The sequence below is a fragment of the Podarcis melisellensis genome, assembly GCF_964234715.1.
Source record: "Podarcis melisellensis genome assembly, chromosome: 2".
NCBI classification, from domain to species: domain Eukaryota; kingdom Metazoa; phylum Chordata; class Lepidosauria; order Squamata; family Lacertidae; genus Podarcis; species Podarcis melisellensis.
In genome coordinates this window covers 89,735,453-89,879,631 of record NC_138529.1, presented here as the reverse complement: position 1 = coordinate 89,879,631, position 144,179 = coordinate 89,735,453, and the positions used below count along the sequence as shown (strand labels likewise).

The following is a 144,179-nucleotide window of genomic DNA, read 5'->3' as shown; positions in this document are numbered from 1 at the left end:
AAATTAAGGTCATATATAGATGTTCATGGATTTGCCAGGCAAATACGTACATAAATGTATGGGCCACATGTCTGAGTCAGCACAGGAGGGCAGTCCTGGATCCGTTTTGGCTCCCAAACTGACCAAATGTTTTCTCTGCAAGGTCAAAGAAAAATGGAAAAGCCTCCCCATTGTCTTTTCATTCACAAAACCTGTCCTAAGGGTATAATGTATCTGTGTATGAATAGGGTCAGCCTGTGACCTGGCTCAGGAACTAAGTATTTGTAACACAAAAGACTGGCCAGGCTCCCCAGGGTATCCAATCAAGTAAGCATTAACAGGTAACCTGCCAGACAGGAGATAAACAATGCACTCAGGTTTCTGCTGTAGACCGCCCTTTCTGTGATGTAGGTATGATGTTTCTGGGGGTGGTCTTGAACTCCAGGGCAGGCAATTTAAAATGTCTATATAAGGGCAGGCACACCTGGGTTCTGGGTCCTCCTCCTTTCCTGCATGTGAGGGGAGCACCCTGTTGCAACAGTTCAATAAAGATCAAGCTTACGAGCTGCTTTGCTTCTCAATATTCTCTGGTTGGCCTCTGTTCTTTTCTCCGACCAATGGAGAACCTACAAAGGACTCTGGGCTCTTGTGTCCCCCATAAGGGAATAAGGGCAGATTTTCGTTTATTACATTATAGAGCAGAGGCTTCTGTTTCAGTTTAAAAACAAAACAAACCACTTCTCTACTTCCTATTGTGACAACATCTCTAGGTGTTTTTTAAATTAAAATGCAATGGCCACAGTATTGGGGCGGGGCTTCTTTACGGTCAATGCACAGTTTAGTTTCTCCCAAATGCTGCCTTCCCAGAGTGTGTGTTATGCTAGACCAGGGGTCACCAATCTTTTTGGGACTGGTCAGATTTGGATTTTTTGAGGAAAGTGCTGTAGGTGCCAGTCACAAAACGGCTGCCTTGGGGTGTCAGGCACGACTCAACATGGCTACGTGTGGTATAATGCAAAATTAGAGCAGAGCACTGTACCATCATTGTTGCTCTTTCTCGTCCCTTTGACAGCATCATGCCTACTGGGTGAAGTCAGCTATGTCCCACTAGTTTTGAGTGTGGAGACCACAAAATATTGATTTCCCCATACAATTAGCGCTGTTGTCTAGTAACAACAGAGACCATTGCCAAGTATAAGGACAAATTTACTAAGTGGCCATGCCACTTATTAATGGTAATAATAATACCCCACCCATCCAGCTGGATCACACACACATATTAATTCACTGTGCACATACAAAACTACAGACACACAGGTATCTTCATTTGTCCACACACTTCACATACGCATACATCTCTTGTGGGCTAGCCTGTCTGCCTTTCCTTTCCATTATTTTATTGATTGAGCCATTGCATTTCCCTGGCATCTGCGTGTTGTGCCTGGAGAACAGCCAAAAGCTCCAAGCCTGAGAAGTTGCATCTCTGACAGGCAAACTTTGACCATTTCCCAGGTGACCTGCATGCACAATGCCCAGTCTCTGCCTCTCTATATCAGCACCTGGCAAATTCCCCTCCAGGGACATCCGAACTCCCCTTCCCAGCCTCGGCCATCACTAAGCAACAGCAATCAAATGATGCTTCCAGCTTCCCCTCTGTGTCCAGTGCTGATATCGTGACACCTGATTTCACTGAGAACAAAACAGCTTGCATCAGAACTGAATGTCTGCAGTCTGGTGGGTAGTGAACGGAATGTGAATCTCATTCCACCTCTGCCATGCCCTCATTTGTGGCTCGGTCTCCAAAGCAGAAATGCATCTCTCTCCCACCCCCCCTTTTTTTTAATGCTTGAAAAACAACCTGGCCCATGCATTATGTGAAGGCTGGATTTTCTGCCCTGGTGCTAGATTGGGGCCAGCATGAGTATACTACTAAAATTAAGTGAATCCACATGTCAAATGAGAAGCACTTCTCTGGATCTCTGCTGAAGCTAGGCAGGTGGCTCCTGAAGGGGGCCTTTTCTATGGCGAAACCCAGATGATAGAACTCTTCAGACAGACCCACCTGGGTGCCAGACAAGGTCTGTGCTGTTCTCTCAGGCTTTGCATGGTGTATGAGACCCTTCCCCAAATTGGTGCCCTTGAGACATTTTGGACCACAACTGCAATTCATTCCTGACCTTTGCCATGGCGACATGAAGAGTACAAAACATATGCAGAGCACCAAGTTGGGAAGGACAGGAACATGAGATATTTTAAAGGAACCTTTTGTTTGCTGGTTTTATATTTAATTATCCTCCCTCCCACCCCCCACCCACCCCGTTGGTTTAGTTGTTTTATCTTGTGGCTTCAAATTATATCTGTGGCATGGTGTTTTATTAGTGGAAACCACCATGAAGTTGTTTTACAGGGACAGGTGGGGTAGAATTTGTTAAAAAAATTAATACATGCAAATAAAGGGTGTATGTGCATTTGTGTGTGTGTGTGTGTGTGTGTGTGTGTGTGAGAGAGAGAGAGAGAGAGAGAGAGAGAGAGAGAGAGAGAGAGAGAGAGAGACTGAGGAGCAGGGCAAAGGGAAAGAGGCAGAGACCCTCTTCATGGAGAGATCTTGGCTGAAAACAGGTACTGCAAATCTACTTCTCATCACTCCAGAAGGTTCTATGTGTTTTGCTCTTATTATTTTGTCCCTGCATCCTTGGATTTTTTTTCCTGCCTGGGAAAATACCAAATTGACAGCTCTTAGACAGCTGTCCCTTCCCTTTTTTCTTTACAGCCACGGGAGTGGCAACACATACTTCATAGGGCTGCCCCTTAGCAACATACCTCAAAGATTAGATGACAAGGAGTTGTTTTAAGTCTATGTGCTTGCTGAATCACTGTCCTATCTGATAAGGACCAATGCCAAGAATGTCAAGGATGTTTGCTCTAATGATGCAGGTTCATAGCCTGCCAGAATCTCCTAAACCTCCAGTTCCCATCATCAGCTGCCGACTGTTGTGTCAAATGTTTAGGCATTCTGGGGGTTGTCATCTAGCAGCATCTGGAGTGCTGCAAATTCCCCATCCCTGCTCCAAGCAGAACCACAAAGTGGAGCTGGTGGAGAATGGCCAGGAAAGATTGTGGGGTTCTGGTGGAGACCTCAATAAACATAAGTCATTGCACAGCAACTGGGGGGGGGGGAGTGAATTCATTGCTATGGATCAGTGGCTACAAATCACAAGGGCTATATAACTTCCTCCTGGATCAGAGGCAACATGCCTCTGAATGCTAGTTGCTTGGAATCACAAGTGGGGAGAGGGCTGTTCCACCCTCTGGAGCAGCAGAAAATAAGTTTTCTCCTTCTTCCATAGGACAGTCCTTTAGATATTAGAAGATGGCTATCATACCTCCTTTCAGTCTCCTCTTATTCAGGCTATACATACCCAACTCCCTCAAATGTTCTTCATAAGGCTTGGTTAGAGCACTGTGAGTGAAGTGAGCTGGAGTTTTAAGCACAGATTGCAGTTCTGAGTCAGAGACCAGGAGAGACACTGTGAACTGAGTGCTGTGATCTGTAAATGTTTTGGGGGGCTGCCTGTCTCTAAAGACCTGTTGTGGGAGCTGTAGACTCTGGCTGTCTGTTGAAATGTTTAGGTGTGCCTCCACCTATGCTCATTTGTATAGTTGTAAATAAACTCAGAGCTGTTGCAAAACATAAGTAACATCAGTCGCTGAGGTCATCTTGCCAGGGGCCTTCTGAAATCTGGAACCAACACTGGCAACTTGCAACCTGTCCTCAGGTGAGCCCTGGGTGTGTTCTAAGAGGCTCCGTTCATTCACTGTCACAGGATGCCTCATTTGTGTTGCAGATTTCTTCCTTCCTTATTATATTTTCACCCCTTTGAGGTGGTGCATATGGTTTTCCTGCTCACTATTTCATCCTCACAATAATTCTGTAAGGCTGAGAGACAGTGACTGGCCCAAGATGGGCTTTATGGTTGACTGGAGATTTGAGTCCTGGCCTCCCAGGTCCTAGTGCAACACACTAACCACTACACCAAACCGGATTACACATGCAGAAACTTACGCAATAAACAAGGGCTTCCATGGCAGATATGCAGCGGTTTCTTGGAGACAGGTTGACCTCGAACAGGTTCCCTAAAGAAAGCCAGAAACTTTCACAAACACTAGCCTACTCCATGGGCACTTGTCTCCTCTTGTCCCTGAAGAGTATGTCACGGTCTGGTTCACGGGCAATCGAAATCCCGGCTGGGGACATTGGGACCGGGGGCAAGATGGCGGGGTGCAAGCAGGAACAGGAGTCCAGAAGCCAGGAGTCAGAAAGCCAAGAGTCCAAGGGTCAGAGAGCTGGGAGTCAAGAAGCCAAGGGTCCGAGGGTCAGGAAGCAAGGAGTCACAAAGTCAGGGGTCCGAGGATCAAGAAGCAAGGAGTCAAGGAGTCAAACGCAGCAAGGCATGGAACGTGTTGCTGTGGCAAAGAGCCGAAGGGAAAATGCTGACATTCTATCCCTTCCCGGCTCTTGCCACCAAGTGCTGTGAGTTACCAATTGGCCTCACCTGTGTGGCCGTGCCTTGCCTCTTCAGAACAAACTTAGGAAGGCCCCAGTCTTGCAGAGTCCTATTGGTCACAGGGCCTGGCTGCTGCACGCACACCTGACAGAGTAGCAGCAGGGGTTTCCCCACCATACAATGCTGTTGATATCAGAACTACTTGCCTAGGGAGACTTTGATGCAAAAGGACAATGCAGGGCACACCCATTTGATAAACAAATCATTTATCTAGGCTACAGTTTAGACCCTGCTAAATGACAGGTAGTTTTGAGACCCCAGATGCCCATGGGAAGAAGACAAGAGTTTGGTTAAGGACATCATAAGCTACTGAAGAGGCAACTCTGTCAATCACTGCATGATCCTGGAATATATTTGAACTGGTGACCTGGAGGTGAAGGATTCAGCAGGTTCTATTTAAGATCTCCTGGGACATCCAGTTCCCACTGATATCCGCGCAGCATATAAATATAGTAACAGCCCAATGGTGCCTTCCTCTCCCCGCCCCCACCTTTGTGCTTTGTAGGGACTGAAGCCTAGAGGTGCCACATCTTGCGCTCTTTTAAATGGGTGTTGTGCATCACAGCTGAAAGCTGGAAGTTCCTTATTAATATAATGTTAGATCTAGACTTACCCATCATACTTATTAGACTCACTGAAATTAATGGGACGCCCTGTTTGTTAGTTAAATCCCATTGATTTCAATGGCCCTACTTTTCCCATGTGGCTTATGGTTGGATCCAAACATGGGCATAGCTAAGATTTATGTTGCAGGGGCAGGACATCCACCTGTCATCATCCTCTGTCTGGCTCTGTCTAGCACAGTGATGGCCAAACATGACCCTCCAGCTGTTTGGGGACTACAATTCCCACCATCCCCGAGTATTGGTCCTGTTCGCTAGGGATGATGGGAGTTGTAGTCCCAAACAGCTGGAGGGCCAAGTCTGGCTATCACTGGAGCAGATTCGGAATGAACTATCCCAACAAGAGTTGCTTTAAATTACTTTCTTTTGACCCCAAGTGCTCAGAAAAATCTTCTGTCAAAATCTCCAGTCATTTGAAAACTAGGAAGTTAAATAAAAAATTAACATCAGGGAGTACCTTTCATGTGGTTAACAAGCATACTTTGCAAAATTACAAAGAACGTTCCTTTTTTTTTTTTTTACATCTATACTAAACCTAGTTTCTTTTCATGATCAAATTCCTCTTTTTTCCAGTGCAGTTTTTCTGTGCACACACAGGAGGATTCCACACAATTATAAAAACCATTCTGAAAATGCTTTTTTTTTAAGCATTTTTTTTAAAAAAATGCATCGAATTTTCCATAAGGCTCACCATTGCCATCTAGTGTCACATTGTATATTGCACTTAAAACACACTTAAAACATTTTATTTGTAGCTGTATAGCTGAGTCCTCGGTAAGCACAGCCCATTGAGACACTCCCCTGTCACCATCGACCTTAGCCAAGTCTTTACTTTCCGTAAGGTTCTGAATGACCGCTCTACGATACAAGTGGTTCATGGCTGAGCAAGAGAGATGAGCAGAGCCTTTTTTGTGTGGCAGGGTAAAAGATTTCTGCCTCTTTTACTAGGTCTGCTCTTTTAGCTGCTCTTTGCTGAGTTCCTTCTCCTTCCACACGGCGTAACCATAGTTCAGATTCGAAGTTGAAATCTTGCAGCTTATAAAATCTTGAGAACTGCTTGGCTTTCATCTTGAAGTCTTGAATGGTCATGTCCAACATGAAAAGGGGGAGTAGAGCCAAAAGTGAAGAAGCCGGTGAATGCTGTTATGAGAAATGTTGCTCCAACGAAGACACTAAAGAGTCCAAGTAAGGAATTAGTAAGGATCTCTTCCAGATGCTGGAAGGTTGGAGCGATATTGCTGCCTTCCGACTAGAACTAGAAGGTGCTAGAATGTGCCAGAACATCATCCAAGTGACCCCAGTGAGCATTTCAATTTGAAATATTCTGATTATTTCTATTTTAGTTAAGTGTTTTAATTTATTTACTTGATGGGGGGGCGGGGTTTGCAGCTGCCCTGGCCTGAACAGACATACATTCCAAGTACAGTGGAAGTGGTTTGAACGCAACTTTCTTTTCCTAGAAAAGAAATGCCTCTGAGTACAGAGAACTTGTATTCGGTCAGCCACTTCCACCAACCTTTTAGAATTGCTTGATTTCTGAGGATCCAGTGCCGATATAGGAAGTGGGGTTGGGTTCATGCACATCTGAACTATTTGCTAGCAAGTCGAGCCTGCCCTGATTATCGGAAGATTCTTTCACTATGCCAAGTCCTTTTGATTTCTAGTTAGAACACGCTCAAACAAAGGCGCTTAGTCTCATGCAAATTAAACCCTGCCTTCTTATTTAGCAGCCAGTCGGGTTTCCTTTCTCTTCTGGGCTGCTGCTGCTGCTTGTCAGGGGTGAAGATAAGGTCAGGCTGGGGACTCCAACCCTGTGAAGAAACTGCAAGAGTTGCTGCTGGTTTTGATCCTCCTTATCCCCCCCTGTCTGTCGCTAATTAAGCTCAGCGGGTCAAGTCAGTCAAATGGAAGCTTCCCATCCAGTGAAGTGGAGTGCTAATTAGTCTGTTATTATATACATTGACTTCGGGAGTCCTAGCAGTAGAGCTCTTCTCCTATTTCAGGTCATTCCACAGTAGGGAACCAGAGTTATGAGGGGGAAATCCCATTTAGGGGTTTACAATTACGAACCCCAAAATTATGGATCCCCTCCAAATCAGTTCCAAAGTTTCCTTAGCGAGAACCCAGCATTTTGTAGGCCCGCACCCCACTGAGAAATGGATTGGTTTTGTAGCACAAACCCCCGCACTCCCCACCAAACTGAGAAAATGACACTCAAACAGGGGGCAGGTCATAGGTATCACCCAGAAATCCAACATTGTCACTCCGCCCAATGGCAAATTCTTATAAAGTGGTGGTGGTAAGAGGATTTGAAGCACAGCACAGACAGGCCTTCTCCACCCCACCCCATATCCCCTAAGTATAAGATTTAGATAACAAGTTTCAGACAACTGCAAGGACTTTCTATTGGGCCTAACCTTAGCTAGAGGATGCCATAGAAAGCTGTTTATTGTCTTTTCCATCCCTACATGGAGATGATGGCCAGGGATTGAATCTGGGACCAAGGGATGCTCTACCACTGAGCTTTTAAACATGTTTTCCTGTTTTAAATATGTGTGCCATGGTCCAGCAATGGTGGTTTATACATGTAAGCATGTACAACCCCCCCCCCTTTTAATTGGGCTCTGAGTCCTCAACCCCAACGGGGGGGGGGGGGACATAAAGCTGGGGAGAAGTGTTTCTGAAGGGGATTGGACAGTGAGTGCCTCCCACCCATGCTATGCTTCAAATCCACCCTGCCTTATGGGGTTTCAGCCTGACCCACACCCTCTGTAGGAATCAAGGAAATACCCTCTGTGGGAGAATAATTTGGAGCTGATGAGAGATATCAGGAAATAAGGTTGAGTGAGAGGCAAGGAACAAAGGTATCAGAAAAGCAGCGCTCTTGCTGGCGGAAAGAAAACAACAAGACACATTTAAAGCACACAATCCCCTCCAATAAAATCCTGGGAAATGTAGTTTGTCGGGGTGCTGGGAATTGCGGCTCTTTAAGGGGGAAACTACAGTTCCCACAATTATTTTCATACATGCGTGTTGGATGTGCTTTAACTGAATGATGTGGATCTGCAAAGGCACTGCCGGTTTCATAAACAGTGCACATAACTCACTAGCTGTTTTTTTTTAAGGGGTGGAACGAAAAATCAGTGTGTGCTGTATAAGAACGTTGTAAATTAGAATAATAGAATCGTGGAAATGGAAGGGACCAAAAGGATCATTTAGTCCAAATAATACCGTATTTTTTGCTCTATAAGACTCACTTTTTCCCTCCCCAAAAGTAAGGGGAAATGTGTGTGCGTCTTATGAAGCAAATGCAGGCTGCGCAGCTACCCCAGAAGCCAGAACAGCAAGAGGGATTGCTGCTTTCACTGCACAGCGATCACTCTTGCTGTTCTGGCTTCTGAGATTCAGAATATTTTTTTCTTGTTTTCCTCCTCCAAAAACTAGGTGCGTCTTGTGGTCCGGTGCGTCTTATAGAGCGAAAAATACGGTAATTTAATGAACAGAATGTTGCAAATGTTTTGGGATGATTTAGGTTGTCCTGGAGAAGATTTCTGAGGCTCAGAGACTGATCCAGTGCTAGTACATGGGCACCAACAGCTACACAAGAAAAATGGTCCACAGGGTTTTCTCCCTGTTATCTGCTGCAGGTGATGGTTGAACAGTGCACACTGACCTTACTGGATAACCCACTTTGCCAGGCCCACAAACCACGTTCACTGGATAGGCATGCTGCTGACGGTAACACATCAAGAGTCCAGAGGCTCTAGCTTCCTGGGCATGTCTTTGTTTCCTTTGAAGTCAATGGGGTTAAGAAAGGGTTAGTGCTGGGAGTGAAGACACTACTGTTGTGACTAAACCACAGCGTGGGGAAGGAATGTGTTCCAGCAGTGCTATGGGCTGCCAAAGACAGTGGTTGACTGAGTTCATGTGGTATTTGGGGCAGAGGAAGAAAAGCCAGTTAACCACGTAGGTTTTCGTTCGTTGTACGTATGAGGCCCACAAGGAAACCCCAGTGGGGAAGGGAGAGGAAGGGGATTTTTTCTTGCTTTTTGCTCATTCTCCTTATCCTGATTCCTACACTCAAAAAAACATTCTCTCTGTGTCTCTCACTTGTGTGCATGTGCATACACTGCCATCTTTTCTCCCTAACACCCACATGTACACTTTCTCTCTCAGATGTGCACACATTGTCGCACACGTAGGAAGGTGTCCTCTCTCTTGCATGTATCCTGAGGGAAATATTTTGCCATGATACAAAAAAATGGTGGTGGGTTTTTGTTGTATGTAATTATTGGAGTTTTCACTTGTTTTTAATCCATTGTGGTCAGCCAGCCTTGGATTTCCTTGTTGTATGTAAAGATAATTACAAAAAACACAAACATGTTGTTGCTCCTCTTCCTAATAATAATAAAGCTGTCCTACATTACACGCTTGTTGTAAGGGTTATTGAGATTATAGTATGCATGTGGGTCTCTGAATTCCTAAGTGCTGTGGTACTATTATTAAAGTTGCATGCATATTGGAGTTGATTTTCTTAAAAAACAACAACAACCAAAAACCACCACAACAACCCTGGATCTTCTGAACATCCAGCCAGAAGCCCACTAAAGAAAGGCTTTCTAGGGTTGAAGGAATCAATAGGAAAAACCTTCCTAGGGACCAGATGAAATGCTCAAATATTCTGTAATGCTGAGATTCATAGTAAGCTGCCTTATATTGAGTCAGTGGATGAATTAAGATCCCCGGAAGAAATATCAACAACCTCAGATATGCAGATGAGACAACCTTGATGGCAGAAAGTGAGGAGGAATTAAAGAATCTTTTAATGAAGGTGAAAGAGGAGAGCGCAAAATATGGTCTGAAGCTCAACATAAAAAAACCTAAGATCATGGCCACTGGTCCCATCACCTCCTGGCAAATAGAAGGGGAAGAAATGGAATCAGTGAGAGATTTTACTTTCTTGGGTTCCATGATCACTGCAGATGGTGACAGCAGTCACGAAATTAAAAGACCCCTGCTTCTTGGGAGAAAAGCAATGACAAACCTAGATAGCATATTAAAAAGCAGAGACATCACCTTGCTGACAAAGGTCCGTATAGTAAAAGCTATGGTTTTCCCAGTAGTGATGTATGATGCTTTTGAATTATGGTGCTGGAGGAGACTCTTGAGAGTCCCATGGACTGCAAGAAGATCAAACCTATCCATTCTTAAGGAAATCAGCCCTGGGTGCTCACTGGAAGGACAGATCCTGAAGCTGAGGCTCCAATACTTTGGCCACCTCACGAGAAGAGAAGACTCCCTGGAAAAGAACCCGATGTTGGGAAAGATGGAGGGCACAAGGAGAAGGGGATGACAGAGAATGAGATGGTTGGACAGTGTTCTCGAAGCTACAAACATGAGTCTGAGCAAACTGCAGGAGGCAGTGGAAGACAGGAGTGCCTGGCGTGCTCTGGTCCATGGGGTCACGAAGAGTCGGACACGACTAAACGACTAAACAACAATAACAAGCTCAATATTGCATACACTGACTGGCAGCAGCTCTCCAGGGTTTCAAGCAGGGCTCTCTCCCAGCCGTACCCGGAGATGCTGGGGACTGAATCTGGGAGCTTCTGCATGCAAGATAGATGGTCTACCAATGAGGCACAGCCTCTCCTCTTCTTTTTTAAAAAAACCATTTAAACAGATTTTAGTGGAATCCTGCTCTAGGCTAATGAACACAGATTTGTTACCCAGTAACTCCAGGCAGTACAATAGCTGTGAAAAGGTAAATACCTTATGGTGATTTGGGGGGTGGGTTCCTAATTTGCATTGGTGATTGTGAATAAGTTGCTGCTGTTGCTGCTGCTGGGGCAGTTGCATGGCATTAATAATGTAGGGCATGGAAGGGTGTGATCTCATTATGGAGCATGTGAGCTAAACAAGCAGCTAAAACTCCCTGACACCTAAAAGTGCCTGCTGGCTGGTGCAGTACAACAAGCAGAACCTTCCCGCTAAGGTGTGGGCATTCTTCTCTGTGTGAGTCACAAGAGGAGACAAGCTTTCCTCAGCGGAATGTGAAAGGAGGTGGTGGAGAATTTTTGATCTGTGCAAGGATAAGGAGCTGTCCCAACTCCCAAGTCAACGGAAAACTAACAAAGGAAGCTGCAATGCCCCGAAAAGAGTGACCAATAAAGGAAAGTGTACACACCTGTACAGGAAATAAATGCCGAAAGAGGATGTGTACAGTTTCTGGAGGTTTTTTGGCCTTCGGATAAACCTATGACTGAACTGGCCATTTTGGGGGGTGGGGGGAATTCCACACAAACACCTATATTCAAAATCCTGAAAGCGCTTTATTCGGATCAGCATTATTGTGTGTTTAACAAGGGAGATGGTTGCAAAGAGCGGCAATGAAACACACAGCTTCAGTTTTTCAACTTGTGCAAGCCCACAGCAGCCATTTCCCTCACATTAATAGGTAGAAGCAGATCAACCAAAGTCCTCCTCTGTCCATTTTTATCCCACTCCTCCTACTTTGGGGAGCTCAGGGAGGATACGAATGGTTTTTCCTACCCAAACAACAAGCCCTGTGAGGTACCAGGCTAGTTTTGTGGCTGAGTGGAGGTTTGAAACCAGGTCTGTGTGGTGTCCTGAAGTGCTAAGACACACTGGTCGACCGCGTGCAAGTACCTCATTCCTATGCTGTTCACTTGCTCATAAAAGTGGGCTGGGGGAAGAGATATAAACCGCATTTCAGGAGGGAGTATCTTGCTCCACATTTACTTCCCTTTATTCTTCTTTGTAACAAAGATAAAGATCTTTAGTGCATGCAGAGGAAGGCCCCTTTTACAACTGATACGAACAGTCACTGCCTGAAGTGACTCTGTCTCTAAGCTTAAGTGTCTAAAAACTGTACTGTACAGAAAGTTCACTCAGGTTAAAATTGACTCCATTCCACTTTTTAAACCATATTGACAGCTTTGAGAAATGACGCATTCCAGCCTGAGAGGTATTCTTGCGGGCAAACTGGAAGTGATGGGAGGAGAGTTACGTGTCAGAAGTTTAGAGTTTCGTCTGAAGTGGCGTGAGGGATGTTTTAAAAAGCAGCCGTCCCCAACATGGTGGCTACAACTCCCATCAGCCCCTGTGAGCATGGCCAATCCTCAGGGATGATGGGACTTGTTGTCCCGCAACATCCAGATGGCACTTTGTTGTGGGAGGCTGTTTGAAAATATTATATATATATATATATATGCCTTTCCTGTTAACCCTTTCTCTCACAAAATCACTTCTCCCTGCCCGTTTTTCTACCAGTGGGTGGGTCTCTGAGACTGCAAGTAATCCTTGCTGGGTGAAGAGAAACAATTGGGAGGTTGAGGGGAGAGATTTGCCAGGAAAACAATTTAACACCCACCCACCCCTTCACCATCTATCCAACTGCTTTACAGGAAATTAGCACAATGTGCAATCTGGCACATAGACTGTATCAGCCTAACATCAGTTTTGGCCCCTGGGGACAAAAGAGATGAGACTCTGGGAGTTTTGTGTTTGGATCTCCTTTTCGGGAGGAGTTGAGGCTGTTTACAGGAGCAGCCACAGGCTTTCTCTGTAAGAGTGAATCACGTACTAACATTTTTGCAGCTTCCACAGAAATGAACTTCTGAGGACCTATGGGAGTTTCTCTTGGGTGCTTGGAATGGTGTCAGACTGTGTTTACTCCAACCATTAGAGTGTTTTTACAAATGACACTGGAACATGCATGATATGATCTCGCCTGGGAAATCTTTGTTTTAAAAAAATGCTTTCACTTCATGCCCTTTTCCCACTTCAAGTTGTCCCTCTCCAGAGCTTTGGCCCCCAAGGGCATCATAAAGGGACCTGAATTGTGTTACTCTGGGTGCATCAAGATTTCCTTTTGTACATTACTTCTCAGGCACAGATCCATGCTTTAAAGCTCTTTGTCTGAGCATTATTTTTTTCTTTTGTCCTGGTGCTTTCCCCAGGTATACCCACATATTACAACTGAATCAGAGCAAACCACAATTCCAAATGTGGGTTTTTCCAGGGGTGAAAGAAATCACTTGGACATGGAGCTTTAAAGCCCTGGCCTAGCAACACAGCACAAAATGAAGTCTGGATCAATCCTCTCTGTGTGGGCAAATAGCACCTTTGGACTGATTTAGATTAGGGAAATGGCACAGTTAAAATTCACCTCTACTAGGTCACTCCCCTGATCTGATGCAGGATCTCTCCCAGCTGCTTTGAACTGGGGAGGTGGGGAATGCCAAACCACATGGAAGATCTCATCACAGATCTCCCAGTGTCACTCATGGTTGGTGTAAATATAACTTGACTCCATTCTAAGGGAGCTTAGTAAAGGAGAAAATATCCACGGGCCTCAGGAGGCCAGTTCAATGAATGCAGGAACTGCGAAAGCATTCTTACTGAGAAACCTGAGCACTCTACAGAATAAGAACCAGCTCGAAACCTATTGCTTGATCTTGAGCCACAGAGGAAATAGGTTTCATAAGACCCAGTAAATTCGCTAGAAAACACAAAACCAACCATCAACATAAATGGAGTTTTAAAGCCCTTCTGTTGTTTCCTTATTGAATTCTATAAATTGGTCAGGATGGGCGCATGTGCTTTATGGAAGGGGCCTGAATCAATGATAGAACACATCAACAATCAATAAATTAGATGCATAATAATAAATAAATTAGATGCATGCACTATATTCCAATCCTCCGACCCTGATATCGCCAACTAAAGGCTTTCAGCTCGTTAGCTTGGGGGTGGGGATGGTTCAAAAGTCTGAAGGGTGATTGAGTGCCTGCCAGGTTAGTCATACTATGGTTAGGGAAAATGTGGCCTTCCAGATATTTCTGGACTCCAAATCCCATCCCTGGACTCCAACTCCCTCGTACTTACAGGACCGCCTCTCCTGGTATGTCCCACAGAGGAACTTACGGTCTTCAAACAAAAACATCTTGAAGGTCCCAAGCCACAGAGAGATTAGGCTTTAGGCTGGCCTCAACTAGAGCCAGGGCTTTCTTGGCTGTGGCTCCGATCTGGTGGAACACTCTGTCACAAGAGACTAGGGCCCTGGGGGACGACATCTTTCCGCAGGGCCTGCAAGACAGAGCTGTTCCACCAGGCCTTTGGCCAGGGCACAGCCTGACTCCCTCCTTTGGCAATCCTCACAGAACTTCTAACCCAATGGTTGCCATTAATTTGATTGGAATTAATTTTATAATGAAATGATTTTAGAATGTTTTATTGTTTTACTGTTGTTAGGCGCTCTGAGCCCGGCTTCGGCTGGGGAGGGCAGGATATAAATAAAATTTATTATTATTATTATTATTATTATTATTATTATTATTATCAGGCCAAAAGCCAGGGCTGGTGGGAGTTGGAGTCTAACAACATCCGGAGGGCCACTGCTTCGCCATCTCCAGTCAACTGCCTGTAAGCTGCCCCAAGGTCTCCTTGCACAGGAGCAAAGGTCACAGCCCAGGTCTATTTGGCAATTTAATCTATTGGCAAGAACTGTTTGTTAATCGCTGCCACCAGCAGAGTCTTACTGGCACTCTGGATGCCTGGAAGACACATGAGTGGTGGTGAGATAACTGAAGTCTGGTTTCCGCTTTGCTGATCTCAGCAAGGGCCTAAAAAAAGAGAGAGTGAGCGACCATGCAATATAGGCAAGGGCCTTTAAATTGTGAGCTCATGCTTGATACCAGAGGACATAAAATGTTTTTATTGTAAACTGTTTTCGTGCAGTGCAAAACACAAGAATCGTGGTGTATAAGGCAGCAGAACAACTTGTAGACCTGCCTTTTTGTTTGTATTGCTGCGTTTTTAGGGGGGGGGGTTAATTGGCTGTGATCTAAGTCGCTTGTAAGAAACGTGGCTAATAAATACTATAATCATTGTTATTCATATAATAACCTGTTTCGTTTTTCTTTGTTTGCCTTGGGTGATGCTTAGAAAAATTTCAGATTCCAAGAGCTTTTTATTTAAAAGGTTTCAAAGACTCCAGTGATACAGGTCACATAGTTTCTAGTCAAGGCATCCCCAAACTTGGCCCTCCAGATGTTTTGGGACTATAATTCTCATCATCCCTAGCTAACAGGACCAGTGGTCAGGGATGATGGGAATTGTAGTCTCAAAACGTCTGGTGGGCTGAGTTTGCCTATGCCTGTAATCTAGGCCATGTGTGGCGTGGAGCTTCTTCTTCCCAAGCCATTGAGGCATGAGACAAAACAACAGAGAAAGGCAGAGAGAGGAGATCTTCTCAAAACCAAAACCTCCCACCTTGGAAAATATATCAGAACTCCAGGCAGGAATGACATCATACTCAGGAGCTGGGTAAACCACATTTCCTTCGGGTAAGAAAGACTTTGAACGTTTCAGCTGACAATCCAGGCTGGTGGAGAGAAGCACACCAGACAGAACATACAAACTCACTCCCTAGGTGGGCCTGGTTATGGAAAAGATTTGGCAAGCTGCTTATTGTGTATGGAAGGCAGAGTCAGCCAAAGGAAATGAAAAATACATGTGCACTAGGTAGGGCCGGCTGACTCTGTAGTCTTCTCCCGTGGTGATGTTTGGCGATTTTAAAATGACAGCCAGTCGTGCCAAGTAAATAACAAACGTTCTAGTGAAGCTGTCAACCCAGTGTGCGGCAGCTGTGAAAAAGAAAGCAAATTCCATGCTAGGGATCTTTAAGAAATGACCTGAAAATAAAACAGCTGGTATCATAATGCCATTCTAGGAATCTATGATGTGACAGTGTTTTGAATGCTATGTACAGTTCTGGTTAGCCTTCCTTCACCTCACCTTGCCTCTCCTCAAAAAGGATGTTGTAGAGTTGGAAAACAGGTTCAGAAAAGGGCAACCCAAATGATCAAACAACCCCCACTAAGAGGAGAGATTACAACATTAGGGCTCTTTTAGTTTAGAGAAGAGTTTCCCACACAATTGGGTCTCTAGCTCTTTTGGGGCTTCAACTCCCATCATCCCTAGCTAGCAGGACCAGTGGACAGGGATGATGGAAACTGTAGTCCAAAAACAGCAAGAGACTCAAGTCTGGGAAACCCTGGTTTAGAGAAGAGGCAAGGGGACATGATGGAAGAAACTGGATAGAGAAAAGATTTTTCCCTCCCTCTTAATACTAGAAAGCAAATACTTCTCCACACAGTGTTTAGGTAAACTACAGAATTCACTCCTGCAAGTGATGACCACCAACATGGATGTCCTTAAAAGAGGATTAATCAAATTCATGGTAAAGGTAAGGGGACCCCTGATCATGAGTTCCAGTCGTGACCGACTATGGGGTTGCGGCACTCATCTTGCTTTATTGGCCAAGGGAGCTGACCTACAGTTTCTGGGTCATGTGGCCAGCATGACTGAGCCGCTTCTGGTGAACCAGAGCAGCGCACGGAAATGCCATTTGCCTTCCCGCCGTAGCAGTACCTATTTATCTACTTGAACTTTGACGTGCTTTCGAACTGCTAGGTTGGCAGGAGTAGGGACCGAGCAACGGGAGCTCACCCCATCGCAGGGATCCGAACCACTGACCTTCTGATCGGCAAGTCCTAGGCTCTGTGGTTTAACCCACAGCACCACCTGCGTCCCATCAAATTCATGGAGAAGACGGCAATCAAAGGCCACTGAAGGCTATGCTCTCCCTTGACTGTCAGTGGCAGTCTGAGTACCAGTTTCTGGAAACCACAGGAGAGGAGAATGCTGTGGAAGCTACTTGGAGTCTGCTTTTTTCTTTTCTTTTTAGTATCGTTCAAGACTGGCCCAAAATAATTTGGTGCCCCATGTGGAAAATCCAAAAAGTGCATCTTAATTCAATACCTGGCCATTTGCTTCTCAGTAGTGGCACCCGCCCTGTGGAACGCCCTCCCACCAGATGTCAAAGAGAAAAACAACTACCAGACTTGTAGAAGACATCTGAAGGCAGCCCTGTTTAGGGAAGCTTTTATTGTTTAATAGACTATTGTGTTTTAATATTCTGTTGGAAGCCGCCCAGAGTGGCTGGGGAAACCCAGCCAGATGGGCGGGGTAATAATAATAATAATAATAATAATAATAATAATAATAATAATAATACCATGCATAAATGCCCACGAAGGCTGCCTTACTGTCACTCATGGCAAGGTCATTTGAGGGTCTGTTCCAACATTCAAGCTGCTGACCTTAAGGAATTTCACCCTTATGCTCCCCAAAATGGGTCAGCTGCAGGTCATCACACAAGACATGGGGTTCGGCAGTTGTAGTTAATTCTTTATTCAAGAAAGCAGCTTACAGTGTGCAGCCATACCTCCCAACAAGACTTGCCCCTGTTCAGCAGTTGCCAGGACTGGTGGTCCCCGCCCTCTGCTTCCTCTAGGTCTCTTTCTCTGCCAGATGTTTCCCAAGCAGCCTCAAACTATGCCAGGGCACCTGTAATCTCTGTCCCACCATACACATCACCTTGTGTGTCCTTGGAGACAAGCGGGGAGGAGAACTTGTAGCAGTAAGAGTGGCAGACTCCTGGCTTGGGATTCTCCTGCAGCCCGCCCGCCCCCATCCTCTGCTTCAGCCTCTGAGTCTGAGCTGCTCTCTGTCACAGGCTCTCCTTGCTCACAAAAGCCTGCTTCTTCTTCAGCATCCCTCCATTCCTCCCTCTGACCACTGCTCAGTGTCCCACCACCAATTCCTGGGCTCTAAGCCTTCTTCCTCTGAAACTTTCCTTAGGGGCTCTTCTGCTGGTACCTCCCACCACCCCTCATCATCTAGCCAGTCCCTGACACCCAGTAAGAAAGCCACTTGATTTAAAATGGGTGTAGAAGAAGAAGAGGAGGAGTTTGGATTTGATATCCCGCTTTATCACTCCCCTTCAGGAGTCTCAAAGTGGCTAACATTCTCCTTTCCCTTCCTCCCCCACAACAAACACTCTGTGAGGTGAGTGGGGCTGAGAGACTTCAAAGAAGTGTGACTGGCCCAAGGTCACCGAGCAGCAGCATGTGGAGGAGCGGAGACGCAAACCCCGTTCACCAGATTACAAGTCTATCACTCTTAACCACTACACCACACTGGCTTTGTCCCTTCAGATGTTGCTAAACTACAACTCCCTTCATCCATGGTCTTTGACCATACTTCTTAGGCCTGATGGGAGTTGTAGTTCTGTAACTTCCAGCTGGCCAAAGTTTCTCTGCTGCTGCTTCATAGAATTGTAGAGTTTGAAGGGGCTGCAAAGATAACCAAAGTAACTAGTCAAAGACTGTTAGATCTAGTATCCAAAGAAGAAAATGAACTCTAACAGTGGATGTAGTTCGGCCTAAATTAAGCTTGTTTTGCAGCATACATATCAGTTTCTTGGTACAAGTGCTGTTTTGCAATTATGAAAATGATAGTTTGGGGAATCCAGACCTCTATAAGGCTCTAAAAGCATATAGATTGTGGCATACAATGTAAAAGTGTGCAGTTATAGGTAAAGCGGAATTCTTGGGGAATATGCATGAATTACTTGAAATTTGATTAAATCCTCAAAAATTTGGTCTCATCAACCAATTTACATTGCCACTGTTCTTAAGTGAGGCTTCTCTCACTGAAAAGGTTGTCACACTCCCAGCTAGTTCTGTAAGCAGATTGCTCCTACATTGGCTTAATTTGGAAAGTATACGGCTGCATAGTAATAGCAGGATGGAGCCAGACACCTAATGAGCTTCAGCTAGAAAGCACTCTGCTTACAGATGATCCAAAAACTAAACTGTGGTTGAAATAGAGTAGTAACAGCCATCGCACATGGTACTTTATCAACATATAAAATTGGATTTCTCTGCATTCAAAACAGCATTATAGTGATTAAGTCACACGGACAAGCAAGTAACATGAAAAACAAAAGTAGCTGTGTCGGTTTATAGCAGTTTGTCATTGTTGTTTAGCAGTTGCAACTAAGCAAAATGTCACAAAATAAGGGCAAGCTTTTGAGTTACCCAGAATGCTTCATCAGGCAAGATGTTACACAAAATAAAGAGTAGCCATGAGGTTAGCTTGTATATTCAGTTCCAAGATAGAGAGGGCAGGGTGAATAACAAAGCAAGCCTAACCATGTCGACTCAGAAGAAAGTCCTATTGAATTACATTGAATTATTACTTATTCCCAGCTGAGAGGTTAGGATTGCAGCACTAGACACTCCGTGCAGAGTTTTGAGTGTCGCTTGGGAAAACTCCCTTGAGAAATTACTCCAGTAATGCAGCAAATTGTATTGTGTGTGTTGTTGTGTTCCCCTTTTTCTAGAGTCACCTGTTGCAAAGGCATCACCGTTAAAAGTAACATTCTGATTAAGGAGGTTGAAGCTGAGACAAAATGCCCCTGTTATATCCCTTCGCAGTATGCCGCCATCTGATTCACTGCAGAGCCAGTGCCTTTGAATTTATTATGCGCGCTAAGGGATCAGAGTTGCTCAAGCACATGCTGGCTACGTGTCAAGGCAACACCAGCACACTGAATAGGCAGCCTAGGAGGCCCCAGATCACGAGGAAACCACGTTTCCTGCCGGAGGTGGCCTGATTTGCTTCTCAAACAGGGAGCGTGGAAGAGGCTTTCGTGGAATCACAGCGCCCTCTGCTGGAGGCAAAAGAGAAGGAAGGGTAACTTTTAAAAACATGAATTCATATACGGTAAATATAAGAGCTGTAATGTTTGCATGTCGCTGAAATTCAGGCATCTATAGATTTATATTCAAACTATGCGATGATAACTTGATGCAGTTTCTTTAATGGTGGCATAATAACACTATAATTCAGCACCGAGGGCCTTCTGGCGGTTCCCTCATTGCGAGAAGTGAGGTGGGGAAACTCAGCCAGATGGGCTAGGTATTATTAATAATAATAATAATAATAATAATAATTTTAACCACTAAAAGGCATTGCATAGACAAGGGTGTTGATAAAAACATTTTGCTCCCCTCTCTCAACTCTACAACTGGTGGCTATCCAATGAAGCTGAATGTTGGAAGATTCAGAACAGATGAAAGAAAGTATTTCTCTGTGTAGCCCAGTTAAACTATGGAACTCACTGCCACAGGAGACAGCAATGGCCAACAACGTGGGTGGTTTAAAAGAAGCTTAAACAAATTCATGGAAGAGAGGCTTATCAGTGGCTACTAGCCATGATGGCTATATTCTGCCACACATCTGGAAGCAGTGTTGCTTCTGAATACCAGTTTCTGGGAAACCAGAGAGGAAAGTGTGCTCTTGTGCTCAAATCCTGCTTGCTGGTTTTCCAGCAAAGACTAAGAGCTTTTTTATTTAATTTCTTTAATTGCGAACAACCGAGTTCATAAAACCCATACCCAAAGCATTCCAAATGGCTAACCACACAGGCATTGCAAATACAATATATTAAATATACAAGTAGGGAAAAAATAAACCCTAAACTGCCCATGTACTGTTTACATTTCATACAGAGAAAGGTGAGCTTTTGTTCAAACCTGGAACCGACGTGCCCTCTAGTGGTCATGAGGAGTAGAACAGAGGCTGTGTACAAAAGATGTACAAAAACGGCACGTGGGAAGTTCCATTGCGGAAGGGCACTTGCTGCTTGGGCAGATGTACAACTGCTCCCGAAAACAAGCTCTGTGGAAATAGGTTCCTAATGTTGGGAGCTGAAGGAGCTACACATGGTGGTGATGGAATGGGTTCTGTAACAATTGGGGAGCCAGTGCAGCAATCAGCATTCTGTTGTGTCCAAGCAGAAAACATTCCACACGAAAACTCCTGTTTTGAGGCACGTCTGTGAACACCTATGGATAAGAAGCAAACAATAAAGAATGATTTTTAGGTATACTCAAGGGCTTGGATGTAGCCAATGAGGTTTCTGACTCTGTCCTCTTGGAATGGAAGGCCCACAGTGTCATACTGATGGACCTGCTCCTTATCTGCTATTGGGTCCCTGGAGCACAGATTCACGCGAAGTGGCAACCAACCTTGCAGGATTCAACAGGATTTATTTGAAATGCATATGCAGAACAAAGGTACAGAGTGATAAGCTTGCAATCTGCACACCCCAGTCAGGGTGCGCCCACTTTTTATAGACTATACAAAAAACCCCCAGAGAGTTAGATTTTACATTCTTATCCAATCAGGCTCTAACATTCCATGTTTCTCCTTTTGAAGGTTAACACTTCTTAATTTACTCATTCTTTGTTTGTCTGCCTGCTACGGCCTTCCGTTTCTTATAACAGTTGCTTTGTTTGTCTGCCTGCTTATGGCCTTGCCCATCTTGTAACAGTGGCTTTGATAACAGCATGCTGGAATTTCTATTTCTGAGGCCCTTCAATATCACAAATGCATCTCAAACATCCTGCCCCAGCTTTGGGACATGGCTTCCCATTTTGCAAGGAGAGTGGCTGCTTTGGGGCGGGAGTGGACATCCAAAGCACTCCTAGGTTCCCCCAACTAGTTATGCAGTTCTTTGCATATGGGTTCCAGACCTACATGTACATAGGCTTGGATCCAGAGTTCCATTGAATGGGGGAGACCCTCTGATACAGGATATGGCCTGCGGGTTCTTGGCACATATCACCTCCTTGTTTTCTTCCATCAGAACCTCCACAGGATCTCAGTCCTGTGAGAAATTTACAAAATAAGAATTGAAACAAGGTGATAAATTGCTGTTTAAAGTTTTATAATTTAGGAACGCAGGAATGAGAGATGTGAGGAAGTCCAAAAAAAAAAAAAAGGCGAAGAAAATATGGCTATTAAGATGTAAGCTCTATTTCTTTTTCTTCTCTTGTTTTTTCTTCTGTTTTCTCTGTTTATTGTATTTACTGTTTTCTGTTTTTTCTTTTCATTGTATGAATAAAACTCTTAATAAATATTTTTTAAAAAACAAAAAACAAAACCAGCACTTTGAATTGATCCCGGAAACTAATTGGTAGCCAGTGCAGTCGGACCAGGATTGGTGTTATATGCTCAAACCGTCTTGCTCCATACCTTTAACTCAGCAGCTTCAGAACACCATCCCCTATCTCAGGCATAGGCAAACTCGGCCCTCCAGATGTTTTGGAACTGCAATTCCCATCATCCCTGACCACTGGTCCTGTTAGCTAGGGATGATGAGAGTTATAGTCCCAAAACATCTGGAGGCCTGAGTTTGCCTATGCCTGCTCTATCTTCTCCCCAAGGCAATTCAAAGCCCATTTTGCATCACCAATCCTTATGAGAACCTCCAGCCTTAAATGTCCTATAAGTTTTGCTGCTCTTTCCAATGCAGTACCTAAAGAACTTCCTTCCAAAGTGTTTCCATTCATAAAGTGACGCCCTACCATGATTGGTCCAGGGAGCAGTCCTATAGAAACAGCAATGGTAGAGCAGCACACAGCCTGGTTTTCTGGTGAAAACCATTGGCTATGATTTTCTATGACTGCAGAGTGCTGTATTTCTATCTCTTCACATTTCTAATGATGAAGAATCCACTATTTTGCATGGAAGTTTTAATCCAGAAGGAATTTAAAGGATTGTGATGGTGTGTCACACTAATTTAATTCATCTCCATAAGCAGTTCTTACAAAGACTTTCAGTTTTTGGTTTTCACTTTTCCCAGTACAAAACCTAAAAGGCTTTAATTAGTGAGATGCCATGATCTAGAGAGGCAACATTCCAAACTGTTGTATTGGGTGATATTATTATATACAATTGTACCTTGGATTTTGAACAGCTTAGTTCTCAAACGTTTTGGCTCCTGAACGCCACAAACCTGGAAATGACTGATGGAACGTCCGTGGCTTCCGATTGCAGCAGCTTCCTGAAGCCAATCAGAAACAGCGCTTTGGTTTCTGAACATTTTGGAAGTCGAACGGACTTCCGGAACAGTATTCCATTTGACTGTATTGGCTTTTCCTCATTTTAAATTGTATTGTTGTTTTGTTTTAAGTTGCCTTGGCACCTTTTTGGTGAAGGGCTAGTGCGAAATCTGATAAATGAAAACACGATTCTCCTAGGGACCATTCTGTGGACATAAAAACATTCAAGACACACAGTTCTTTTGTCTTCAGACAGAATGTTCTGGTTATATTTGATGTTGCTTCCCTCCTGGTAAGGAGTATCAGAAATACTTAAACAGATAGGGGGGAAAGAAGGGCATTTTAAAAAAATATTAAATGCCCTTCACATGCAACTATAGTTTTAATGCAAATATAGTTTCTATGCATATTACATGTTGGATACAGGAAGGTGAGAGTGGCTTGTGGCAACACTGCAGTGTGCTTTTATGTTATTACCCACACAAATTGGGAAAGAGGAGTTGAGCTTGGGAGCGTGCATTTCAGAGAATTGTGGCTAAACGATACAGGGCTTGCTGTTTGCAAACTGCCTCAGATTTAACCCTGCCATGTCAGGATGACTCCTGAGACTTCCTGCCAGTTGACAATACAATGGTACCTCGGGTTAAGAACATAATTCGTTCTGGAGGTCCGTTCTTAACCTGAAACTGTTCTTAACCTGAGGTACCACTTTAGCTAATGGGGCCTTCCACTGCCGCTGTGGCGCGATTTCTGTTCTCATCCTGAAGCAAAGTTCTTAACCCGAGGTACTATTTCTGCATTAGTGGAGTCTGTAACCTGAAGCATATGTAGCCTGAAGTGTCTGTAACCCGAGGTACCACTGTACTTATCTAGATGGACCAGTGGTCTGACTCAGTTGAAGGAGCCTCATTAACTGCGAACCCTGAAATTTGGAGTCCTCTCCAAATTGGTGCTGAAGTTTTGTAATTGTTTTGTAACGCAAAACCCATGTTTTGCAGGGCCACCCAAACTGAGTAACTGATACTCAAACTGGGGGTCCTAGGCATCACCCTAACACCCAACAAAACGGTGACCTACTCAGGGTGTGACCTTTCTGGTCCCTTCAATATTGCCCAATTGCCTCCAGAGCTTTTGTTATTTGGGCATCCATGCAAACTCCTATCACCTTATTTTGAATTACGGTATGTCTTGAAATGTGTTTTCATGGGGAATAAAATGTTGGGTTCAACTTGAAAATGCAAATATAGATGGTAGTGGTAACGAGCTTTAAGTGTTAACTTGAAACATTCTTTCAGAAATTAGTAAAAGGAACATTTATGCAAATAGCCATGTAAACATATATACAAGCATCAGATGCAAATATCCATATACAGTACACAGTCACTTGTCATTTATTGAAAAAAAATATTTTCAGCAGCACAAATTCCAGAAACATAATTTGTGAGGAGTGAATTAAAGCAGACTAGAATGTGTGAGCTTTATATACACAGATTCCATATTTTAAAAGTTGTGGTATGGAGATACCATTTAGTAACTGTAATGTACTGTTGAATTGAGTCCCCAGGAAAATAGCATGTTTACCAGGAGCAGCCATAGAAAATATTTCTTGTCTCCCTTGCATTCCGTGCCCCCCATGCAACAGCCTCAAAAGGATATAGAAAGCTTATTGCAAAACTTGTATGTTTCTATACACCATAATTAAGAAGATAACAAATGATTTGCTTGTTCTTGCTGCAATATCACTTCTTTTTCCTTATATTCCTCCCAGGTGTCATCATGTCTCCAACAATAATTGCCCCATGGCATACATACTGATTGCCCGGCTTCCCCAGAAACCCCACAGCACCTCTCAGAACATACCGGTAAGTCACGTCTTTCAGTTTTACCTGGATTGATATCTTCCCAATTTGCACAATACACTGTGGCCAATTCTTCTCATTTCGTTGGATAACCTCTACACAGAGATGGGTTCCACACAGAGTAGAATTTCTTGTTCTCTTAGCTTTGCAATAATCTGACTGTCTTATCAGAGACCTTTTCTTGCGGTGGCAGCAAGTGTGTTTAACCTGTGTGGCATCTAGCTCTTCCAGTTCCAGTCCTGGCAGATGCACAGTGAGCACAGAAGCGTTTTAGTCATGCTGGCCACATGACTATGGACAAAAGCCAGCTCCCTTGGCCTGAAGAACAAGATGAGTGCCGCAACCCCATAGTCACCTCTGACTGGACTTAACTGTCCAGGGATCCTTTACTTTCCTGTCTTTTACTTCTTTAGACAATCTGCTTCTGAGTATTTGCTGTTTTCTTTCACACTTGGGGACTTTTTCAGTAAAATTTGCACCAAGCTACATATTGCAGTTTCATAACTTATTTTAACGATAACACTTGGCAATGCTGGAATATGTTCACCGGATACAAAGCACCTGCCCTTGTTTTATATGTATGAGCAGACACACCCATCCTTGCCAGGTCTGAGGCTATGTTGCCCAAACACATTATTACTATCTACAAACTCACTGTACTTTTGACTGTCACAGTATGGTACAGAGAGTACTAGTAAGACAGAATCAGAGAACATATGTTTGTTACTATCGTTAATGCACTGTTCCCTAGAACTGGGCTCAATGAGTCTCTGTTGCCATTTTCCAGGAGAGCAATACAGTGGAATAACATGAATACAGTACAGTGGAACCTTGGTTCTCGAACTTAATCCATTCCAGAAGTCCGTTCGACTCCTGAAACTGTTCAAAAAGCAAGGTGCAGCTTCTGATTGGCTGCAGGAGCTTCCTGTACTCAAGTGGAGCCACGTCGGACATTTGTCTTCTGCAAAACATTCAATAACCGGAACACTTACTTCTGGGTTTTCGGCATTTGGGAGCCGATTTGTTTGTCAACTAAGCCGGTTGAGAACCAAAGTTCCACTGTACAGTGGTACCTCGGGTTAAGTACTTAATTCGTTCTGGAGGTCTGTTCTTAACCTGAAACTGTTCTTAACCTGAAGCACCACTTTAGCTAATGGGGCTCCTGCTGCCGCTGCACTGCTGGAGCACGATTTCTGTTCTCATCCTGAAGCAAAGTTCTTAACCTGAAGCACTATTTCTGGGTTAGCGGAGTCTGTAACCTGAAGCGTATGTACCGTAACCTGAAGCGTATGTAACCTGAGATACCACTGTACAGGTTTGGCCTGGCTGATGTTTATGAGCCACCACTCTGATTGTCTTTGTATGTAAGAAAAGCATTTTCTTTTCTTCTTGTACCCATCAAAAATCACCCCCCAGTTATTATTGTCCTTCATCTCTGCCACATGGTACAACATAGGCTCTTCTACCAGGATGCTTTCATTCACTTCTTGGGTTGCACAAAAGAGGTGTGCGCAACAAAACGCTGCAGAACAATTGCAAACCTTTGGGACTGAAACTAGAATTGTAAAAAACCCCAAAAATGTTTTATTTGTTTTAAGAATCTCAATAAAAATTACCAAGGACAGAGATCTGTCATGGCATGTGATTATGAAATCCTATGTCCTTTTTGGGCATCTTCTAAAGAAGTGTGTTTTAAACTCAGGGTTTGTAATTAATGAAGCCAGTTTAAGGCAACCTCCTAGGTTTAAAATAGTACTGCAATTTTAAATGTGTGCATGCTTTGTTAACTTGCTACTATCTCTTTAAATACCAACACCTTATTTTACCCTTTTATTTTCTCCACCTTTGTTAAGTTTCACCAACACCAGCAGCTAGAATCTATTCCCACCCCACCCCCAACTCTTTACTGATCTGTTGAATTTAGAGTTGTCCTGCTGTACTGCCCTGGAAATCTTCTCTGATAACCCTTACCAGCCACCAAAGACTGGCATTTTAAGCTGTTCCATGCTGCAGACAGGCTCCCCTCTTGTCTCTTCAGCCTCAGGCAAGTGCTTTAGCTATCTCCAACAAGTCTTCAGCCACCTAGGCACTCTGCTTGCCTCTCAGGTCTTCTGTTCCTTCCCCGGGTCTTCTTTTGCTGACCCTTCTAGTCCATCCCCAGCCAATCACACCGTCTAGCTGATAATTCTAAACCTGCATCCACTAATTGAAATAATATGCAAACTATTCTTTTTGCATACTGAGATTTCTGACACCAACCCTTCTTCACAGCTGCCAGTTAAGGCCCCAAACAAAAGTTTCACTGGACCAGATAGAAAATTTCTTGCATCAAACAAATGCGCATTACAACACAAATGTCAGAATGCATTGCACACCCACCCATCAAAACCTCTTAACAGCTCACTCTGTTAAGAGGCTCAATGGTTTAGACCACAGTGCCACCCGTGTCCCTAGTATTTATAAGAGATGCTAAACTGGCTCCCTCCTAGCTGTCCCCCTTCTGGCAGGTGAATACATTTTCCTGACAGGCTTTTGGGAACTGACTGCTTTTCATGAAAGGGCTGGTGCCCTGCTGTTCTAGTGGAAACTATTTGTATGCCTTTAATAGATTTTATATACACTTCGTATCATATACTTTGTATCATTTATAACAAATAATAATTGTGTGTGTGTGTGTGTGTGTATACACACACAGAGAGAGTTTTAATTTTATTCACGTTTCATTGGTTTTTAAATACTCCCCCCCCCCCCGTTTTCAGCGGCTCTCATATAAATAAACGGATAGATGATTAAAAGCAAACCACGGCACACTAGGGCAGCAAAGCTATCAGCTGCGTTTCCTGGCGCTTTTAAAACGAGCTGCAATCATTTCGCTTTAAATCCCCGAACGAGCCGTCAGAGGTCGAGGACAGCGGCGTAGCAGGGACCTTTAAAACTAGGGTTGCATCCCTTCTCCTCCCTTCCCCTTCGCTTCTCTGCCTGTAAGCCGCACATACTATACACTGGTACCTCGGGTTAAGTACTTAATTCGTTCCGAAGGTCCGTACTTAACCTGAAACTGTTCTTAACCTGAAGCACCACTTTAGCTAATGGGGCCTCCTGCTGCCGCCGCACCGCTGGAGCACGATTTCTGTTATCATCCTGAAGCAAAGTTCTTAACCTGAAGCACTATTTCTGGGCTAGAGGAGTCTGTAACCCGAAGCGTATGTAACCCGAGATACCACTGTATATCGCTCCTTCCCGAAAAAGCTCCTTTCCCCGGTCCTCCCGCGCCACTCCGCCAGCAGGGGACGCTGTGGAGCCGCCCGGGCGCGCGGCTGCCGGAACTAGCCCGCTCTTGCCCTGACGCGCCGAGGCGACTCCCGTCATATGACCCACGTCGCACGGGGAGCGGGAGGCAGCAGGAGCAGCAGCAAGCAGGAGAACCGGGAGCAGCAGCAGCAGCAGCCTCCGGATTCGGCCTCGAGGCGCCGTCGCGAGAAGGAGCGTCGGAGGCGAGGCGGGCGAGGGAAGGGTGACGAGAAGCGTCCTGGTTGCTGCCTCTGCCTTTGCCGCCACCACCTGCACCCCCCCACCCCCATCATGCTGGCGCTGTTGTCTCGGCTGCTGGACTGGTTCCGGTCGCTGTTCTGGAAGGAGGAGATGGAGCTGACGCTGGTCGGGCTGCAGTACTCGGGGAAGACCACCTTCGTCAACGTCATCGCGGTGAGATGCGTGATTCCGCACCCCGGGGTGTCCCTACTTTGCCCCCTCCCGCCTCTCCTTTGATACCCGCTTGAGCTGGAGATGGGCGGCTGCTCTCGCTCCTCCCCTCCTTGGCCCCAGTCAAATGCATGCACAGTAATTTTTCCACTAGTTGTAGAGTGGGGTTGTGGTTTTTTTTGGGTGGCTGGGAGAAGAGGAACACCAAATTGACATTTTAAAGGCCCCGCCCTCGGCTTTGCCTCCGCCTCCTGCGGCCCATTGAGTTCTGCCTCGTGCGGGTGGTTAAAAGTCCCAGCACTTTGGGGGAGCATGCGAGGGGAAAGGCCACGCCAACTCCTTAGGATAGGGCAAAGGGGTTTTTCCCACTTTCTTTCCTGGGTGGGGTGGCATTCAGACATGCAGCTCGCTCACGTGTTCAGCTGTATACAGCCAGGGGGCAGGAGAAGAGTTTAGGTTAGGGACTTAAACCCGAACCTCGGCAAGCCGTGGAGGTTGGGGTGGGGCTGAGCCAGGTGATGCTTTCGCCCACTTGGTTGCCTCCAGACACTCAACATGGATGAAAGGAGTTCTGGAGGAGGGCTGCATTAGAGAATGGTGGGTGGTACCCTGCCTTGCCCAGCCCAGTCATGTCTTAGGCAGGTCTGAAGCTCTTTGCATAGCAAGCCTTGTTCGGGATGGGCAAAAGAAGAAGCTGCAACTCTCCTCCTGAAGCTGCTATAATCCTGACTCTCTGTGGGTGTGAGTTTCCCAAAGGAGAACACTTTTCTCTCCCCAGTGTTTGTAGGTGCCTGTGATGTGGGAGGACCAAGGGCCTGTCTGGTTTTACCTGACTTTGCTTTGGTTTGGAGATGACTTCCTGGGCCTTTCTCTCTCTGGAGGAAGTTAACAGTTGGGCATGTTGCTCAAGATTAGTAATACAAGACCAGTGTGCACTCAAGAGTGGTCTTAAGGTGCCACATGAGTTTAAGTAAGGATGGGCCTAGCCAATATTTGGAGGCTATCCAGAAACCCTATGTATGTCTGAGCTCTTCCAAGACATTTAAAATATAAATGTTATCTATTTTGTTTGAAGTTATTTCTAGGGCACCTTTAAGGGTAAAAAAAGCTTGCTAATTAAACCCTCTGGAGGGCAACACTTAAGCAGTTTGTGGTATACTTGAACATATATCATCTGAGGCCCTTCTCCAGGTACTTCCTCTGAAAGAAGTTTTGAACGTGGTGGCACTGTCTTTTTGGCTGTGTCTATGGAGGTCCCTCCCCAGCAAGGCCTGCTTGATGCCAGTATTAACATCATTTCGGTGCCAGGTTGACATACCTCTTCTCCCAGACTCTTCAGAGATTCCAGTCTTTCCTTTCTTTTTCTTTTGTTTGTATTTGGGAGTACCTGATGATGGTTTTTAAATTGTTTATGTAAGTTACTACTTTTATTGGATGACTACATGTACTTAAAGTAATCCATGTGAGTTTGATTGAGTCTAGGAACCCTGTAATGACTGATTAGGGTTATGTTTCATTAACCAGGGCAAGGGATATCTGTAGAAGGTCTGTCTTTTTTATTTATTGACACCATTCTTATACAAAAAAAAGCTCACTTACACTGCATACACAATAACACTTATTTGCCTCAAGGTATCTTAATTAGCACATATTATAGATTATATTATATTATATACCACAGAGCCTAGGACTTGCCGATCAGAAGGTTGGTGGTTCGAATCCCCGCAACGGGGTGAGCTCCCGTTGCTCGGTCCCAGCTCCTGCTAACCTAGCAGTTCGAAAACATGTCAAAGTGCAAGTAGATAAATAGGTACCTCTCCGACGGGAAGGTAAAAGGCGTTTCCATGCGCTACTCTGGTTCGCCAGAAGTGGCTTAGTCATGCTGGCAACATGACCTGGAAGCTGTACGCCGGCTCCCTCGGCCAATAAAGTGAGATGAGCGCCACAACCCCAGAGTCGGTCACGACTGGACCTAATGGTCAGGGGTCCCTTTACCTTATAGATGAATACTGATCTTTTTAGCTGACGTTCCATACTTGTATTTTAGTTGTCAGGCATCATTTTCGCTTTCAGGGTTTTTGGTGTGCGTATATATATCTTTATGCCATCTATAGATACTGATAGTTATGGTAAAATCGGGACCAATCCATTTTGAATACTTTGCTCTGAATAAAGGGGCTCTCTCTGTCTTGAGTTTGCCCTTTGGGAGAGCAGAGTTGGGTGAATTGCATTCAGCTCATTCTCTTGGTAGGTCAAAGTAGCTTTTCCCCCTTGGTGCATTAACAATAGGAAGGTGGGGTCAGGTTGCTGTTTGGGATGGACTCAGCTGCAGAATGTGCCTCTCAGTTTAGCCATTAACTTGCTTATCTATGCTGAAGTTGCCTCATAAAAAGCTTTGATGATGTCTTTCTAAATGACTTGATTGCATCACTTCCAACAAACAAGATGCTACATTTTCTTGATTGTTTTGTGCCATTATCAGGGGCATGCAGCATTGTCTTGCTAGAGTAAATCTAAAACAGTGCTCTTATTTTGAGGGGCAAACTCGCCTCTACTTACTACTCTTGATCGTTTTTGGCTTTGGTAGGCCTACTACTGCAGCAAGCTGCTTCTGTCAGTTCTGTAGGTTTTAATGGTGGCAGTTTGTTGGATTAATTTAGTTTGTAATATGGTTCTAAAAAGGGACGCGGGTGGCGCTGTGGGTAAAACCTCAGTGCCTAGGACTTGCCGATCATATGGTTGGCGGTTCGAATCCCCACGGCGGGGTGAGCTCCCGTCGTTCGGTCCCAGCTCCTGCCCACCTAGCAGTTTAAAAGCACCCTTAAGTGCAAGTAGATAAATAGGGACCGCTTTATAGCGGGAAGGTAAACGGCGTTCCGTGTGCTGCGCTGGTGCTGGCTCGCCGGCTGCAGCTTCGTCATGCTGTCCATGTGACCCGGAAGTGTCTTCGGACAGCGCCGGCTCACGGCCTCTAGAGCTAGATGAGCACGTAACCCTAGAGTCGGACACGACTGGCCCGTAAGGGCAGGGGTACCTTTACCTTTACCTTATGGTTCTAAAAGACAACAAAACAGCTTCCTTGCAGGCCTAGGAAATGTTTTCTGGTCTGTACTGGCTTGGCAGACCATTGGAGTGTTTTTTTTTAAAAAATAAATTTTTATTCATTTTCCAAACACATAATAAAAAACAAACAAAACACAAAACAAAAACATACAAACATTTAAACATGTATAATTTCATAATCTTATTTTCGTGCACCTTCTTTCCCCTGACTTCCCCATACCTCCCTTTCGCTGCATCCTTGTTTTACATTTCTTTAGCAACTCCTCCAGTCAATTAACTATTTAATTCCCTTTCATTAAATTTTCTTTAACTTATTAGTTACAGCTGTAATTCTCTGTTTCTTATTCCTTGACATCTTAACACTCCTCAACTTTACAACAATTTTTAAGATATATTTTAAATTTCTTCCAATCCTCTTCCACTGTCTCTTTCCCCTGGTCACGGATTCTGCCGGTCATCTCTGCCAGTCCCATGAAGTTGATCACCTTTGTCTGCCATTCTTCCAGAGTAGGTAGTTCTTGCGTCTTCCAATACTTTGCCAAAAGAATTCTTGCTGCTGTGGTAGCATACATAAAAAACGTCCTATCCTTCTTCAACACCAATTGGCCAACCATGCCCAGGAGAAAAGCCTCAGGTTTCTTAGGAAAGGTCCACTTAAGGACTTTCTTAATTTCATTATAGATCATTTCCCAAAAGGCTTTAATCCTCGGGCAGGTCCAACAGAGGTGGTAAAAGGTACCTTCAGTCTCATTACATTTCCAACATTTGTTATTGGGCAAGTGATAAATTTTTGCAAGCTTGACTGGGGTCATGTACCACCTGTAGATCATTTTCATTATGTTTTCTTTTAAGGCATTACATGCCGTAAATTTAACACCAGTGGTCCATAACTGTTCCCAGTCCGCAAACATAATGTCATGACCGATATCTTGTGCCCATTTAATCATAGCTGATTTCACCGTTTCATCCTGTGTATTCCATTTCAACAGCAAGTTATACATTCTTGACAGATTCTTAGTATTGGGTTCTAACAATTCTGTTTCTAACTTTGACCTCTCCTTCTGAAATCCTATTTTCCTGTCCTGTTTAAATGTCTCATTTATCTGATGGTAATGCAACCAATCTCGTACTTTGGACTTTAATTTCTCATAACTCTGTAGTTTAACCTTTTCACCATCATATTCTAAAATTTCACAATATTTTGGCCATTTAGACTCCATGTTAAGTTTTTTCACCTCCTTAGCTTCCATTGGTGACAACCACCTGGGAGTTTTACTTTCCAATAAATCTTTATACCGCATCCAAACGTTATATAATGCTTTCCTAACAATATGATTTTTAAAACCCTTATAGACTTTTGCCTTGTCGTACCATAAGTATGCATGCCAACCGAAGCTATTATCATACCCTTCCAAGTCCAAAATGTCTGTGGACCATTGGAGTGTAATGTACTTTGCTTGTAGATATTTTTGTCCTGTTTGTTGCTTAGACCTTGCCTCAAAAACAGTAATGAAACTTCTGAGGGGATCTTGTAAATGAGATCTGAAACTGCTCATATTTTTCTTTTCTAAAAGTAGTGTTTATGACAAAGAGTGAGCAAGGAATAGTTTGGAAAATTAAGAGTGGGATCCTTCTCATGTTTGCTTGGAAATGAGTTCTGTTGAAGTTAGTAGGGCTTATTCCCAAATTAGTAGGGGTTAGGTCTATAGATGAAGTAGTCCTAGCATTTTTTCAATTTTTTCATGGAAACGTCTTGAGTCTGAGTCTTGACAAGATTGCATCTGTAAATAATTCTAAGCAACTAAAGGTAAAAGGTAAAGGTACCCCTGCCCGTACGGGCCAGTCTTGACAGACTCTGGGGTTGTGCGCCCATCTCACTTAAGAGGCCAGGGGCCAGCGCTGTCCGGAGACACTTCCGGGTCACGTGGCCAGCGTGACATCGCTGCTCTGGCGAGCCAGAGCCGCACACGGAAACGCCGTTTACCTTCCCGCTGGTAAGCGATCCCTATTTATCTACTTGCACCCGGAGGTGCTTTCGAACTGCTAGGTTGGCAGGCGCTGGGACCGAGCAGCGGGAGCGCACCCCGCCGCAGGGATTCGAACCGCCGACCTTTCGATCGGCAAGTCCTAGGCGCTGAGGCTTTAACCCACAGCGCCACCTGCGTCCCTCTAAGCAACTAGAATGATTTAAATATCTTCTTGTGAACCAGCCTGAGATCTTTTGATAAAGGGCAGTATATAAACAACAGCAACAACATTTTGCACTTAAGCTTTGTGTTCATTAAGTTCAAAGAACATCATTGTGTGATAGACATATGCTTTATAACACTGATGGGCTCATTTGAGATGACTTCTAAATACAGTGGTACCTCGGTTTATGAACTTAATTCGTTCCAGAAGTCCTTTCTTAAACCAAAACTGTTCGTAAACTGAGGCACGCTTTGCCTAATGAGACCTCTGGCCACCGGTGCCCTTCCACCATTCGGATTCCATTCATAGACCGAGGTAAAGTTCGCAAACCGGGACACTACTTCCGGTTTTGCAGAGTTTGTAAACTGAATAGTTCAGGGTTGTTCTTAAACCAAGGCACCACTGTATTCCAAAGCTTCCAGGTTCAGCACCTGCATTGGGATATCCTCTCTCCTTAGCTGAGATAAACAATATAATCAGAAGATGGCCGTACCCATGTTCTCCTTATCCACTGGGGATATGTGTGTGCAGCAGTGCCTAGGAACTGGATGTATTTAAGTCTTGGTCTACTGACAGACCCATACCCGATTTATGGTATATCAGCTACTGAGATTATTGAAGATAATACTGGACTAGTGAATTTTTGCCTACCTACTAAGACTATGTTCATATTTGGAACACTTAGCACAGATCATATCCTTGATGCGAGTTCCTATGTATGCATGCTTGCTTTGTACATTTTTATACTTCTTGATGGATCATGGGGATTCTTAGGTGGTGCTGGAGGGAAGGTTGAAATCAACCCATACTGTTGTCTTGGGGGGCAATTAGCAAATAAATAAAAACAAAGCAAAGCTTTGTGAATAGGGATAGTTTAAGCAAGTGCTGAACCATCACCCAAAGGACAATATGTGTGTTCTTGTTCTTGAGTCCTACCAAAGGGCGTGCTTGCCCTGAAGACTTCTTAATTCAAAAACAAACACTAAATGCACAAAATATGGCCAAGAGGTTGATGCATCATTTCATTGAGTTCTTGACTGCCTTGTATTGCTTGTTTTCAGGACTACAGGGCACATCTGCTATGTTGTTGACTTTGAATGAACGAATTATGGAATTAGAATGGCGAGGCAAAAGGGCTATGTTGGTAGAGTGCTTGCTTGGTAGCTGCTTGCTCTGTGCTAGGGCTGGGGAACCAGTGGTCCTCCAGATGTTGCTGCATGGCAGCTGCAACATCTGGAGGACTGCAGGTTGGCCACCCTTCAGATACAATGACTTCCTTTAAAGGTAGTATTTAGATCTCCAACATAAACAAATATTTTATTAAAACCTTTCAGGTAAATTGGAAGCTAGCTTTAACTTGGCACATGTGGTGGAATTTGTTAAAAACATGCTGTTATTGGATGATATATCTTTAAGCAGAACTTTTTTGTTCTTACTGGCAATGCAAATCGCAGAAAAGGAACCTGGTTGAATGTATAGCAGATCCTATGGAAAATTTTGCTGTTCCTCTTCCTATAAACTGAACTAAAGTTGATAAAATATTTAAAACTAGAGAGTTGCTTCTTTTCCACTCATCAAAAGAGTGTTGCCATATTACAACTTAAACAGGGATAAAATAAGCCAGGTATGTGTTGAATACTGGGAATCATACCCTCTTGCCAAATCATAGAAACCACTGTTGGAAGTTGAGGTGCCTAGATGACAAAAGAACTGGATATATTTCCAGCCCAATTTAAAGGAGTGTCAATTTCTTACGTAGAAGTAATGTCCTTTTGCATTTAAAAAGTGAATAATTTAATTTTAATTAATAGTTCAGTCTGTTAAAGAAAAGTACCATTCAGTGGAAGGGGTGGGGGAAGGATTGATTCTTTGAATTGAAATTGTGTACCTGCTTGGTTGGGATCTAACACATCTCTAGACGTAACTGGGTGAAATCTTATTAAATATGTATTCTTGCAAACTTGTTCTTGTGTGAAATAAAAGAGCTTTGTCGGCTTCAGTATTAAACTTCAAGAGTTTGTGTTTCTGTCACTTGGACTGTAGGCAAGTGATGATAGGAATTTTTATTCTGTGATGATTGCAACTGATAAGCACCTAAAAAAAATACAGGGTTGAACATAAGTCATACCGTAGACCCATTAAAAGAATGACTAACTTAGGTCTGCTCATTTCAGTGACTCTACCCTGAGTAAAACGTGGGTGCGTACAATCCACTGTGCTTCACCTTGGTATTGGGGATCTATTGCCTACAACTCCCATGATCCCTAGCTAGCAGGACCAGTGGTCAGGGATGATGGGAATTGTAGTCTCAAAACATCTGGAGGGACAAGTTTAAGGAAGCATGGCCAATAGTAAAGTTCCCTATCCTTCCAAGGTAATTATAAAATATTGAAAGCTAATAACTTGCCAGCCTGATAGCTCAGTTATATATGGGTAGTCTGGTAGTAAGGATTTCAGTTAAATATAAAAATGGCTAATAGAAAAGACTTGACTAACGTTACCAGAACTTGAACAACATATTAGCCACCTACATTATTATTATTATTCCATTAATAATAAGGTCAGGGATGTTTGTGTGGCATGTGAAGCTTGAGTAGGGAAGGAAGCTGATTCTCTTTAATTTAAATGGCTAAAGGCTGCAGTCTTTTACAAGCTTACATGTGGGTACGTTTCATTGAATTCAATGGGGCTTGTGTCTGAGTGTGCATGTTTAGGATTTCACTGTAAAAGTAAGATAGTGTGTGTGGGCTGGGAATATATTACTTTTTTTAAAAAAGTACTTTCAGCTGGGCATTATCATTGCAAGTGTCTGCCTGAGCAACTTCAAGGGAGCTAAGCTAGCCTAAATGCTTCCATACTGGGATGAAATGTTTTGAGAGCTGGATTCCCAGATCTTTCAATTCTAGGAGAAAAGCTGGTCATTGCTTGGTGTAGGCTCTTACCCGGTCATCGGCCAAACTGGATCATTACTTGTTTTCTGGACAGATGTAATAATAGCATGACTCATGAACGGTGATCTAATGAGGGTGAAGTCTGGCTTCTTTGTGATTGCAACCACCTTTATCTGAACTCTAAATATTTAAGACTGTTGAAGTAATCTTCATTTGCTAAGCAAAAACTTGGGATTTAGCAAACTTGGGGTGCATTTTTACAAACACAAGCTAATACCAGTCTATGAATATCAGCATACTGATTTTAAAATCGATAGGAGAAAGCAGAGCTGTATCTGCTCTCCTAACCTTTTCTGAATATCCTTCATAGTAGTTGACTGGCTACTGCGGAACCCTGTGTTAGTTTTTGGCATTTGGGGAATTACCCAACTCGATGTTTGTAGGATTAGCATTGAGAAGCCTGGCATCGAAAATGCTGTGACAAGCCTTTGGAGAGGAGAGGTATTTCTCTGCTTTAAATGCCCCTGGATATCTTACGCACGACGGAACATGCTGCAGTTGTGGATGGAAATAGAAGTGATGAGGGAAGTAATGACGTGGCTCTTGTAGAAGCAAGATACCTCCTCCTGCTGTGTCACAAGTAGCAATGACACTGTAGACTTGCTGCTGCAGGTTTCAGCTGTCTGTGTAACACAAATGCCTCCAGAAATCTCTTGGGCAATAAAATAAAAACCGTCCTGTCTGCCTGTATGCACCCTTGTTGATTATAGTGACATCTTTGCTTCAAAGAGGGGAAAGTTGCCGCTTCTCTTGGCTTCCCTGAGTAGCTTGCCACATGCAACCCTGGTGAGGGTCTTTCCCCCCAACCTGGAGCTTGTGATATTCAGTTTTTGTATCTGCTGCTTATCCAAAGAATTAATACTTGGGTCACTACGATTTCATGGTGAGACGTATACAGATTGACTAGTGTATCTAAGAAGATACTGGTTTTGTTATGATGTAACCCTAAACCATGACTTTGTGTTAAGGGGATAAGCCTCAGAAGCCTCATAGAATCGTAAAATCTTAATAGTTGGAACATATGCAAGGGTCATCTAGTCCGACCCCCTGCAATGCAGGAATCTCAGCTAAAGCATCCATGACAGATGGCCATCCAACCTCTGCTTTAAAACTTCCAAGGAAGGAGAGTCCACAACTTTTTGTGGTAGTCTGTTCCACTGCTGAACAGCTCTTATTGTGAGAAAGTTTTTCCAAATGTTTAGTCAGAATCTCCTTCCTTGTAACATGAAGCTATTGGTTTGAGTCCTACCCTCCAGAGCAGGAGAAAACAAGCATGCTTACTCTTCCATGTGACAACCCTTAAGATATTTAGAGATGGCTATCATATCTCCTCTCTTTTCCAGGCTAAACATAACCAGCTCCTTCAAGCGTTCCTCATAAGGCTTAGTTTCCAGACCCTTGATGATCTTCGTTGCCCTACTCTGCATATGTTTCAGCTTGTCAACATCCTTCTTAAATTATGTTGCCCAGAATTGGACACAGTGCTCCAAGTGGTCTGATCAAGGCAGAATAGAGTAATACTATTACTTCCCTTGATCTGGACACTATACTTCTAGAATAGCGTTAGCTTTTTTTTGTTGCTGCATCACACTGTTGGCTCATGTTAAGCTTGTGGTCCACCAAGACCTCTAGATCCTTTTCACATGTACTGCTAGTAAGCCAGGTGTCCCCCATCCTATATTTGTGCATCTGGTTTTTCCTTACCTTTGTCTCTATTGAAATTCATTTTGTTAGTTTGGGCCGAGTTCTCCAATCTGTTACAGTCATTTTGAATTCTGATTCTGCCTTCTGTGGCCTTCACATTTCTCTTTCCAACCCGTTCTCTGGCACAACCATGAGAAGGGATATGAAAGCTTTTGCTTACATTTTCAAACTAACCACAGCTTGCTGCGCCATCCAAACTTGGACAAGCTATAGTTATGCTAACTATAGTTAGCGGAAACAAGCCAACGTCAAGGCATTGTCTGTGGAGCTAGATTGTTTCCACTAATTGTGGTTGAAGTTTAGGGTTCAGATGTAACACTAGTTGGCGTCCGTCTGTCTTGGGAAACAATGGAGGAATGTACCTTTGGGGGTGAGGGTAAGCTGCTGGAAGGTTGCAGCGCCTGCTGTGGCTGTAGAGATTGATGCAGGAGAGACATGTTTTATTGCAGCTAGAGTAGATGGTGTCCAGCTGTGCTGCTGCAGATGCACCATGATGTTTCTTCTTTCTGCACTCCTTCCAGCGGTCATTCTTCCTCTGGTCACTGCTATGCATACGTGACCTGACTGCCTGTTACCAGGCACTACAGTCATCTGCAAGGGATTCTCACATGGCAGGGTCTGGAAAACAAGCCTTATGAGGGAGTTTAGCCTGAATTAGAAGAGTCTGAGAGGAGATAGGCTAGCCATTTTCCAATATCTCAAGGGCTTTCACATAGAAGATGGAGCAAGCTTGTTTTCTGCTGCTGCAGAGGAGGGTAGGATCCAAGCCAATGGATTCAAGTTAAAAGTAATGAGATTTAACTAAACAGGAAGAACTTTCTGATAAGAGCTGTTTGACAGTAGAACAGACTCCCACAAGAGGTGATAGACTCTCCTTCCTTGGAGATTTTTTAAGCAGAGGTTTGATGGATGTTTTGTTGAGATTCCAGCTTTGCAAGTGTTGCGACTAGATGACCCCTGGGATCCCTTCCAGCTGTACAATTCTGTGCTGCTGTGAAAAAAACCAAGTGAAAGTTCAGGCTTCCAAGAGTGACAAGACCATAGTGAAAGGTCGTGCAGCTTATTGTAGGAGATCCTTGTCTAATTGGCCACTTCTGATGGGGATTGATGACTCTAGTGCAAGATGTTTATGTGGTGTAGCTTTTCATGAATGCTGAAATCAAACACTGGTGTGTTTATGCCTCCGTCAGTCAGCTGACCTGGCTCCTCAACATCACTCGTTGCTCTGTAAGCAACATGTGTTAATCAGCAGCCATGCTTTTTGTGCTTGCTTTAGTTTAGAATCTCCTGTCAGAGGGGCATGGTCTCTCTGACAGGCTATCAGTGAGCAGAAAGGGCTGCATTAAAATTGAAATAATGTTATGACTGTGAATGCAATAATCCTGCTTGCCTTTTTATAACTGAAGGCATTCAGGTTCTAAAGAACCAAGTGCACGTTTGAATATCGCTCCCACATCTGAAAAGACAGGGACATGAAATAGGACCACAACATCTCTATAGGTCTCCAAACAGATCTCTGTGTCAGGATTCGAGGTGTTGTAGTGATGATCAGTGTCCTACTAAACCTGGAGAGGCCCAGCATTAAATGCCCATTCCGCCATGAGGCTTGCTGGGCCAGCCACTGTCTTACTTCACAGGGTGGTTGTGAGAATAAAATGGGGGAGGGGAGGACCTTGCAAAGCCATGTTGACACCAGTGTGTGTGCTTCATTGAACATTCCTGCATTGTGCTGGTGAATCCAGTTGAGTAAAATGGCTTCTTGATCCTTACCTTCAAGTCCTACTTGGGACAGTGTTGCAGACCTTTATGTAAGAAATTAGAATCTTTAAAAAAACAGATGTCGCTGTTTATACTTCACAACTTTTTTGCACTACAACTGGCTTTTCCACTCCCAGAGTGAACGCTTGGCTCCAACTGCTAGTAGCCTTGGGACTACAGAGCTGGAGGGAAGTATTATTTGCAGTGTTAGAAACTGGGATAGAAAAGCTAGGAGCCAAATGGCTTCTGGGACCTGGGTTGTGGGTGCCAAAACAGAATGTCTAGTCGCCATGGGGGGTGGGGAGCAGCAACACTTTTATTATTTTTATAAGCATGAACTAATATGCAATTCATATAAGAGACATATTATTAATATCACATTTTATCAGAAATTGTTAATACATGTTTCATTTGGTGTTTACAATAAAAATATTGGTACCATACTTCAGTTTTCAAAATACTCTACTCTTTATGGTTAAACTCCATAACATATTGTCTATCTTTAACATATACTTCGAGGCTTCAAAGCACGTACATTTCAGTAATCTTTGAGTGTTAGCTAGGTGCAAAAAATGGCACCTAGACTTTTTGAGGTGCTCACAAATGGAGAATCTTTAGGGGCAAAATGTGTTTGGCGCCCTGCTAATTTCGAACTCTGATTATTTGGCCACATTCATCTGCCAGGAGTCTATTACTGCTGGACTGTTTGGGATTAGGGTGTGGTGGTGTTGCAATCTGCTATATATGGTGCTCTGAGAGTAGTGGAAGTCACTCATTAAAGCAACATTTCCTCTTTTGGATACTTCATTACATGCTTGTTATTGCATAATTTAATATTGCAACAGCATCACTCTTTGTTCTGATACTAGCAATAGTCGATGTGGAAAACTGGAATGTTCCAAATGTAGTGGGAAGCTATGGATGTATGTTTCTAGAGCTCTGAAAAGATTTTTTACCTCCCAAGTTTAGATCATGTGTTTGGTTTTTGTCCAGTTTTGTCCAATTTTTATTGTGTTATTCTCTATGGTTTGTTTTTATGCATACTGCTTAGAAATGCTTAGGTTTAAGCAGTGTATAAATACCATACATATGTATTTACTTACACACACACACACACACACACACACACCACAGTAGCCTAACAATAGGGCAACTTTCAGAAACTTGTACTTACTTTGTTTTACTGGATGAGATTTTAGGTGCAACATCTATCTAGGGATTATTGCTCTAGATCAGCCTTTCTCAACCTTGGGTCCCGAGATGTTTTTGGCCTACAACTCCCATCATCCCTGACCACTGGTCCTGTAAGCTAGGGATCATGGGAGTTGTAGGCCAAAAACATCTGGGGACCCAAGGTTGAGAACCACTGCTCTAGATGGTGGTTCCCCGGACTACCCTAAACTAACTTGAGGGTTAAGCAAAATGTGTGTACTAACTGCTTTCAGTTTGAGCACAGCAAACTATGATCTGACAAGTACCATATTCTTTACATGGACTGATAGTTAGGTATGCATTTGCATGGTTTTAGTGAATAATCTATGTAGGGGTACTATGGTTCTGTAGTGTAGTGACAACTCTTGGAAGACCTTTTTATGCTGACTGGCCAACACAGCTGTTTGAATCTATTTTGACCGGCCAGTCATTTTTATGATTGTTTTGCACTGTTTATCAATTCAATGTGTTGCTTATGCTGCTATTATATTTTTGTATATAAGTACTTCTATAAATAAATAGTGTTAATATCTCTGTTGAGCCCCTGGTGGTCTTGGGAAAGTTGTCTGTCTCTTTGCTTGAGCCGCTTCACAGGAAAACCTTTTGCCACCCGGAACTCCCTGAAAGAAGGGTGCAGTACGGTACCTGTAGAGGTGTACAATTATGTCTTGTAAGCACTGCAAATCTTGGGTCGATTAGGTACATGCATATGAGAAAAGAATAAGCATTTCTCATGTAAGATTCAGAGACTAAAATTTCTCACAATCTTAAAATTGTAGGTCTGTCAGTGTATGCTGAACTTGTGCTAAATAAATGTTAATGTTTCTGCAAGTTGTCTGGCATGCAGATTTGGTGATGCTGTGGAGAGAGCTGAGCATTAAAGAAACAGCACCACACGTGTTGTAGGATTATATTTACTTGTTAAATGGCTATCATAGCTGAAAGACTGCTTGGGTAATGAAAGATGTCTAGCAAGCAGGATGCGATGACTTGCTTTTCAAAGCAATCCTAACTTTGATTCTGCAGAACATACTGAAGCTAATACAGTGGTACCTCAGGTTACATACGCTTCAGGTTACAGACTCCGCTAACCCAGAAATAGTGCTTCAGGTTAAGAACTTTGCTTCAGGATGAGAACAGAAATCGGTCTCCGGCGGCGCGGCAGCAGCCGTAGGAGGCTCCATTAGCTAAAGTGGTGCTTCAGATTAAGAACAGTTTCAGGTTAAGTACGGACCTCCAGAACAAATGAAGTACTTAACCTGAGGTAGCACTGTATTTTGGCGACTGGCTCTAGACAAACCAATAATATAATTCCTGTGTTAATATATTTTGTTTAGTAAATTTATCTCCCACCTTGCTTGCATCGTGGCACGCAAGGTGTCATACATTGCATTCCCAGGCAGTTCCCACCTGAGCACTTTGCAAACAGAAATTTACTTAGCGTCAGCAAAATGGCTGCATCATGTACCCTCGGGCAGTGACCTACTGTGGTGGCCTTGGTCAATAACTTCCATCTGAATTGGACAGAAGCACTATAACCATTCATTCTTCTGGACCTCTGAGGGATGCTTGGTATAGTGAGGCCATCGAATCCTTTTGGATAACTTGATAGACATGGGAACTGAGGGCACTACTTGGCATTGGTTCTGCCCTACCTGACGGAGGTGCTGCAAAGTTTTATCATATGCTTGCAACACCTGTATGCAACTATGGGAAAAGATGGCTAAGCATGTGATGTCATTATTATGCTGATGTTGCCCATCTTCCATTTTCATCAAATCCAGAAACAGTGGGCTCAGTTTTTGAAAAGATGCTAGCCTTCATTCAGCCCACATCCATGCTCAAGCAAGTTCAAGGTTAAGACAGTAGAGTTTAAATTGCTAACGTTGGGTTTCTTAGTCAGATGTTTGCCTGCCCTGGGTTGCCCTCTCCCTCCTAAAGGACAAGGTGCATAGCCTGGAAGTTCTCTTAAACACTGACTTTTCTGCTTGGTTTTTAAATGGTGGTGACAATCTATTATACCATTTACCAGCTCTGATGGAGTTTATTTGGAAGAAGGGTTTGGTGCCTGTCTTCTGTGCTTTGGTAACAATGGGGCAGCCTTCTGAACATGAGGGCACCTCCCATATGTACGTCCTCAGTACTTGAAAGAGATGCTGGAAGTGAGGGCATAGAGCCTCACCTTTTTCATGGAGGCGTTCATGCTCTGTAATGTCCCACCTGTTGCTGCTTTTTGACAGATAATCACAGTACAGTATTTTATGGAGGCATTTTAGATGCATAAGGATGATTCTCTTCTCTGCTACTCTTATGCAACCTGCTAACTTTGACATCATGATACGCTCGTATAACTTGTTTTCCTACTTTGCTCTGTCGGCTGTTTCCAGTGCTTTACATGCATAGTCTGGCAGCATTTAATAACATGCAAGATTAATTTTGATTATTTCAACATCTTTTGCACATTTTAACAAATACAATGGATCTAAAAGTTATTTCATGCTGTAATAATAAATAAATAAAATAATTTATACCCCGCCCATCTGGCTGGACTTCCTCAGCCACTCTGGGCGGCTTCCAAATAAATATTAAAATATTAAAATACAGTAACCCATCAAACATTAAAAGCTTCCCTAAGCAGGGCTTCCTTCAGATGTCTTCTAGAAGTCTGGTAGTTGTTGCTCTCTTTGACATCTGGTGGGAGGGCATTCCACAGAGTGGGTGCCACCACTGAGAAGGCCCTCTGCCTGGTTCCCTGTAACTTGGTTAAACTAAACTTAAACTATAGAAGTACTTGGCTTGTCCATCTTTGATTTAAACTTGATAGACTCATATCTGTTTTACTGTAGAATTTGGGAGGAGCTGGATCATCTGTCTCCTGAGAAATCTCTATGTGGGACAAGAAGCTACAGTTAGAACTGGATATGGAACAACTGATTGGTTCAAAATTGGGAAAGGAGTACGACAAGGCTGTATATTGTCTCCCTGCTTATTTAACTTATATGCAGAATTCATCATGCGAAAGGCTGGGCTGGATGAATCCCAAGCCGGAATTAAGATCCCCGGAAGAAATATCAACAACCTCAAATATGCAGATGACACAACCTTGATGGCAGAAAGTGAGGAGGAATTAAAGAACCTTTCAATGAGGGTGAAAGAGGGGAGCGCAAAATATGGTCTGAAGCTCAACATCAAAAAAACGAAGATCATGGCCACTGATCCCACCACCTCCTGGCAAATAGAAGGCGAAGAAATGTAGGCAGTGAAAGATTTTACTTTCTTGGGCTCCATGATCACTGCAGATGGTGACAGCAGCCACGAAATTAAAAGACGCCTGCTTCTGGGGAGAAAAGCAATGACAAACCTAGACAGCATCTTAAAAAGTAGAGACATCACCTTGCCAACAAAGGTCCGTATAGTAAAAGCTATGGTTTTCCCAGTAGTGATGTATGGAAGTGAGAGCTGGACCATAACGAAGGCTGATCGCCGAAGAATTGATGCTTTTGAATTATGGTGCTGGAGGAGACTCTTGAGAGTCCCATGGACTGCAAGAAGATCAAACCTCTCCATTCTTAAGGAAATCAGCCCTGAGTGCTCACTGGAGGGACAGATCGTGAAGCTGAGGCTCCAATACTTTGGCCACCTCATGAGAAGAGAAGACTCCCTGGAAAAGACCCTGATGTTGGGAAAGATGGAGGGCACAAGGAGAAGGGGACGATGGAGGACGAGATGGTTGGACAGTGTTCTCGAAGCTACCAGCATGAGTCTGACCAAACTGCGGGAGGCAGTGGAGGACAGGAGTGCCTGGCGTGCTCTGGTCCATGGGGTCACGAAGAGTCGGACACAACTAAACGACTAAAGAACAAAGGATCACTATTAAGTCTGAGGTTTTATATACAGTCATAGGAAACTTACTTGAGCTAACCTCATTCTTAATAAGCGTTTAGTGTTCTGTACTCAGGACTGTTCCATAATTCTGTAAACTTATAGAATGTAGGATTCTCAATTTTAATACTCAGAAAATTAGTATCATAGATAATTTTTACTGCATAATATTTTGCAGCATGCACAGTAGTAAGTTAACTGGTAGGTGAACAAAAGGTTTACAAAATCATTGTAGTAGCATGTGTACCTTTAGCCTTACTTAACCTTAATTTAGTGGTCATATAAAATAGGATCATACTAAATAACAAAGCTGTGTAAGGAGCACTAAATCTAATGAGTGTTGTTTCAGGTTACTTCCTGGCTGTAATCTTCCTTTGAAGCATCAGTTTTAAAATACGTTCATGAGTATATTTTCCAGTAACTCAGAGATTATAGGTCTCTAGCTGCCTGCTTCTAAACAGTCAGGTGATTCCCTAGTCACAAGTAGGATTACAGACTCATGACCACTTTGACTTTTATTTCATTTGGTTAAACTGAGGAAGTGGTAACACTGTAAACTAAGAACTCAAAGGAGAAGCTAGCAAAGTAGAATAGGGAATGGAAAGAAATGCCCAGTGTTTTCCCCCCTCCATGGCAGAATAGAGACTGATAAGTGTAAAATTCAGGCATCTTAATTCTTGCCAGTCCTGTTCTTATAATTGTTTCCAGGCCTTAGCATTAGTTCTTACCTGTAGGATTGCTTTATTTGGCGACACTCTATATATAAGTTGAAGTAGGATCACATTGGACTTCACTGCTTTGCCTGCCAACTTTAAGCTATTTCCACTCCTGCAGTACAGGAGGTTTCTGGTTAACGGATCACCTTTTTAAAGGGTCACCTGAGCTGAACACATTTTGCAAGTGCACTGCCAAGTGGGTTGTAGTCGGGAAAGAAATACATTGGTACCTCGGGTTACAAACACTTCGGGTTACAAACTGCACTTACCCGGAAGTAGTACTTCGGGTTACAAACTTTGCCCCAGGATGAGAATGGAAATTGCACGCCGGCAGCGGGAGGCCCCATTAATGAAAGCGCACCTTAGGTTAAGAACGGATTCGGGTTACGGATGGACCTCCGGAATAAATTAAGTTCGTAACCCGAGGTACCACTGTAATATTCTCTCTCTCTCTCTCTCTCTCTCTCTCTCTCTCTCTCACACACACACACACACACACACACACACACACACTCTAGAGCAGGAGTAGGCAATGTTGTGCCCTCCAGATGTTGTGGACTACAGTTCCATACAACATGAACCTATGGTAAGGGATTAGAATTGTAGTGTAGTCTACAACATATGGAGGGCAATACATACCCCTAATTTAGAGCTTGACAGTGAAGATAACATAACATATTCTTGTGAAAGCTCCTGGCTAAAGCTTATACAACAATATACTGCCAGCTGAGCAAATGGTCACTAGTGTGAGCAGAAGATACTTCCATTTGCATGATAGGGAGGAGTATAATTTTCATCAGTAGTCCTCCTTGCAGCATCACACACTGTTCTTGAGGGTGACCCTCAGTAATCTTCATGTGGTGCTCATGTTCATTTGTGACATGGATCACTTGAAGTCTATCTTCTGCTTTTCACCTTGGATATTTGCACCCCCATGTGATAGTTTAGTACAATGCAGTTTCACTTGTGCTGCGTTGAGTGGCAGGTGTCTAGCTGAGCGGTTTGACTGCAGAACAGGCACCTACCTAACATTTGTTTTTCTGTGGTTGTGCTTAATAATATTAGCTTTGAAAGTGAAGAAACCTGCAATGCATCTTTGTGTTTCGTAGATCTGATGTTCTCCTTTCCTAGCGATGGTATACTAAGATACACTTGAAGAAAACAATCCATGTGCGTCTCTCTCCAAGTGTTGTCACTTGGATTGAATTAAAACAAGGTATTTATCCATAGCCTGTCACACAAGAGCAGAGGGTTGTTAAAACATTTATCAATTAAAAACAATTAAACAGTACTTGCTTGTAGTTCAGCAAATTGATTGAATCAATGCAAACTTTGTGTGGATCTACTTTGCTTTTTTAAGGTACAGGGACATGTTAAGTGCATTGTGATCACAGTATAATCTTCACTACTTTGATGTGTTTGTAAAAACAGCAAGCTGTGTTTCAGTAAGTAATATAAAATTGGTGGGAAAGCTCTAACACAGCACAGTGCAGGACTTCAAGTGTTCATTGAGTGGTAAGCGCAGAAACTTACAAATGGCTTTAGTGGTGCTACCGAGGTCTCATGTGGGATAAGGCCCATTGCATCACTGTAGAATGGCTTTTAAATACGTCTGTCTATATAGAACATACAATCTACAACTGAAGTGATGAGTGGCAGCTAATCATACCAGTCACAATGTTACAAAATAATGTGTTAAGTGTAACATCAAGACTGGACTTGAAATGCACTGACTGGATCAGGCCTTTCCTGTATATTATACCAGACTCATGGCCAAAGAGCTTGGTGATAGCCTTGTGTCAGGGAACTGACATCTGAAGCGCCGCAGGTGCAAAGGCTCCCTGAGGTTGAGAGAGCAGTAGCAGCGGAAGAGGGAACCAGTAGAGGGCGAGCAAGAACTCCAAGGGAAAGTGAGTCGGAGGGATGGCTCAGAGACGCTTCAAGCGAAACCAGTGGGGAGGTCTCAGGACCTCCTATAGGGACACCCACACCTCGACGGAAACTGTCACGCCGAGAGGCCAGACGACGTGTTTCCGTTAAGGAGCTTTTATGTTGGAAACGTTTCCGAAAGCAGCCACTTTCGGATTCTACTAGTGATTGACGCAGCCATGCTGGAGGGGCTCCGTCACAGGCAGAGGTTTGAAAACCTGATCAAACTCTGAGGGACTTGCATTTTACGCACAAGCAGCTCATCGTCCCATCACAGCAATCCGAAAGTCACCGAAAGCCAGCTTGTGCAGAGAGAAGCATCATGAGCAACCCAGCCGGAACCGGGGGTGCAGGAGCAGCTGGAGGGGGTCCAAGCCTGGAAGAAAGGTACAGAGCGTTGGAGATCCAGTTGGCGCTGCAAACGGCGAGGCTTGAGGAGAGGAGGGCTCAGGATGCAGAAAAGGGAAAGGAGAAAACCACCCCGCTCGCCAGAAAGGTACCAGGATTGGTGCAGAAATTCGGGGGGGATCCCAGGAACTATCATGCCTTTAGAACAGAGATGCAATACGCTCTAAACTTGCAGTTTGATGACTTCCCCGACGAGGAATCGCGAGTGGCGTATGTGATTGGCCATCTCGAATCCGGGGCGAAAGATTGGGTTAGACCCCTGATGGCAGCGAATAATGAGATCTTAAAGGACACGAGGAAGTTTTTTCGTGCCATGGACCTGATGTTTTCCAGCGATATTGAGCAGGGGGTGGTGCGAAGGCAGTTAATGGCTTGCCAGCAAGGAAGCAGATCTGTCCGTGAGTACTGGACTGAATTTACTATGCTGATTCATAAATTGGGGTGGGACCTATCGGCGGAGCCCATCCAAATGCTTTTCGAAGAGGGGCTTTCTTCAACCGTCAAAGATGAGCTTTCCCGGGGGCCCAGGGCGGAGTCTATGGACCAATTAACCAAATCTGCGCTGGCCATAGGAGCGCGCCAGGAGGCGAGGGCTTTGGAAAGGCGGGAAGGGAAAGGAGACCGTTGGAGGGAGTTCCGCATTCCAGACATTCCAGAGCCATCTTTCCCGCCGGCAGAGCCGATGGAAGTTGGAACAGCGCGGGCGCGCGCAGTTTCAAATCCCAGTGAAGGGCGGAAGAAGGAGGGAAAGAGCGCCAAGAGATGTTATCTCTGCCAACAGCCAGGGCACTTTGCCAGAGTCTGCCCACAAAGAAAGGAATGGCAAGGGATGGCAGGAGCTGTTGGGGGAAAGGAAGAGGAAAGCAAGGAGCAAGTAAAAGCCAACGCCTGGCTGCCACCGTCGGGGCACAGCAGCCAGGCCAAAGAGCAATGAAAGTGCCCATGCCAGAACCTCCCAGACCTGCTTTAGTGATAGAGGTGTTACTAGAACTGCCAAACGGACACCCACTAAAGGTCAAGGCGCTTTTGGATTCAGGCAGCTCCTGTAATTTCATGAGTAAGGAGTTTGCAGCTGAGCACCAGATACAGACCATCCCTTTAAGTAACCCCTTGCAGGTGACTACGATTGACGGCAGAGAGCTGTTGGGGGGAGAAGTTAGCCAACAGACTGTCCCGATGATAATGAGAGTGGCAAGGCACACCGAACAGATAGCGTTTAATGTGGCCATCCTGGGAGGAGCGCCCATCATTTTGGGGATGAGCTGGCTGGCGCTACACGATCCGCTAGTGGGCTGGCATCAGAGGGTGGTCTCCTTTGGGTCAGCGCATTGCCTAGAACACTGCAAGGAGGGGAAGGTCTCGGGAGGAGACAGAGTCACCCTAGCGGGGATGGAAGTGATGGGCAAAGGGAAGGTGCCCCCGCAATACGCAGATCTGAGCAACGTATTCAGCGAAAGGGAAGCAGACAAACTGCCACCGCATAGACCCTTTGACTGTCAAATCAACCTACTCCCAGGGGCCCAACTCCCAGTAGGCAAGCTGTACGCCATGTCAGACAGGGAGATGCAGGAGCTGAGGGAGTTCATTGACAAAAACTTGAAGCGAGGTTTCATCAGAGAGTCCCGAGCGGTGGGGGGCAGCCCAGTGTTCTTTGTGGACAAAAAGAACACAGACAAACCGAGACTGGTGTGTGACTTCAGGGCCCTCAATGCAGTGTCAGAGCCCCTGGCTTTCCCTATGCCCCGAATTGACGACATTTTGACCAGAGTAAGGAAGGGAAAGATTTTTACAAAACTGGACCTGCGGGGGGCGTACAATCTGATACGCATAAGGAAGGGAGATGAATGGAAGACCACCATGTTTACCCCTTTGGGAGCCTTTGAATACCTCGTTATGCCCTTCGGTCTACAAGGGGGCTCCGCCTGTTTTCAAGCTTTTATAAACCACGTTCTGGGACCTTTGCTCTACAAGAACTGTGTGTCCTTTTTAGACGACGTGTTGGTGTATTCGGAAGATGAGGAACAGCATGTGAGGGACGTTCGAGAAGTGTTGGGCAGGCTGCAAGCCAACCAGCTGTGGGTGAAACTGGAGAAGTGCCAGTTTCATACCAAGGAGGTGGAATTCCTGGGGTACCGCTTGTCAGACAAGGGATTGGCCATGGATCCAGGCAAGGTTCAAGCGGTACTGGAATGGAAGACACCGAAGACCAAGAAGGACGTGCAAAGATTCTTGGGGTTTGGGAACTTTTATCGGAAGTTCATCAAGAACTTTGCCCACTTGACGGCGCCCATCACCGACTGCCTCAGCAGCAAGAAGAAATTTGTTTGGACGGTGGAGGCGGATCGAGCCTTTGAAGAACTGAAAAGGGCTTTCGCCTCGGAAGAACAACTTCTGCATGTGGATTTACAAAAACCCATGAGAGTGGAAACAGATGCATCCGACCGGGCTATAGGGGCGGTCCTTCTTCAACCGGGGAGGAGTGCGTCGGAGTGGAGACCGTGTGCATTCTTCTCGCGGAAACTGAATAAGTCCGAGAGGAATTACACGGTGTATGACAGGGAACTACTTGCCATTCACGAAGCATTCCGGAGGTGGAGACATTTATTAATTGGGGCACAACACAAGGTGCAAGTGTGCACCGACCACAAAAATTTAGAGTATTGGAGAACAGCTCGAGTGCTCAACCAACGACAAGTGAGATGGGCACAGGAATTCTCCAAATTTAACTTTGAGATTTGTTATGTGCCAGGCCCAGAAAACGTCAGGGCGGATGCGCTCTCACGCAAACCAGAATATTGGGAAGGGGAGGAGGTGATCGAAGAGAGACATGTCATCCCGGAGGACCGCTGGGTGTGTGGGGCGGCGCTGGTGGGGCAACGGGAACTGGTGGAGGAAACGGAAAATGATGAATATGCCCAGGATAAGCTCAGAGGTCTCAGGGGGGAGGGCGAGAGCCCCGGAGGTTTTGAGGAAAGAAATGGGGCATTGTATTACAAAGGGGCACTGTATATACCCGAAGGTGAATTGAGGGGGAGAGTACTCAAGCAGTTGCATGATAGCCCCACGGCGGGACATTTTGGGCAACACAAAACCATGTGGTTGGTTACCAGGGAATTTTGGTGGCCTAAGGTGAGGGAAGATGTAAGGGAGTATGTAAGAGGGTGTGACCAATGTCAGCGAGCCAAAGGGGAAAGAAGGGCGCCGGCAGGGTTATTAGAACCTTTACCCACACCAGAAAGGCCTTGGGAAGCGATATCAATAGATTTTATGACGGATCTGCCAAGGTCCAAGGGGAAAACAGCCATCATGGTAGTAGTAGACCTGTTAACTAAGATGTGCCATTTTGTAGCATGCTCACATGCAGTCACAGCGGAAGAAACGGCGAAGTTGTTTGTGGAACATATCTTTAGGTTGCACGGGGCTCCCTCGAGGGTGATCTCAGATCGAGGCAAACAATTTACTTCCAGGTTCTGGAGGAAGCTCATGAGCTTGCTACACGTGGAAGTTAATTTTTCAACTGCCCGGCACCCAGAAACCAACGGGCAGGCGGAAAGGGCAAATGGCATTCTTCAACAATATCTTAGGTGTTATGTCAATGACAGAGAGAACGATTGGGTCGAAAAGTTGGCGTTGGCAGAATTTGCCTACAATAATGCGGAGAATGTGTCCACAGGGATGAGTCCCTTTTTGGCTAATTACGGGTGTCACCCCAGGGCATTTCCAGGGGAAGGAGGGGAGAGATGGAGCGTTCCAGCGGCTGAACATTTTGTAGAAGAGATGGAAGCCATCCATCAGCAGCTCCAGCTCAACTTAGAAAGGGCCAAGGCACAATATAAGAAGCAGGCAGACAAGAACAGAAGGGAAGGTGAAACCATAAGGGTGGGGGATCAAGTGTGGTTGTCAACCCAAGGGTTGCCGTTCAAAGGGGGTTGTAAGAAACTGAGGCCCAGAAGATTGGGACCCTTTGAGGTGATTCAGCAGGTCAACCCGGTAGCTTTCAAACTCCGATTACCCAACCACATGAAATTGCACCCAGTGTTCCACAGGTCGTTACTGTCACCATACAGGGGGGGACGTGAAGGGGAGCACGTCAGGGGACCAGCCTTGGAAGAGAGGGAACGCCGCAACCATGTAGCGGAAATCCTCGATTCCAGGTGGAAGGGTAATCAGGTGGAGTATTTGGTGGCGTGGGAAGGGGAACCGGAGTCAGAAAACACCTGGGTAAGTGCAGAGGAAGTCAATGACGAGGTTTTAACAGAAACGTTCCACCAAAGGTTCCCGAGGAAACCTCAGCCTATAGCAAGGTTTAGGAGGGAGTATTTCGGCACCACCGATGAGGAAGAGGAAATGGAAGGGTTCGCGGAGTCGGAGTTGGAAGATGGAGTGGACTCTGATGACGAAGAGTACCTAGAGAGTAGGAACAGCAACAAGTGGAAGGAAGTGTTCGCGACGTCGGAAGATGAGGGAGGTTCTTTCAGGGGTTTTACCTCCTCACCGCCAGTAGGAGAGGAGACGGGAGGGGGTGAAGGGGGCCCTGGAGGGGAGGTGGATGTCAGGGAACTGACATCTAAAGCGCCGCAGGTGCAAAGGCTCCCTGAGGTTGAGAGAGCAGTAGCAGCGGAAGAGGGAACCAGTAGAGGGCGAGCAAGAACTCCAAGGGAAAGTGAGTCGGAGGGATGGCTCAGAGACGCTTCAAGCGAAACCAGTGGGGAGGTCTCAGGACCTCCTATAGGGACACCCACACCTCGACGGAAACTGTCACGCCGAGAGGCCAGACGACGTGTTTCCGTTAAGGAGCTTTTATGTTGGAAACGTTTCCGAAAGCAGCCACTTTCGGATTCTACTAGTGATTGACGCAGCCATGCTGGAGGGGCTCCGTCACAGGCAGAGGTTTGAAAACCTGATCAAACTCTGAGGGACTTGCATTTTACGCACAAGCAGCTCATCGTCCCATCACACCTTGCTTTGTATTCTTTAGTCTCAAAAGAGCAGGCAACTTGAAGGGAGAATAATACAGTGGTACCTCAGGTTAAGTACTTAATTCGTTCCGGAGGTCCGTACTTAACCTGAAACTGTTCTTAACCTGAAGCACCACTTTAGCTAATGGGGCCTCCTGCTGCCACCGTGCCGCCGGAGCACGATTTCTGTTCTCATCCTGAAGCAAAGTTCTTAACCTGAAGCACTATTTCTGGTTTAGCGGAGTGTGTAACCTGAAGTGTATGTAACCTGAAGCATATGTAACCTGAGGTACCACTGTATATACTGGGCTTTGCCTAAGTAATCTTTTGCAGTTGAGTTTTATGTGTGTGTTGGGGTTGAATTAAACACAGCCCATGGTATCTGAACCTACTCCAGCATTGTTGCTCAGCCGTGGTCTGCAGTAATCATCTGCAGCGCAGTAAACCTTACCTTGAAAAAATATTCCCCAGATTCTTCAGGCTCAGACACATCCCAGAGTAGTCTTTCAAGTTTAATACTTAGAAATTATGCAATTTGATGCTAGTATAGCTTCCCATGATGTGCATACGTTGTTCAGGTTCTTCCAGATACTATCCTGTCACACCAAGGAGTTGAGAGTACTGTTTTTCTGGTAGATAACCCGCTTGAAAAAGATGAGACATTCTGTCCAACTTGACTAATAGTTTCTTAATGTGATTGCAGGCAAATTGTTTTTGGGAGTGGCATGCTTAACTTGCAGGTAGTGCTAGGAAGCTTGAGAACTCTTCCCATGCTACCTTCATAAATCTGGAGGCCCTTTGGGGTCATTGTATGTGATTCAGCGTATGCTGACTTATTCCTTCCTTCCTCCCTCCCCTCTGTTGGTGATGCTCATGGCCTCTCATGTGATCTTTGTTCACTGACTGTCTCAACTGCAAACTTGTTCCTTCTGAAAAGGATGTTAGAAAGAAGCATGAAATCTTGGTTAGAGCTCTCCTACATATTTAATTTTCTCTGGCACTTCAACCATGATTCTTGCATCAGTTGGAAAACATGTAGGCACATGCTTAGCACAGCTAATTAATCTGCCTGAGAGATCCTCTGCCGGCCCCCTACTAATGACTGTGCTCTTTCCTCTCTTCAGTCAGGTCAGTTCAGTGAGGATATGATTCCTACAGTGGGCTTCAACATGCGGAAAGTTACCAAGGGTAATGTTACAATAAAGGTATGTTTTTCTAGCTTATGAAGGCAAATACATTGTCCTGCTAACCACTTCTCAGATGAAAGGAGACCAGTTCAAGCTTGGGGGGGGGCATAAAACCTTTCCATTTCTACCACCCATTCATTCCCTGACTGCTTCTCGTACCCATCATCCTATTAATATTGTCTGCTGGGCTCAAAATTTGTAATAGAGGGTCACGGTGTGCAACACTTGATGCTGTTTCGAGCTTGAAGGTTATTTACACTGTTTTATATGAATCCTAGCTTCCTATAGTTGGCTGTAAGTAATTGATAACTTTTAAAAGGCTACCGACACAACTGTGCCATAGGGCACAAAGCTTGGTTGACGCCCCCCGCCCCAGATGCTGCTATCATTATTACATTATAAAGCAGGGATGCAGCACTTGCAGCCCTCCAGATATTGTGTAGGGCTCTCAGCTCCCATCAGCCTCAGCCACTATGGCCAGTGGTGGTCAGCAACATACAGAGGGCCATAGGTTCCCCATATCTAGTATTGAAGGATAGCTCTTTTTGGAGGGGATTTTATGCATTTTAGGGTAGTTAGAGGAAATCAGGCAATGGGTTCCTGCAACTTGAGGGATTAAGTGTGCAGTCTTACTTTGTGTTTAACAGGACCTGGCTGCCCTGACATGCAATTATTGGGAAAGTGTTAATGGGAAAATGCACAACCCCCATCAATCCAGTTGTTCCTTAAGGTGGGGCCTGCAAGATGCATGCTTAAGGGTTCACGGGCAGGTGGGACAGCTTTTCAGCATATCAGTGGACATTTTCGTGGAAAGCAGAGTGGCAAGGTTTGGAGCTCTGCTGTACCTCTTTCAAACTGCCCACAAAGAGAAAGAGCATTGAAACCGGCGGCTGCTGTTCATGCTGCATAGGAGGAGTGTTGATTGCATATGCAGGTAACCCCCTATTTGCGTGGGGGTTGCGTTCCTGGTTGTCCCATGCGTTGATAGAGCCAGCATAAGCCCACCCCCTTCTGCCTCCAGGTCCAAAACAAACCTGCGTCGGTGGTTGCGCATCACTTGAACACACTCAAAAAGGTCGCTGCCTGTATCAGGTTTTGTCACTGTAACTGTGATTAGGGATTAGTCCTCTATTTGTGTTACTTGGGTCATTCGTTCTACAGATGTAAGCATCTCCCATAACAAATTTCATGTTGCAGTAAAAACAATATTAGTGGAAAACCTGCTTGTTGCTCCTCCTGGCTGACAAAATGCTTTCAGTTTTTTGGTCCACATAGCTTCCTTTATGACTTGTATAACATTGAGTTTAGTCGTTGCAATTTTGTATTCAGCCTCCAGACATAATTCTCCATTTTGTCTCTTAAAAAAGATCTGGGATATAGGAGGACAGCCACGATTCCGAAGTATGTGGGAACGCTACTGCAGAGGAGTAAATGCTATTGTGTAAGTATATACATCTTGTGATTACTTGGTTGTGGCTGCATTTGTTGTGTTGTACCTACCGGTAGTTCTTCAGGTGTGTTACTCTACTGCTAAGTTCTACTCTTTAACTGTTTAGCTATGTGCTTGCAAACTGTGCAAGCTTGGGTTTTCTTCCATTTGAACTCTGTTAAATTTCACTGTCTAAGGAAATGCATTAACTGCTTGGTAGCATTGCTATTATTATGTATTACAATTAGTTGAAAGTGCTTTTCAGAGCACTACAAAAGTATGTCATTTTAAAAAAAAGACTGTGTTGTATAGGTACACAGTACTTCTACAAAAACCTGGGATCCTATACCCTAAAAATGGTGGATGCTGTTAAAAATGAAGTTTCTCAATACCATGGCTTGTCAATGAAAGCTTGACAATTAGTTTATATGAGAACCAGTGTGGTGTAGTGGTTAAGAGCGGTAGACTCGTAATCTGGGGAACCGGGTTCGCGTCTCCGCTCCTCTACATGCAGCTGCTGGCTGACCTTGGGCTAATCACACTTCTGTGAAGTCTCTCAGCCCCACTCACCTCACAGAGTGTTTGTTGTGGGGGAGGAAGGGGAAGGAGGATGTTAGCCGCTTTGAGACTCCTTTGGGTAGTGATAAAGTGGGATATCAAAACCAAACTCTTCTTCTTCTTCTATTTATTGTAAGCAATTGAACAAAAACCTTTTAACCGGACTTCCAAGGCAACATCCAATGCATAAAAGTAAAACATTGAAACCACAATTTATATAAAAAAGGGAAAAACATGTTCTTAACATACAGTGCAGAGGAGAATGTCTAGTCGAGTGAATGCTCTGATCCCAAAAGAGTTATCAGTCTCTCTAGCAAATAAGACTTGCATATCTACTTCCTGTGAATCCACTTGATTGTTCTTTAATCCCTCACAGGGATTCCCAGCATGATACCAGCAAACTGCAAACATTAGATCATACTCTAACACAATCTAGTTCACACTGCAGCACAGAGTCTCTAATCTACCTAGTTGTCTACTGCAGCAGCTACTGCTAAGGTTAATATCTATGGCTTTACCAGGTTGCGTATGTCTTCAGCACTGACCCGTTACCGGTGAGCTATTTTATAACCTCTAGCAATTTTGCTAGAGTTACTTTGGCTTAGATAGGATTGCCTTGCACAAATGTTTTATAGTGTATAAACCCGGTGGTCACTTACTGAACTCCTTTAACAGGTATATGGTGGATGCTGCGGATCGTGAAAAAATAGAAGCCTCTAGAAATGAGCTGCACAATCTATTAGACAAACCACAGCTACAAGGAATCCCTGTAAGTTGTAAACATCTGGTCCGTCGTCCCATACAAACTTTTAAGGTTTTAACTTGTTTTGAAAGGAATTCTACCTTGTGCACAAATCAGTCAAACTCCACTTGTGTTCAGCTTCTGCAGCTCCATCTGTTCCATGTTCTTAAGCATGCTTTTGACCTTCTACTGAATCAGACCATTGGTCCATCTAGCTCCTGGTTATCTATAATGACCGACAGTGGCTCTCCAGAGTTTAGGCAGGAGTCTCTCCCAGCCCTTTCTGGGAGCTCCATCCCTCTTGTATTAATCCTTATCTGGAAGTTTCCATAGAACTAATACACTACAGCAATGTAGCCAAAACATGAAGACTATTCAAATGTTTCCCAGAGTGGAAGCTGTTAATGTGAAAAGTTTTAAAAATAACTTGTTAAGAGGGTTGGTTTTGACAATCTGTGTTCAAAACGTTTTAGTTAGCGAACACTGCTAATTGAAGAAGCCCACTATATACCTAAACTTAGCAAATCTGACTAGGGTGCTATGGAAGCGAGCCCTCTGGTTTTGCTTCTTGCTTGGTGTGCTCACATCTTGCTCCTTTACTGCCTCTGCATGCAGTTTCTGTGCTGCATCTGATGGGACAACTAGTGGCGCCAGAGTGTGGGGTCCCTTTGAAGTCTCTTCATAGGTTTGGTTTGAATTCAAAATACGTCTACAAATAGATAAACAAAGCCTGAGCTTGTTGAGGCTCACAAAGTAGAGGTTCCCCAGCCCTTCTTTAGGTTAACCTGAAACTTTAGTTCTTTCACACTACCGATTTATTCCCTCTATGTTCTGGTTTATACGAAATTGGGCAAGTAAGTGTCTTGTTTTAAACAGAATGTAAGCTGCCTTCACAAGAAGATGGGGTACAAATAAATACAATACCTTCTCTTTTCAGGTTCTAGTACTTGGAAACAAAAGAGACCTTCCCAATGCTTTGGATGAGAAGCAACTTATTGAAAAAATGTAAGTGACTAAGCAATTATATGATAAGATGCTCTGTGCTGACTTGCTGTGTCCAAAATTAAACTAGGTATGGTAAGAGGGGTGTTGTCTACTCTAAGAGACTAGTTTCATATTGTAATGTGATTCTTAGGAATAGTGGTAAGATGACTTTCCAGTGGGTTACCTTAGAAATATTCCTGTTAATTACAATTAGGGATTATCACCAATGTGTTCCTGTGCTGCTTCTCTTCCAGGAACCTGGCTGCTATTCAAGACAGAGAAATCTGCTGCTACTCCATTTCCTGCAAAGAAAAGGACAATATAGGTAATTAAAATGCATAGGTGCTAACTTCCACTGGGTGCACAAATTGGATTCATAAAGGCTGTTCTTGCAAAACTGCATGCATCCTTTCAGACATTTAGCAGTTCATGCCAACACATATACTAGCATTTGTTATAAATTCAGAACTGTGAAATTAACTGACTGTGAGGCTAGATAGACCAAACATATGGTTTCATAAAAGTGAAACTGGCAGGCCACACTTCTGAGCTAAAATATGGGAACTCGGAGTTTAATCTCTATAAGGTGTCTTTCCTTGAATACCCCGACAATGTGCTGCAAATGCTTCTGTCTTTTCTTCTGCTCAGAGCAGTGGAATTGGTCTATGGCAGTACCTGGGTAATTGGAAAACTACATATAAAGACATGGAAAAAACAGACTGATCACAAACAGTTCACTTAAAATGTGAATAAGGCTGAGATCTGTTAAGCAATATAGTCTAGTAAAGCCAGCTTGCTTTGGATAGATTTGGACCAACTCCATACCAAAGCCTGCTTCTCTTGAAGCTTCAGGTCCATTTCAGAGGGTGGTTCTTGGTTTCAGTTTGTAAGTCCTGTTTGATACATTTTTGAACCACTTGCAGGCTATCTCTCCGTAAAAGGGTGGCGGGGGAGAGTGATGTGGCTTTGTGACTGATGACTTCCATTCAGGGAATGGCTTTTCCGGGTCTCTCCACCCCCTCTTCTTTTGGAAGGGACACTGAAGCAACCGGACTTCTAGCTGTTCAGTATTCTTAACTAAGTGTTGATGCTCCTAAGAGTCAACTTGCCATCACTAAAGGATTTGGAGTTGACAATTGGCATTTTGTGTGACCTAATACTCTGCTTATTACATATGCCATCCTTTAGATTCTAGTTTTTAAAATTAACTCTTGATTTTGTTTGTGTCTCCCATGTGTTACTAGGCTAGTAGCTTTCTGTCCCTCCTGCAAACTATATGGTCCTAATCAGGACTAGGAAAGTTCATTTTTTAAAGGAACTAATTCTAGTTCATGTTCATCACTTTACAAAACTCTGTGTCCGTTCAAGTTCATCCAAACTATCCTTGGCATTTTTTCCAACATTCAGAATGCTACAAGCTGGTGTGCTGAAGTATAAAAGTTATTTAAGAAGAAAACATCAAAATATGCACACACTGACAGCAATGTGACTAGCTTTCCCCAACAATTATGATCTTCAAGCTTAAAGGCCCAAAGAAAGAGTCAAGAAGCACGTGTAAGAAAAGGAACTTGAAGATGAACTAGAATCAGTTCAAAGCTGCACTTCCAAAAAAATTAATTCACATTCAGCCTGGTGATTATGGGAGCAACTTTCAGGTGTAGTTCAGAGATTTTTGAACTAATTCAGTGGACTTCATTAAACCAAACTAGTTCATTCCAAGCACTGGCCCTTGTAGAATTTCATTTAGTTTGTTGTTTATAGGTCTATAACTGACTGAATATATAGCATAGACTGTGGCTACAATGTTCTTCATGATTGTGTGACTTAACAGGTGTGTGTATGTACACAGCATTTATATAGCTAAACTTATTGCTGTGCAGAGCATAGTGTACATGCTCATTTTTTAAGTATCCACCTCTGTCCTAATTAGGTTTCCCTTTCTTAATGTGACTTTGGTGCCAAATGTTGCCTGCCTGCCTATTATTTAGCACTTTTTGAAAGAACAGGTAGTAATAGTTTGCCCCGAAACCTATCCAAAAAACTTTTGCCAAGATGCCTGGGTCCTGGAGCTTGGCAGCCCTATGAGGTATTTCTGTAAATGGATCATTAATGGAGCACCTGCCTGCTATTTTCCTATGGCCTCCCCACACCCAAATCTGAAAAAGGAAATTATTACTTACATGTAGACCCTAGTCTAACCCTTTTGAATATATATATATATATATGTATATGTTTAGATAAGTGTAATCTCCTTTTTAGATTGGATGTTCAACTGCAAGAAGTAGAATATCTAAGATAAATGACAACTGTTTCTTTTTCTTCTAGATATCACACTTCAGTGGCTTATTCAGCATTCAAAGTCCAGAAGAAGCTGAAATATCACCGATAACACCCCCAGTTGGCCATAGTCTGATTTGTCTGCTCCTTCCATGATGAAATGTTATTCAGGATAGTCCTCCTGTATCCAAGGAATTGCCTTTTTTCACAGTTCATGCCTCCATGTGCACTGCTGAAGACTTATATTCCTACTTCTGTCATAAAAATTGGCTAGAGTTGTCATGAGTCGTGCAAATGTTTTTTCTTAGTTCATCTAAGCAGTGGCAGTGGGTGCTTCTCCCCTCTCAAAGGCTATCATTAAATCAGTGTGTTTCTGCTCTGGTCTTCCTGAGCCAGGTTTTTATATTTGATTGTCAACAAATTTATTTAATTCTTATATTTAGTGGCTCGTTGAAGATGCTGACACAGGGCAGCACAAGGATTCTAGCACCACTTTATTGTGCTTATAAAGCTTTTCAAACACTGTTTAAATGGGATACTAACTTTTTTCTCTCCGATGCATGTGATATGTATTGTAAAATGGTTTGCAATGGAAAGTGCCAGGCACTAGCTATTAAATCACTAAATTACTTTGAGTTTCTCAAAACTTCCTTCATTCTAATGAATGAAATGTCCAATTGTCAACTTTTGTATCTGTGCAGGTCATTGCTAATGACTTTATATGCTGAAATTCTTAAGGGGAATAGAGTACTTTTGAAATAGAGCTTTCAAGTGTTTAAACACACAAGCAAGTCAAACAAACCTGGGAACCTCGGATGAGACGGAACAATCACACCTTGTTCCTCGAAATGCTTTGGAAAGTCTGCATGGCACCCTAATGGTGTCAGACTCCCAGCACAAAATAATCGTATCGTTATCTGGCTTGTCCTCTTAATGGAATAATTGAGCACAGTTGCACTTGGTGCTAGGAAATGCCTAGGCTATTGTGACAACTCTAGATTTGCCTGCTTTCTCGGTGTGTAATCATGTGTAAAAGTCCACAGGCTAAGAAATGTTGAATGGTGTCTTGAAGCACAAGAGAATCAATGAACTGATCCTGTATCTTGGCTAGCTTCTACACAGCATAGAGGTGTATGAATCAAACTGTAACACTACTTTTGTAGCTTTACCTTCTTGGCAATGTCAATATTTAAAGGGACAGACTTGTTAAGGCTGGTTTTCTTCATACAATGTCGATGTAGCCCACTGTATGCATACAAATATATGGTACACCTGCTTGTGTTGCCCCAATTGTTTCGTTTGTTTTTTTTAAAGCAGCACCTGCATGTACTTGGATGTTGCACTTTTCAGAGTCCATGTTAACACAGGTTTGGTACATTTAAGGGCACGTTCATAATATGTCTTTCAAGGACAAAATGGTTTCTCAAAGGACAGATATTTCATACTGGAACCCCCCAAGTACTGCGATCAGCCATGGTATAGTATGCCTTTGCTAATCTGCATGTATGGCAAAACTCTTCTCGTCTTCTACTGGCATTCCTGTGTTACTTACTTTCAAAGGCTCTATGCCAAAAGGCCACAGGCCATGCCTTTACAGTATCACATGGAGTTTGTAAAAGACTCCACAGTGCTATCCGGTGGTCTGGGGGAAAAGTAACATGGGATCATACATTAGCCGCAATAGCCAAATATGTGTGCGTTACAGGCAGAATGTATGAAGACTCATTAAAAAGTTACAGCAGCTTTGCAACAGCAATTGGACCAAGTTGACTTAACACACAAATGTGCCCCACAACAGCCAGTTTTGCTTTATACTGCCATGGCCTTACTGTTCCCATACAAACTTGCTGCACTGTTGCACAGACACAGCTATTGCTTCCATTAGCAAATTGAGCTTTTTTGCATTTTTAACTTCATATATGCTTCTATAAATCCTGTATTGTTGGTGCTGTAGAGACGAGGTCAATCACTTGCTATTGTAGTTGACTACAGACTGCTACACTTAACTAGAGAAACTCTGCTTGTGCCTAAAAATAAGGAAGCTGAACTAGAATGTGTCAACTTTTCTTCCTTCTTCTGAGAATCAAATTACTGTTAAAGAAACTGGCCTGTTGCTGAATTCAGTGTGGGTTCTTTTTTTGTGCATACTTCACAGCTTTCAGCATTTCGACATCAAAAACCACTATCAACTTTTTAATCTGTGCATTAATCTCGGCATGTGAAGAACTTATACATTTACCAAACTTTGTAAATATGTGAATTTTTTTATTTAGGTGGATGGCATTTTGTTTTACTGCTGTTTAGCTTTAACCAATAAACTTATGTTTTCAGGGTTATGCTGGCATGTATGTAATTGGACCTTAAAAGTGTCAATGTGACCGAAATAGAGCTGGAGTAAGCCTGTATTCTTACTCGGGCATTAGAGATTCTCACTGTTCCTGTGCTTATGGAAACTTGCATATGTTCCAAGTCCTTGAGGCTGTGGTCGACTGCATTCTCCACAGTGAGTGAAGCCTCAAAACCTAGTGTGTGAAATATCCAATCCAGCCTCATGCAGGTGTCCTTCCTGTTCATAATGTAGAAGTTTGTATTCCTGTACCATTTCCCTAATACACCCCCTTTTTCTTTTTACAAAATGTACTTTACCTAGCTATGCCTTGGGACATGGGTGGCGCTGTGGGTTAAACCACAGAGCCTAGGGCTTGCCAATCGGAAGGTCAACGGTTCGAATCTCCGCGACAGGGTGAGCTCCCATTGCTTGGTCCCTGCTCCTGCCAACAGTTTGAAAGCACATCAAAGTGCAAGTAGATAAATAGGTACTGCTCTGGCGGGAAGGTAAATGGCGTTTCCGTGCGCTGCTCTGGTTCGCCAGAAGTGGCTTAGTCATGCTGGACACATAACCCGGAAGTTGTACGCCAGCTCCCTTGGCCAATAAAGCAAGATGAGCGCCGCAACCCCAGAGTCGGTCACGACTGGACCTAATGGTCAAGGATCCCTTTTACCATTAGCTATGCCTTAAAACTGTGTTCAGGAACCTGTGGACCTACAGTGCTTCTTGGATGAAAACTGCCATAATTCCTAGACCCATTGGCCATGCTGTTTGGAACAGGCAGCAAATGGGGTCCACAACCCTTGCTTAATATAGATTAGAACACAGCTGGCCTAGGAAAAATGCAGAGATGCCCACACCACAGTATCTTCAGTATGTGCTTTGCTTCTAATTAGGCTAAAGAACAATTATTCCTGGTGATGTTTTATTCAGGTATACCTGAACTTTTGGGTGGGGGAAAAGGTACAAATACCTTTGCTGCCTGGGCTATGGAGCTAAATGTTCCTCAAGGGCATGGGAAAAGATGAAACTTTCTGGGATCTTGGATGAGGCAAGCACAACAGAAAAGATGACTGCATGATGGGAGACAATGAGTTGTTAAAGGTTAATATCCCTGCTAAAATTCTGCAACCACTGCAAGAATTGGATTATTGGTGGTATGATTATTAGCAGTAAAGTTGCTAATTCTCTTTCAGTGGCAGGTCCAAGGGCGGGTTGCCACAATTGAAAATTAAAAACACTTGCAAATTGGTTACTAAAAACACACACCTCTGGTGCAAAGGCCAGAGTTAAAAGGTGCATCTTCAGCGTTTGTTGAAAGTTGTAAAATTACACTGGGCAAAGAGTGATAAAGTTCCTAGCTCAATGTGAGAACTGTTTTGAAGTACAGTGGTACCTCAGGTTAAGTACTTAATTCGTTCCTGAAACTGTTCTTAACCTGAAGCACCACTTTAGCTAATAGGGCCTCCTGCTGCTGCCGTGCTGCCGGAGCACGATTTCTGTTCTCATCCTGAAGCAAAGTACTTAACCCGAGGTAATATTTCTGGGTTAGCGGAGTCTGTAACCTGAAGCATATGTAACCTGAGGTACCACTGTAATGAGGAAATTGTAGTCCCAAACATCTGGAGGGCCGGTGTTTGCCTATGCCTGCAGTAGTGTGTTTGAAATAGCAATGAAGGTGGAACAACAGGCCCTGTGTGGCGTGTAGCAGCTTGCGGAAGCACAGGTCTTTAAGCATTGTATAAGGGATGGGGAACCTGTCTGGGCCCCTTCAAATGTCTGGACTAGAATCCCCACCCCACCCCTGAGCATGGGCTATGCTAACTGGGGCCCAACAAGATTCCAACATAGGTTCCTTATGCCTCTACTATGCTGATGGCTGTCAAATTGATTCTGCGCAGTGAGGGTGTGGTGGAGAAAAAGATACAGGGCCAATAAAGGGGGAAAGTGGCATGTGATGCGTTATGACTCCCCCCCTTTTTTTTTAGCTCTCACAAGATAATTAAATTAGGGATGGTAGATGGAGAGGCAGTAAAACCGTCTTCCTGACTGGCATTTCAAGAAACCACAAACTGCTTTTGGAATGATTGCGTCTAGTGCTTGTAAACAAACACATTTTTATCTGTCTGTATCCCCCCCTGCCCAACTTCCCTAAATCTCCATGGTTTTTGGTTTTTTTAAAGGCCAATTAAGCTGCATATACCCTTTACCTTAAGCTACATATAAATGTGAAAACTGGCTTCAAATTGTGAGAAAAGAGAAAATCGAGTCATTTGTGGAACAATGATGGTTTATATATGAATTTTGGCAGCAGCAGATGCTGGCATTTCTCCGCCAATCTGCTTAGCCTTTTGTAAACATAAGATTTCACGCCTATTTAGATGCCTTCTTGTTATGTACTGAGTTGAGACTCTGAGTATATTTCACTTATGCAATATCCTTTAGAAGGATTATTGAAAGAAAACTAGCACATAGAGAATGACTCCTGTTGTAGCCTTCCAACTTCCTTGCTTCAGAAAAAAAACAAACTGCTTCATCAAAAAAAAAAAACCTCTTCTGAAATTTAAATTAAACAATTACTGCTATAATAGCTGAAGTCTAAAAATATTGCGTGCTATGGTCCATGGGGTCATGAAGAGTCGGACATGACTAAATGACTAAACAACAAAAAATATTAAAAACAAGGATCCATAGCTAAGCTGCAGCTGGTGTAGAATTCAGCAACCAGATTGTTGACCAGGGCAGGGCTGTCAATACATAACAGAAATTCTGGCATGACTGCACTGGCTACCAACTAGCTTCGGGACTCAAAAGTGTTCCAAATTTCCAAATTTGCTTTGGTGTTTCTAGTGGGTGGATCGGTTGTCACTGCTACTCTCCTTTCCATCTCTGCTACTTCTTGAATGCTTCAATTTCTTCTTCAGCTGCGCTTGTAGATACATCTGGTGTGCTCCTGAATGGAATAATTGCCCCCCTTTGATCCTTGAGATTTGCACAAAATAAAAATAAAAACTGCACAAGCAATCTACATTAAAATTTTCTTTTAACTGTGCTGCGAATTTATAGTTGCTTTAAGGGTGTAAGGGTGAGTCAGGGGCTTTAAGATAATTAGATATAAAAGGTTTAGATTCCTCAGATTTGTACAAAACCAGAACAGCAAACAAGCAAATTTACAACTGCCTCGCTCTGGTTTTGCACATTTTGGAGGCAGAGATTTTTATTTTTTTTAAATAAGTTCTGCTTGCAGCATCTGGCATAACAGAATCAACAAGGTTGAAGGCTGGGACAGGCAAAAAGAGAAGCCTACTGGCATGCTGGTCTGAGGTTGCTCTCATATACAAAATCAAATATGTGTTGGGTGTGAACTACTCTGGTCTAATTAATAGTGAAAGAATGCTCAAATGCAGACAAGCCCTATGTTGCAAGAAAATGGTTTGATCCATCAGTGTGATTTATGTTCCACCATAGTATGCTTCATTTTCAATACGTTCAAACAGTGAGAGAGACAAAGAGAATCCTTGTAAGGTTGGTGCCTGCTGCTCAATGACTCATAACCCCCACAGTGTAGGTAATAGCACATTAACCTTTAGAAAGCAACTCAGGGAAGGATAGGGTAGAGCTAAATGGCAAACGGGCTGTGTAAAACCTTATATTATTTGTGCATTTCCTGTAGCTTTTGCTTGCTATGGGTGAACACTAAAGTTGAAAAGTGATCCTATAGGTAGGGCTTAGACCTAAGTCTTATACTTCGGAAATTTGTTTTACAATGAAGGGTATGTTTATTGATCAGTTGCGATATTACCCACTACGACTGTAATCTAACCCCACTTACCATGGTACGTACTTCTGAGTAGACATGGTTAGGATCACAGCCATAGTCAAATTTTGTATCTGATATATCTACAGAGAAGGGTGCTTTTGTCCATGTAGAAGCAGTTTGAAATCTTATCCATGTGGTTAAAAAAAATGGTTTGGTACCTTAAAAGACTTTAAAAATGTGATGGTTTGTAAGCTTTCATGGTCAGATTCTGCTTTGTCTGATACATGAAATGCGTCACCTAATTACAAAGTGAAATGGTATTGCTGTGGTGAGTTACTGCTACACACAAGTGGAGTAGTGGGTATCTCACAAAAGGAGGTCTCCCGAAAGCAAAATAAAACACTGAACTTAAAAATCCTTTTTGAAAAGTTTAAGCAAACCTTTCTTGCATCCTCACAGCATCCCTTGGCACATCTTACCTTACGGAGCCTCTTTTTTGCTGCTCTACACAGATGGTTGCATTTGTTCAGCGCTTGCATTGCTGCTTACACTAGATTCTGTCACATTATTTCCTCCATGCGGACGCAAAATTGCAGGGTTTACTCTGGAATTGCCACACTTGGTTCCCTCTCTTTACAAGCATTTAAATGACATAAGCAGTAACCTGATTCAGTCACTGCTCCCGCCCCCAGGGGTGTAGGGCGAAGATAAAAGCTCATGTTCCACAGGTGTAGGTAGCCTTAGCGGTACTTTCCTGTCTTTTTAAGGAGGAATGGTTTCGATGTGTGCAGTGACCTAGTAGTCACGCGAGACTATCAACATGCATCTATACTTGGCAGCCTTTACCATTTTATTAGCGTCTTAATTTTTAAAATCTATCTTGTACTTTGTGCTAAGAAATCCTTTCATTTCCATTTTAACTTTTTTTGCAGTAGTACCACTCTTACGAAAGCGTTTCAACACAATTTTGAAAATTGATTTAAAAACCCTCCACGTGCTAATTTTGCTCCCAACCACTTTTTTTGGTCTTATCTTTTAAAAAGCTATTGAAGTTGTATAGTAGAGTCCACATATTTTCAAACAATTTTTAAATAAAAAAATCAGGTTTTATAGAGATTTTTAAATGGTGCGACCTGCCCCCTACCAAACCAGCAAAAAGCTGTGTCACACCTTCTCTCGAAAAGGGACGCAGGTGCCACACCCTCAAATTGGAAGGCAGTCTGTAAATCGGTCGAATATGATATAGTTGGGATTCCCACATTGCAGGGGGCTGGACCATATGACCCTTGGAGCTGTCTTCCAACTCTGCAATTCTGTGGTTTTATGAAACCACTTCCACCAGCTGTCAAATTAATAAAACAACTTGTTATTCCAGCATCATAACTGGGGTTAGGGGCGTGATTCAAACCCCAGTACGTGAAGCAATCAAACAGGTGGGAGGAATAAAAGGTATTCAGCTCTTTACCAAACACAATTCAAAAGGGGGAGGTGGGGAAAAAACAACACGTTTCAACAGCTGTACAAACTTGTTTACAGCAGCTGTACAAACTAAGGTAAAACGCAAGCACTCCCTCTAGCGGCGGCAGCGCTTCCCTTCACGCTCGTCACCAGGAAGGCAGCGCCGAGTGCACCCAAGGGCAGCACTCCCGGCCCTCTGATTGGCTAACCGCTTCGACTGGGTGAAATCGTGGCTCGCCACGTCAGTTCCAAGGCTGGCGTTGTTGTTGTCGTCATCTTCCTTCGACCGCTTCTCGGAAAGAAACCTTATGTGGGCGGGGAGGGGCGTGAAACGCTGCGCCGCCGTCTCCGCGTGATGACGGCGGCAACGGTGACTCCGACACGGCCCTGTCACAATCCTCCTCCTCCTCCTCCTTCCCACCTCCCTCCTGCTCTTCACACCCGTCGGCCCTAAAAGGAGACGTGTTATTGTTTCGGCCAAGGATACGTGGGGAGGAGGAGGAGGAGGAGAAGGAGGAGTCTGAGAGGCGGGGAGGCCGGGCGCTTCCCCCCTCCGCGGTCCCCTCCTCCGACAGGCGCGGAGCTTCCGCTTGAAGTATGCGCGTGAAAGGGGCGCGCGGTGGCCGCCGTGGTGCTACCGCCGCCGCCGCTGCTGACGGCTCCGACCATGCAATGGCGGTCGCTGGTCCTGGCGCTGGTGGCGCTGAAGCTGGCCGGGCACGCGCTCTTGTGGCTGGCGGGGCCCAGCCTGGGCTTCTACCACCAGCGCCTGCGGGGCCTCTCCTGCAGCCCGCCGGAGGGAGGCGGCGGCGGTGGCGGCGGCAGCAGTGGCGGAGCCGGAGCCTCCCCTCTCTCGGACGCGCGCTGCTTCGACGCCGGCTTGGTCGCCCCGCACTGGGCCTCCTTCTTGGGCAAGGCCTGGGGAGCCGGTAGCGGCGCCGCCGCCTCCTCCTCGTCGTCGCCCCCCAGGAGGGTCGTCGGTGTTGGCGGCGGCGACGAGTACGAGCAGCGCTACAGCCGCGCCTTCCCTCCGCAGCTCCGCGCCCAGCTCCGCGACGCCGCCCGGGGCATGTTCGCCTTCGGCTACGACAACTACATGGCGCACGCTTTCCCCCAGGACGAGCTGAACCCCATCGAGTGCAGCGGGAGGGGGCCCGACCGAGCCGACCCGTGAGTAGCCTTCGCGAGGGAGACTCTTTTTTCCGGGGCTCGGCACCCCGCCCTCCTCTGCCCCCCGCGACTCCCGTCCCACGGTCTGGGTGGGGTGCGCGCTCTGCTCGTGCTCAGGGGCACCGCAGTCCAGGCTGTAGGCCCTGCTTGCTTCGAGGGCGTGAGAGAAAGATAAAAGAGAATTTGGAGATCGGGCAGGGAGAGGGAATTGGACGTGGTCTACCTGGGCTGTTGGCAAAAGAATGGAGTTAAGAGGGGAAAAGAGGACTTGAGAGTTTTCTGTGGGTGGGTGTGAAAACCTTGACCCATCTGTTTCAGCGGGTGAACTTGAACTCGACGAGAAAGTAAGAGTGGAGCAACTTAGGGACTTAAAGCAGGGAGACTTTGAATCACCTTTCAAAGAGTATTTTCTTTTTGGGGGGTGGTGGGAACAGGTTATGGGATATGCTGCCGTAGGCCCTTGGGAGCAAGTTGAAAGGGAGACCATTTGAAGCTGATAGCAACTACCACCTCTGTGGTTTAGGCATCATACAGTATAGGTATTAATATTTGTTCCCATTTCTTGCCCAGTGCCGGATTTACGTATAAGCTAAACAAGCTATAGCTTAGGGCCCCACTCTCTTGGGGGCCACCAAAAAAAATTAAAGGAAAAACAATATGGATGTACATTTCCAAAATACAGTATAAGATAAAAAATAAATAAAATAAAACCTACATACAGCAATAGAGTTTTGTGTTGTGTAGACTCCTATGATGCAAGTAATGGGTCTTGACAAAGGACAGCTGGACATATAAAGGGCCTCATTACCTTCAGTAGCTTAGGGCCTCATCAAACCTAAATCCTGCCCTGTTCTTGCCCCATCGTCTTGTATCGATGTGGAGCTATGATTGTAGCTACTGTGAGTGTAAGAACCCTAGGTTGGTCTGGGAACCCAAAGGTAGGAATGTATTGATGCTAACTCCAGTTTCAGTGCTAAAGGGAAAACCAACAACAACAGTGTTGAATGGTCCCTGCACGTAGAAATGGGTGGGGAGCAGAGTTTGAGGTGAAAACATGGAGCTTGTTTTTGAGATGGGAAGGGTCGGATTTAGGAGAAGTGAAACTGGCAGTAAAGTTACGGCTGCGGATAGGAAAAGCAGTCTTTCAGAAACAATAAAACTGAACAGTCACAAGAGCTATGTAGTGACTGCATATGTGTACTCTTTCCAAAGTGCAAAGGTGACGGTTGGAGTGTGACAGCTTTTGGTTTTCTCTAGTTTCTTTTATCAGATCTTATTCTTACAGAAGTGTCAGACCCAACTATGTTGCACCCAGTGATGCCATCTTACATGTTGTTTGCAGTCTTAAAAATCGCAGAGTGCTTCAAAAATTGCATGAGCATTGCTTCATTCCTCCTGGGAGGGGGACGCGGTCAATAGTGGGGTTTCCCTTGGTTGCAAAGACTAACTTTGCTGCTAAAGCTTTGGTTGCTACTAATAGATTCCTGGTGCCTCTCGGTTTCCTGCAGCTATACATTGTCCTTCCTGTATAGGTCTCTTTCTGTTGTCTAATGGCTACAGGTTAAGTAAGATACATGCAGTAGCAGTTTATTGATTTGTGCAGTTCAGTGATGTGGATTGTTTAACTAACACAACTTCACATGTTTGCTAGTAAATCTACACGCCATATTCTTTATGCTTTCCTGCAAGCTTATTTGTAAGTGAGCCTTGAAATGACACTTTGTAAATAAGATCACAAAAGCTTTTAGTCAACACAGACGAACCTAAGGACATAAAGAAACACCTTCTTGATCAGATCAAAGTCCTTTAATCCTGCATCCAGGGCCTCTCCTGCTCATGATTTCCCAGCAGCTGGTATTTGCCTTTGATTCTAGTATGTAGCTATCATCACTAGTAAAGGTAAAGGTACCCCTGCCCGTACGGGCCAGTCTTGCCAGACTCTAGGGTTGTGCGCTCATCTCTATAGGCCGGGAGCCAGCGCTGTCCGCAGACACCTCCGGGTCACGTGGCCAGCGTTACAAGCTGCATCTGGCGAGCCAGCGCAGCACACGGAAACGCCGTTTACCTTCCCGCTGGTAAGCGGTCCCTATTTATCTACTTGCACCCGGGGGTGCTTTCGAACTGCTAGGTTGGCAGGCGCTGGGACCGAACGACGGGAGCACACCCCGCCACGGGGATTCGAACCACCGACCATGCGATCGGCAAGTCCTAGGCACTGAGGTTTTACCCACAGCGCCACCTGCGTCCCTTGCCATCATCACTAGTACTCGTTTATTGCCTTATCCTCCATGAATTTGTCTAATCCCCTTTTAAAGCCACCCAGGTTCCTGACTCTGTTACTGAATCTGCTGTGTGTCTAAAGTGGTACATTTATCTGTCTTGAGTGTCACTGGATGGGTTCTAGGATTGTTTATGGAGGTGTAATTCTTGTGGCACCTTCTTCTCCCTATCCTCTTTCAACACACCACATATTTTTGTGCATTTTATCGTGTCTTCCTCCCTCATCTATTTTTCTAATTTGAAGAGCCCCCAAAAGTTGTAGGGGAATTGCTTTAACCCCTAGTCACGGTGGTTGCCTTTTTCTGCACCTTTTCTAATTACGCATATTTTTTTTTTAAAAAAGTGTGAATCAGAATTGTATATAATATTCCAACCGTGGTTGCACCATAAACTTGTATAAAGGCAGTACAATATTGGCAGTTTTATTTTGATCTCTAATACAGAATCTACCTCTTTCACAACGGTTACACACCAGCTCAACATTTTAACTGAGTTACCCACCACAACCTCAGTACCTTTTTTCTGGTCAGTCATCACTAGCTCACCATTGGTGTGTTTATTTTTTGCGGGTATAATTTTTTGCCTTACTATGCATCAGTTTTCACTTAAACTGAACTGCATTTGACATTGTCCTGTTGGGAGAAATACCTTTTTGGAGCTCTTTGTGATCCCTTTTTCTTTTTACCACCCTTAATAATTTGACCTGACTGTGCCAGAGTCCAGGTCATTATGAAAAAGCACAAAATGGATTCTTGAGGGAGCCTCACTTCTTATATACATCTCTTGTGAGAACTATCCATTTAGTCTACTTGCTGCTTCCTTTTTAAAAAAACGGTTCAGTGATCTAGAAGATTATATGTCCTGTTATCACTGCTAAGTTTAATCAGGAGCCTTCGGTAATGAACCTTTTGAATGGCAGATTTTAAAAACCATTTTGAATACAAAATAATCCATGTTTTATTGGAATATGTATTGTCTAATAATTGGATTAAATTTTATATAAAAGCTACACTATAAATATAGCCTTCTGCCCAACATCCTAAATTAAGTAAGACAGGTACTTACACAAAGATGGAATCAATGTGAGCTTGATATTCTGGAATTTGATCAGGATCACAGTTACATATGTGAAGCACATGGGGAAATAAATTAGACCTAGCCTAAACATTATTTGGGGATTTAATTTTGGCTCTTTGCTATGTATCACTTGAACAAATAGGCCTGTGCTAGCAGAGCAATTTGAGCTGAAAATTTTATTTCATATAAAGTTATATAATACTAAGTGGACTTCACTCATTCTGTCTTTCCAGATTATATTTATAATTGCCCGTGTGGCTATTTCTCAACAGATGCACCAGTAAGGAAAATCTAATTTTATGCTTAGAAAGTTCTTTTAGGGTAGTTTTTGTCAGGGTTGAGACACATCAGAGTAAATCTTAAAGCTTTCATAATGAACAAGGTGATGTTGTCAACCTTTGCCATCTTGTTCAATTTTGAATGGTGCTTTGGGTCCAAAGAACACTGTGTTCTTGGAGAAAGACATCTGTTCTCTCTTTTTTTATTTCCTAAAACAAATCAACATATTTTCAAAATATAAGTATTTACTCAAAACTTTAAAATATCTTGCAGTGTTGAATGCTGGTTGTAGACTAAATCCAGTAATTTGAAGGTTACATTGGTAACTTTATTCCAGTTCTTGAAAAAGGGAAGGAAGTTTAAATGTTGTATTTATAAACATAGCCGCCTACTTTGGTCAAAATAGTCTATATCATGGCTGTATTCATGTTCCTAGCTATTCTTGCTTTGTAAAATCTATTTTCACTGCAAGCAGCTTCTGTGTTTCTTGTCTACCAGTTTTGAGCTACTTCCTTTTCTGACTTTGAGACTTAACTGGCCCGCAGATGTTTGTATAACAGCCTCAGATTTGAGCAGTTGTATGGATATTTCAAGTTACTTTTAGAAAATCATGCATTTCTGCCACATTTTGGGGCCTAGTTAAGACCATAAAACTGGGTTGAAGAATAGAGAAAAGTTCATTAAAAAGAATGATGAGAGAGCTTACTTGCTGTTTTGATTAAATAGTTCTCACAAGGAGACAAGGTAACTTAAACTGAACAGTGGCTTCTCACTTCAGTGCTCGCTGTAGCAAAAACAGCATGCTAAGCTCTGAGTGTATGTATTTGTACTTTCTTTGGATCCCATCCTAATCCCTACATACACTTTGAAAAAAGGAAAAATACACCCTTTTACAGCCTTGTTATTGATTGTGTGTCTGAAGAAATAAGCAATTGTGTTTTGATCCTGAGTATATATACCCTAATCCACCCTTCAACAACCTGGTGCCCTCTAGCTATTTTTGACAGCAACTTTTCTCAGCAGCAGACAGCATGACAAAAGGTTATGGGACTTGTATTCTGCAACATCTGGAGAGCACCAGTTTTTGTTTTGTTTTAAACAGCAGAGTTCTCAGTGAGAAGATGTGGCACAATAATCCTGTCCTGCTTTTTGTATCAAGCCTTATAACAAGAATTATTATTAATTTAATTTAGAAAAAGAATGAACAATTTTCTGATGATGTTCTAATTTGCTCATAGTTCAACAAATATCTGAAGTTGCATCTCCCAGTTTAGACTTCTATACGTTTATTCAGTAGGTTATATAGACAGTAGTATAGCTTCTAGATATTTGTATCACTTTAATTTCAGATGTGCCCAGTCCATCAAGTCAAAATACCTAGGCCTACCGTAGTTCACTTATATCCTATTTCTGACTTTGTTAGACTATGTGTCCTATTACTGTCGTACCTTGGAAATCAAATGGAATCCATTCCAGAAGTCTGTCCAACTTCCAAAATGTTCGAAAACCAAAGCGTAGGTTCTGATTGGAAGCTCCTGCAGCCAATCAGAAGCAGCAGAAGCCCCATCGGACATTTGGCTTCCAAAAATTGTTTGAAAACCGGAACACTCACTTCCGGGTTTCGATCATTTGGGAGCTGATTTGTTCGGGAGCCAAGGCGTTTGAGATCCAAGGTCCGACTGTAGACGCATGTTGCATCTTTGCCTTGCTATGAAAGAAATTGCATATGACCAAATTAAAAGTATAGCATGGCAGTAGACTGATTTACTATAGGAGTGTGCTAATACTGCATCTATGTTATGGGGCCAAGGCTGCAATCCTTTGGGTACTTAGCTGGGAACACATCCCATTAAATTCTTTAAGACTCTCATCCAGATAATCAAGCTTAGTATCGGGCTACAAGAATTATCGACTACATTCTTGAACTAACTTTTAAAAAATCTGATAGAACTAACTTCTACTGACTTTATTTCAGTTCAAATCTGAATATCAATGATGTCTTGGGAAACTACTCGCTTACTCTGATCGATGCATTGGATACCCTAGCGGTGAGTTAAAAATGTTTTCTAATTACTGGAAAAAGAAACAAATGATCAAAAATAGTTACAACCCCACACATGCACTTCTTGTTTTCCTGCCTTGCCTTGGTTAACACACATGTCTTCTGGGCAAAGACCCATACTATTCAAATCCGGAGTGGAGTCCCTAAGATGGTTGGATGGTGCCTTGTACACCTCCTTCTGGCAACTCCTGCAGCCAGGCTGGTGCCAGGTATATTGCTCTGCTTTCTTTGGACCACATTAGTGAGGCCGAGAAGGAGGTCTTGTTTTGTAGGCAGTCCAGGACCTCCATACACACTGCCCAGGCTTGCGCCCTGGGAGCTCACCTCGTTACTGTTAACACAGGAGTTTGATTTCACCCCAGGAGGTGCACTCCATTGTCTCTCAAGACAGACATGTGCCAACATCTTCCCCTTAGATAACTCCCCTTTCCTGAGTTCTCTTCTGCTGTAAATGGAACTCCCTTATTCAGGGGAAAGGGATCAATTGGCTTCAGTTCATGTCTGGCTTTGGTGATAGTCACAAGCAGTGAGAGATTTGATTATATGTGCCAGCAGACTCTATGGAGTGGAGTCAATTGTAAGCAATTGCAATTGAATGTCTTGCTGCCAAGGTAGTTTTCTTAACTGAGGAAGGTTTTTTTAAAGTAAAATAATTCTGTCAAGCAAGCTCGATTCAACACATCTGATATTTTTATAACCACCCTAATTATTGACTGTTAAGATCCATGCCACAGTAGACTTTTGTATCATTTTCTTCCTTGTGGAATTACCCCAGTGCCATTGCATTCTGATTATTTTAACTCCATCACCATTTATATTAGTGTTAGAGCCTGCTTTTAGCTTGGACAAATCACTATAGCTTCTCTACATGGTGTTGTTTAGACAGTTATACATTTAACCCAGGAAGTTGTTTTCTTATACTTTGAAACTTTGTATAGGGCATAGTTTTGTTGCAATAGTTTTTTTTTTTTTTGCATAAATCATACACCTTACTAAACCATCACACTTAAATTATGGTGCTTTGTGTTCTAATACTTTGTTGTTTTTAGGACGGTACCTTTTGAGGTCCTGAAATATTATTGGGATTTAGGAAATGTGACAATGGAAATTTCTACGATTTTTAGTAATGCCTGATATTTAATTTTTTAAACATTTTAAGCAGCTAGTACAAAAACTTGTGATTATTTAATCTGATAATTATGTTTTGCCTTAAAGGTAATGGGAAATTCTTCCGAGTTCCAGAAAGCAGTGAAACTAGTGATAGACACAGTATCGTTTGACACAGATTCAACCGTCCAAGTTTTTGAAGCAACAATTAGGTAGGTTGCCACTTGAAATCTGAGAGCATTGTATGTGAGCTCCAACTAAATTTATCACATTTTCAGAAGACAGTTAATTTATGCTTGCTTGTTGTCTCACAACATAGTGTAATAAATTGGTAATTTTGAGTGATAGAAGAAAGAATGTCACTAAAGCAAAACAGAGGGTTAAAGAGGACCCACTTTTGATTATAAACAAACACCAGCAGGGAACTGACAATAATTTTAGCCCTCTTAATATTAAATGCTTAGCAATATTTTTTGTCCTTACTCCTGAAGTCAAAGCACAGGAGGACACGCATGAAGTTCCTTAGGAGCAAAGTGCTTAGTAAAACTGTAACCATCTACTACAGAGAGTTACAAAACTTTTTGCTGTACAGTACAAATGCTGCTGTGCTGTGTATGAAGGGAGCATGCAACCAACAGTATATCCCTCCCTACAACATCCTCTTTTTGCACTCTCATTTTTCTTTTTAAAAAAGACACTACAAGTTGGGGTGCTGCTTTGCATCTTGGTGACTGCCCTTATTAGCAGTGCTATTTTTCTTTAACCGAGCTGCGGGAGGCAGTGGAAGACAGGAGTACCTGGCGTGCTCTGGTCCATGGGGTCACAAAGAGTTGGACATGACTAAACGACTAAACAACAATTTTTCTAGAAAAAGAGATGACAGAACTCGCCATGAACCTCGTTCTCTTAGAATGGCAAGGATGCCCACCTGAGCGGTGCCGGAACTCAGTTCTGGCAAGTTCCCCCTGAAATAAAGTCCTGTTTATTAGTCTTTTTACTGCATGCTGTGTGCAGAAGTACTAATGCATGTACTCCTCAGTTTGTCAGTTAATTTTGTTATAGAACTCCACTGTGCTTCGAGAACAGCGAACTTGCCACATGCAACTCTGTTTCCAACACCTGCAGTTTTAACCACATTCAGATACTCAAAAGCAAGAAATGTATGTTACCTATAACTGGCAGAATTGAAATTAACCACTGAAATTAATATACCCTTTTCGTTCCTTACCCCTCAGTTGTGACTACTTCATTGCTTAAAGGTTGTCAAGTCTTGCCTTTTTGTGCTTTGCCTTTTGTTTACTTATGTTTAGTTAAATAAAAAGAATGTGCCAATGCATTTGAGTCATGATATATCTATTTTGCCTCTTGCAGCTAAGCAAATTGCCAGCATTTTGGCATTGGCTTCTTTATAAGAAAGATAGAGCAAAGGTTTGTAATCTGTTCTAGTGATTTGATTTTTTTTTTACTTAAGAGGACTTTCTATTGAGGGTTTTGAAAAAATAATAATTGAGAAACAGCAAGTTTATAGATTAGTGGAGATATATAAACCTATCACAGTGATTTGCATCCTGGCTTGGAATTTTCAGTGTTAGCCAGTAATTTTCAGAGCCTTTTTAGAGGCTAACTACATGCTGAAAGCTCAATTTAGATCCTGCACTTAAATTAATTAATTCAACTTTACTTTACTTGGTATTTTCTTGTTAGCTGAGACTACAATCACAGATGTGTCCTTGCTCAGGACATGCAAGCTCATAATATTGCCAAGTATGGGATGGTGTACAGAATAAACATAAAACAATTTATATTGTTTTTGGACATGACAAAATTGGTATTAAGACATTGTGATAGTAGGAAACATGGCAAGTAAATGACAGCAGAATTCTGTGCTGGTAGACAAAACTGATGTGAAATAGCCCAAGAAGCAGATTAAGATGCTCTGCATCTTACATGTTGATCTTTCAGTCGAAGAGTATAGAATGTGGTTTGGGCCCAAGGCCTAAATGTCTCTCTCAGCCAGGCCTCTCTTTGCCCATGGAACTTCCTTTACCCCTTTCCCCAGGCCACATCCCTCAGTGGCCCTGCTTTGCACCCCAGGTGCTTTTTGCCTGACTAGTATGTGTCCTTGAATTCTCATGATGACCCTTGCTTCCATGGATGGAGGTGATTGGAACGTTGCCCAGGAGAGTTGCAGCGCTTAGACTGAAAAATGTTCCCCACTCCTGATATAAGCTAATGTTCTGTTTGATCTTCAGCTTGAACCTAACTTTGATAACTGATATGCTGTACATTACACATAAGTTAGCAAATTATATATTGTCTCTTTTAAAACTTTCTCTTACAGGGTTTTGGGAAGCCTGCTTTCAGCCCATATCATCATAACAGATGCCAGGCAGCCTTTTGGGGATATGACTATTAAGGGCTATGATAATGAGCTCTTGCATATGGCTCATGACCTGGCTGTAAGACTGTTACCTGCTTTTGAGAACACCAAAACAGGAATTCCATATCCTCGGGTAAGTGTGCCATGAAGAACGGTTTTCATGGAACCATCTTTAATACTTCATTCTACTTTCACTTGCGGGGGCTAGATGGGTCTTAAATATTAAACGTAAGGCTCGCTTTTTGAAAAACTAGATTGGGATATCATCCACGTATAGCAGCTTTGTGGAGGAAGTAATGCCTTTCTCAGCACATCTGTGCTTACAGGCCTTGCTTTCTCATGTTAAAACATACAGCCTGACAGCAGAAAATATCTTTGCCCTCACTTTAAAAATTTGCTGTCAAAATCAACTGCTTTAATGGATGCCCTAGGTCAGCTGTTGGTTCCTCAACATGACTGTGTTCCTGAAGCTGTTCCATGTTGAAGTTTTTGCAGTGTCTGACTTGGTCTTTTGATGGCTGGGTATTTACATGCCTAATGTTAACCTGGATACTCCTTTAAGACAGATTCCCTGTGGAATATGATGCAACCTCATGACAGAACACTGATGAAACACACAAGTCACTTTATATTTGTCCTTGATTATCAAGGGGGTAGAAATGAAGGAAGCAAAAGACAGAAATGTAACTGCTTGCTTTTCAAGAAATGAACATTTGAGCCTTCTTATCTTTGTATAGGTAAACTTAAGAACAGGAATTCCTTCTGGGGGCAACAGTGAGACCTGCACTGCAGGAGCTGGATCCTTATTGCTGCTTGCTTTTCAAGAAATGTACATTTAAACCTTCTTATCTTTGTGTAGGTAAACTTAAGAACAGGAGTTCCTTCTGGCAGCAACAATGAGACCTGCACTGCAGGAGCTGGATCCTTATTGGTGGAATTTGGAATTCTTAGCAGGCTTCTGGGCGATTCCACTTTTGAATGGGTTGCCCGCCGAGCTGTGAAAGCACTCTGGAGTCTAAGGAGCAATGACACTGGACTATTAGGTGCATAATAGGTTTATGGGTCTTGCATAATTAACAGAATTTGTTAACTGTAGTATAATCCCGAAAAGTTACTTATTTAAGGTATTTATATACTACTTTTCAAGTGAGCCTCACAGATTGACTTACAAAGCAAAGGCAAGCTGCAATGGGTGGAAGGCAATTTTTTTAAAAAACCAGATATCCCCCCCCCCCAGCAAGGTAGGGGAGCAGTTGTGGGAGGCAAGATGGTACTTGCATAGTTGTGATAGCTTATACCACAGCATCATTTGTATGGTCGCACTGGGACCTTTGTGCCCAATTGCCTTAAAATCCTCCATTATATTAGGAATCAATTTTTACTTCTACGCTAGTGCATCCGCTGTTTGCTTGTGAGCAGGGCATCATAGATAGGCATATTACAGAATCGGGAGATGGGATTGTCTGGGATCCTTGCTGCATGTATGTACACACAATGGAAGATACGTTAGCTGCATACTGTGTGAAGCCACCCTAATTTAGTGAATGATTATCTCTGCAATAATGCACCACGGCAATGTTATAGGAACACTCAAATATGGGTATTGATTACTGCAATATAGTCACCTGGTGTAGAATGCAGCTATGTGCACACGTGATGATGAAGATGGGATTCTGTACAACTAATTATTTGTGAACTGTGCTGTTGGTCTTCCAAGCCCTGTTCTCAGAGTTTGTTTTTAATAAAACCTTGTACTTTCAGTACTTCACATACAGTCATACCTCATCTTATGTCCGCTTCATATTACGTTTTTTCATGTTGCGTCCTGCGGCAACCCGGGTTTCGCCACATTCACAGTAACGCTAAATCGCGCTTCGCACATGTGCACAAACACCAAATCGTGCTGCGCACATGTGCAGATATGGCGCTTCAGGTTGCAGGCTTTTCACATTGCGAACAGGACTCTGGAAAGGATTCTGTTCACAACCAGAGGTACCACTGGACTTTAATGAACATATAGTCCTAAAATCCTCTTGAAATGATTTGGGAAGTCCAAGCTTAAAGTCCCCTTTAGGAGTGCTTATACTGGCAGACTGTTGGAGGAGATCCGCTAACATCCAAGCCACAATTTTATTTTTAAAAGACAATGCAAAGGGATCTAGCTTTCCCATACTGAATGTTTTGCATCCAGACTTTTGTTTTGGGTGTAATGCTTGACTTCTATACTGATGTCCTCTGGCTTTTGAGATTGTATACACCTTATTGTAATTTATTTCATGTTATACAGGAATTTTATACTACATTGAGCATTATCGGCCAAGCAGTGTATAAATGCAACAATTTTTGTAGCTGTTCTTGGATAATCTTTGTCTTTGTGTTTACTTCATAGGCAATGTTGTGAATATTCAAACTGGCCACTGGGTTGGAAAGCAGAGTGGTTTGGGAGCAGGATTAGATTCCTTCTATGAATATCTTTTGAAATCTTACATCCTTTTTGGAGAAAAAGAAGATCTAGAGATGTTCAATGATGCTTATCAGAGTATTCAGAACTACTTAAGGCGAGGGTATGTTCCTTACGTTACTATCTTCAGGAGGATGTAAAACTTGCCTGGGCTGGTTGGAACATGGAACATCAGTTTCCTTAAGAATAATTATGTGTTCCTCTGATGTACACTTAGAAACTGTGATTATTACAACAAACTAAACTGACACTTACTGTCTACCTTCAAATTCTTCTGCAAACCCATGTTGTTGTTCAGTCTTTTGGCGTAACCACTTAATCCCCATGCCCTACTTGTAATTAGATGTGTACAAGCAGACTTCTTTGCAAAAGTCTTTGCTCCCCCCTGCCTGTCCCGGACGGCTTTTGAAGGCAGGCGGGGTGGAGCAAAGACTTTCGCCCCCCGCCGGCCTTCAGAAGAGGTCCTGGACCTTCAGAAGAGGTCCTGGACCTCTTCTGAAGGCTGGGGGGGGGCGAAAGTCTTTGCTCCCCCCCGCCTGCCTTTCCGGAGTCCTCCGCTGTCCCGGGGCGATTTTAAAATGCTGGCGGGCGGCAGCGAAGCCTTCGCTGCCGCCCGCCAGCATTTTAAAAAACCCAGGGACAGCGGAGAAGTCCTCTGCTGTCCCGGGTTTTTTTGAAATGCTAGGGGTGGGAAGAAAAGCCCTTGTCCCCCCCCCCCCCAGCCTTCAGAAGAGGTCGGGGACAGACTGTCCCCAGAACTGGTCTGAAGGCGGTTTCCATAGTAACGCATTGATTGATTTTCAATGCATTCCTATGGGAAACCGTGCTTCGCAAGACGAAAAACTCGCAAGACGAAAAAACTTGTGGAACGAATTAATTTCGTCTTGCGAGGCACCACTGTACTGCCATCTATTCTAACATTATAGTAACAGTGATGTGGGGTGGAAGGTTTCCCAGTGCTTATATTTTCCATTTCACAGGAATGTATGCTAGTTACAAATAGAGTATAAGTCAAGTTTCACAGTTTCAGATGTGTTCAGCTTTGTTTCCTCAATGTAAGTAAAATAAACGTGTTAATTAGATTACTCTCTAAAGTACTGGAAAATTTTCTGATGTACACTGGAAAACTTTCCAATACAAATCAACCTATTTTGTGTAGGGGGGGGGGGAATCCAAAAAATGATCCAATTAAAAAATAATTCTATTAAATCCACACCACATTATTATAATCATGCTTAAACAATACACAATATACCAAGCTACCACCTGCTTAGTTTTTGCTATAATCTCTTAGATTGGGAGCAGTCAAAGCTGTAGCATATTTGAAAGGTTTCACAAGCCTTTAAACTGACATGCACTGTTGTAGGTATGCTGTATGTACACTTTCTCAGCACAGCCCTCCACCCTGCAAGTAGGGTTATAATGGTGAACTACATTGTATGATTGTTATAAACTCTCCATATAAGGTTGGTAGAGGGAGACGAGGCCTCTAATAGCCAGGGAATAACTTTACAGCCAGGGAATAACTTTACAGAGAACTTAGTTTTGCTTGTGTTCAATGGATGTGGGAGTTTGGGGGAATGTATCTCACTTTATCTGTCAGTGTTGTAGAGTAGAAAACAACATTTTATTCATTCACCGAAAGGCTCAAACTCTGGCATCCGTCCTTCTGAAATTTTACAAGGTATTTTAAAAGTTATTTGCACACAAATTGACCCATGCAAGATTTTTTTTTAAAAAATAAATTTATTCCCCAGACTTTAAAAGACTTCATCCTCTTACACAAAAAATCCTGCACTTGTCTAAGGTTTGTCAGGTTTCGACCTCTCAGAAGGAACAACTGTGCCTACACATTTTTATCTATTTCTGTTAAAAAGTTATAGCTGTTGGTTGATTTCTCTGTAGTAGTTAGAGGGGTCATACAAAGGCCAAATTTTGATGAGACTTTGGATCTGGGCCAAAGTGGGTTGTGGTCAATGTGGTCCAAGCTGAAGCAACTCACTTTCTGAGATGCTGAAGCTGGATCGAAATGGAATCTTGTCTTCAGTGTGCACCACTTGTACATATAACGATAAAGCATATTGTTTTGAATCAAACCTTGCTTTTTATTCCTTTTAGGAGAGAAGCCTGTAATGAAGGTGAAGGGGACCCACCACTCTATGTTAATGTAAATATGTTCAGTGGGCAGTTGATGAACACATGGATTGATTCTCTTCAAGCTTTTTTCCCAGGGCTTCAGGTATTTTCAGTTTGATGGAGAAAGTATAGAAAGCTTTGCAAAATGTGTACTATTAGGAGCTCAGCCTCCCAACCTAAAACAGATTTTGTTGGTCCTTTCTATAAAACTAGCATCTGGTAGGAAAGACGCCCCCCCCCCCATATTCAGTTCTGATCTTGCCTTGCACTGTGCAGTTGACTTGCAAGTGTGGGTACTACTCTAACAGCTGGAGCTAAAATGCATATGTATGACCATACATATTCAGGAAGTGCAATGTTGGCATCATCATGCCGGGTGGGAAGTGAGACAGCCGGTGCCTATTCCCAGGGGATTGATTTGCCAGCCGGCTGCTTAGCACTTAAGATGAAACGGATGTTGGGTTGTAGTGGTAGACACAAGATAATTGCAAAAGGATTTGTGTGTGAGGGAGATACTAAGGTTCCTTGACCACTGAAAGCTCCAGTAAAACTGGTTATGTTCCTTTTGCAGCAAAAGGTATGTAGCAATTCAGCTTCTACTGCTGCTGATTGAATGTTACATGGAGATAGGTTTTCCCAGTCTATTTTTATTATTTGCTTGGTGGTGTCTGGTCCAAAAGCAGCTATAGCGCTTTTATATGTTTCAAAAGTCAGAGTTCTTTTGCTGAGCTAATGTTTGCTACACAATTTTAGAGTAGCGTTCCTGATAACTGATTTATTGCCTGGTGCTTTTCCTGGCCTAGGGAGACTGACGATACTATGAAGGAAATTGGTAATGTTACTGTATTATTACCAGTGAGCTGTCCTACCTTTATGCAATTTTTCAATTTTGCTGCTTCTCAGGTTTTAATAGGTGATGTAGAAGATGCTATTTGCCTCCATGCATTTTATTATGCCATATGGAAACGATATGGAGCTCTTCCAGAGAGGTACAACTGGCAGTTACAGGCACCTGATGTCCTCTTTTATCCCCTAAGGCCAGAGTTAGTAGAATCTACATATCTTCTTTATCAGGTATTAAAGATTTTTTATATATATATAATTGTCTTAATGAATGTATCCTTGTTGCTGCTGCTTAAGAGGTGTGGTCCCAATATACAGTTCATTATTTTCAGACTGATTCAATCTATTCTATTTGAGAAACACTGATTTAAGGGAATCATTGGTTTAACTTACATTTTGGGCTCCATGTTTGGATATGGCAATCAGGATCCAAAGAACTGGTTAAGTAATTTAGTTTTTCTTGCGTAGAGGGCGTGGGGCTCACCTCCTCCCACAATGCTAACATCTGAGTTGGCCTAGTGGTCTACTATCCAAACTCTGGGAACTTGTTTAAATTCTTATTGGTGAGAACAAACTAGGATTAAACTATGGTTTTGCATCTGGTTTGTTTACTTTCTGGTGGCTGAACTATTTAGCTTTACTAGTGTTTGAGCCTTTATTTACATGGCATTGCATAATTTCTTCACACTTATTTCCTTCCTTTTATTTAGGCAACAAAGAATCCATTTTATCTCCATGTAGGCATGGATATTCTTCAGAGTCTGGAGAAGCACACAAAAGCAAAGTTAGTTTTCAAACTAAACTTTTAATATCACCTTGTGCTTAGCTATTGGGAAATATAGAGACAAATGAAACCTTTTATTTTAAGTTACTTGTGAAGTTTCTTCTGAACTGAGCTGCATGTGGCAGTTTATACAAATATGCTTGCTTCCATTGAATTAATTTTAATTCTCTTATCTAACGGGCATGTGAGCAACCTCTTTGCTTTTAAACATCAGCAACGCTATGGCTTGGATCCCAGTGCTCACAAGGGATGTTTGAAAAACCTGTGCTTCAAGTGTTAGCCCCTATGTTGGATTTGCAAATCTCGCTTTATTTTGTGTGTAGTCTTTCTATATTGCCTACTAACCAAGTTTCTTGAGGCAGCAGCTTACAATGCATTCAAAATACATTAGTTATAAAAGGTAAAGGTACCCCTGCCCGTACGGGCCAGTCATGTCCGACGCTAGGGTTGTGCGCCCATCTCACTTAAGAGGCTGGGGGCCAGTGCTGTCCAGAGACACTTCCGGGTCACGTGGCCAGCGTGACGAAGCTGCTCTGGCGAGCCAGCACCAGCGCAGCACACGGAAACGCCGTTTACCTTCCCGCTATAAAGCGGAACCTATTTATCTCCTTGCACTTAAGGGTGCTTTCGAACTGCTAGGTGGGCAGGAGCTGGGACCGAAAGACGGGAGCTCACCCCACCGCGGGGATTTGAACCGCCGACCATGTGATCGGCAAGCCCTAGGCAGTGAGGTTTTACCCACAGCGCCACCCTATATTGCCTACTAACCAAGTTTCTTGAGGCGGCAGCTTACAATGCATTCAAAATACATGAGTTATAGGGAGGAGCAAAGGTGTTTATAAGCCTCTCTGCAGTTTTCAGGTGTTCAGTTGGCATGTTGCTGCTGAATTTCTGGGCCACAAGCAGGTCTTAGAGGAAAAGAAAGCAGTCTGGCATTAGTCCCTTACAGAGCGGGGTTTACTCACTGGTTTGCTGCTGCCTCTTACAACAGAGAGAAGTTTCATAAAGAGTCATATGAATGAGGGGAAGAGAATTTAAATGAGGAAAATATTTCCCCGCATGCCCATGGCTTTAGTTGTCACTGTGCCATAACACTTCTCAGCACCCTCTCGCCATCTCCTACTACTACCAGCCTGAATTATGGAGAGGAACAAGCTAATGGTTGTGGGATATTTGTTCTAATGGCTAAAAGAGGCACTGTGTTTGTGAGATATTAGAACAAGATCTGCTTATTGCTCTTGGGTCTGCTGCTTGACAGAGCAGAGTTGCTGCATCAGCAGTAACTAGAAGAAAGCTAAGAGTGGCAGTAACTTTTGGAATACAGTTAGAATCATAGAATTGTAGAGTTGGAAGGGACCATGAGGATCATCTAGTCTAACCCCCTGCAATGCAGGAATCTTTCACCCAATGTGGGGCTTGACTCCATGACCCTGAGATTATGCTCTACTGACCAAGCTATTCCTCTCTGGGCTTAATTTCTTAAAACATTTGTGGCTTATTAGTGATAATTGAGGGTTTTTAAAATTTATTTCAGATGTGGCTATGCTACTCTGCACCATGTTATAGAGAAGTCCAAAGAAGATCGGATGGAAAGCTTTTTTCTCAGTGAAACATGTAAATATTTGTATTTGGTAGGTATCCTTTATGGTCAGCCTTGGGGCTTTCTGTTTTAAAATAGGCTTGTTCACTAGAACTGGAACTAGCAACAAGTGGTAGGCCTGCTTATAATGATTAATAGGGTGTGTGTGTGTACACACACACACACACACACACACACACACACATATATATTTATACACACACACACACACACACACACACACACAATGTTTTATAATATAATCTGTGTATCTAACACATTGGCAGGCAGAGTCTGTAATAAATATGTTATACTGGTAACCTACATATTCAAAATGCATTTTATGGCATCTAGCTGCAGAGTAACCTGTTTCCTGATCTGTGTCAGTTTTGCAAACGTGGTGGTACTGCATTGCTGTTATATATTATGCTAAATGTGAAACATTAAGGATACATAAAAAATTCTTGTTTCAGCTTTTTGATGAAGAAAACCCAGTGCACAAATCGGGCAATAGATATATGTTTACTACAGAGGGGCATATAGTATCGCTGGATAAGCGTCTTCGTGTTTCACTGTGGCAAGATACTTTCCCTGAAGAACAGAAGAAGACTGAAAAGCTAAAGCCAAATGAACTTAGAGCAATCAACTCTACTTCTAATGTAAATATAAACCAGTTCCAGTTTGGGTATAGTAGTTGTGTACAGAAATAGGGAATGCAAGCAATTCTGCCCAGTTAACCAAGCATTTTGTAACTAGTAAATATAGAGTGTCCGGGGGGGGGGGGAGTGCCTGTTTTTTCAGCAAATATATCCATGGATGCTGCTCAGATATATTATGATGGCAATTGCAGTATGTATTTTTCCTGTAAATAGTTTCTGTTTTGCTGAATAGGAATGATCTTATAATTAGCTTTTGAGGGGGTGGAGAGGATCAGAAACCCATTTTAGAATCTTAGGTTCCAGCCTGCAGGGACCTAAATCTGAAGGTTTTGGGGGGCAAACTTGAGTGTTCAGACAACCTGTGTCCAAGTATTCTCCAAGACATATTTGTTTCATACATATAAGTGTTGCTTGTCTTTCTAGACGAGGGTCAAGATGCAATAGCAGATTAAAAGCCCAAATGTTCAGAAAGAAATGAGATCTCAACAACATAAAATTTCTTCTAGACACTATAATTCATAGTCTTGGCCTGAATTTGTTTAATGCACAATTCTGCACCCTTCTTGAATGGTTGTGACTAGAACCACATGAGACCTAGCTCCGAATTTTCAGAAACTATGTAGATACTGTATTCATTTGGTTGCATCATGATCACAGGAATACACAGGGGTGGCAGTGATCTACCCCCTTTTGGGGGGTTCAGGTCAAAAAAAGTTGATGAGCTTTTTAAAATTGTTTAGCTTCTTTAGGGGGAGCCAGTGATCTACTACAGTGATCTACCGGTAGATCACGATCTACCTGTTGGACGTGCCTTGAATCCAGTTGAACTCTGGGGCGGGGGGCACATTTTGGTTCAGGTAGTCAAGAAGATGCTTTGTTGAATGCAGTAAAGCCAAGTTCACTCATCAGTTCCTTCCAGTGGTAAAGGGGAGCTTTGTGTGCATGACCAAGAATCACAATGGGTGAGCTGATGTTCCTGGAATGTAGCAGTTTAACAGAGATATTCTACTTGTTCCTGTAAAGTCGCCAGAGTTTTGGATAGCTTTGAAGGCAAACTTTTCAGTACCGAGGACTATTTCTCACACTTTTTAAGATATGAATGTGTCGAGTAACACTCATCATTTAAGTATGCCCATTCCCTTACTTCTGTTAGGAGCAGTATCTGATCCTGTCATGTTGCCAAGCGATGCGTGGTGTGAATCATGCCCTCCCATCCAAATGGTACAAGATTCAGTCCTGAAAAGCAAGCTGCTGTGAACTTCCAACTATTAAAAAACGTCTCCTTCTGTTTTGCAGTGCAACAGAGTACCAGATGAGAGGAGATACTTGCTGCCTTTGAAGAGTATTTACATGAGACAGATTGATCAGATGGTGGGCTTGATCTGAACATCTCTTCATATGGAGTAATCCTTAAGGCGCAAGGCAGCATCTTGTTCTGAAGATGAGTCTCTTGAGCCACATAGCTTATAGCAGGTGCAGGCATTTAAATAGCCACTCATTGTAATGAAGGATTCAGTTTAAAGATGGAAAGAGGATCCCGTGCTAGACTCCAGTTGTTATCACTGAAATACAGTCGGATGTGGCATATTTTGCCTAATGTAAGCTACATTATCGCATGTGAAACTTTGAAGCTTGTATTTCTGAAAAATATGTGATAGACTAAGGTGACCTTTTAAAAGGATTGCAAGTATCTTGTATCAGAAATGCTGTTTTGCCACATCACTTAATTGCATTCTAAATAAGAATGCTGGAGAGAACCTATATATATTTCTTATAAAAAAAGGGGTGTGTGTGGAAAAAAAGGGAATGTGCAATTTCTCTCACCAAGCTTAATTATTAGATTATTTAACTAGCAATAAACAATATTAATTATTGCTCAGGTAGGAAAAAATCCATAGGTTCTGGTTTACTCGGTGTCTTGCTGGAAATGTCCTAATTGAAATGCAGTTTGTTGTAATATCAGCCAAGATATTGCATCACTGTGTTTAGGACTAAGATCTAGGCTGATGTTGAAAACAGTGTTCTTAATTAGAATTGCACATTCAAGGGTGTATGGAGTTTACTAGTTTCTGAAACCAGTAATTTTTAAAAGGTGCCTTCTAGTAGGTGTAAATGCACAGAGCCACTCATCTGATACTTTGTATTGCTGATTTACCAACATTCACAACATTATTCTGTTTATATTCATCTCCTGCTTTGTGCCTCTCTGGGAGATCTTCCTGAATCTAAGTATTTACATTCCTTGTAGTTGTAATATGTAAGCTTTTTGAGCTAGTGCCTTCTTAGCTGTTTTCAGAACAGAGGCAAGGGCTTGAGCTGTTCATTTTCCAGAAAGAAATAACTTTTTGAAAATCATTTATAACTATTGTGCTTTTACAATATAAAAGATTAACATCCCAAGTAGTGTTTGAGGGTTGTACACTCTCCTTTCACGTTTACTGTGAATTGAGTATTTACAGGTGATTATTGCCCCTTCTTGAGGCATGTATTTTACATATACATATAGCAGAAGAAGTAGAGAGAGAAGCTGATCCTCAAAGATGTTCTGGCCTTTGATTCCCATTTTAATTCCTGTGACAAGAATATTCATCATTTTTGAAGCACCTTGGGGCAACCAAAATGCATATAATATGAGGCCTTCCTTTGCTTCTGATGAACAAAGCCTTTCTTCCACACCCCAGTTAGGCTGGCAAGGTAGAAGAGAGTATCTGCCTGCCTTCAGGAATATAATTTAAACCCACTTGAGGATTCTTACAGTAGATTGAAATATGATTATTGATCAGCATTTTCCTCTTTGAAAATCGCAATACATCTTGGATCAAATTTTACCATGCATTGTGTACATACCAGTTTCACTACCTAACCTAATCCAGTTCATAATATATGTTTGCTTTCACAAAACACATTTCAAATACTACATAATATTTATCAAATAAATAATTAGGGCTTGCTTAATCTCTTTGGCAAACAAATGAATCTCAGGGATCTCAAAGTAGGCTTATGTTTGCCTAGAAGATTTTGTGTTTCACTGTACAGCCTTTCTTCCTATTTTCTCAGTGTTGCTATTTGTAAGAGAGAGCGAACAGTTCAGAATCCTCCGGAAGATTAAAATCCTATAAAAACCATGATACCTCTATAGGTGAGACCAGATCTTAATGGCCTTCTTTTTTTCTTCCAAAATTATGCCTATGATGTTTGACCTAGTAGCTGACTTTTCAGGTCAAGCAACACTTCCTGAGTTGCGAGGAGAGCGCAGGTGAAAAAAATGATTGGGCTTTTTGACCAGTTATACAGGGCTGGCATCATCTACCAATCCTGCAAAGGAGAGCATGTTAACAGTTCACAATTAGAACATGTGCTTTAGGAGGGAATGTGTGAAGCAAAAAAGCTGAAAACTTCAACATTGGCTGGAATCCATAGAGCAGTTTATGCAAAGTACTTTACTAGCACAGTGAATTTTGCTATTGTGCCCAGTTGGGCCCCACCCAGTCATGAACTGCTTTTGAAACTGAGTATTTCCAAAGTTTTTGTTGTTGTTGAAAAAAGATCCTGGCCATAAGCTGTTGATGTGATGAGAAATGCAAACTGAAACAAGTCAGTTTATCACTGCTATAATCATGTTGTCAACAAAGCATGCTGTCACAAGGTATGTATGTGTCCGCATAATGGGGTCGACTGGGTGTGTAACTTTTTCAGCATGTCCACATTGGCGCTTATGACTATGTGTAGCCTCTTTGATGCAAATTGCACGTTTTGTAACTCAACTTAGGAAAGTTTGTGCCTACTAAAATGTTGGGTGTCCAAATGGTGACTTACAGTTTGGCTTATTTTTCCAAGTAATGCGTTTTAGATGTTTGCTTTTTTAAAAAACAACAACAACCAGGCTACTAGAGTTCTAAAGGTTTAAGGGCACTTACAAAACACTTGTACTTCTAGTCAAAATAGTATAGTTCTTTCCCATGTGATTCAGCCAGCATTTTGATTGGTTTTGGTATGGATAAAATCTCATATTGAGAAGGTTGTATCTGTCCTTAGTGACTGGTGTCCGAGGCCACTCATAGATGCTAATATGCGCTGTGAACACTCAAACAGATACCTGATATTGACATAGATTGCACTATCTATGGGGATATGAAGGGACTAGATCAAATTTCCAAGTGAAATATTGAAATTTGCAGTCTTTCAATATTTGAAGATTACCAACACTGTCCTATAAAATACCTTTTATTGTTACAAAATGTGTCCAGTTTCTTCTGTTGCAATATTAGTGTTAAGACCAAGTCTTAAGCGTTGCTTGGATAACTTGCCAATTCATAAAACCAAACTGAATTTCTCACCATAATGTGCAATATGTGTTGTTTTTTTTCTAGCCTAATACGGCATTGTTACAAAATGTATTTAATAGGGTGAGGGCGTTACTGTTTATAAATGATCAGATGGTCTGGAAAATGTAACGCAGATTTTACATTATAATTTCTATTAAATACTATTTCTTAATTCTGTGGTGCCTGTCTTTTCTGGAGTTTTAACAGAAAATGATATGTGACTAGAGGACCCTGTGGAAGAGGGTGTTTCATTTTCTGCGTAATGTGTAAGGCTGGCCAGTTTTTACCCTCTACAGGCTTTAAATGTTGGAGGCCCTCCTTTGGACACGCTGTCATGAAGTAACTGCAGAAACCTGTCTTATATTTGTCTCATTGAGCTTTATGCTGTCACTTGATCGCCCAAACCCAAATTCATTGTTGCTGCAATCTAGGAACAGTATCTCTTTCGTGTGTGTGTGTGTGTGTGTGTGTGTGTGAGAGAGAGAGAGAGAGAGAGAGAGAGAGAGAGAGAGAGAGAGAGAGAGAGAGAGAGAATCCTGCTAAGTTTAAAAGGTGCAGCTGTTTTTTCCTGCAAGCATTTACAGTTTCAGGTAGCTAAAAAGGATTTGCTTGAATCTACCCTTATTTTATGAGCATATGCCATAGGAGTACTCTTAGGTATGAAACCTGCCAAATTAGGCAAATGGGTCCAGGGCTTTCTGTACTAGGTGCTTTTAAAAATTGATGGGGTGGGGGGGGGTGGGGGTGGAAAGACCTAAAAGGATTTGCTTCCCTTTCCTATGGTTTTGTGAGCAATGATTTTATTATGAAAATTGATTATTTTGTAGAGGTGCCTTGAGGAAAGCAAGCTGCAAACTTTCAGAAAGGATGAAGGATAGGAGAGTTGGTGAATTGGGAGGGGGGGGGAGCTTTAGGCTTCTGCTCTGCTCAGTTGGTATCTAGAGTCATAGAAACTAAGTCCAAATATGATTTGATGAGGGAGTGGATGTGTGGGCATCTAGGACAGAGGCAGAAGGATTTCAGTATTCAACATCTTCCAAGCAAGCATGATTAACTGAAGTAGCAAACAGCACAGAACAGATAAGAACAGGATACATAATTTCAGTATCCCCTTCCCAAAGCACTGAGATTGGAAAGCCCTGGTAAAATAATTCCTTCTGATTAGAAACTAGGCCAGTCAGTCACAAAAGAGCTTTCCATCTCCCCACTTCCTTATCTGGCAAGCTGGAGATGTTTCAGTTTTTGCAGTTTTTTAAAAAGGTCTGAATTGCGAAAATGCTCCAGTAATAAGTTTGGGGCACTTTGGATATATTCTTTGGCTTGGACTAGCCCTGAATCCATCCGTAATGTCTTTGCTTTGTTTCTTGATTTTGGAGTTCATCTGAATCTTATGTACACTCCTGTTGAATATCCAGCCCTACTGCCTATATCAGAGGTTTTCAACCTTTTTGATTCCCCGGCTCCCATGACCAACTACATTCTTTCTGCGGTACCCAAGCCTAGTTATGTCACCCTGTGTCTGCCAAATGGCAGCGTCTCACCCTTTTTCAAACACCCTCCCTTGTGGAGTGTCCTCTCCTCTCCTCATTGGGAGTCCTGTGGGCAGCTGCCACAGTCACCCCAGTCTCTGAGCTGCCTCAGCTCCTGGCAACCAGCACCCTTTGACCAGCCCCAGGGGCACCATTCGCCTGGGGAGCTTGTAGCCAGAGCTGCTGCAACAAACAGCTGTGCAAGCCTTTGGGAGGCAGAGATGTGAGAGGGCATCAGAGAAGGGAGGGAAGGAAAGAAAGAGGGACAGGCCAGTGTTGCCCACAGCACTCCTGACCATCATTCAAGGCACCCCACCAGGGTGCCACTGGCTTATATATTTAGATATAAACCTTGCCTCTTTGTTTTGACAATAATTATCATCAGGGGTATTGCAAAACCCATGCGCGATGGCAAAATATATAAAGGTAAGATACGCCACCTGTCTTCTACGCATAGTGTCAAAACTCTCCATTACTAGATTTAAAATATAAGATTGGTGGGAAAAGGAGGAATTAAAACAGGCTTGGAATCCGTGTATTAAGAATATCAAGTTCTCCTATCTGACAATCAACAGGGTAGTGCCAGTCCTTCATGAATTCCATATGAAGGAGTACCTTTGTAATTTAAAAGGTAGGAAAATAAGCAGGAGATGGCATATTTTGAGGACCCAAAGCTTGAGCGATAGAGTTTTGGAAATGTGAAACATTTTACCTAGTAAGGCTGTATATATAAGTATGAGACTTTGATCATAGACGGTGGCAATATGAAAGCTCAGACACAATGGCGGCAATGAAGACAGCTCACGCTCATCTGCAAGACACCAACTTACGTAAACTGAGTGTCCACATAGAGGAAGGAGTATGTATGAATCATCCCAAAGGCTAACTTCTGGTTTCTTCTGCTTTTGTGTGCTACAGATGTGATTTGTACCCACAAGAGGGCACTGTGGCTTCATTGAAATCTTTCCTAAAGGGTGCAGCAAAGTGTAATTGCATTTTTAAACACTTGTTTTTGAAAAAAACATTTCCAGAAGCTTTGCCTTTCCTTCAGTTTGGTCAGGGAGAGATGGGCAGAGAGTTGAAAGATAGAGGAACCAAATTCAAAGTGCATATACTAGACTACATTACAAGCTGCTTCAGGCTCAGCCAGACCAATTGGTCCCTCTAGCTCAGTATTGTGAACACGTGGCTGGCAGAGGCTCTCCAGGGTTTCAGGCCAGACTCTTTCCTAACCCCCTACCTGGAGACACCAACAGCTGAACCTGGGATTATGCATCCTTGAGGCATAAGGTGGTTCTCATCCCGCCACTTGCCACCCCAAGTGACATAACATTCCAGCTGCTTCCTTTCTGGACATGTGGAATCCCCTGCCATAGTTTCTGCAGTGTGGTATGTGAAGCCTTTAACTGCTGCACCCCAAATGGCAGGTGCAGGATTGATACCCCCACAAGAGACACAGATAAAAGTAACAAAACTATATTCGCATAAGGGGATGTCCTATTCCTATTTTGATATTGGTGTAAGATTGCTTGGGTATGCAATGCTTAGTTACTCAAGGTTACACAAACATAGTAACAGTTGTTTATAATGAAAAGAGTCTGCCTCAACTTATTAAAGCTTTTAGCCCCCTGCCTTTTTTTTAAACCCATACCAAATTCACCTCTCCTGCATCCCTGGTCAGTCACAAGTAGGGACAGATGCTTTATGCTCCTCTTCCTTTGCCTCAAGAGCCTCTCCTGCTTCTAGGGTAGTTGAACTGTATTAAAGAGTGCCTGCTAAGCCTCTTGGGCTTGCTGATTGTAAGGTCGGCAGTTCGAATCTGCATGACAGGGTGAGTTCCCATTGCTCTGTCCCAGCTCCTGCCAACCTAGCAGTTTGAAAGCATACCAGCATGAGTAGATAAATAGGTACCACTATGGCGGGAAGGTAAACGGCATTTCCATGTGCTCTGGCTTCCGTCACAGTGTCCCATTGTACCAGAAGCAGTTTAGTCATGTTGGCCACATGACCTGGAAAGCTGGACAAACATTGCCTTCCTCAGCCTGAAAGCTGCACCCCATAGTCGAATTCGACTGGACTTAACTATCCAGGGGTCCTTTACCTTTTACCTTTACCTGCTAATGTTTTCTCTCCTGTCAGACCTCTCACTGAAACCTGTTATGGAGAACAGCTGCTTTCTTGAAACCTTGCCAACCCCTCATGACATGGTTCCTTGTTCTCAGCCACTGGCTCCCATCTTCGTGTCCTGTCCACAACACAGTCCTCTCAGAGATCTCCAACTGTGGCTGTCTCCCAGTTGCCTTAACAGACCTGACTGTGCCTTTTCTTGGCCAAGACTTCTGACCAACCAAGCACCTACTCTTGTCGGGACACCCTGCCCATTGGTTGTCTCTTTTTCTAAGTGCATAAGATGAGTCCTGCTGGATCAGGTCCACGGCCTATCTAGTCCAGCTTCATGTCCTCACAGTGGCCAACCAGATGCCTGTGGGAAACCCTCAGCCAGGAGCAGAGCATGGTCCCCTCCTGTGGCTTCCAGCAACTGGTAGGTATTCCAAGGCATTAGTGACTCAAGACTGTGGAAGCAGAGCATAGACAGCATGGCTTAGTAGGTATCGATAGCACTCTCCATGAATTTGCCTTGCCCTCTTTTAAAGTCATCTAGGGATGTGGGTGGCGCTGTGGGTCAAACCACAGAGCCTAGGACTTGCCGATCAGAAGGTTGGTGGTTTCAATCCCCGCGACGGGGTGAGCTCCCATTGTTTGGTCCCTGCTCCTGCCAACCTAGCAGTTCGAGAGCACGCCAAGTGCAAGTAGATAAATAGGTACCACTCTGGCGGGAAGGTCAACAGCGTTTCTGTGTGCTGCTCTGGTTTGGCAGAAGCAGCTTAGTCTTGCTAGCCACATGACCCGGAAACTGACTGCGGACAAACACCGGCTCCCTTGGCCTATAGAGTGAGATGAGCACCCCAGAGTTGTCCGCGACTGGACCTAATGGTCAGGGGTCCCTTTACCTTTACCTAGGTTGGTGGCCATCACTGACTATTGTGGCAGCAAGTTCCATAGTTGAGCTTTGCATCACAGGTAGCCAGTCAGTGGTTCTGTATGGATCTTCTAACCACCAACCAAATTTGTTCACCTATCCACATTATATTCTCGTGTTCACCTGGCTGGTGCATGAACAAGTGAACACTGTCAGCTTGAAGCCGCTTCCTCTTAGTAACGGTTGCTAAGGCAACCACAACGGTCTTCTCTCCGATACAAAGCAACAGCACCAGTCTTCACCTTCTGGCTTGCTTGGTTACAAGACCAGCCATAAGCAGATGAAAAACTACAGCGTTCTTCACGTTCCTCCTGGCTGAAACAAATGTGAGCATTCTGACTCTCCAGTATAAGGAACTCCTGGACTTGGCTCTTTCAAACAGGCAGCAGGATTCTGCATGTGGTACACGTATATGCAAGATCATCCATTTTCTTCATGTTCCCTTGATTAAGATGCTTTCCTGCCCCCCTCCCTGAAAGTCCATGTACCGTATTTTTCGCTCTATAAGACGCACCAGACCACAAGACACTCCTAGTTTTTGGAGGAGGAAAACAAGAAAAAAAATATTCTGAATCTCAGAAGCCAGAACAGCAAGAGGGATTGCTGTGCAGCGAAAGCAGCAATCCCTCTTGCTGTTCTGGCTCCTGGGATAGCTGTGCAGCCTGCATTTGCTCCATAAGATGCACACACAGTTTCCTTTACTTTTTAGGAGGGTAAAAGTGAGTCTTATAGAGCAAAAAATACGGTAGCTGCTAAGTAGATCATGGTGGACCAAGGATCGTTTCTCCTGCAGCTGTGCATCTCAGAATGGGTTACATTTCCTGCTGTGTTTAGAGTTACAAACTGATGAATTTTTTTTCCTATAGGAGGTGTACCTCTGCTTAGAGGTGTCATATGAAAAAACGCTACTGATTTATTCATTTATTTTTTTAAAAAAACACACAATAACGTTTTAGAGCTTGATGTTGACCCTAACCTTGTCTGTGCTGTCTATTCTGCTCTTACATCCTTTTTTAGTCCCATTGTTCTCTTTCTTCAAATTTACTGCCACACTTTGCTTCCTTAGGTGCAGGGACCTCTTCCAACCGAGCTTTGCGATCATCAGGTTCTCTTAATTGCCGTTCGCTTCAATCTATGACATATTAGTCCCTTCCAAAATGACCTTTCATTTGCCTCATTATGAACATTCCATGACTGATACCAGAGCAGCTCCGCTAACAAAATACCTTGGTGTGTTGCGATATAGGTGGGAATTTATACCCATGTTTACTATAACAAGGGTAACCTGCTGCTACAGTAGAGGCCCTTCAAAAAAATTTTTGTGTGTGTGGTGAGTTTTGCTAATTCACTAAAGCGCTTAAAGTCTCTTCAAACACAAGTAGATGCAAAACAGATGGATGGTCTAGCAAGACACACATTTACAATAAGAGCTTTGTAATAATAAGCCAGTGATCAATCAACCAGAGCTCAGGTCCAGTTTACCCATCACACTCATTGCTTCTAAAATGTGCCTCTTATGAACCGTGTGGGAATTGTTATTGCTCAGAATTGCACATGCAAATTAAAGCCATATAATGTTAGCCTTACTTTTATCCTTCCCCCGATGAGTCTCTATCCTTAGACACCTACGATATATGGGTCCTTTTAACTTTTGAAGGCCCTGATCATGTACTTCTTCTAGCAGAGAGAAAATACCGCTTGTATGTGCTATTGACCATTAACTTCAAACAGGCTTTCACAATCTGTTAACCCAGATTATCTTCTAGTCATTCAGTTAAGGTGAGCAAAAATGCCTGAGAGATGTAATTATTCTGGGTTTTGTTTTTGGGTTTTTTCTTTTGTTTGCAGGGCTACAGCTCCTAGGGATGGATTGTGGCTAATGCTTATCTCTTCATTTCATATAAAGTACCCATATTTTTCATTCTATAACACGCACCAGACCATAACACGCACGTAGTTTTTAGAGGAGGAAAACAAGAAAAAAAATATTCTAAACAAAATAGTGGATATATGATTTTTGTGGTTCATGCTGTGGCCACAGACATGTGATCTGACAGTGAGTTTGGAGTAGCCCAATGCAAAAATCCTGAGGATCCATGTGGATCCATGCTTTGTAACCACGGAGGAGGGAAGGAAGGGGAACCATGGATCCTTTGCTCACGACTGCAGCAGATCCCCCCCCCCCGCAGGCATTCGCTCCATAACACCCACAGACATTTCCCCTTACTTTCTAGGAGGAAAAAAGTGAGTGTTATGGTGCAAAAGATACGGTACATGCAAATATTTGCAACCAATGCAGAATCGTAAATGCAGAAACATGTGGATACTCAAATCCACTTATATGATATGCACAAGCCTGAATTAGGAGAGCCATTGCAATTCAGTGACAAAATGCACCTACTTTTAAAGCCACACACTTTGGCGGTCTAATCCTGCTGCCCATCTAATTGGTGCCCAGAATGTCTGGTTTATATAACATTAGACCCTCCAAGTGTCCCTGTTTTCTAGGAATGTCCCTAGAACTGTCCCAGTTTCTGATTTGAACCCAGAATATCCCACTTTTCCTTAGGATGTCCCTATTTTCACCGGAGAAAAGTTGGGGGGGGGGGTATGGAGTTATCTAATTCCTGAGCCGTCTGAAGGCAATCCTGTATAGAGAAGTTTTTTTTTAAAAAAAGTTTAATGTTTTATTATGTTTTTATCTATGTTAGAAGCTGCCCAGAGTGGCTGGGGCAACCCAGTAAAATGTGTAGGGTATAAATAGTAAAATTATCATTATGGAATGGGACGTTCCTATTTTCACTGGATAAATGTTGGAGGGTACATCATATGTGCAAACTGGAAACCACAGTAAACTAAAGGAAAAACGCTCCTTCCACCTGAGCAGACCAATTGTGTGAGTATATTGCCATTGCTGCAAGTAGCATTGAACACTTTAAAAATAACTTTCCAGCTTATCAACTTCTTATTCTTGTTGAGAGTGCATGGAAGTGAGATGGATGTAAATCAATTCTGCACTGTATAGGAAAGAGCCCATAAGCGAAGAATATATCAAAGCAAAAGGCAGATATATTTAGAAGGGCTCCACCTTTACAGTAAATAAATGTTGCTGCACTTGGAACATCCTGATGTTGCATTCCATAAGGATTTGCTGAAGTGCAAAGGAAAGGATCCAGCAGCATGCTGCGCCTCCCTGCTCTGAAGGTATTAAGTGGTCACGGAGGGAGGAGCTAGGTGATTTGTGTTACGATTTCCACTCTTCTCTTTTGTCACATTAGGATAGTTGTTCTCAGCAGAAGGGAAGGTTAGCTAAGGTTACCATACTACAGGGGTGGGGAACCTCTGGTTGGTGTACCAACCTTGTCCACTAGGGGCTCTGAATTGGCCTGCCAGGCTGTTTTCTCCAAACCACACCCACCTACTGACATGACTGATGATGTCAGCTGATGGGTGGGAGGAGAGGGTTTTAATCGGGTCAGCAAAGTTTACCTTGCCTGGGCCGGTTCACTGCTGTGGAGATCACTCAGTGGACTGGATTGTGTCTGCACAGACATGTTTTTTGGCATCTGTGTCTGCCCAGACGTGATTTTCGGCACCTGCACCTGGGCAGATGTGATTTCCAGCACCACAGAAGTGAGTCCCTGCAGTGCACCGGTTTAGCGCAGCGTGCGCGGATTCGCTGAGCAGACGACTTGTTTTGGGAGCGGCTTGTGGGCCGGTTAAATGACCCTTGTGGGCCGCTTGTGGCCCAAGGGCCTTAGGTTGCCGACCCCTGGTTTAAATCCTCCCTTGGCTGCCCAGTTCCCAGGAAGGAACAGGATCACACAGCCAAGACTGCAGGACAATCTCTGCTCATCAATTGATTAAATCTTGCTCAAAAGCACTGTTTTAAGCAGCTTGTATACAACTCCTGCAAATGGGTGCTTGATAGCAGTGGGCTGGGGGCAAAGTCTCATGTTTCAACATGGGGGCTGCCTTAAAGCGCTTCTCAAAAGTGCTGCCTGAAGCACTTCAAAGGTGAAAGGGGGCAGCTTTTGTAACCCAGTGCTAAGCAGGATCGCTTTCTCTTCACAGCAGCTGATGCAATGGAGGAGCAATCTTGCTAAGCAGAATTGCTTGCAAATTTCTCTGCTTTGCTGCTTTGCTTGGGAAAGGTGTGCTTCTGTAATGTGGTAGAAATTTAACTGGTGTGTTTGGCATGTATGTGTATATTGTAGCTTCATTGTTTTATTTTTAGATTTATGAGCCATGGTGGCATAGGAAAAGGGGTTAAAAAACTCCAATTAAACTCTTACCAACACCAAAATTACAAAATAAGCAGCAAGGGCAATAATAAACAGAAAGCACTAAAAGAGCAATATATAAGTTTCAATTTAGGTATCCATTTTAGCATAAAGTCTGAACAGAGTCCAACAGCATAATAAAACCCTGACCTTCCTTTTTAATTAAAAGCAGTCTAAAACAGAAACGTTTTCAGAAAGCATGAGAAGGGGTCAGCTGTTTCTCCTGATATGGAATGGAAGTACTGGGTTGACTGAAGTGACATCTCACAAATGTTGCACATGACCTGTGCATAGCTCTTGATGGGTCTTTGCTAGGTAACATGGCATCTCCAGTGAACTCTGAGCCAAGAGCTATGTATTTGGTGCCACCTTGAAAGAGTAAGCATAGGCCATAGGGAAACTGTTCTGGGCCAACTCTGGGCAGGGGATGCTCCCAGTCCTATTTGGAGATGTAAGTGATTGAACCTGGAACCTTCTGAATGCAAAGAAGAAGAGCTTGGATTTGATATCCTGCTTTATCACTATCCTAAGGAGTCTCAAAGTGGCTAACAATCTCCTTCCCCTTCCTTCCCCACAACAAACACTCTGTGAGGTGAGTGAGGCTGAGAGACTTCAGAGAAGTGTGACTGGCCCAAGGTCACCCAGCAGCTGCATGTGGAGGAGCGGAGACGCGAACCTGGTTCACCAGATTACGAGTCTACCGCTCTTAACCACTATACCACACTGGCTCTCCAGTGCTTTGCCACTGAGCTACAGTACATCCCAGCCAGGGGGGGAGGAAGGGGTGTGTGGGCCGCCCTGGGTGTCACCACTGAGGGGGGTGACAAAATACCGGGTCTCACTGCGGGGCCTGCAGCACGCCCGAGCCACACATCTCTCCTGGAAGTGACGCAGTGGCTTGGGCACCCGCAGACTCTGTACTGCCTCAAATGGTCTGCCTGCTGCTCCCCCTCAGCAGTAGGGTGGCTGAGTGGGAGGAGGCAGGCAGACTCCTCAGAGGCCCCATGGAGCGTCCTGCCCCAGCTTGCCCCACCTCGCAGGCGGCTGCCCCTGCCCCTGGGTTCAGGGCACACTCACCACCCCAGGCGCCCGATCGGCTTGCTTCGCCACGGATCCCATCCCCAAAACACGCCTGTAATTTCTTACAGTGTTATCTTTTGAAGCTTCTGCTCAAGTGAGCTCTGACCCACAACAGCTGGTGCTCCAGTAAATTTGTTGGCCTTATGTCACAGGAGCTACTAATTAAATTTGATGTTTTTATCTAATCAGGGAGAGTCAAGATTTAAAATAGCTGATTAGCTCCCCCCAACCTGTTTTAATAAATACTGATAGGTGATTTAATTATCTATTTTGGACATTTTTATCCTATCTAAAAAATAAAATAGATTCCAAGGCAGCTCACAATAAAATTTCTCAGCATCTAAACCATTTAAACAGTTGCATAACATCATAAAAATCTAATCTAAATCTAATAATAAAATCCATAATCCTCTCGGAATAAAAAGGTTTTGACAGACTAGTTAAAACCTGGCAGAAAGGGGCTTGTGGGGAGATAGTACCACCACCAAGAAGACCCTGCTCCTGACACCTGAAAGTCTGATCTTGACTAAGGCGGGCCATAGAGGAAGACCTCTGATACAGGTCTTAGGCCTCAGCTAATCACATTTGAGCATAACCCGCCGTTCACATAACTTGCTCCTGTGCCGTTAAGGGCCTTTAAAGATCAACATGAAAACTGAGTCTGTAAATGAATGGTCATAGTCAATGTAATTTACATAGGATTGGTGCAAGATGTGTTGAGCTTGAACCCCTTCCTTGAACCTATAGTTTTGGACCAGTCCCAGTTTCCAAATTGTCTTTAAAGGCAGTTTTATGCGTGTTTGCACCGTCATGAAGTGTGACATTTGCATGCAAACCTGTAGTTCTTGTATGCAATCCTGACACCTGTTTTAGGATTATTTGACAGTGAGGTCTTGGTGTGTCATAATACTGGCACTTTAATGCTTTTTAACTGCATACAGAGCCAGAGAGTGATAGTTGTCTGCATAGAATACCAGGCAGCAATTTTTATAGTACAGTATTTTGTAAGTGGCAGCGTCACCCTTATTCCAAAGAACTCATTCCCTCTCTTCCCCCATCCCTGGTGTAAGTGTGTGCACATGTGTTGAGAGAAACCATTTTGTGACTACAGTAGGACTTTGACTGCAGAAAAAAATATAGGCCTGCTCTGAAGATGGAGATGCTCTGAGCTTCACTTTGCTTATGGCAAGTAACTGCATGAATTGCATGAATGACAGATCTGGTGCCTGTCAAGAAGCAAAGGAAAGACAAATTAGGAATCTTAGCTGGGAAGCATACTACTTCAAGAGATAATGCATGTAGTATTCCTGTCAATCTGATGGATTGTTATGTTTTGGTTCACGGAGTTTTATCCCAACCTGAAACAAGATTGATCATTGGGACAGTTTTATTGCTGTCTATAACAGGTGTCACTGTCTTTTTTTTTAATGTCCAGGTTAGCCTAAATCAGGCAGTCTGAGTGTACATTTTAACACAATGGGAAATAATTTTTGTTACAGTTTTACCCCAGGTAAGTGCTTAAAGCTATGAATGAAGGATCTTGCGAGGAACAGCCGACACCATCATTCACGCAAGGCGTTCTCCTGAATAATGATGGACATCCCCTGAGACACCACAAGGAGGCTCAAAGGAAAGGACGGGAATTAAGTTGTCAGCAAAAGTTGATTTGCACAATCGCAGGCAAGGCAAGGTGGAACAACCTAACTTATGGGAGGCGGTTGTCTAAAACAGAATGAGGAAATTGGAGCGCTGTGAAAATTTATTAAAATCATAGCACTTTTGTTTCCATTTACGTAACGCAGTTACATATTAATTGAAATAACAAAAGAGTGGCGTGGCAGCTTAAAGAAGAACAGATCTATTGTGGCATAAGCTTTTATGGACTAGAGTCCATTTTATCAGGTACAAAGTGCAAGCAGGTGATAAGATTTTAATGTATTTTTAATCTTTGTTGGAAGCCGCCCAGAGTGGTTGGAGAAACCCAGCCAGATGGGCGGGGTACGAATAATTAATAATAATAACAATAATAATAATTTGTTGTTGTTGTTGTTGTTGATAAGGAGGTCCAATTACTACAGAATTCTAGGCCAATCAGGCCACTTGGGTGTGTTGTTTCAGCCAGTACTGTAGCAGCAAAATCAGGGGTGAGGAAGGGCCACATTCCCTCATGACAAACCTGTCAGGGGCCACATAACACATGGAATGGCAATGCAGCAGATTTCAGGGAAAGGTTTAAGCATGACTTCACCATCTGTATGCAAGCTACAGGAATGGAAGAAAAAAGAGGATCTTCAAAAGATACCCACATTTTTGCATATAGCAGGGCATGAGGCAGTAGATATTTTCCATGCCGTGCAATTAAGCCAGGAAGAGCAGGCTTGGTTCTAAATAAATTTGAGTATTGCATGACCAGGAGCAACGAGACTTATGAAAGGTGTGAGTTTTAGCTCAAGAGTGTACTATAAAGGGGAAACATTGAAAGAATTCCTTACTGACCCTAAACTGATGAATCAGATATGTGACTTTGGGAGTTAAACAGATTAATTAATTAGAGATCTGATAGCTTTGGGGATTACAGACTGGAAACAGCAAAAAAAGACTCCTGGAAGACTGCAATCTAATGCTAGGAAGGCATTCAAGGCTGCACAAGCTGCTGCTGCAACATGGCCTGGAATGCAAGCCCTGGAGAGGAAAAACTGCAAATGTTTCCATAGATACAAATTAGTGAAGATGGAAGCTGCAGAAGTCCTAGATGCAACACAGAATCGTAGAAGCATAGAGTTGGAAGAGACCACAAGGGCCATTGAGTCCAACCCCCTGCCAAGCAGGAAACACCATCAGAGCACTCCTGCAACACGAGCAAGTTTACACTGAACTGTCCCTTGAATTAACACCTTGTCGAAAGAACTGCATGCAGTGTGGAGGCTGTCAGAGACACAAACCCTGTCCTGCAATAGGGAAGTGTTGCAATGCCTGCAAAAAAAAAAAAAATCAGCCACAAAGCATGTGTTACCAACCTAAGGCAAACTCAGGGGAAAAAACTATTAGTGTAAGAGGACAACTCCACACAGGACAGTGCTGTCACTGTCAGAGGAATACTTTTTTATAATAATGATTGGCTGAAAACTTTAATTATTCCTTCTGATGCCAAGCTGTCATATTGCACATTGGTTTTGCTGTTAGGAAAACTATCTTGTTTATTCGTAGAATGGGGAAGTTTGAGTTCGTTGATTGTATCTCAGCATTGGAACAACACCTGCAAAAAGCAGTTTCAGAACAACATATAAGAGTGGGGAAACCAGCTGTTTAGAGCACTTTAAAACTGCATGGGACTAGCACGAATGTTTTCAAAAGACCAGGTGTCTTCCAGAAGATTTGTGGTAGAAACACTAGTGCCACCTACCGGACAATAATAACACCACTGGAAAACAACAACACATAATTACTCTCAACTGGCAGACAAAGTTGGTCAAAGATAAGCAAGTCACTTGAAGATCAAACTTGCAAAACTTACTGAAGCATTTTAATCAGATGAGTGAAAATTCAAACCACTGAAGTACTAATATGCACATTTTGGTCTTAAAAAACTGTTATTGGAAATTGCAAATATATTGCCTCTGACCTGCCTAGAGAGCACTTTCCTTCCTCCCTCCCTCCCTCTCTCCCTCTCTCTCTCTCTCTCTCATTCAGCTATTTATGTTTTAACCACCCAGCAGTTCACAGCTGCCTCTTGAACAATTAGTAAATAAGCATAGTAAAGTGGTACCTTTGTTTGCATATGTTTTGGATTACAAACACGGCAATCCTGGAAGTGCGTGTCCCGGTTTGCAACCTTTTTTTGGATTACAACCCATTTTTGGGGGATTACGAACAAATTTTTTTTTGGAAGCCCCATTGGTGAAAGCTTGCCTTGGGTTACAACCTGTTTTGGTTTACAAATGGACCACTGTATTGCACTGAACATTTCTAGCAGATGGATGCACAATCCATCAATTGTAGTCCTTTTGGCAGAAGAAATGCACTAAACAATACAATCCATGGTTAATTTAAGGCATAAAGTTGTTCTAGTTCTGTTTAAAGAACAAGAAGGCCATGTTTACAATTACAGTTTTGAGCACTGTTCTCATTTTCTGATGTTCTTCCCAGATTCTCCTGGGTGAGGGTGAGTGATAATACTGTCAGTGTCATTTTTTAAAAAAATGAGGTGGCAGTTTTATTATGGCTCTGAGAATTCATCTGTAACAGAATTACAAGATCTGTCAGTTGAATAAGTTATTGTCATAGATCCCTCATTAATCATAATTAATAATAAGTGTTGCTAACTTTGTGTAATTCAGGTTTGGATGAATAAAATTCCTCACATAGATATGTTTCAAAAGAAAACTAGCCTTTGCTGTTTTTTAATGGTGGGATTGCAACTGTAGCTCTTTAATTTCACCTCCTGGTACATGCTATGGAACTACTCTTGAGCAGCTCTTATGAATGCCAATGTGGTTGTGCCCAAACATTTCCCAAAGGTGTGCATAGCACATTTCATTACTCAGGGATTTTTTAAAATAAATTATTTCAATGAAGGAAGAAGAGGCGGGATTGGGGGTGGGGGAATGACCAAACATACAAGTACTAGGAAGAGGTAAATATGTAAAAAGCTAACAAAACAACCACAACAAGAGTTGTGGTTTGACTTCCAAGAAGCCAAAAAGGAGAGTTTTTCCTGCAGAGAAAAAGACCCATGTCAAGCTGAGCAGAGGCAGGTCAGACTTCGAGGGCCAAGGGCAGGATAGTGCCTCCTTCTCCTTGTTTGCGCGACACAAAAAGCAGCCCCTCCACAAAAGGTGGCCAGTGGAGCTCAAATGGAGACAGAGCCTTGACACAGAGACATATGCAGGCAGAAGAAAAACGCTGGGGTGGACCTGCAGCTTCTGTCTGCAAAGGAGTCCATCTTTTTCCCTTGACGCCATCACTGGAGCCAGTCACCCCCTGGCTGCATCCAGAAACAGACACAGGCAGAAACTTCAGATCCATTCCAGCCTTTTTCTTCTGCCTGCATCTCTCTGTCTGCTTCCCTTAACCCCACCCATACATATTAGGGTGTGCCTGGCTCACCTGGCTCACACCTATGTCACCTCCTGATTGCACAAGCACCTCTGTACAATAATGACTGACATGAGTATGCATGTGTGATTTCATCCCAGCGTGTAGTCTTTGATCTCTGGGACGTCTTAAATGCCTAAAGTTTACACACCTATCCTGTGACCCCCTCTGCAAGTGGCAAACAAGCACACCAAAGTCAAATAGGGATGGTATTACCAAACCAGGATTTTTAGCTGTTGGATTTCAGGATTTGAAAAATGAAAGCGATATTGAAAATGTTTTATTCATAAAGAGAAAACTGAAGCTTTCCTCTGCTGTTGACACATGATTATTAGATTCCTGGAGACTTGCTCCACCTATGCATATTTTGTTAGTGACACAACACAAATGGTACCAGAGCTTCTTGAACCATGGAAGCAATTTAGAAATTCAATACAAGTGGTGGAGAAAAACAGATAGGTCTTGTCCGTTAGCATACAATGGTCCTTTAAAAACAAATAAATAAATAAATACTGCTGCAATTTCATGGCTGACCTGAGCTGTAATCTGATACTGGTGCTTTCTCTAACTGAATGCACATTTATTACTCTGGATTCCTAGCTGTTAGCAAAACTAGTTCAAGTACTCATCCATTTGTCGGATGGATTGATCGAAAGCAAAAAGGGTTAAGACAAATCCTTAAGAGACTTCCCACCATGCTTGTATAGTGATATTTTTCCTATTAACAAAAATCCCCAATGATTTTAAAAGCTATTATAATTTTTGCTCTGGGTCTCCACCAAATGTCTTTATAGGTTAAAAAAACGTTTTCTGTAACCATTTTAGCTTTACTTAGGGGATATATGATACTGACACTCAGTTTCTATCTATAGCATGCATGCTGAAAAATATCACCATGCCCGGATTATGCTTTCAGTCTGTTTTAGCAATATTCTATTTTAAAACAGATTGATTTGTTTTCTGCCATTAACCTTCCCCCATACCCACAGCTGAGCTTCATAATTCACCCATGAGGCAAGCAGTAAATATGCATATCCTTAAATGAATTAATATATATATTTTGTTTATAACCCACCGTATCCTAAGGTGTTTCCCCCTGACTTTATAAAAAAGTTGACTTGCATCAAAATTTATTTTTGTTTCCAATGTATTCCACCAGCATTATTTGGGAGTGGCAAGCCACATGCCAAAATTAAGGTGCTGACCATTCGAGTGGAGTGGACGTATGCAGAGTTAGGCATAGAGTGGAATCGTAAGAAGGTTCAGCTGCATGTGGCTCACTCATCACTACTGCCCTTCAGCAGAACTCATACACCAAACTGCTAAACTATTTATTGTTGGACTGTGTCCTTCTAACCAGGACTGCAAACCAGACATTGTTCTTTATTTGCAGCTCTTGTTTAATGGGCTTACTCAAACGACAGTCTGCACACAAAATCAAGCTATGGTTTCATAAAGAGGGAGAGTGATTTATTAAACTGCATTGTGAAGAAAATGGGTTGGGCTCATGGCTCTGTTCCTGATCCTCTGCCAAACCATCAGAACTCAACCTTTGCCTCTCAGACAAAAACTTTAGTCAAGACATTTGCTGCTTCTTTTCTCCACCGTTTCCTGACCTCTCACTTCCTGTCTTCACCTCCTCTTTTCTTGTTACTCTAAAGCAGACGTTAAGTGCTCTGGGTATGCTAAAGCAAGTAAGGCAACTGATTCACTACTGTACTTTTTTTTTAATATAGCACATAATCACTGCTGAGTTCACAGTTGCAGTAACAGTGGTTGATGGCCAGAGGCAAATAATGAGGGTGGTGAAGGATGTGGGCTCTAGCTTGAAGGTCCACTATCTTGTTCTGTTTGAGCTACAAGGGGTAGCTGCTGATACATCAGTCCACACCTGGTAGTCCACTGCAGGTCTCTGTGCACGTAAGGCAAAGCAGCCGTGATAGCAATGGTGAGACCAAGCCTGACAGCATCTCTCTCCTTGGCCACTGCATGCTTTTTAAATAGATATATTTACAGTGGTACCTCGGGTTAAGTACTTAATTCGTTTCGGAGGTCTGTACTTAACCTGAAACTATTCTTAACCTGAAGCATCACTTTAGCTAATGCGGCCTCTTGCTGCCACCATGCCGTCGGAGCACGATTTCTGCTCTCATCCTGAAGCAAAGTTCTTAACCTGAAGCACTATTTCTGGGTTAGTGGAGTCTGTAACCTGAAGCGTATGTAACCTGAAGCGTATGTAACCTGAGGTACCACTGTATTGGGTTTTCAAATATACAATAACAAAGAAGAACAACATATAAAAACACTCAAAAAACAAGTAAGCAACTCCTCCCTCAAATATCTCCCCAACACGGGATGCGTATAAGTCGATGAATAAATCACAATACTTCAGTGAAATGAAGAACAGAGAAGCAGTAAAAGGGCAAAATCCATTGATGGTGGAGAAAATTTCATGTAATCCAAACCCTGTTGTCCATGGCTGACATGTATTTTTGCATATCTGATGTATTGCCATATGAAATAAAGCCCCACCATATCACACTGAACACTTGCGATTTCTCTTTTCCTTGTAATAGGTGTACATTATGGGTAATTTTCTCCAATGTTGCAGTAGTCCAAATATTGCTACACAAACGACTCAGGTTTCCCCGTTGCTCAGTAAGTTGTTTAATAGGCTGCAATCAGTGGAAACGTAGGAGTGGTCTGGACTGAACATTTTAGTTTGGATCTTCCAACGGTGGCAATAAAAACAGCTCAGGTACAGAAACAATCTGTTTCTTAGCTATAGTAGAGTTTTCCTTGTGGACGGTAGTCCAAAAAGGCTGGATATGGGGACACTGCCACCTTGGCTACTACTAGCTGATGCTCAAAGAGCCACTACTCACACCACAGCTCTTCCTTAGCACAGCACCACACCTTTCTCACATTGAGCAGTTGGAAGAAAACCCAGTAATGCAGAGCTACAAACAGGCCTGGTGGGCACCAAATTCCTAGAATTATTGTGGCTCATTTACCTTCACCTTACCCTCTTCTTTCTAAACCTTACCTCAGTAATGTCAAGATAGTGCTGTGGGGTTTCTTCCTTTTTCTTTTTTCTCATTGAGTGAGAAATGTCTCAATTACGGGGTTAATTAGTATTGCCGTTTAAACCAAGAGCAGAGTTTCATTAAATAAATGCATCTTGTTGGTAATGCTTTAATTAATGAGGTAATAAAGCCACTGTACCAACACTCACACACACTTTGTGCAGGTTAATGAAATCCGTGGATCTACTCATTAAGCATTAAAATGTTTCCCCTGTTAGAAGGCTCCCCTCCCATTTCCCGTTATTAAATTTTCTTCATTTTCTTTGTACGTTTCCTCCCATCACTAATGAGGTTCTTGTTCCTGTATTGTGTTATGGGAACCAAGAGCTCTAATGATGTCTAATTAGGTTTGGCTCTTCCTGCATAACAAAAAGATATAATATTTGACCTCCAATTTGTATTGGCGTTGAGAATGAGGGTGTATCCAGACCCACAGCAAGTGTATTGCATATCACTGTTTCAGTCTTTGTCCCATGATGACCACGATGACCCATTCTTTCATTCTTCTCTACTGCTTGTTTTGATGTGCTCCTTGAATTGCAGGCGCTGGTATGGATTTAGCTTCCTTCATAAATGCTGAATGTATTCTTTCTACTTCTGAACTCCTGCAAACATGGGTTGCTTCCAGGTGACCTATTATTGAACATTCATTCTGATTTGTTTGTACAAAGTTTTGGGAGAGACTAGATGATGTCTGCTATCTACTGAGCATTCATTCTGATTTGCTTGTGGGGAGGAGGTTATATGATGTTGCATCAAGCAAATGTTAATACACACTTTTCAGTGCATTTCCCCATTGTGTTCTTTATTGCAAAAAGTCTGATTTTTGGTGTGTGTGTAGGGGTTGGGTTTGCTGGGCATGAACACCAAATCAACTCTAATTACACAACCTGAATTTGCCAGTACATGATATGGAGCCACTCCATCACGACCCTATCTCATTCCACTGGTAAGAGTGTTGCAAAATCCTGTTCGCTTTTCATTGATCACCTGCCAGGAGGAGGCTGCTGACTTGGTGGGAAAGACTCCTATGATCAGCTGTAGTCATGTGATTTCTGCTTTCACATACATTCCCAGCAATGCTGGATTGTGCCATTTTCTGTTTGCAAGCCCTACTCAGACATTGGTCGGGTTGCTATAGCATAGAAGTGGGAAATAATAATAATAATAATAATAATAATAATAATAATAATAATAATAATTTATTTATACCCCACCCATTCGGCTGGGTTTCCCCAGCTACTCTGGGCAGCTTCCAACAGATTAAAAGCACAATAAAACTTCAAACATTAAAAACTTCCCTAAACAGGGCTGCCTTCAGATGTCTTCTAAAAACAAGATAGTTGTTTATTTCCTTGACATCTGATGGGAGGGCGTTTCACAGGGCAGGTGCCACCACTGAGAAGGCCCTCTGCCTGGTTTCTTGTAACCTCACATCTCGCAGTGAGGGAACCTCCAGAAGGCCCAAGGAACAGGACCTCAGTGTCCGGGCACAATGATGGGGGTGGAACCCTTTTGACTTCCTGGGCCAGATCCTGATCATACCAAATTTGACAGTTGGATGAGGCCACCCACCTGTCAATCACACAGCATCACAATGATGTTAGGGCTTCAAAGCACTTAGCAAGCAGATGCTAAAACAAAGGGGTTTTCCCCTGTGTTTTGGCAGGGGATTCTGATGCAAACCCCTTCCTGGAATCCCTTGATAAAATGAAGGAAAATGGCCGCCATTTTAGCAGGAGATTCCATGCAAGCCCATTTCTTAAAGCCTGCCTCCCTCCAGCAAAAAAATGATTGAACTATCTGACAGGAATGGAATTGACTTGGCTACTTCTGTTATACTTGCTCAAGAAATTATATTTTGAGGAACAGATGACATATTCAGCTGTAAGTTATTACCACACAGCCACATTTGAAGCCAACGTTTGTAACTAAAAGCCCTGGGAGGGTAATATCCATGCTGGCAAATGAAGCAGTTACTAATGTACTCAGCCAACACAGACCCCGATTTTCTCCGAGGCTTATACAACGTACACATTGCAGCTATTGTTCCTCATCCCTAATCATACATCTCCATTTTCCCCAGGGCCATTTTGTGGATCTAGAAGCAACAGCTTATTATTGAATTTTGTTCTACCAGGAGGCAGTTTGCATCTGCTTGCTTGGGGAGGTGATAACACCATTGCCTTTGTTTTCTGATTAATTTGTTTAATTATTTGCTCCTTCCCTTCAGTGGCTGTGGATTTCCCTAGGATTCTTCACAGTAAGATTCAGTAGTGGAAATTTACAGATTGGTAAAAAAAAGAAAGAAAGAAAAAGTAGCAGAAAAAGCTGCACCGTTCCATGCTCCAGAGATTTGAGAAAACTGATGCACAGTTAAAACAAAAATATCCACGCTCTATTTTTCACAGCTGGAAAAATGGAATACAGCTATGTATTTGCTTCTTCTACATCCATTCTCGCTCAGCTTGCCGATTGAGGTTTTGGTGTGTTAGTGTGAATGGAAGAACGTGCACCTCCTTAGAATCCTGTTTGCAGCTCCACGTACAATAATTTCATGCCACAACCACCTGGCTATTCTGACCCCTTAGATGTCTACAGACAGATCCAAATATGGGGAGCTGTGCATAATGGTTCAACAATGCCACACAATGCTTGGGAAAGGTCAGTGGTATAGCATCTGCTTTATATGCTCAAGGTTCCTTGTTCAGTTCCTGATATCTCCAGGTAGGGTAAGAAACCCTGCCTGAAACCCTGGAGCACTGATAATGATTAGCACAGACAGATTAGCCTGAGGGCCAGATGAGGCCTCTCTGCTAGCTGGAAATTTCCATTGAAGCTGAAGAAGAGCTTGCCTGGTAATCATTGAGGGGGCTAAGACGTTAACCTTAGCACCAGATGTCATGCGGCTTTAGGCTCAGATTCTGGATACATGTTTGCATTTTCAGAAGCAAGTTGCATGGGCAGCTCAGCTATCACTATTGCGAATAGCAATATTAAAGAATACTTGCATGCCTTCCCACTTGCCTGAGAGATGAGGTGTTCCAGGGAGAAGACTGCTAGGTTCTGGTGTCCCTTGTTTGACTTGTGGCATTTTTGTACTGCTGGTTTTTAAAATAATATACAGGACAAATTGGGGCAAAATGTAGGTCTTCCGAACCATACACACCTGCTACCCCATCTTAGATCTCCCAGGGGATACCCTGAAACCCCAAGGTACCTTCAACTAATTTGGTGGTCTCTGTTTCTCTCTCTGTCATTCATCCACCATCCCAGCCCTGTCCCCTCAGCTGGGTGGAGCAGCATGCCATTTCCCCAAAGCTCTGATATGTGCCTTGTTCCCAATGGTTAGCTCCAACTGAGAGAAGATCCAACACCCATGTTGGGCTATTAATCAACAGTCTATGTGAGGCAGGAACAGTAGACATCATGTAGACCAAATACTGAGCTAACTAATAACTGAGTTATTTGCATATCAAAAGAAAGTAGTCAATGGTAAACCTAAGCAAATTAGCTTTATTTGCCTCTTGCATCCATTTCTTTCATATGTTAAAGGGGACACTGTGTCAGGAATACCACCAGAGAAATATGAAACTGTGCTCTTATGACCAGCATAATGTGTTTTTAATAGTCATCAACTTAACTATTTATCTTGTCTGCAGAGGCACTACATGATAGATTTGCTTAATTGTCCACTGCGATTTCTAACCAGTCTGCCTGTCTGCACCCCAGTCCTTGTGAAATAAAAGTAGCCTCCATTACAATGCAAGACACCTTTCCCTAAAATCTGAACATTTCTCATAATTTCCATAACCCATTTATTATTGCAAGATTTTTCACTTCCATATAATTCTGGGTAGAAGCATACCTTTCTCTCTGCTTGCTGCATTCTGACTCTTGCGGTAGTTAACTAAACTGACAGCTGCAGAAATGAAGTGCGCCCCAAGGAATGGTTTTCATGCAAATATAGTAACCTGTTTATAACTTTTATCATTACTGATACTGAACTTGTTTTGTTACGTCCATCATTACACCCAATAGCTTTCTCGACTCTGCTTGTTAACCACACAGACATTTTGGTTCTTCATGATGCCTGCCTTGATCTGTGGTGTACCTTCTCATTGAGCTTCTACTATTGTGGTTTTGACTAACTCCTAAGCATCTTGGAAGACCTTTCCTTCCAACTTTCTTTTATTAATCATCTCATATTGAGAAAGTTTTTGAATACAAAAGTGATTATGTTGGACCTCTTTGGCAACTGTCCACTTACACATAATCACTGCTTCAGTCGGTTTAATGACGCATCTTGCACCAGATCTTGGGCAACACTTAAGATGAAGCCCAGGGTCATGTTCCCTCTGATCAGTTCCATGACCAACCCTTCCAGAGCACAATCGTTTAGAGCAGGCATCCGCAAACTTGGCCCTCCAGATGTTTTGGGACTGCAATTCCCATCATCCCTGACCACTGGTCCTGCTAGCTAGGGATGATGGGAGTTGTAGTCTGAAACATCTAGAGGGCCGAGTTTGAGGATGCCTGATATAGAGCTGTGGTTCCCATTAAGCTAAGTACTGCAGACCCTGGTTTTCAAAAGACAAGCCAAGGACCCCCTACTTTGAACTTTTTGATACCTCTATGGAAGTTTTTGCTATGTGAATGGTGCCACAGACCTCCTGGATGGGTTACAAGGATCCCCTGCAGTCCTTGGACCATTAATTGGGAACCACTGGTTTAGAGTATCTAGAAATTTGTCTGTCTTAATTGGAGCACGCATATACTCGGTCAATGTGAGGGAAAGTGACATTGCCCATTACTACAATATTTGTGTATGGAGGTCCTGGGCTGCCCAGAAAACAAGGCACGCCCCCCCCCCGACTACACTGATGTGGTCCAAAGAAAATAAGAGCAATACATTTGGTGCAGAAGATGGGGAAATGCTATTGGGTGGCATAAAGAAGGTGGAACTGCTCAATACATACTTTGCCTCTGTTTTCACCCAAAAGGAAAGAAGTGCCCAACCTGGTGATAACATAATAAATGACACAAGGAGGGACCTGCAGCCCAAGATAGGGAAAGATGTGGTAGGGAACACCTAGCTACTTTAAATGAATTCAGATCTCCAGGGCCTGATGAGCTCCACCCAAGGGTACTAAAGGAGCTTGCGGGTGTAATCTCAGAGCCTCTATCTATAATCTTTGAGAATTCTTGGAGAACAGGTCCCTGCAGACTGGAGGCAAGCAAATGTTCAACAAGCAATATTCAACAAGGGAGAAAGAAGAAAATCCAGGTAACAGATAAATAAACAGGTAGGTAGCCATGTTGATCTCCCGTTGTCGAAACCAAATAAAAAAAATCCTTCCAGTAGCACCTTAGAGCCCAACTATGTTATTGGTATGAGCTTTCGTGTGCATGCACACGAAAGCTCATACCAATAACAAACTTAGTTGGTCTCTAAGGTGCTACTGGAAGATAAATAAACAGTCAGCCTGTGAACATTTAGAAAAGGATGCAGTGATTACTAAGACCCAGCATGGGTTTCTCAAAACCAACTTGAATTAGATGACCCTCAGGGTCCCTTCCAACTCTCCAATTCTGATCCTATGATTCTATACTGAAGTGAGTGGGAGATCTGGTGTATCTGAAAAATATATATGCTCAAATGAAAATCAGACCAGGCTCACACACTGCGCCTGATTGTGCATGTCCCCTCCCCACTCTCTCTCATACACTCTATCTGTGTGTTTGTGTATGTATATGCGTGTCAGTATATATTTATATATCGGTGCTGGATGAAGCAAGCACTTTGGAATTCATAGCATGTTTGCTTTGAAAGATACAAGTCTGTATGCTCGTATTCCTGGATTTGTTCCAGAGAATATTGATTCTAAAGATTTCCTCCTCAAGCAAGGAATGATCCAGTGTACAGCATCCATTCAAAATCATACTTCGCGGGGGGAAATATTAACGTCTACCGATAATGGTTATTATACGCTGACCATTCTAGAACATGTCCCCACTAAGAATACGCACATTTGAGGACGTAATCTCTTTCCCTCTTCTCCTGCGTGGCTTATCCTATTCCATCAAATCATTTAACACACACAGCTTTCGTGCAGCAGCAGCAGCAGAAATCTATCTCCACTTAGCTGTTCATCACAGCCAAGAATAATGCTCTGAGAAACTGGCAATCTCTTTCCATTTTGTTTGGATGGCTGCCGCAAGTGTGAGGCACACTTTCTGTATTGATCCCAGGGCAGCCTGGAGTTTTGAACTCTAGCTAATAAAAGAGGACCATGTTAGCCTGGGGCCATATGCCCAGGCCTGTGCTTCAACCGTTGTCTACTGCAGGAGGGCTACAAACTCTTCACCCTCATTAAAAATAGACATAAAGAAAGTGTGGTTTGGGACCAGAGTTCCTCTGACTTTATTCAGGCTTAGCCACAACTTACTTTTCCTCTGCGCTTTCTAGGCAAAGTCTGGGGCAAGAGGTAAAAGGTAAAGGTACCCCTGCCCGTACGGGCCAGTCTTGACAGACTCTGGGGTTGTGCGCCCATCTCACTCAAGAGGCCAGGGGCCAGCGCTGTCCGGAGACACTTCCGGGTCACGTGGCCAGCGTGACAAGCTGCATCTGGCGAGCCAGAGCCGCACACGGAAACGCCGTTTACCTTCCCGCCAGTAAGCGGTCCCTATTTATCTGCTTGCACCCGGAGGTGCTTTCGAACTGCTAGGTTGGCAGGCGCTGGGACCGAGCAGCGGGAGCGCACCCCGCCGCAGGGATTCGAACCGCCGACCTTTCGATCGGCAAGTCCTAGGCGCTGAGGCTTTAACCCACAGCGCCACCTGCGTCCCGGGGCAAGAGGTAAGTATGCATAAACCCTCTGCCAATAATGCCACGAAGCACCCTGTATTCTGTCACTCTTTCTCCCTATGTTATTAAAGAAATAATATCTTTCCTCATAACAATGCATTTTAGTGATATAAAATGGAAATATATAAAAATGTCCCCAAATAGCACAAATTTCCATTTTTACATATTGTGCTGTCTTAACTCAAAGCCATCTAAAAGTGTGACAAACCACTATATCATAATCTCTTTCATTATTTTTTTCTTGCTGAAATCATGTAACTCAAATTCTTATATAGCAATTAATCTGAAATTGGACAAAGAATATTGAGGGTCCAATAGGTTTTTTTTTGTAAAAAAAGAGAATTTAACAAAAACTTACATATATTGAATACATATAAGTATTTGGCCTTGTAAAAACACGGGAAATAATAAGAATACAACAAGATTTCTTTCGGCTGATTAATTTCACAAAATTCCAAAAAGTGTCCAGAATTTTGTCTCTTTGCGGCGGTGAGAGGCCCCATTAGCTAATGTGGTACCTCAGGTTAAGAATGGTTTCAGGTTAAGAACAGACCTTCGGAATGAATTAAGTTCGTAACCAGAAGTACCACTGTATTTCTATTGTTTTACTTGATCGGGGGGGGGGGAGCTGCCCCCTTGCCCCCCATGGCTACGCCCATGGCCCCCCAAAAGGGCTGCACACAAGGACCCACATACCATAAATCTTCCACTGCATGTTATGTAAGTTGAAAAAGAAATGTGTTCTGTGCACACACATTTTGGTGAGTTTTTGGATCGATTGTGTATATATGCATATATTAGGCTCCAACCTCGAACAAGTGGCCAACTAATTTTTAGCAACAAATAAACCATTACATTTTTCTCTGGCAGCATCCCAGCGGTAGGACCTAGCCTATTTATTTTTCTATAATAGGGAGCTGCAGTCTGTTCCGTTCCTGCTTCAGGACCAGTAATGATGATTCAAAATATTGCAGCGAACCTTGTCCTTGAAGTAAAACTCAGAGAAATGTCACGATCTGCCCTCTTTCTCTGGCAAAGATCGGATTCTGCTGTGTGAATCTCAATTAACAGCGGTGCTTCCCACCAGAGCTTCCCAATAAGAGCCCTGGTAGGGAGGGTGAGAAGCCATCCCTGAGAAGGACCCATCTACAATGTTAGCTTCATACAAATAAAACTGCCGGTATCCTGTGAGATGATAAGGAACAGCTGCTTTGTTTCGTTTTCAGGCATTCCAAACGGGAAAAACTAAATGCAATGTGGGGAGGAGCTGTGGGAACAAATGTGCTCCCTCCCTGTTTCTGTTCCCTTTTCACTCGTAAAAGACCCCTGTCTGCAGCAGGGAGTGTTTGGTATCCATGGATCCTGTGCTTTTTCCCCCACCCAGAACTTGCTGGAACTCATTTCCGGCACCTCTCAGGCAGGGGTGTACGAAGGGGGGTGCATGGGGAGGGTGTGTGGCCTGCCCTGGTTGCCACCCTGATGGGGGGTGACAAAATGGCAGGTGGTACTCGTCACCGCGGGGCCTGCAGCACGCACAAGCCTGTCAGCATCGCCCTTGAGCCAGTGCCACCAACTGGACTCATCCACTCAGCCCTGACTGGGCTAGGCGAGTTGGGTAGCACTTCCAGAGACCACCTTCTGCACAGGAACTGGTCAAAGTGCTGTGGACTCACAGCTTAGAGTTGTGAGCACCGGATTCACTTCCACAAGAAGACAGTCGTCACACAGCAGAGTCTAGCAGAGTCTAGCAGAGCATATACGACTCGGAGAGCAGCTCTGTAGAATATCTTCTTTATTCTATCTACAACTATCATACAAATTATATACAGAGCTAAATGAGGTCTAAGCATAAAGAATGCTAAACTGCACTGAGTGTCTGCAGCTGCTCTTAGCAGCGACCTTATCTCTACACACGATCTCTAACACTCAGTCTTTCTCTCTCCGACACACTGACTGACTGACTGACTCTTTGATGTGGTGCTGGAGCAGAATAAGTAGAGAGCAGAACACTGCTCCTCCTCTCTGGAGAATCAGCAGACTCATCAGGAGAGTCTTGGATATGGGAGGGGTGAAATCTCCTCAAAGCCATGCGTCTCGGTGCCCGCAGGCTCCATGCTGTCTGCCCGCTGCCTCCCCACCAGCTGTAGAGCGGCTGATGCCCTGCTGTGCCCCCTGTCCCTATGTGCGCCGCGCCCTGTCCCTATGGGTGCCGTGTCCACATCTCATCCCTATGGGCCCTGCACGCCCTGTGGTGCGCGGCACCCATAGGGATGGGGCACGCCGCTGTGGCACCCATAGGGACGGCACCGCCCCATGGTGCGCGGCACCCATAGGGATGGGGTGTGCTGCCGCGGTGTCCATAGCGACGGCATGGGATGGCACGGCACGGAGCGCATGGTGCCCATAGGGACGGGGCACGCCACGGCGCCCATAGGGACGGCATGGAACGCTGAGTGCCCCGTTCTGTCCCTATGGGCACCGGGCGCCCTGCCCCTATGGGCGGTTCCCCCTGCCCCTGGGGCACTCCACCCCAGGTGCCCGAGAGGCTTCCTCCGCCGCTGCTCTCAGGTGGGCGCCATTGCCATTATATAAGAGAACGAGGGAGGTGTTCATGGTGAGTTCTGGCACATCTTTTCATAGAAAAATAGCACTGCATGGAGTTTTAGAACCCAGCTTAGGAACATAAGAAGCTGCCTTATACTGAGTCAGACCATTGGTGAACCCAGCTCAGTACTGTCTTCACTGCCTGGCTCTCTGTTGAGGTCTCTTCCTGCTCTACCTGGTGATGCTAGGGATTGAACTTGGGACCTTCTGCATGTAAGGTGGATGCCATACCCACCAACAGTTCCATGTTAAGCGGGACATCCTGGAATCACAGAAGCCAATCCCGGTATGAGATACTCTAACACTGAGGTGTGGCATTTTCCCTTCCTGGTTCCCTGGGCATCTAAAGCATGCAGGGTTTTAAAACCATGAGGTTATTATGATTTTACAGTTTCCTCTCGGGGCTGAGAAAAAGAAATGCAGGTTCCTGCAGCACCTCCTTGCCTGCCTTTACAGATGCCTTGCAGTTGTGTTCTGTTGCATAATTAAAGGCAGCAGCCTTCAAGACAAAGGCCATTTTTCTAGGCATTAAATTGATTCTGCTTTAACAACACAATAACACCGGTAGAATTATGTGCGAAGCCACAGGGCTCAATAAAAGCCTATTAGCTCTTAACACGGTAGGCACCTTTCCGTTCCCGTTGTTGGATTTTGGGTTGGACACTTATTGGAATGGAGAAAATAAACATTAAGGACTTGTTATGTGCTGCTGCCCTGACAACTTTGTGCCAAATTGCCAACAGATGCCAACTCGTTTCTGCTATGCAGTTGCAGCTTAGAGCTGTAGTAGCTTATCCTCCTTAAATCACTCCACCTCACAGAATGTTGGGGAAACTTGGGCTGGACTGGGAAGGGGACACAAAGCTTCCTGACCCCACCTCCGCGTCCTCTTTTCCTCTGGAACCTCTGGATTTTGAACTGTTTCTTAGAGGTCGTGTAGAACCTGCATAGCAGCATTTTACATTCTGCAGAAGCCACATGGCGGCAATAAAGCTCTTATCATCACTAGGCTGCATACGTGTCAGCGAGACAAAAACAAAGCTCCCTGGTGGAATTAGAGAAGATCCTGCTGGAGCTTGACAAGTCCAGAGGAGACAATTGCAGGAAGGTTTTTGTTGGTCTGGTTCTGAGTTGTATTCTCTCCACCCCTGATCCTGATCATATTACGTGAGAGACTATGGTTTTACTGGTCAGACGGTTAAAAGTATAGATGCCCAAGGGTGTGGAGGGCCTCCTGCTAATACCACACATTTATGTGGCTGTTAATGCTGGCCTGGAGCATTATCATGTTATCAGCCTACTGCACATAGTAGCTTAAGGCCTCAAGTGAAGGGGGTTTCCATTATCCTCCACATTAGGCTATAATACATGAAGCTTTCCCACAGAGCGCACAAAATCCTAGAATTGTAGAGTTGGAAGGGAACCAAAGGGTCATGTAGTCCAACCCCCTGCAATGTAGGAATCTCAACTAAAGCATCCATGACAGATCACCATCCAACCTCTGCTTAAAAACCTCCCATGAAGGAGAGTCCACTACCTCCCCGAGGGAAACCATTCCACTGTTGAACAGTTCTTACTGTCAGAAAGTTCTTCCTCATGTTGCATCAGAATCTGCTTTATTTTACCTTGAAGCCATTGGCTCAGTTCTGACCCTCCGGAGCAGGGGAAAGCAAACTTACTCCATCTTCCATGTGACAACCCTTTAGATATTGGAAGATGGCTGTCATATTTCCTCTCAGTCTCCTCTCATCCAGGCTAAGCATACCCAAATCCCTCAACCATTCCTCATAAGGCTTGGTTTCCAGAACTTTGAGCTGAACCTGCTGGAGAAATATCTGCATTGATAGGCAATTTCCTTTACCATTCTGGTATGGCCCCATCACAGCAGGGACTGCCTGCCTGCCAGCTACTAGCAATGTCATTGGAGGGTTTTAGATTCCTCTCTGTCTTTTGTTATGCAGATGAAGCTCAGGAGATCCAGGATGCCTGAACACCTAGGCCTGCCCTGCATACAGCTCAGCTTCAGCCAACAATGCCTGCATACATAACAGGGTGCATGCCATTTAGCCCCGCCCCCTCTGTGGTGCCACCAATATTGGACATTCACTCTTCAAATGGCTTCATCCATTCCAGAAGTTTGCTCTTCCACTCGTGGAGGGCAGCATGCATTGGAACAGTGTTGTGATGGAGGGGCCTGGAGGGGCAGTGCCCCTTCCCACTCTTCATGGACTCTAGACCCACATGAGCAAGCTGAGCACCTCTCCCTTGACCTCTTTAATTAAGCGTAAAGGGGACCCCTGACGATTAGGTCCAGTCGTGACTGACTCTGGGGTTGCGGCGTTCATCTCGCTTTATTGGCCAAGAGAGCCGGCATACAGCTTCCGGGTCATGTGGCCAGCATACTAACCTGCTTCTGGCAAACCAGAGCAGCACACGGAAATGCCATTTACCTTCCCGCCGGAGCGGTACCTATTTAGCTACGTGCACTTTGACGTGCTTTCGAATTGCTAGGTTGGCAGGAGCAGGGACCGAGCAACGGGAGCTCACCCCGTCGTGGGGATTCGAACTGCCAACCTTCTGATCGGCAAGTCCTAGGCTCTGTGGTTTAACCCACAGCGCCACCTGCGTCCCAACCTCTTTAATTAGAAGCCTCCAAAAGTTGCCCCATGAAGAAGGAGATCTGAGAACAAGCCTAGAAGGGAGACATGCAGGAATACTACAGAAACAAGAAAATAAGGGCTTTGTTTAAGGAGATTAAGAAGTAAATTGAACTGAAGCCAAGTAGAAAAATGTCACGCCTGCAGAGCGGCTGCATAGCCCCTTTGTAATATAACAGTAACAGGCGCAGTAAATTAGAGGTACCTTGAAATTAAAATTTCTTATTGAGAAAACTTGGTGCTCGTGCTGTTGAAAAACAGGTCATGAAGCAATTACATGGTGATAAAGCTTCTGGGCTTTTAATCAATGCTGGAGGCTGTACTGGGCTTGCCTTTTTAATTTCGAGGTTATGATTCTTAAAAACCATTCTAAACTTATTAGATTAAAGATATTTCTCTTTTTCCCCCTCCCCAAGCCCTGTGACCTAGGGCAGTGTTTCCCAACCTTGTGCCTCCAGATGTTTTTGGCCTACAACTCCCATCATCCCTGACTAGCAAGACCAGTGGCAAGGGATGATGGGAATTGTAGGCCAAAAACAGCTGGAGGCACAAGGTTGGGAAACACTGACCTAGGGTGAACTACCTTTGCAGTGATATTTATTGTGTCCCAGAAGATGTATACCTACCGGTAATCTCTTCTTGTCCATAATATTTGTTCATCAGGCACTAGGGGAAGTGGCAACAGTTTTCTAAAGGGAAGGCTTTTGCTTGGGAAAGTTGCTGTTTTCCAGGGACCCTGAACAATAAGCTGCTTTTTAAATGTTTTCAAACTGAGATTCTTCAATAGCCTCTTGTTCTCAGTGATCAATGTTATTTATAACAACCAGCTCTGCATGATTAGTGTAGCCTTAAATTATGAGTAAATTAGGCTGCAATTCCGAGCACACTTACTAGAAACTATGATCCACTAGGCACAGTGGAAGCTATTTCTGGGTAAGCGGGCATAGGATTGTGGGTGGGGTTGGCTGATCTCCTGAAGCTCAGACCATGAAATGCCGGGGAAGAAGCCTGCAAACTAAGAGGTTGTTGTTGTTGTTGTTGTTGTTGTTGTTTAGTCATTTAGTCATGTCTGACTCTTCGTGACCCCATGGACCAGAGCATGCCAGGCACTCCTGTCTTCCACTGCCTCCCGCAGTTTGGTCAAACTCATGTTAGTAGCTTTGAGAACACTGTCCAACTATCTCGTCCTCTGTCTTCCCCTTCTCCTTGTGCCCTCCATCTTTCCCAACATCAGGGTCTTTTCCAGGGAATCTTCTCTTCTCATGAGGTGGCCAAAGTATTGGAGCCTCAGCTTCAGGATCTGTCCTTCCAGTGAGCATTCAGGGCTGATTTCCTTAAGAATGGAGAAGTTTGATCTTCTTGCAGTCCATGGGACTCTCAAGAGTCTCCTCCAGCACCATAATTCAAAAGCATCAATTCTTCGGCGATCAGCCTTCTTTATGGTCCAGCTCTCACTTCCATACATCACTACTGGGAAAACCATAGCTTTAACTATACGGACCTTTGTTGGCAAGGTGATGTCTCTGCTTTTTAAGATGCTGTCTGGATTTGTCATCGCTTTTCTCCCAAGAAGCAGGCGTCTTTTAATTTCAAAACTAAGAGGTGGTACCAGCCAAATCAGGTGGTAGAGCCTGGTAAAGATGATCTTAAGGGCAGGTTCCTACACCAAATGAGAGTTTTCCCTAGTGTCTAAATACTTGTGCACACACTTTTGTGTGTATCAGAAATACATAGACAGGATAGCTCAGTTGATAGAGCATGAGATTCTTAATCTCGGGGTTGTAGGTTTGATCCCCACGTTGGGCAAAAGGATTCCTGCATTGCAAGGGGTTGGACTAGATGATTTTCAGGATCCTTTCAAGCTATACAATTCTAGGATTCAAGGACTTGCTCCTAGATCCATGAAGCTTTGAATTCTAAATGTGGTCTAGCTGCAACTGAAGCATACATCTCACAACACTATATTTCATGTTTACTTGAGCATGTAGATGAGCAAATAACTATTGTGGCTGCAAAAATGCTGCCTGCAGCCTGGCTGTTGGTTTTCAAAACAACAACACAGGTAGAATTCCTCCTCTAGAGGCTGCTGTTGTAACAGCAAAAGGTTGCTATTCCCCAGAACAGGAAAAAAAAGTATATTCCAAGGAGTATGAATCAAATGTGGTGGATTTCTTAAGCAAAGTTCTTAAAATAATTAGTTTAATTAAATGGGTATATTGTGTGCAGACATCTGTTTACAAGCCACCAGTATAGTAGGGTTGAAGTCCACATTGGTGACATCTGGATCAAACATCATCACTAATTGACAATAGACCAGATTAGAAATTAGGCCTGGGGACTGAAGAAGGCATATGCAGAAGAGAGATTAGAAGGGCAAAAAATAGGGGAAAAAACAACCTACTTCTTTTCTCTGGCACATTCCATCTGCTTGTATATCATAAAAATAATCTTGCCAGGTTTATTGTGGATGAGGCTTTCTAAGGGCACAAGAAGAGCTCTGCTGGATCAGATCAAAGGCTCATCAAGTCCAGCACCCTGTGTTCCCAGTGGCCAGCCAGTTCCATATTGGAAGCCTGCAAGGCAAGCAGGACTGGAGTCCAAGAACACTCTCCTCACTTGGGATTCTTGTGTTACTGATATTACTGTCCCTGACACTCAAGGTTACACAAAGCCATTGTAGGTTGTCACCACTGATAGCTTTATCCCTCATGCATGTTTCTAACCCCCTTTAGCAGTCCAAGGGTGCATTCAGATGTGGGAAGTACTTTGATAGTTTTCCTGATTATAATGCTAGCACTTTTGTCCTGTTTTCTATTGCTCCTTTCACACTGGACTTAATGTTATGGAACTGTGGCTTTTGGACCAATATACCGGCATGTTGTGCTAAATTTCCTTCACATTGGTGCGGGTGGTGTGACACAACAATGAATGCCATAGGACAGGGGGCAGCAAACTTTTTCAGCAGGGGGCTGGTCCACCATCCTTCAGACCTTGTAGGGGCCGGACTATATTTTGGAAAAGAAAAAAGAAAAAAGAACGAATTCCTATGCCCCACAAATAACCCAGAGATGCATTTTAAATAAAAGCACACATTCTACTCATGTAAAAACACGCTGATTCCTGGACCATCCGTGGGTCAGATTTAGAAGGTGATTGGGCCAGATCTGGTCCCCAGGCCTTAGTTTGCCTACCCAAGCTATAGGATAATGTAGCTACTCCTCCACCCTTTCCAGACATATGTACTTCTGCTCCCCCATTAAAACAGGAGGAAAGAACTGTGTGCTGCTGCTATACCACCCCATATCTCCTCTCTTTATGCCTGTGATTTTATGGGTTAATGGGGTTGCAAATGGATTCTCTCCTCGCCCCCCGGAAGTAATTAACTCAGAGATGAGTGCTAAAATTCCATTATATTCCACTAGATTTTGGGAAGTGTCTTTTATGTCATTTGAAATCTCAAATACAATGCAGAAGTTAGCAGTCATGGAAATGTTGGGGGAATGGAAGAAGCTGCTGTGTGAATGCAGCCCAGGTTGGGCTACCTGGTGGCACTGTGATGACCCACCTGTCAAATCTGATCTTCTGGGGCTGGGGGAGAAAATGCTCCAGTCAGAGCTCTAATATTCTGCTTCCTTGCACAGTGCTGAATTTCAGTATTATGAGGGAGGGAGAAATCCATCTCTCCTATCCACTTTTCCCACTTTTATGTATAATTTTCATATACCCAGCTGGCAGTGAGAAAGACAAAAGCCAGGGAACTAGTTGTGTATTTGTCAGTGGGCAGAAACCAAAGAGTGGGAGTTGTGCTTGATTTCTGTTTGAATTCAAGGCTACGACTAAGGGAGAAGCAGGACCTTCAAGGGTGTTGATGCTTCAGGTTCCTTCGACTTTGGCTCAGGTTATATGTGTTATATATATCCTAAAAAATACCAGTGTCTCTGCTGTTTCTCACTGAATCTTAGGAAGCTCCAGGAAACCCTGGAATCTCATAGATTGTGGTGGCATGTCTGTGTAAATTGTAGGATTCTCTAGCTGAAATATACTCGGAGTCCTGTAGTGATTTCATGCTCTTTATTGTAGCTTGTAAAACAGTGATTGAATTGCTCCCCACACCTCAGGCTTTTATATACATTATTTACACAATGAGTCCCGTCTGATTGTCTGATTCTGCTTCCCTCCTGGAGCCTGATTGGTCTTTTCCTGCAGGCCAATCAGTTGTTGCATTCTAGGATCCTACTTGCCTATTGTTCTAGGATCCAAGCTTAGTAGCGGTACATAACACTAGCAGTGCTTGAAATTAGACCTTTCCCCTTGATGTCACCTGGCTGGGGGGTGGGGCGTGTTTCATGTTGGAATCTGATCAGAAAAAAAAAACAGGTTGCCTGCTTTTTAAGTGAGTTGCATCCACTATGAAAATGTCAGCATCTCATTCCTCCAAACACTTAAGAGATGAGCTTAGTATTGTTTTACCTGCATATAAATACAACCATTGTCATTAAAGGTTTAAGTGGAACATCGATGCATTATGCAAATTAAATGCGCACAGGTTTCCCACAGGAAGCAAAGATATAATTGACTCTCCCCAGATCAGTTTTAATGGCTTAAAATAAAAATAAAACCCATTTGTTTTTATTTCCCTCTCCTAAGTGATTGTCCCTTGGCCTTTCTTTACACTAAGAATGCTAAATCATTGTCTGTTTGTGTGCAGCTGTGCTTCTTGTTCCTGTCCCCCCCCCCTTTGTTGAGCAGCGTCCAAAGCCTATGGAAATGCAACAGAAAGGTGGTAAGATGTGGTTTAGTATTTCCTTTGCGGGGATGGTATGTTATCCAGAGTCCAAAAAAGAAGAAGCATTTTCCCAGTGCCACGGGTTTTTCGTTTCCCTTCCTCCGCTGTTCAGTCTGGGCCAACTGGCAACTTTAAATCAGTTAAATTATTTAAATTTGCTAATAGAACAGAATCAAGGAGGTAAAAATAAAATAAATCCAAAAGTACAAAGCAAGTTTCAAACCAGCCAGGTGGTCCCTTTTTTGTGCTCTTTTAAAAAGACTGGTCTGCTCAAAACAAAAAAAATTCCTTCCAGTAGCAACTTAAAGACCAACTAAGTTAGTTCTTGGTATGAGCTTTCGTGTGCATGCACACTTCTTCAGATACACTGAAACAGAAGTTACCAGACCCTTCTATATAGTGAGAAGGTGGGGAGGGGTATTACTCAGAAGGGTGGTGGGAATGGGTGATTGGCAGATAGCTGTGATGAGCCTGTTGACGACTCTTAATGACTGCAATAGGTCTTACAGGAAAAAGCAAGGGGTGAGAAGGTGAAAAATGGCTTTGTCATGTATAATGAGATAAGAATCCAATGTCTTTGTTCAGACCAGGTCTCTCCATGGTTTTAAGTTTGGTAATAAGTTGCAATTCAGCAGCTTCTCTTTCCAGTCTATTTCTGAAATTTCTTTGTAGTAAAACAGCTACTTTGAGATCTTGAATGTCCTGGGAGATTGAAGTGTTCTCCTACTGGTTTCTCTGTCTTGTGATTCCTGATGTCAGATTTATGTCCGTTTATTCTTTGGCGTAAGGTTTGGCCTGTTTGTCCAATATAGAGAGCCGATATAAAGAGCCTTCAGCTCTCTATATCAATATAGAGATAGATACTTCTTCTAAAGTGGGTGATATATTAATTGGTGCTCCTGCATCTGCAAGAAATCATTGGATGAGGGGTGACCGAATATAATTTTGCAGATCTGTGGTGGAAATGTTCGCTTTGGGGGACAGAACTGCTATGGTAGGTTTAGCCATTAAATATCTTATTATAATGTTGGAAAAACTATCGGAAACATCTTGAGGTCATCTGGAATTTAGTAAGCACAGTTAATATATTAATCACCAAGACCTGGTGAGATGCTAACACTGACAGAATGCTTTTTATGACATTGAGCCTAGTGTTAATGGCTAAAGTGATGTGATATGCTCAGTTGGATAATGGCAAGCAGTACGGAGAGACCTGTGGAAGGACTTCATGTATTACTTTCATGAAACAATTATTTTAATGTAGATATGAATTTATAAAAGGCATTTTCATTTTTTAAAAAAAGTCTGATACTGATAAGCTTTCACAATATGCAGCAGAAATGGCATTGCAGCTGTTTTTATGTATATTAATTCTATTTTGCCAGCTATCAAAAATTGTATATGCAAACACACTCAAATCTAATATGAATATATGGAAAAATAACTTTGCCCATTCTTTCAGCATTCAGATAATATCTTTAAAAAGCACCCCTGCATTAATACCCTGGTTTGAAGTCCAAAATTAAACCACAGTTTGATATTTATAAAGTACAGAGCTTTCCAGTATGGTTGTAATTTGAAAGAGTGGTATAAACACATCATATGTGTCTAAGCCAGTGTATTTGTGGAAGAAGAAATGAGTGGTGTGTGGTGCTGTGAATGTGCAGGAATGACACATATTTTCTGCTAAATAAACCATGGTTTATTATTATGGTTATTATAAACCATGGTTTATTAATCTGAGATCATATTTGAACTGCCCAGTATTTGAACTGCAGTATAACAGAATCTAAGACCTAGACTGAGTAGTATGTGCTGAATGAGATCCAGAGGTTGAGAATGTACAATGAGCACACAGGTCTCTCTGTGGGTAAAGTCAAAGAGTTCTGATTTCGAATGTTACCACCTGGGTAAATCAGTTCTGCTCATTCTGCAACCCACGCATTGGCTAAATGTTGGAGTTGACTTTTATTTCTGAAATGATCTTTTGCTTCCCTGAGATAATCCTAGTTCCTTAGCCAGTTTCTGAACTTTGAAAGTATCTGCTGATCTGGCATTCTTAAATAAGTGGGTTGATGATTTATTACAACTTGACAAATGAGCATATATAAACTCTTTGACCATTTCTGACTGTACCTTCTTCCCACACTTAAACTGCAGATTTTGCTTCTGGTAATAATAAATCTGCTGCTGAATACTTAGACTGAGCAGAGTTGAGTGCCTCCGACCTAAAGCAACATTCTACATTTTACAGTCAGGAAGTTAATCTACCTGGAGGGTTTGGTTACTGACAAATGGAATATTTCCTTTTAAGTGACAGTTTCCAGCTACAAGATGCTTAAGCTCTGGTTTTACTCATACCTTAATATCTTCTGGCCATAACATTTCCTTCCACCATTGCTATTTTATCGCGGCAGTGAAAGAAAACTCAGTGGATCTATAATGTGACTATATAATTATTTTGTAGACTCAGAAACACTTTAGCAATAAATTATTAAGGGATGAATTGACCCCCAATTAAGTAACTGTAAACAACAACAAGAACCCAAAATGTATTAAGATGATCTGCTATGTGGGGTTCAGTTATATGCAGGAATTCAGTTATATGCAGGTCACTAATGGGAATGATGTTGTACAACAGAGCCTCTCTGGTTCAGAGTGACTCCACATTCCAGAAGTATATGTTCTAGAAAAATCTATGCCTTTTATGGAGGCATCAAAATATAGAGTGCAACAGAAATATAAGAATGGTATTCTAAAGTAAGATAAAGAGAGGAGAATAAGTTACAAAATATGAATTTCAGCAGTATACATGCAGGATCTCATTCAATGCAGGCAAGTTAATTATGCCAGTTAAATGATTTGTGCATTATATTACAACAAAACCACTTGATGCCGTTCTTGACAAAGTAAGCATCCTGACCCTTTGCTTAATACCACAGTGCTGGACATGTTCTTTTCATATTTCTTCCAAGAATCAACCTCCCTTTCTGGCCATAAGAAGTGGTGTAGAGTGTGTGTGGAGGGGGGGCTGTGGCCACAGACACATTTTTTTAAAGGGGCCCCATGACAGACTCCCTCATCGGAGCCTGGCTCTGGAGTGCAAGGGAGCTGCAGAGACAGCTTCCTTGCACGATGGTCCAACGCCACCAGCCACAACTCCACTCCTGGGCCAAGGCTGACCCAGAGGTGGAGAAAGGCTGTGCTGCATGCACTTTGTGAGGTGAGTCACAGTGGGCTCCTTCCATGCCCTGCCCCATGTAGCCCCATGCAGACAGAGGTGTTTTGCGTTCCAAATTCTTAGGTCCAGGGAGTGGGAAGATGGCCTGTTCTGGATGAAGTTGTGCTCCCCTGGAAAGGGCAGCTTGGTACAGTACTCCTAGATCCAATGTTGTCACTCAACACTCAGGTGACCCTATTTGCAGCTACAGCTAGTTTACCAGCAATGGCCCCTTACTTGACCACAGCATTCCACACCGTCCAAATTGACTAGCTTGACACTGAGTAACAGTGTGCCTCAGTATCCACTTAAGAAATAAAATCATGCTATATAGAGGAAAAAAATAGGTCATTTGAGCTCTGCCCTTTAGATACTTTCAGTTTATGAGATACCATTTCAAGGAGGGCAGTTTGCCAAACCCTAAAGCACCAGCAATCCAAATTATTAAGATGGAAAGTCTTGCAGGGCTTGACAAAGGAGCCTCAGGCTGCTGTTGAGAGATGTGAGACAAGTTCTATAATTTTCAAGTACCATTCTGTTTCATCACCCTCTGAAGTTCAGATGGTGGTGGCCTGGGGGGGAGGACACTCTCTGTGGTAGCTCCTAGGTCATTTATGGTTCAAGCCCACCCTGGATTATTGTGGGGGGCAGGAAGGTAATAAATCTAGTAAATCAAATATATATTGGGGTCTCATCTTTGCCGTACTTTTTTTAAAAAATGACACGTCCTCCTGCAAATGGAAGAATAAGAATTAATGAAAATTATCTGTTTCATACGCCCGGTGTGGTCTCTTTTTATTTTTACCCACACACCGACACACCCCACACTAGAGCCATAAAACATGCTACCTTAATTGGCTTCAGGGAGACCCCAGGGAAGATGGAAGGTTGATTGATAAAGGGCAGGTTTGTAGAAACAATCCCTCTTTTATCTGGTGGCAGCAAGTACTTTGAAAGGGAATAGTGAGCTGAGTGGAGGGGTACATTCTGTGCTAGCAGGGAACACCCTCATCTCAGACAGCCTGGGATGCAGGCTGGCTGGGATGTGGCCATCACAATTGCCCCTTCGTTATGCCCAAAGAACCCCCCAACAGAATTGGAGGATTTAAACACACACACACACACACACACACACACACACACACTAAATTATTCTTGAAATGAGATGTAATTATGCCAGAGAATGAAAACACAGGCTTCTTGCCTTTGCCCTCCTTATGGCTATATTAATATGAAACATTAATCATTAAGGAGAAGAAAATTAGTTCACCTGAATTGATCCTGAAGCTGAGCAGAGAAGTTAGGCGAAATAATGATTGCACAAAATTTCTTGCAAAGCAATCATTCTCCTTGACTAATTTCGCTAAAGGGCACTACTTAGCAAACTCACGAGGAATATGGAAGCTGGCTTCTGCTTTCCCATACTGGCGTCTTTCGTATATGAAAAGAAGATGAAAGGAGTACATGCTCCCGTGTGGCTAAGTTCAGGGATGGAGGATTCTCAGGTGATGGAAAGGCTGATGTTGGTGCCTAGAAATTGAAAATGATTTTGCAGGTGTGGTTATTATATCTCCATATCCCCTATCTTGAGTTCAGAAATGTTGACAATGCCCATTTAGAACTTCTTTAGTTTTGCACATGTGCCTAGATTATGAAAAAGAAACAAAAAAAAGGACAGGTGTACTATTTCCTGATGACCAATGATTCTGACTACCTTCTTGCTCCATAAGGTAAATCCAACATGTCAGGACTTTCCTTAGAATCACAGAATTGCACAGTTGTATGGGACTACGAGGGTCATCTAGTCCAACCCCCACCCCCCAAGATACTTCCAAAAAACCACATTCTAATACTATAAATATAACAAGATTACTTAGATATGCAACATGCAATAGGAAAATAACAAGTGGACATCACCAGAAAGAAGCTGCAGTAATGCTGGGCTGGCCCTAACGTTAGGCGGGGTGAGGCAGCTATTTCGAGTGTCACAAAAGGGCAGCAAATTGTGAGTTATTTAATGTCTTACTGTATTTTTACTGGCAGGGAGGTTGCTATATGCTTTCGAGGAAATCACTCATTGGCTCCTGTGGGGGATTTCCCTCTGAGACATATAGCACCTCAGGATTGCAGCAGGATCCCTCCCAACCCAACTCTATGCCTCCTCTGATTGTATTCATTATTAGCCCACCGCATGGTGCAGTTTGCTTATGAAAAATTCACAATTGAAGACATGAGCAGTGTGGCCCTCAACTCAAGAGCAAGTGAATGTCCTCAAGATGGGACACTCCAATCCCTAAGGAGCTGCAAGAAGCTTGGGTGCCTGAACCAAGGATGAGATTGCACTTGCCCAGCTGTTCAATGGCACTACAGACCTGCCTCAAAGAACATGATGTATGATCAGTTAAGTGGGAATATAGCATCTTATCATAGCATATAATTCATTTGCATCTTCAAGAACAGACCAGAAGCTGAAGTGAGAAGGGCAAAAGTAAACAACTCCTTGAAAAATTCAAGATGTGGGGAAATAGTCGTTTTTATTTGGAAGGGTAGCCCTGTTTAGATAGCATTTATTTATTAAAGTTCTAGAATGGGTTGCTGAACACTAGTTTGGCTGGTAAGGAGATTTAACCATCCTGGTCCCAGGAGCACATGCTGAGGCACAGAATATTACCACTTGGATAGTGATTTCATTAGTGGAGTTTGACAAAAGCAGGGATGCATAAAAATGATCAGAAACTTAGTTAAGATGGGTGTGATATATAAGGAACAAATGCCTTTGTATAATAAGTGTTATAGTACTGTAAGGTAAAGGTAAAGGACCCCTGGATGGTTAAGTCCAGTAAAAGGAGACTATGGGGTTGCGGCGCTCATCTCGCTTTCAGGCTGAGGGAGCTGGTGTTTGTCCACAGACAGCTTTCCAGGTCATGTGGCCAGCATGACTAAACCACTTCTGGCACAACAGAACACCGTGACAGAAGCCAGAGCGCATGGAAACACAGTTTACCTTCCCACCACAGCGATACCTATTTATCTACTTGCACTGGTATGATCGGCAAGCCCAAGAGGCTCCGTGGTTTAGACCACAGCGCCACCCACATCCCATATATAGTACTGTAATATGTACTGAAGTTGTGGGAAAGTATTTAAAAATTATATCCCCCTTCTGCAGCTTGAAAGTGGTGCAGTTCTTTCCAGCACCTCAGAATTATACCACCCCACATAAAAGGCACATAAAACCTGGCCTTGATCTGAGACTTGACAGCAAGGGGTGTTCGTGTAGGCAGGAGTTCTTGAAATGACCATTCCCAGATCTTATTTACATATATGCCGCTCCTGCTGCAGCACCGCTGCAAAGTAGAGATGGAAAGTACAGGTTGCTAGCTTAACAACCTCCAGATACACCTGCCAAAGCCAGAAGTGGGGGGAAGTTTTTGCTTTCTTGCTCCAAGCCATCTGCTGGCCTGAGTGTATTTGTTTGTTAAAAGTTGTAAATGTAAGGTGATCCAATATTAATGTGATGTAATGGATGCAGGAGGGCATTTTGCAACAGACATTTGCTTTGGCTGGCTTCTGCCAGATGCATCATAAAATGACAGTGTTGTTAGCAGTAAACAGTTTTAATTTATACAGGTGACATTTAAAATGCAAATCAGACCTTAAGATAATTGCTAGAAGTATGGGAGCCTCTGTTGGTTTAGGGAACATTTCCAGTTTCTATGGAAATTATGTAAAAATATAATAGGAGATCAATGAAGGAACTGATGTTTCCGCAGACTTGGCTGGACTTCTGTGAAGTCCCAGAGTCTCTCCCAGTGTAAACAGTGTGAGTCACTTAGTTGCCTGGTATAATTAATGTATTATGGTCCATTTAATGTTATACAAATAACTTCAGCATAGAAAACCCATTTTGTATATCAAATCTGTTTATGAAGGAAAACAGAGGTAGTCACCCTACACATTCAATTTAAGAAAGAAAATGATATTTACAAATTTCTTCTTAAAAACTGGCTATGCTGTACTGGGATAGAGCAATGCTTGCCATGCAATCTTCTGCACATCTGCTTGGAAGTAAGTCCCATTCAGTTCACTGGGGCTTACTCCTGGGTAGGCATGCAGGATTGCAGCTTTAACCTTTGGCAGTGGAGGTGGAACATTGCTGCTGTTGCTGCCTCCTACATCCCATTACATGAAGAGTCCTCAATGCCAGGCAAGTGTTTTCATAACTGTATTTTTGAATGATTGCTACCTGCCACCAGTCTATGGTGGGAAAGGAATAAAAGCAAGAAAACACTCCCACTTAAAAAAAAATCTTTTGTGTTTCCAGGCAGACTTGGGCAACCACTCACTGGCAATTCTGCCATTCTTTCACATTTTCTTTTCTGTTTCATTGGCACCAGGTGGCTCACACTCTGCAATTTCCCCTTGTCTGCGCTGCCTACTTGTTTGAACTCTCAGTTGCTCCCATCCTGTCATAAATGCCTTCTTCAAATGGGGCAGCATTTGCCTCATATTACAGTCTCAGTAAGAGGTGCTGTTGAAAGGATGGCTGCACACATTGCTCTGTAGGAATCTTGCTGAAGGAGTGCTTGCCTTCGCTGTGCTCTCCTGTATATTTGTAAGTAAAGCAAATAAAGGATTGACTTCCCTAGGTAAATCAGTATAAGGATGCAGCAGCTTAAACCATGTTAATTTGCTCTTTTGGAACTACTTCTTTTTTTTAATAATTTTTTATTGAAAGTTTCCCACTTAAAATACAATAAAAGCCAAACAAAAGCAAGATAGGAAGTCCATCTGGACGTATGGCAACCCATGTCAGTAGTGTTGTTTTTGACGATTTCCATTAAAAAAACGCATCATTTTTTTTTTTGTAATTTTGCCCAAAAAGCTCAACAACTTTTTCACTTTTTGAAGTATGGCAACCCTAACCCACCCATCTTTCACCTGGGAGCCTTGTCCCCTTCCTTCAGCCTTAAGTTTCACGGCTTGTGGAAGTAGGGAGAGTCTACAGAATCAGTTAGTAATGCTTGTTGAACCCCTGGGTGTTGTGGGTACCATGCATTTGGCTTTCTCTGTGGCAGGAGAGGTCTGTGCTGCAGCTGCCCTCTGCTTTGTTTGACGAAACATTATTTTAAAACAGCCCGGGGCTCTCTCCGACCTGTCTTTCTCACAGCATGTCTGGATGCTTGCCACACGATCCCTTTCTTCACATAAGCCTGGACATCTGTTGCCTTTGTTGTTGGATCTGCAGGATAATTTTCATGTCCAGCATGATGCCCACTCTTGCCTCTTTCAGTCAGAAGATGAAATTGGCAGGGAAATTTGATTCAGGTTGCTGGGAGCCAGCAGGCAGAAGAGTCCTTTTGCAGTGGGGGAATATATATATATATATATATATGCTTTCGTAGATTTTCACGGGTACAGGAATGCAGGTTTTGGTGTCCTCGGGTGTCTTCCCGTGTAAAAGTTGGGGTGTCTAGGCGACGTTTCGACGAGGTCTCACTCGTCATCTTCAGGCCGGTGCCCTCGGCTGAGGGCACCGGCCTGAAGATGACGAGTGAGACCTCGTCGAAACGTCGCCTAGACACCCCAACTTTTACACGGGAAGACACCCGAGGACACCAAAACCTGCATATATATATATATATATATATATATATATATATATATATATATAGTTTTGCCTCACAATATGCCCAACCTGTTTGCTTTAACCATGTAAATTTAACTTTGTATCTGAGATGAAGAAAAGATGATGACTACCTGACTGTTGTTAATGAGGCTTCCCCGCACTGTGATTACAACTCTCTCTCTCTCTCTCTCTCTCTCTCTCTCTCTCTCTCACACACACACACACACACACACACACACACACACTTACTGGCTGAGGCTCTTTGAAGTAGAAATAAGAGGATAATGATGTTAATTTTGGAACAGGCCACACTGAACTGCAAACTGTGATCAAACTCCATAGTTATGGGTTTATTTAACCTGGGTGGAGGTGCAACACTACATCAGGGTGCTCATAAAGGTAAAGGACCCCTGACAGTTCAGTCCAGTCACAGGCGCTCATCTTGTTTTACTGGCTGAGGGAGCCAATGTTTGTCTGCAAACAGTTTTTCCGGGTCATGTGGCCAGCATGACTAAGCCGCTTCTGGTGCAGCGGAACACTGAAACCAGAGCAGTGCATGGAAACACCGTTTACCTTCCCGCCGGAGCGGAACCTATTATTTACTTGCACTTTGACATGCTTTCGAATTGCTAGGTTGGCAGGAGGAGGTACCGAGCAATGGGAGCTCACCCCATCGCGAGGATTCGAACTGCCACCCTTCAGATCGGCAAGCCCTAGGCTCAGTGATTTAGACCACAGTGCCAACCGCCATTCCCCAAGGTGCTCATATTGGTGCTTAAAACTTGAACAACTAATGGCTGAAATATCTGAAAACCCACCTCCTTCCCTCCAGACCTTCTCTGATGTCACATTTTACCCATGTACTATCTGAAACGCATTGGTTGTTAAACATATTGGCATTATTTTCAGCTCTCCTACTCCACTGCTTGGGACTTTATGGTGAACGGCAGGTAAAAATATAAAATAAGATAAATAATAATAATACTGAAAAGCAGCCCTCCCCAGCTGTGCTCCTTCAGACGTTGTTGGACTACAACTCCCATCATTCTCTGGGACATTGGCCCAATGACATCTGGGAACCCAAGGTTGGGGAGGCCTGGGGAGGGGGGAACGGTGAAAGGATTTGTGCAGGAAAGTGAAAGACAAGAAACATCAGGAAATGGCACACCTGTGTCTGGTGTTGCAGGTCATTGACTGTTGGCGGAGCTGAATTTTTGTTTGGAGGGGGTGGAATGCTGAACTGATCAAATTTCCTTGGATTTGTAATCAGTTCATATATTCAAACATGGAGCTTGGGAGGCTACAGTTATTTTACAATGCTATAATTCAGAAACAGTTATAAAAAGGTTGAGGTTAAGAGAAGGAAGTGGAAAGCAGTATCTAATTGCAGTGGCAAAGAGGTATAGATTGGCAGAATGTAATTACCTGTGCCCAGAACATAGCAGTTAACTCTCTTAACTCCTACAGTAAATGCTGGAGGAGGTTTAATGGCCACGAGTAGTCAGGACCTCAATTTTATGCATTATCTAAATACACAGGGTGCAAAAGTAATTTAATTCAGGCATCACAATTAGAGAAACAATTATCTCTCATGTCTTAGGCGGACCTTTAGGTCAACCTGCCAATATCCTTTCTGATCATATTAAGAATTTTAAATATGAAATGAATTGACTGCCCTCTTTAGAAAAGGTCAGGGTTGTTTTTCATGTGTGCAGTGGCCACAAAGACGCATCAGTGGCGGTGATCTTTCAAGGACAAGCAAATGCATTTTGAAAGTGACTCTTCAGTGACTAGAATGCTTTACTCACTAGATGAGCTTCCTAAACAAACAATGCTGGATGGGGTAGAAGGGCACGATTTAAGTGGGACTGCAGAGTGTTCAAAATTCATCTTTCCATCATTTGTAAATATTACCCATGTTTGAGAGTGACACTAGTATTTGCATGGAATATCAAGGAACATTTCAGAAAGTTAGTGGAAATGTGTATTCTCCTTCAGGCTACAGTTCAGACAGAATAGAACTCATCTCATATTTCACCTGTTTATCTGCATGCTACTTTCCCTCAAAGTTGTGCCCAAATTGTCTCACCACATAGGAAATAAACAATAGCCGTTCAAAAACTTTGGGAGCCATTATAAATCATAATATCAGCAACTACAAAACCCCCCAATCAATAATACAAATAGCTACCTTGATTAAAAACATTAAATGGAAGATAAACTGATACCAATATCAGAAGTAGACTAGTACCATACAGAACATTTGGTTTGGTTCCAAGACTCAATTTTTAACACCCAAGAACTCCACCTGGGGCAGTGCAGACCCTCCCAACCTGGCTCTCACCCGGAGGGGCCTTATGACCACTATTATAATGGTTTCTCACTCCACATGGTGGCCAATAACTTTCCTTCTACTCTCTCCCACTAAATAACATACTTTCAGTCAGGCCAGGACCATGGTCTCACTGAGGTAGTGTCTCCCTCTTGTGGTGGCCTCCAAAGTGGCACATTGCCAAGGAATTTTCACCGCATGGGTCGTTCCACCAAGCCACCCACTGCCTCTGCTGCTCAGGTAGGGCTCATAATAAGGTAGGGCTCACAAAGCAGCAACCAGGTTTCTCTTCCAGCAGCCCTGGTGCAGCCTTCCTTTCATTGCAGGGACAATCCCACTGAGCCAACCACTGCCTCCACCATCCCATTTATTTATATATGCACATTACGGAGTGGGAACTCAGCACGAGGCTGCCAGTTTTAGCAACAGCACCTCATTTCTTTTGCCATGTAGCTCTACCCTAAGGGTCCCTTTGCACACAAGGGCAGTCCCATGGCAACATGCAGTTCCATCCTCAACAGATTTCCTGGTCAGTAGACAAATCAAATGGCCAATTGTCTGCCCTCCACTGTTGGAGGCAGCAAAGCTTCTGAATATCAGTTGCTGAAAGACACAGAAGAAAAGAGTGCTCTTGGGCTTAGTTCCTGCTTGAGAGTTTCCCACAGGCATCTGTTTGGCCACTGTGAGAAAAGAATGCTGGACTCAACAGTGAGTCAACACTGTGAAGTAGCAGTAAAAAAACCAAAACCTAATGGTTCTGCATCAAACAGAAGTATAGTGTCCCAATCAAGGTAAGCAATAATACCACTCTATTCTGTCTTGTTTGGACCACACCTGGAGTACTGTGTCCAGTTCTGGGCACCGCAATTTAAGAAGGATATTGACAAGCTGGAACATGTGCAGAGAAGGGCAACCAAGGTGAATAAGGGTCTGGATACCAAGCCTTAGGACAAATGGTTGAAGGAACTGGGTATGTTTAGCCTGGATAAGAGGAAACTGAGAGGAGATATGATAGCCATCTTCCAATATCTAAAGGGCTGTCACATGGAAGATGGAGCAAGCTTGTAGGACCTGAACCAATGGATTCATGCTACAAGAAAGGAGATTCTGCCTCAACATGAGGAAGAACCTTCTGACAGTAAGAACTGTTTGACAGAACAGACTCTCTTAGAAGGGGGCGGACTCTCCTCCTTTGGAGGTTTTTAAGCAGAGGTTAGATGGCCATCTGCCATGGATCATAGAATCATAGAATCATAGAACTGTAGAGTTGGAAGGGACCCTGAGGATCATCTAGTCCAACCCCCTGCAATGCAGGAATATGCAGCTGGTCCATACAGGGATTGAACCTGCAACCTTGAGTGTTATCAGCACCATGGTCTAACCAACTGAGCTATCCAGGATGCTTTAGCTGGGATTCCTGCATTACAAGGTGTTGAATTAGTAACTCTCAGGTTCCCTTCCAACTCTACAATTCTATGATTCTATGACTCGATGGGCCACTGGCCTGATCCAGCAGGTTCTTCTTATGCTCTAAGTTTTTTTTATGCTTTGAGAAGAGAAATCAAAAGACACACCTGAAGCAAGGCTAGTCACCCGTACATTGCTTGGCTGCCAGCAATTTGCTGTGACTGCTTTAAACAACCTTAAATTAGCAAAAGAAGTTCAATGTGCTAGTCCAGCCGGGGTCCCATTTTCTGGCACCTGCCTGAAGATTCTCACAGTTTGGACAGAAACATGACAGATTACCGATGCCTTCTCTGCTCCTCTGATTTGTAACCATTGCAATCTGAGGTGATCAGCTGCAGTTAAGGAATATCAGGGCAAGTGATGAGCCCGGTGAGGTAACAGTTTTAAAGGCTGACATCTTTAATCATGTGTCTGCTGTGAGGCAATTCAGGAGTAGACAGTTCATTATACAAATGGAGAATTCTTGAAGAACTGCTTTTTTCCTGTCGAAAAAGGGAGTGCTGTTGATTGCGTTCAGGGCGCCTGGATGAAACTGTTGCTCTTCACTGCACTGGGCCATTCTCATTGTTTAAAAAGAACCGTTTTTCTAAATACCACTTATTTACAAGAAAGCTGTGGGTTTTGTTTTTGTTTTGTTTTCAAGTTTTATTGCTTCTTGAGAGAGTGACAGCCGAAAAGGCCATAATCTTGAGTGCTGGTTTGTCCCTGCTGAAGACCTGTCATGCTGCGGAGTGTAATCAATAAATCACCTGTCAGTTGTGGTTATTTTGCATTCCAAGTCGTGTTGGTGTACTTTTGTTTCGTAGGTCAAGACAAGTGTGGCTTCCATTGGCCAGTTAATACTTCCAAAGCAATGCTTATCAGCTTAGGAATATAGAAACCAGCCTTATACTAGGCCCCACAATATGCCCATCATTCACTGCTGCCTACTCTGACTGGTGAGGCTCCATACTTTTTCCCATCTACTTGTTTAAACTGGAGCTGCCAGGGACTGAACCTGCAACCTTCTGCATACCAAGCCCCTTCTCTGCCACTGAGCTATGGCCCCTCCTGATTTCCTTTTAGCTTAACAAACACTTTCCTCCTTGAATTTCTCTTATATCAGATGTGACTTCATTTTAAGATTGTGACAGGGTTAAGAATTGCCTTCCTCAAGGAAGCCTGAATACCTTTGTTTGTGCATGTTGGGAACATATGCTTTCTGATTGCAAGGAAATGAGCAGAGAGCAAGGACTCATGTAGGGACACAACAGGCAGCCTGACCTGAGCACAGATAGTTCTGCTTGAACTCTGAATGGGGAGGAATTGAATGAGCAAATCACCTCCAATTCCACTTCTGGCCCAAGATAGTTTGCTGCTTAAAGAAGAACCTAACTGCCTCCCCACCAGCCAACACTTTACAAATTCATGCTTCCTTCATCAATCCTTCCCCATGCTGCCATCTGAAACATACTGATCCACCTGTTGCCTAGCTAGCCTATTCTGTTGGCTCATACAACAGAATCACCTGTCCTTAGCACAGGCTGGTTAGAAGGAGGCAGGTATCTAGTGATACCTGATATCTAGTGATGTTTAAGACCCCTGGCCTGAGAGCTATTGCCAATGCTGGGCTGGAAGGACAAAGTCTCTTACCTGGTTTGAGGCAGCTTCTGCTGTACCTATGGCAACGTTGAAATGGGCAATGTGACTAGGGCAATAGAGATTCAGGCATAAAGGTTCCAATTTTCATCCTTAAGCAACAGAGGTGCTTGATATTTTGTTGCCTAGATGGAACATTAAAATAGCAGTGCTTAAATAATGTGATCAGTTTTTAAATTCTGATTTATTTATTTTTTACCAAGTCTGTTTTGAATGGCATTTTGTATAAAACTAGTAATATTTCAAAAGCAGGGTACAAGGTTGTTGTTGTTGTTTTCTGGAAGAGGGCAGGCTTGTTAGTATCTGAACTGTATTTATTAGAAAATGTGTTTTACAAAGCATAAATTGCATTGAGGAAAAGACAGCATATGTAATGTAACAGCTGCAAAATCTTGGGACTCTTGGGAATCTTGGGAAATGCTGAATCATTGCCTTGTTAATTTGTTAACTCCGTTTCAAAGCAAGTGTTTGTGTGTCTTAGGTAGGAGGGGTGGGAGTTGGAGGTTGGCTGGTTCTTTTGCTAAGTGTGGGAAACTTCAAGCAGATGCTATGTCCAGAAGTGTTTGTGAGGATAAGCAAGCAATGGACTGATAACGTACAACATGCACTGCTACGAAGGAGTTTTGGAGGAAGCAAGAAGACCCTCTCTTGGGTTCAAGGGAGAGAAATGCTTGTATTAGACTTGATATCCATAAATAACCCTGCTTGTTCATAGCTTCCATCCTGCAAGTAAAGAGTAATTTTCAAAGTCTTGTATGTGGAGTCTATTGTCAGTTTGCATTTCTTAGTATTGATCTGATTTGTAGAGATCTTTCCTATTCTAATTAATCCAAGAGGCTTCCGGAAGCTTCTCTGTGTGAAAGAAACTTCATGATGTTTGGGTTATTCCTTCAGAGAAGCTGAGTACAGCTGGCTTAGAGTGGTTTTTTAAAAAATCTCTTATGCTAAGGTCATGCTGACGATAAATATAGGCCAGAAGGAGCTTGGGTTTCTCTTTCTCTTTCAATCTTTTCCTTCTGGTGTGGTGTTCTGTGCATAGTATGCTTAGTGTTAAAGTTTAGACTTATTATACATTATTGAAAGTTTAAGTTAAGTCTGCTGCAACTGGATTTCTTACAGACAGTGCCATTTCTTACAGACAGTGTATTGGATTTGCAACCATTATGCTCATTTTCCTTCAGTAGCAGTAAAGCTCTGCTGGATGAAATATAATTGCCTCTGGTCTATTTTTTGGGAATCCTGCAACTTGTCTAAGTTTTTACTCTGCTAACTATACATTGGAATCTGCTCTGGATCAATACTGAGTAGAATTTCAATGACATCTATGTCATCACTAGGGATTGGAGGGTGAAACTGCTGCTTCACTCTGCATGACTCAGAAAAAACAGCGGACAAGGCCTCCACCCCTCTCCCTGACTTTCCACCCACTTCTCTTGCTGCAACACCCCCTTCCTTTCCCCCCACTCTACCTCTTTGCTTGAACTTCCAGAGGGTTGCATTTTGGAGAGCCACGTTTGTTTTAGATTGGGTGTGTGTGTGCCTACATAGTGGCTCCCAGCTGCACACCTTGGCCCTTCCACTCATGGAGGATGATGGGCTCAGGTGATGAGGACCTGACAGAGGGGGCAAGGTCAGCTAGCGCATCCCGGCTCTCTCCTTCATTGCATGAGGACTAGAATGACTGGCTAGGACTAAGGTGGCTTTGGCCACTTCCAAAATCCACTTGGCCACTGCTGTGCTGAAGGTTCCTCAGAACTTTTAGTGCAGTGGAGAAAAGTACACAGTAAGTGGGAAAATGGGTGAGAGAACGGGAGGAGAACTTTTTTCTTTAAAAAAAGACAAGCAAATCAAAGGTGAATTAATTAGTTCAGCATTCTCATTCTAATGCTTAAGTAGCAGGAAGGTTCTATAAATAGCAATAGTTAATAAAACATTATCATTTCAGTGCCTGCATTTAGCAATCTGCTACGCTTAATGAATTTAATTACATGTAGCACAGTGGAATTTAGAAGTATTGTCATAAGGCAAGTGCTTACAATGGACTCTGCTGCCTGATTATATACTGCCGGCTGCTTTTTCTCCCATTCGCTTAATTAATATCGATTACAAAAAGTTAAAAGTCTTTCTTCTAATTATACAGCTTGCTCAAGTTACCCATTGCCCCGAATTCTTCATTCACCAGCCCTATTATACATACACTTTAGTTACACTGTATGCCTTAATTGCATTTTCTCTGCTCTCAACTAAATTATTATATTCCTTAATAATGCAGCCTTCTGCCTGAATGTTACGTTAACTAGCGCTGGAATGCATGTGCTGCTGTTCCCCCCTTGGCACACATGCCAAGCACTGTGAGAGCCACTGCTCAGAGACACTATTCCACCTCGCTGGGGAGCATGTGTATTAATATTGCAACCATCAAGGGGGGGGGGGTGTTACGGAATCCCTGGCGCTAGAGAGGCTTCGTAGATTGTCTCTGCATCCAGGCAGAGAAAATATGTTACTTCACTAGGAGTCATCATTAAACTTGGCCGCATGGAGCCAGATTCAATGAAGTAGTTTCGCTAGCAGGATTCAGCACAAGGGCTTTCCCCCATCTCCCTCCCCTGTGCTCCCCACAACCCCCAAATCAGCTCTGGCAGGGGACAGCAGGCAGGGGAAAGAGGGCAATTGTGCTAATGGGAGCCTCTGGACAGAAATGTTTGCACTGGCAGAAAATCTGTTTTAGCATGACAATGAATTCTGTCCATAGACTATTATGTTTTGTGGTTAAAAATGTTGGAGAGGAGCAGTGGTTTGCGAAGTGGTTCATTGGTGGGAATCACTGTGGGGAAATGGGGTGGAAAGGGAACGCAGACTTTTGCTGGACAGTGGCAAAGAAGACGAAGGGCATCTCAAGCAGCTCTGTTAAAGCCTGTGGTTGCTTACTGTTAAAGCCAGTGGCATAAGAATAACCTGTTGATGCCAGTGAGTTCTACCAGCTAATCAGGCACCATAGACCTGGCATGGTGCTGAGATGCCCCAGACATTAAGGGTGGCCTTCCTCTCCCTTGAGATTGTCTCCTATCAGAGAAGCACCTCATTGGCCACTGCTGTTGTAGGACATCAGAACAATAACTACATAACTGGCTTGAAAATTAAAAAGTAGAATTGGATAATTTAATTCCACTAATGTTAGTTTCCTGGATTTGCTTCTCTGGTTGTTTGATGGGCTATATGAGGAGTGTTTGTGGAACCAAATCTGCTTTCTGGTTGATACAGGTTTCCATTATTTAGAGAACTGTACAGTGGTACCTTGGGTTAAGTACTTAATTCGTTCCGGTGGTCTGTACTTAACCTGAAACTGTTCTTAACCTGAAGCACAACTTTAGCTAAGGTGGCCTCCCGCTGCCACCGCGCCGCCAGAGCACGATTTCTGTTCTCATCCTGAAGCAAAGTTCTTAACCTTAAGCACTATTTCTGGGTTAGTGGAGTCTGTAACATGAAGCGTCTGTAACCTGAAGCGTATGTAACCTGAGGTACCACTGTATTTATTCCATTTTTATACTGCCCTTCATCCAAAGAGGATGTGACTTACCTTTCTTTGCCATCACAACAACCCTTTGACGTAGGTTAGGCTAAAAGACAACAACTGCCTTGTTTAGAGATATATGGTTTGTCACATCGGAGCATTATTTAAAAAAACCTAAAATTCACATGTATCCCTCCCCCAGGAGTG

The 144,179-nt window shown here is 43.3% G+C and overlaps 2 protein-coding genes across 3 annotated transcripts; both read left to right on the top strand.

The window, feature by feature from the left end:
* Positions 1–28,175: 28,175 nt before the first annotated feature.
* ARL8B (ARF like GTPase 8B) lies at positions 28,176–62,795 on the top strand. Its single transcript, XM_081903279.1, has 7 exons — positions 28,176–28,514; positions 54,407–54,487; positions 55,837–55,910; positions 57,132–57,225; positions 58,136–58,203; positions 58,437–58,507; positions 60,508–62,795. The coding sequence occupies exons 1-7, from the start codon at positions 28,179–28,181 to the stop codon at positions 60,555–60,557; spliced, it is 774 nt and encodes a 257-aa protein (XP_081759405.1). The 5' UTR covers positions 28,176–28,178; the 3' UTR covers positions 60,558–62,795.
* Positions 62,796–68,434: 5,639 nt separating this feature from the next.
* Positions 68,435–91,320, top strand: EDEM1 (ER degradation enhancing alpha-mannosidase like protein 1). Of its 2 annotated transcripts, XM_081900902.1 has the most exons (12): positions 68,439–69,176; positions 74,788–74,860; positions 76,090–76,193; positions 78,323–78,494; positions 79,221–79,404; positions 80,751–80,925; positions 82,941–83,061; positions 83,862–84,032; positions 84,512–84,585; positions 86,120–86,216; positions 86,638–86,823; positions 88,120–91,320. In XM_081900902.1, the coding sequence occupies exons 1-12, from the start codon at positions 68,674–68,676 to the stop codon at positions 88,207–88,209; spliced, it is 1,950 nt and encodes a 649-aa protein (XP_081757028.1). In that variant the 5' UTR covers positions 68,439–68,673; the 3' UTR covers positions 88,210–91,320. The 2 variants fall into 2 exon arrangements, with proteins under 2 accessions (XP_081757029.1, XP_081757028.1); XM_081900903.1 differs by lacking the exon at positions 88,120–91,320 and having other exon boundaries at positions 68,435–69,176; positions 86,120–86,199; positions 86,638–86,773.
* The last annotated feature ends 52,859 nt before the right edge of the window (positions 91,321–144,179 follow it).

Coding starts and splice junctions, on each gene's coding strand:
- ARL8B (XM_081903279.1), top strand. CDS start 28,179: ATGACCCACGTCGCACGGGGAGCGGGAGGCAGCAGGAGCAGCAGCAAG. Junction 28,515..54,406: donor CCTTCGTCAACGTCATCGCG/GTGAGATGCGTG, acceptor TCCTCTCTTCAG/TCAGGTCAGTTCAGTGAGGA. Junction 54,488..55,836: donor AGGGTAATGTTACAATAAAG/GTATGTTTTTCT, acceptor CTCTTAAAAAAG/ATCTGGGATATAGGAGGACA.
- EDEM1 (XM_081900902.1), top strand. CDS start 68,674: ATGCAATGGCGGTCGCTGGTCCTGGCGCTGGTGGCGCTGAAGCTGGCC. Junction 78,495..79,220: donor CAGGAATTCCATATCCTCGG/GTAAGTGTGCCA, acceptor ATCTTTGTGTAG/GTAAACTTAAGAACAGGAGT. Junction 84,586..86,119: donor GAGAAGCACACAAAAGCAAA/GTTAGTTTTCAA, acceptor AATTTATTTCAG/ATGTGGCTATGCTACTCTGC.